The sequence below is a fragment of the Phyllobates terribilis genome, unplaced genomic scaffold, assembly GCF_046119375.1.
Source record: "Phyllobates terribilis strain yellow unplaced genomic scaffold, ASM4611937v1 Scaffold_171__1_contigs__length_4068163, whole genome shotgun sequence".
In the NCBI taxonomy this organism is placed as follows: domain Eukaryota; kingdom Metazoa; phylum Chordata; class Amphibia; order Anura; family Dendrobatidae; genus Phyllobates; species Phyllobates terribilis.
This window is the reverse complement of record NW_027362931.1, coordinates 2,748,913-2,893,091: the sequence shown is the minus strand read 5'-3', so window position 1 is coordinate 2,893,091 and position 144,179 is coordinate 2,748,913. Positions and strand designations below refer to the sequence as shown.

Sequence of the window (144,179 nt, the reverse complement as noted above, 5' to 3'; positions counted from 1 at the left end):
TGGTGATCATTGCATTACCTGTACACTGACACTATATACAGAGCTTCTGTGTATAATGTCACTGGTGATCATTGCATTACCTGTACACTGACACTATATACAGAGCTCCTGTGTATAATATCAATTGTGATCACTGTATTACCTGTACACTGACACTATATACAGAGCTTCTGTGTATAATGTCACTGGTGTTCACTGTATTACCTGTACACTCACACTATATACAGAGCTCCTGTGTATAATATCAATGGTGATCATTGCATTACCTGTACACTGACACTATATACAGTGCTCCTGTGTATAATGTCACTGGTGATCACTGTATTACCTGTATACTATACACTATATACAGAGCTCCTGTGTATAATGTCACTGGTGATCACTGTATTACCTGTACACTGACACGATATACAGAGCTCCTGTGTATAATGTCACTGGTGATCACTGTATCACCTGTACACTATACACTATATACAGAGCTCCTGTGTATAATGTCACTGGTGATCACTGTATACTGACCCAATATACAGAGCTTTTTTTATTATTTTAGTATTATTTGTCATGTGGTGGCATTATGTGCTTTGGTCATGACATGACGATATTTGTCCCTTGTATGTGGTATTATTCGGTCACTATGTGGTGGTAATATGTGGTCTCATGGTGTGTCAATATTTATACCTTGTATCTGGTAGCATTTGATCACTATGTGGTGGTATTATGTGCTTTGGTCATGGTGTGGCGGTATTTGTGCCTTGTATGTGGCATTATTTGGGCACTATGTGGTGGTAATATGTGATCTGGTCACGGTGTGGTGGTATTTCTGCCTTCTATCTGGTAATATTGGTCTTGGCAGAGTGGATTGTGGTTGGTCATTTGTTTTATCTGATATCAATAAGGGGAAACCTCTTTATTTCCAATAGATATTAAATACTAGGATGTTTAACCCCTCCCTGTCCTGTGACTATTACACAGCAGCAGAGATGCAGTTACAGTGGTTCACCAGAGAAAGCAAGTTGGCATTTGGTGAGATTTTCACCTCTGTATTTATAAGACAAAACCAGGAGTGGGTGAGAAATGCATAAAACATGACCTCAGATCGCTCCACTCCTGGATTTGTCTTATAAATACTGAGGTAAAAATCTCACCAAATACTCTTAGTGCCACAATCTCCTGACAGTGCAGATTCCACCAATAAATAAGTGATCCCCTTCCCAACCTGTGCATCGCTGAGAACTTCACCAATAAAAACCCTTTAATGCAAACTCCAGTAATTGTACGTGGCATTTCTGGTGAGCGCACAGTGATGGGCAGGAGCCGCCAATATAATGGGGATAACGGCTAACAGGTATTTGCAAATAGCTGAAGGGTGGGTTGGCCCGGGTGGGTGGGCCCCTGGAGCAGGGCCGGCGTCAGCACCCGGCGCACCCGGGCAAGTGCCGGGGCCCTGAGCAGGCAGGGGGGCCCACTGGCGGTCGCGCACCCCGCTGGGCTATGGGCGGAGGAGAGGGGTGTCAGCGCCCGCCCTTCTTCCCCGCTTGCTCAGGGCCCCGGCAGCCGGATACTTACCTCTCCCCATGCCTCCGCAGATCCGCTGTCTTCCTGCTCTGCGCTCCCTGTGACGTCTCAGGTCAGAGAGCGCGGTGAGCCATCACAGGGAGCGCATAGCGGGAAGACGCCGGCAACGCTGGAGTCTGGACCCGAGCAGCGGGCAGCAGGTGAGGAGGAGGGAGGTGAGTATTTGATTTTTTTTTATTTTTATTTTTTTAATGTATGGAGCCTGGCATGGGGCATAATATGGGGGTGACATCCTGCATGGGGCATTATAAAGAGAGGGGGGGTGACATCCTGCATGGGGCATTATAGAGAGAGGGGGTGACATCCTGCATGGGGTATTATTGAGAGAGGGGGTGACATCCTGCATGGAGCATTATAGAGAGAGGGGGTGACATCCTTCATGGGGCATTATAGAGAGAGGGGGGGTGACAGCCAGCATGGGGCCTTATAAAGAGGGGGGTACATCCTGCATGGGGCATTATAAAGATAGGGAGGTGTGACATCCTGCATGGAGCATTATAAAGAGAGGGGGGATGACATCCTGCATGGGGCATTATAAAGAGAGGGGGGGTGACATTCTGCATGGGGCATTATAAAGAGGGGGGTGACATCCTGCATGGGGCATTATAAAGAGAGGGGGATGACATCCTGCATGGGGCATTATAAACAGAGGGGGTGACATCCTGCATGGGGCCTTATAAAGAGGAGGGGTGACAGCCTGCATGGGGCATTATAAGGGGGGGGGACAGCCTGCATAGTGCACTATGTGGGGGGAACAGCCTGCATGGAGCATTATAAGGTGGGGGACAGCCTGTATGGGGCATTATGTGGGGGGTAACAGCCTGCATGCAGCATTATATGGGGGCCAGTATCCTGTATGGAGCATTATAAGGGGACCAGTATCCTGTATGGAGCGTTATATGGGGGCCAGTATTCCATATGGAGCCTTATATGGGGGCCAGTATTCCGTATGAAGCCTTATATGGAGACCAGTATTCCGTATGGAGCCTTATATGGGGGCCAGTATTCCGTATGGAGCCTTATATGGGGGCCAGTATTCCGTATGGAGCCTTATATGGGGGCCAGTATTCCGTATGGAGCCTTATATGGGGGCCAGTATTCCGTATGCAGCCTTATATGGAAGCCAGTATTCCGTATGGGGCCTTATATGGGGGCCACTATTCCGTATGGGGCCTTATATGGGGGCCAGTATTCTGTATGGAGCCTTATATGGGGGCCAGTATTCCGTATGGAGCCTTATATGGGGGCCAGTATTCCGTATGGAGCCTTATATGGGGGCCAGTATTCCGTATGCAGCCTTATATGGAAGCCAGTATTCCGTATGGGGCCTTATATGGGGGCCACTATTCCGTATGGGGCCTTATATGGGGGCCAGTATTCTGTATGGGGCCTTATATGGGGGCCAGTATTCCGTATGGGGCCTTATATGGGGGCCAGTATTCTGTATGGGGCCTTATATGGGGGCCAGTATTCCGTATGGAGCCTTATATAGGGGCCAGTATTCCGTATGGGGCCTTATATGGGGGCCAGTATTCCGTATGGAGCCTTATATGGGGGCCAGTATTCCGTATGGGGCCTTATATGGGGGCCAGTATTCTGTATGGGGCCTTATATGGGGGCCAGTATTCCGTATGGAGCCTTATATGGGGGCCAGTATTCCGTATGGGGCCTTATATGGGGGCCAGTATTCCGTATGGAGCCTTATATGGGGGCCAGTATTCCGTATGGAGCCTTATATGGGGGCCAGTATTCCGTATGCAGCCTTATATGGAAGCCAGTATTCCGTATGGGGCCTTATATGGGGGCCACTATTCCGTATGGGGCCTTATATGGGGGCCAGTATTCTGTATGGAGCCTTATATGGGGGCCAGTATTCCGTATGGAGCCTTATATGGGGGCCAGTATTCCGTATGGAGCCTTATATGGGGGCCAGTATTCCGTATGCAGCCTTATATGGAAGCCAGTATTCCGTATGGGGCCTTATATGGGGGCCACTATTCCGTATGGGGCCTTATATGGGGGCCAGTATTCTGTATGGGGCCTTATATGGGGGCCAGTATTCCGTATGGGGCCTTATATGGGGGCCAGTATTCTGTATGGGGCCTTATATGGGGGGGCCAGTATTCCGTATGGAGCCTTATATAGGGGCCAGTATTCCGTATGGGGCCTTATATGGGGGCCAGTATTCCGTATGGAGCCTTATATGGGGGCCAGTATTCCGTATGGGGCCTTATATGGGGGCCAGTATTCTGTATGGGGCCTTATATGGGGGCCAGTATTCCGTATGGAGCCTTATATGGGGGCCAGTATTCCGTATGGGGCCTTATATGGGGGCCAGTATTCCGTATGTAGCCTTATATGGGGGCCAGTATTCCGTATGGAGCCTTATATGGGGGCCAGTATTCTGTATGGAACATTTTATGGGGCCAGTATTCTGTATGGAGCATTTTATGGGGGCCAGTATTCTGTGTGGAGCATTATATGGGGGCCAGTATTCTGTATAGAGAGTTATATGGGGGCCAGTATTCTGTATGGAGCATTATATGGGGGCCAGTATCCTGTATGGAGTGTTATATGGGGGTCAGTATTCTGTATGGAGAGTTATATGGGGGCCAGTATTCTGTATGGAGCATTATATGGGGGCCAGTATCCTGTATGGAGTGTTATATGGGGGTCAGTATCCTGTATGGAGCATTATATGGGGGCCAGTATCCTGTATGGAGTGTTATATGGGGGTCAGTATCCTGTATGGAGCATTATATGGGGGCCAGTATCCTGTATGGAGTGTTATATGGGGGTCAGTATTCTGTATGGAGAGTTATATGGGGACCAGTATCCTGTATGGAGAGTTATATGGGGACCAGTATCCTGTATGGAGCATTATATGGGGGCCAGTATTCTGTATGGAGCATTTTATGGGGGCCAGTATTCTGTGTGGAGCGATTCGCTGGTTTCTGAGCTATTGTGGAATTTACAATAGATATCACTCATGTAATGTAAGAAGTGAAATCTTCGGCCTTGTACTATATATATATATATATATTTTTCTCTGCGGTATCTGTGCATCATGAATCGTGGTATGTATTAAAGGGGCCACTGAGACTCTTTCTCCCGGGGCCCAGAAAAACCTGGAGCCGGCCCTGCCCTGGAGTCAATGTCCCTGGTGGGCCCCAGACTCCCCAGTCCGGTGCTGGACGGAAGGCAGCTGGAGTTTCATGGTGGATGAGGTGTGGATTTATTAGAGACCTGGATCCCTGTTTTGTACCTACACTTGAGTGAAGGTGTGAATGAGATTCTACAAATCTCAGAAGTGGAGGACTGTGAGGATCAGACGAGTCTTCATTGCATTATGTTTAAGTGTTTACCAACCTTTAGGCTATGTTCACACATCATGTTTTTTTTCAGCGCTTTTTTTAATGCGTTTTTTTATGCAAATTTTCAGCTGCGTTTTGCAGTACCCGCAAAGTCTATGAGATTCCAGAAATCTCCTGCACACATCATGGTTTTTTTTGCAAAATAGAGCATGTCACTTCTTTCAGCGTTTTTTTCAGTGTTTTTTTACCCATTGAAAGTAATGAGTGGTGAAAAAAACGCTGAAAAAACGCACCAAAAATGCAGGTGTCAGGTTTTTCAGTGTTTTTTTTCAATGTTTTTTGCGCCAAAACCAGAAATTTTTATCTTTTTTTCACTGAACGTTATGTACAAACATATAAGAGACAAAAGGACAGTGAAAAAAACGCAGCAAAAATGCACCAAAAAATAAGCAAAACAGCAAGAAAAATCCTGAACAAACATCTGGCAAGAGATCAGGTTTTGCTGCAGAAAAAAACATGATGTGTGAACATAGCCTTACACACAAGACCCCCTGAGAATGGAACGATCAACGTTCAATCCTTGAGACCATTGATGTCACCTTGTGTGTCAGTCAGCAGTCGGCTTTCTATAATACCCGGCTATTACTGCGCTGAAACAGCGGAGAACAGTTTATCATATATTGTAAGAAATACAAGTGTTCTGCCTGCGGCCCCCCTGGAAATCCCGTACTCCCCCCTGGTTGTATCTGAGTTATAGGCTCAGAACCTGCAGACCACTAATATAATGGCCGTCCTAGTCCAACCATTAGTGGGATTCCAGACATTGCCTAATTTGTATCACATGAACGGCAATAAATCATCTCCAGCTGTAATGTACTGATACATATATGCCGATAAGAATGTAAAGAGTCATAAAGAGAAGAACAATAGAAACTGAAATGATACAACGGCTTCTGCTTCTGACGTCTAATTGTGGAAAAGTATTTCACTAAATATAAGAGGATTTAATTATATATATATATGTGTCTATACTGTGTATATATATATATTATAGAATGTTATCACTTCATGTAATCCACTTATATACATTCTAATCCATATATATATATACATACAGCTAACGCGCCCCTGGGCTGTGGGGTACCCGGAGCAGGGCCTGTAGATGCTGGGGGTTGTAGTCACCGTGGCGGTGACCCGGTCCGTGACCCAGGTGCAGTCAATAGAGACCGCCGGTGCGAAACAGTCCTCTGAAGCTGATGGTTTGGCAGCAGGGTAGTATAACTCCCCACAGGAAGAGTGTTGCTTCAGGGCAGTGTGTGTGGATGATGATGGTAGTAGTGCAAAGTATCAGTAATGACAACACGGAGTTTTTGCAGTGCAGTCCCAGGGTCTTTACTATTGGCAATTATATGGGCCTCAACGGGAGTACCGGCTAGTGATAAAGGCCTGATCAGTCTGGGAGCAATCCTAGAGTCCTCCTGGCCAGGTGGAGTTGTAGGCCTGCCGTTCTGACTGTACTCTTTGGCTATCCCGCTTATAGTCGCGTTGTGGCCCATGTCCCTGAGTGTAACGTGCTCTGCTCACCCGTATGGCTGGCGACTCGGGCCTTGTGTATTCCTCGCTCCTTTGTGGCGGTATTGGTCCTTTCGTGTGGCTGAGCCTCCGGGCTTCTGATGGGGCCAGGAGACCTGCAATCTCCTGCCCTGCGGTATCTGCTGCTGGGTATGCAATCCCCACAGCCTCGGACTCCAGTGTCCGGTCCTCTGTGTAAACCGTCCAGGACGAGCTATCTCCAGCTCCAGTCCCTGGCTTCTTGCCCCTGCGTGTCCCACTCGACTCCTCACACTAGACTAGACTGCCTAGACTAGACTGCTCTAACCCCGCCTCCAGACCCAGTTATAAAGGGCAGGATCCTCCCCTTTCTGGTCTGGGGCAGGAGGTGTTGCTGGTACTGTGTTCCTGACCAGGAAACCCCTGTTTTGCTCCCAGACATGGTATTACTACCACTGTGGCAGCCAGACCCTCTGGGGTGCCACACAGCCTTAACTCTTACAAAACTAAAGGGTTTTTCCCCAAATTCTAAGTTGTCCCATATGAATAATAAAACTTACTAATCGTTTAGGGTCCAACCACTGGCCCCCTTAGCAATCCAGACAATGGGTCCCTAGATCCCAGGAACCAGGCTCTGCATAGCCCTGTAGTGAATGGAGTGGAGGTGTACATGCTAGACCACAACTTTATTCATTGTCTATAAGACTGTCAGATTACAGCCCCGACTATTCCCTACAGTCCCATAGGGAATAAATTACGATTTTTGGAATAACCTTTTTAATCTAAGCAGCTTTAAATGTTTAAAGGAATATCGCACTTCCTGTCTGCCGTGTAAGTGACGCAGCTCTAGTGATTGTGTTATATCGCACTTCCTGTCTGCCGTGTAAGTGAGCACAGCTCTGATGATTGTGTTATATCGCACTTCCTGTCTGCCGTGTAAGTGACGCAGCTCTAATGATTGTGTTATATCACACTTCCTGTCTGCCGTGTAAGTGAGCGCAGCTCTAATGATTGTGTTATATCGCACTTCCTGTCTGCGGTGTAAGTGAGCGCAGCTCTAATGATTGTGTTATATCGCACTTCCTGTCTGCCGTGTAAGTGACGCAGCTCTAATGATTGTGTTATATCGCACTTCCTGTCTGTCGTGTAAGTGAGCGCAGCTCTAATGATTGTGTTATATCGCACTTCCTGTCTGCCGTGTAAGTGACGCAGCTCTAATGATTGTGTTATATCGCACTTCCTGTCTGCTGTGTAAGTGAGCGCAGCTCTAATGATTGTGTTATATCGCACTTCCTGTCTGCCGTGTAAGTGACGCAGCTCTAATGATTGTGTTATATCGCACTTCCTGTCTGCGGTGTAAGTGAGCGCAGCTCTAATGATTGTGTTATATCGCACTTCCTGTCTGCCGTGTAAATGACGCAGCTCTAATGATTGTGTTATATCGCACTTCCTGTCTGCCGTGTAAGTGACGCAGCTCTAATGATTGTGTTATATCACACTTCCTGTCTGCCGTGTAAGTGACGCAGCTCTAATGATTCTGCTTCTTGTGTTATATCGCCGGGTCTAAGTCTAGGAAGAGAGGACTGAATCCACCCGATTCTGAAACTCTCCTCTCCACATCCTGTTCATGCAATTCTCATTATTGTTTGACGACATTAAATTATTTTAATACAACGTTGGACTGTGATGATCCTGATTTAGTAATAGGAGACGGTGAATGTGGTTGAACCAACAGGTCCACGAGCCGATATTAGAAAGCCGACAGATTTGTAGTTGTAGAAAAGAGAAAAGTAGAAAAATCAAAATAAAACCCAAAAGACGAGATAAGCCGGAATTACAGCTAGAATGTAAAGCTGCCATAAGGCTGCTACATGGATTTCTATACACATTTTTGGCATGCTACTTTTATTTTTCTTAGAAAAGCTGCCTTCCTAAAGGTGCTGGTGAGTGACCCGTCTGCTGTCTGCTGAGCGGGGGCCGTGTGCCGGAACCTCTTCATTTACAGGACCCCACAAATTATAAGTTACAATTAGTCAGAAGTGTTCACTGTCCCTTTATAAAGAATTGTTACTAAATATCAGGACGGTTTATTAAAGAGGTCGTCCTCTGCAATCAATAATGCCCCCATCCATTTCAATGTGGAAAAAAGTTTTTTTGTGATTCCCTTTGGTTGTTATAAGGGTCTGTGAGGGGCGCTATCGCTGACGGCTCATTGGGCGTCTCTGACCCCGGCTACAGCCGGCTCTGACCCCGCTGAGGTCATGTCACATTCCAGATTCATGCCGGCGTGACCCAGTGGCGCCACCTCCTGTCACAGCCCAGCATCCACCGCGCGCTCTCCCTCTCCTCTGCTTTCATCTAGCAATTAAAAGACTATATACGGTACATAAATATATATCAGCAGGCCGCTGTGTATAAAGCACATACGTCATTACAGTAAATATTGCAGGAATCCTTCATCATCTCCCCTCCAGATTATAAGCAGTGTAATGATTGCAGTAATCATCCATACCATCCACCCCAGTTTATTACCATAGTAACATCATTGTCAGCTATCATCCATTCTATGCCATTCACCATGCTCGCTGCTCCCTATGGTTTATTGTCACAGACAGTCACCATGACGACCGGCACTAATCATTCATCACATACTCTTATGTTCCCCAATAACTGTGCAGTGTAAACTGCTGCCAATCACCCAATGAACAAGTGTAAAGAGGTGGTCCGCTACATTGTAAAATGCCCCCATCCATTTACACCTTTTAACTAACTATTTTTGGAAATACCTTATGTAGCCAGATGTGCCTGTGGGTGGCGCTATCCCTTCTTGCTCAGTCCACATCACGTGACCTCGGCTGATGTCACCTCAACTTCCGGATTTCTTGGATTCACCTAGGCATGACCCAGTCGCACGCACTAAGCCCCCCCGCCATGATTGACTGGGTTGTGAACGGCGTTTCACCGCACGTCCCATCCCAAAAGGCCTTCACACAGGAAGTGCAGGAGCGCCCTTACTGCCATTCCCCATAAGGACTCCACTGAATATGCATCCCCACTGGGATCTCTCTCATATGGTTTGGACCATCACAGCCTTACTCAGAGCGACTATGTGAGCAAGGCCCAGGAGCGGACCGAAACGTAAAAGTCCCCTCTAAACAAAAGAGCTGTTTTTTGTCGCCACTTGCAGGTTTTTCTAAATATCATTAAACCTTTTGCATTGGATCTCCTGAGTGTGCGGTGGAAGTTTCTATCCTCTAGTGATTGTGGGGTCTGCAGCGCCCTTCCACCGGCCCCTCACTCTATAGCTGGGGGCAGGACAATTATTGTAATCGTGAACATCCCAAAATCCAGAGAGCGCCTGCGGCCGATGAAAGCAGAGGAGAGAGGGAAAGCGCGCGCTTGATTTTGGACCGATACTGAATGGAAGGGGGCATTATAGAATGTAGCGGACCACCTCTTTAAGCTTAAAAAGAATCATTCTCAGAATTATATCGTCCTGTAAGCAAGAGATGTCAAGAAAAATGACCGTCTATGTGCAGACAATGATGTGTTACTGATAGGGATGTGTGGATCCATGGATGTTCAGGTTCAGCAGATTCTACCAAGCTACAGTTAAAAGTTTGGTTTTGGACCGAACTTGACCCTGAACCCAATAGAAGTCAATAGGGACCCTAACTTCAGTGCTTAAAAAGGGCTGTAAAATGTTCATAGTAAGGGCTAAGGGGCTGCAAAAGGAAGCCAAATGGGGGTAAGTGCAGGACAATTGCCCTGAAAACAAATGTTGATAGGAAAATGACTTAAAATAACATAATAAAAAAAAAGAAACAATTATAATCTTGAACCAGGAGGCAGAGGTCCAAGTGAAGCAGGAGGTTGAGGAGGAGGAGGAGGTGGAGGTGGCGGTGTTGGTGGAAAAAGTGGAGGAGGAGTAGGTAGCCAAAACTGTATTTTTTGGTTTTGTTTTTTTAGGGGGTACTCTGAAAACAGGCAGTGTAATAATCTGCGAGCCACTCTCTCTCTGAATACAGGCCGTGTAATAATCTGCGATCCACTCTCTCTCTCTGAATACAGGCCGTGTAATAATCTGCGATCCACTCTCTCTCTGAATACAGGCCGTGTAATATTCTGCAATTTTTTGGGTTGAAAACAAAGCGGAGAGCATCAAATAGATGTGTCTGTTTTGCTGGTGGTGGTGAATGTAGCTGCTGCAGGGAGAGAAAGGCCGTGGTCGATCTGTGTCGGCTATGTGCCCAAATGAAACACCTTCCTTTGCTGCAAGTAGGCGACAGGATGCTCTGTGTAATTTCGTAGGCCCGAGTATCGTTGGGTGAATGGTGAGGCCAGAACAAGTAGAAGTGGTTTTAGGTTGGTTGGCTGAGAGTGCCTTCAGTCCCATTGCTTTGTCTTCCACCTAATCCCCTGCTGAAAGCGCAGATTTGGCACCTGCGGCTCATGGGCATCTGTCTTCCACCTCACCCCCAGGCAAGCAGTCTGAGCCCCAAGTCATGCAGCGGTGTCTTCTGCTTTTTGATGACTGCTGGCTGTGGTTCCGTGGGCCATCCATCTGGCCCTGGCCAACAATTGGAAGAGATTGAGTGCACTGATGCCCAACCACTTGTTTTGTTGGAGGATGAGTACGTGGGATGGGTAGTGTAAACGGTCAGCAGACCGCTGCAGCACATCTCTGATGATGCTGACGATGAAACACTGTGCCAACTGCTGCTGCAGCTTCCTGCAGTGTGCACACCGGCATGGAGGGCAGGGGTGAAGACTGGGGGGAACATCATGTGGGGGATTATTGTTATTATTTATTTTTAGAGCACCATTGATTCTATGGTGCTGTACATGAGGAGGACTTAGATACAAACACAAATAGAAATTGCAATGAACAAACTAATAGTGACGGACAAGTACAAAGGGGAGAGGACCCTACCATTGCGGCCTTACATTCTACAGGATAATGGGGAAGGATAGTAGTATTGGGGGGTGCAACAGCTCTGCTGTTGGTAAGGTGGCAGTGGGGTCATTGCAGGCTGTAAGCTGTTTTGAAGAAATGGGTTTTCAAGTTCCGCTTGAAAGTTCCAAATGAGGGAATAATCAGATGTGTTGGGCCACAGAATTCTACAGGATGGGGAATACTCGGGAGAAGTCTTGCAGGCGATTGGATGACGAACGTACGATTGTGGAGGAGAGAAGGAGGTCTTGGGAGGACCTGAGATTACATGGTGGGAGATATCAGCAGATTAGTTCAGAGACAGGGGCGGACCTACCGCTGGTGCAGCTGCACCGGAGCCTTGCCGTGCAAGGGTGCAGGGGGACCCTTACCGGACGGTTAATATTGAGGGCAATCTGGCCTGCTTCTCGGAGCCCCAGGCTCTGGGGGGGCCCATAGCCAGATTGCCCTCTCATGTGCGGCGAGCAGCAAGCGATCCCTCCAGCTCCGCTGCTGACAGAAGGAAAATGGCAGTGGAGCTGAGGGATCTGTCCTCTGCTTCCTGCCCGGCACTTCCTCCCTGACACAGGCTCGTACAGCTTGATGACGTCATCAAGAAGCTCGGGCCTGTGTAAGGGAGGAAGTTTCCGGCAACAAGGAGGATGCTGCGGGAGTGTGCTGAGAGGTAAGTTGTGGTTTTTTTTGTTGTTTTTTTTGTACTGATACACTGGGGAGAGGAACAGGAGAATGAGGGGAAGTGGGGGGAGAGCAGTGATGGGCAGAGCAGTGATGAGCAGAGCAGTGATGGGCAGAGCAATGATGGGCTGATCAGTGATGGGAAGAGCAGTGATGAGCAGAGCAGTGATGGGCAGAGCAATGATGGGGAGAGCAATGATGGGAGAGCAATGATGGGCAGAGCAGTGATCGGCAAAGCAATGATGGGGAGAGAAATGATGGGCAGAGCTATGATGGGGACAGTGGGGATGAGCAGAGCAATGATGGGGACGGGGAAAGCAATGATGAGGATAGTGGGGATGGGGAGAGCAATGATGGGGATGGTGGGGATGGGGAGAGCAATGATGAGGATGGTGGGGATGGGAGAGCAATGATGAGGATAGTGGAGAAGGGGAGAGCAATGATGGGGATGGTGGGGATGGGTAGAGCAATAATGGGGATGGTGAGAATGGTGGGGATTGGGAGAGCAATGATGGTGCTGGGGAGAGCAAAGATGGGGGTTGCTGGGAGAGAGCAATGATGGGGTGCAGTGCTGGAAGAGAGCAATGATGGGGTACTGGGAGAGAGCAATGATGGGGGTGCTGGGAGAGCAATGATGGGGGTGCTGGGAGAGAACAATGATGGGGTGCTGGGAAAGAGCAATGATGGGGGTGCTGGGAGAGAGCAATGACAGGGGTGCTGAGAGAGAACAATGATGGGGGTGTTGGGAAAAAGCAATGATGGGGTGCTCAGAAAGAGCAATGATGGGGGTGCTTGGAAAGAGTAATGACTGGAGTACTTGGGGAGAGCAGTGATGGGGGTGCTGGGAGAGAGCAATGATGGGGGTGATGGGAGAGAGCAATGATGGAGGTGCTCGGAAAGAGCAATGATGGGAGTACTTGGGGAGAGTAGTGATGGGGGTGCTGGGAGAGAGCAATGATGGGGGTGCTGGGAGAGAGCAATGATGGAGGTGCCCGGAAAGAGCAATGACGGGGGTACTGGGAGAGAGCAGTGATGAGTGTGCTGGGGGAGAGCAATGATGGGGGTGCTGGGAGAGAGCAGTGATGGGGGTCTCACATTGCTTGTACTGTAAAACCTGGTATATTTTCCGTGTGCACATAGCCTTACAGTTAATTGGGGAGAGTCACAGAGACTGAATAATTTATACTATTGGCCGGTGGAGATTATAGTTAATGGGGGACACAGTGCTGCTTATCACTTTATATTTTGATTACTAAGTGGCTACTAGTATATTAATGGGGGGGGGGGTCTACATATCTGTATTCAGGGGCGCAGTGTGGGGGAAACACGTGTATATATACAATATATGTGACCTTGTTATCTTCTAGACTGGAGATCATCATGACAAGACGAGTCGTGGCTGGGAGATGTTGACATGAAGGTCTGACCAGATGGAGAAGAAACAGCAGAAACCGACTCTGATCAGATGAGACGACAGCGGTAAGTGCCTGGATGTAAATATTATTCTGTATCTGCACTGTGTGACTTGGAGTGATAATGTTATCTGTAAAATCCCTTAGGCTGCATTCTCACATTTGTGTGAAATGTCCATGTGTTGAAAGATTTTTTTATTGGATGGTCCACAGACTCGTAGAGTTTTATAGGTCCATTCACAAATCCATGAAAATCATGGATCTGAGAATAAGATCTGTGAGGGTCAGAGAATGTCCAGTTGTGATCTGATTTTGAGGATCAGAATAGGACATGCTCAATGCAGGAATGTAGCCTTATTATATATAGCACAGTCAGGCTTGGACTGGCCCACAGGAGAACAGGAGAATCCTCCGGTAGGCCCTTGTGCAAGAGTGCAGGGTCGGCGTCAGCACCTGGCGCACCCCGGCAAGTGCCGGGGCCCTGAGCAGGCGGGGGGGCCACTCGCTGTCGGGCACCCTGCTGCGCTATGGGACCCGTGAGCGGAGGAGAGCGGTGTCAGTGCACGCTCCCCCTCGCGTGCTCAGGGCCCCGGCAGCCGGCGTCACAATACTTACCTCTTCCCAAGCCTCTGCAGCAGCTCCTGTCTCTTCTGCGTCCTCTGACTGTGATGTCTCAGGTCAGAGGGCGTGGTGACCGCTTTCCACCGCGCTCTCTCCTGAGCCGTCACAGCGCAGAGAAGGAAGACGCCGGCGACGCGGGTGAGGGGTCTGGAGCAGTGGCAGCAGGTGAGAAGTGTGGTGAGTATTTCATTTTTTTAAAATGTATGGCTGCATGGGGCATTATAAGGGAGGGGGGTGACATCCTGCATGGGGCATTAAAGGGGGGGAGTGACATCCTGCATGGGGCATTATAAGGGGGGGAGTGACATCCTGCATGGGGCATTATAAGGGAGGGTGTGTGTGGCATCCTGCATGGGGCATTATATGGGGGGGTAGTGACATCCTGCATGGGGCATTATAAGGGGCGGGGGTGTGACATCATGCATGGGGCATTATAAGGGGGGGTGACATAATGCATGGGGCATTATAAGGGGGCGACATCCTTCATGGGGTATTATAAGGGGGGTGACATCCTGCATGGGGCATTATAAGGGGGACGACATCCTTCATGGGGCATTATAAGGGGGGTGACATCCTGCATGGGGCATTATAAGGGTGGGTGACATCCTGCATGGGGCATTATAAGGGGGGGAACAGCCTGCATGGGGCATTATAAGGGGAGAACAGCCTGTGTGGGGCATTATGTGGGGGGAACAGCCTGCATTAGGCATTATGTGGTGGGAACAGCCTGCATGGAGCGTTATATGGGGGTCAGTATTCTGTATGGAGCGTTATATGGGGCCAGTATCCTGTATGGGGCCTTATATGGGCCAGTATTCTGTGTGGAGCGATTCGCCGGTTTCTGAGCTATTGTTGAATTTACAATAGATATCACTCATGTAATGTAAGAAGTGAAATCTTTGGCATTGTACTATATATATATATATATATATATATATATATATATATATTTCTCTGCGGTATCTGTGCATCATGAATCGTAGTATGTGTTAAAGGGGCCACTGAGACTCTTTCGCCCGGGGCCCAGAAAAACCTGGAGCCGGCCCTGCAAGAGTGTCCACCACCCTCTTATATGAGCAGCACTTGGCACAATATAATTGACTCACTATGTAGAGACAAAGACAGAATCTTATTCATTTACCAATCTACCCCGTTCATTGTTATATATATTTGTAATTGAGAATAACGTCATATTTGCATGAAGCTGAAACGTGGGGCCCTGGAGTTGGATAGTGGGGGGCCACTTGGCACCACAGTCAGACTCTGCTTGTGTCTCTTGTACTCGGCGGCTCTGTGTCCGGTCTTCAGTCTTCGATCAGGTAGTTTGTTGTGTAGGACATATACTATTTTAGTGCCCTGCCCCCATCACAGAGATCGACCCCCATAACACTTGTAATGTAACTTGGGACAGGAGCTGACATTATGATACCACAATGGGTGGAGATAGACGTGGTCTGCCGTCTGTAAATGGCGCCCCCATAATTCCTGGTTCTACTTCAGGAATATTGAGGGTAGTAATGGTCACTTCCATCATTGTAACTGTTTAAATAAAAAAAAGTCAAGACAAAAAAACTCACATGACACTTTTATTTTCTTTCTTTTTATTTTTTTATTGGAATAGCAATAAGCAACATTGTAATAAAAATATTACTGGCCCCTTAAGAAATTAAACTCTGATCACAATGACTCTCAGATCAGACTCCATAGAGACCACAGAACTGGCTGTGGTCATTGAGGACTGGCTGAGAGCCATTGAAGCCAGAGATCCAGAGGAAGGCGAAGAAACCCCCCGGAGAGCTCTGCCTCAGGGGGGAAAAAAATTCCTTCCTGACCCCAGTGGTGGCGATCGGATATTTCCCTGGATCATGTCTGTCCTGCTGCATATTGCTGTATATCTACATGTATTATAAGCTAAGGCAAAGGAAAAGACAAATACACCCTGCTGAAGAGGAGCTTACAATCTAATATACAAGCTGCTCCTGAGGGCATGCAGAATAATGGACACCCTGTCCGAGGAGCTTACAATCTAATATACAGTATACAGACTGCTCCTGAGGGCATGCAGAATAACGCACACCCTGTCCTAGGAGCTTAAAGCCTAATATACAGTATACAGACTGCTCCTGAGGGCATGCAGAATAATGCACACCCTGTCCTAGGAGCTTACAATCTAATATACAATATATAGACTGCTCCTGAGGGCATGCAGAATAATGCACACCCTGTCCGAGGAGCTTACCATCTAATACACAGTATACAGACTGCTCCTGAGGGCATGCAGAATAATGTACACCCTGTCCTAGGAGCTTACAATCTAATACAGTGTGGAATGCACGCACGTGTCCTCTTCAGCAAAGTGTCCTGTTCGACAAGTGTCTGACAGTAATTTCAATGGCAAGCGACTAACGTCCATCCATCTCTTCTATCTTCACAAAGGTATAACATCTCTGCTTGCTGTATCTATGTCATCTGCTGAACTCTCATCTTGAAACAATTTCTATGGTATAACATCTCTGCTTGCTGGATCTATGTCATCTGCTGAACTCTCATCTTGAAACAATTTCTATGGTATAACATTTCTGCTTGCTGGATCTATGTCCTCTGCTGAACTCTCATCTTGAAACCATTTCTATGGTATAACATCTCTGCTTGCTGGATCTATGTCATCTGCTGAACTCTCATCTTGAAACCATTTCTATGGTATAACATCTCTGCTTGCTGGATCTATGTCATCTGCTGAACACTCATCTTGAAACCATTTCTATGGTATAACATCTCTGCTTACTGGATCTATGTCATCTGCTGAACTCTCATCTTGAAACCATTTCTATGGTATAACATCTCTGCTTCCTGGATCTATGTAATCTGCTGAACTCTCATCTTGAAACCATTTCTATGGTATAACATCTCTGCTTGCTGGATCTATGTCATATGCTGAACTCTCATCTTGAAATCATTTCTATGGTATAACCTCTGCTTGCTGGATCTATGTCATCTGCTGAACTCTCATCTTGAAACCATTTCTATGGTATAACATCTCTGCTTGCTGTATCTATGTCATCTGCTGAACTCTCCTCTTGAAACCATTTCTATGGATAACATCTCTGCTTGCTGGATCTATGTCATCTGCTGAACTCTCATCTTGAAACCATTTCTATGGTATAGCATCTCTGCTTGCAGGATCGATGTCATCTGCTGAACTCTCCTCTTGAAACCATTTCTATGGTATAACATCTCTGCTTGCTGGATCTATGTCATCTGCTGAACTCTCCTCTTGAAACCATTTCTATGGTATAACATCTCTGCTTGCTGGATCTGTGTCATCTGCTGAACTCTCATCTTGAAACCATTTCTATGGTTTAACAAATCTGCTTGCTGGATCTATGCCATCTGCTGAACTCTCATCTTGAAACCATTTCTGTGGTATAACATCTCTGCTTACTGGATCTATGTCATCTGCTGAATTCTCCTCTTGAAACCATTTCTATGGTATAACATCTCTGCTTGCAGGATCTATGTCACCTGCTGAACTCTCATCTTGAAACCATTTCTATGGTATAACATCTCTGCTTGCAGGATCTATGTTATCTGCTGAACTCTCATCTTGAAACCATTTCTATGGTATAGCATCTCTGCTTGCAGGATCTATGTCATCTGCTGAACTTTCCTCTTGAAACCATTTCTATGGTATAACATCTCTGCTTGCTGGATCTATGTCATCTGCTGAACTCTCCTCTTGAAACCATTTCTATGGTATAACATCTCTGCTTGCTGGATCTGTGTCATCTGCTGAAATCTCATCTTGAAACCATTTCTATGGTATAACAAATCTGCTTGCTGGATCTATGTCATTTGCTGAACTCTCATCTTGAAACCATTTCTATGGTATAACATCTCTGCTTGCTGGATCTATGTCATCTGCTGAACTCTCATCTTGAAACCATTTCTATGGTATAACATCTCTGCTTGCTGGATCTATGTCATCTGCTGAACTCTAATCTTGATAGCATTTCTATGGTATAACATCGCTGCTTGCTGGATCTATGTCATCTGCTGAACTCTCATCTTGAAACCATTTCTATGGTATAATATCTCTGCTTGCTGTATCTATGTCATCTGATGAACTCTCATCTTGAAACCATTTCTGTGGTATAATATCTCTGCTTCCTGGATCTATATCATCTGCTGAACTCTCATCTTGAAACCATTTATATGGTATAACATCTCTGCTTGCTGTATCTATGTCATCTGCTGAACTCTCATCTTGAAATCATTTCTATGGTATAACATCTCTGCTTGCTGTATCTATGTCATCTGCTGAACTCTCATCTTGAAACCATTTCTATGGTATAACATCTCTGCTTGCTGGATCTATGTCATCTGCTGAACTCTCATCTTGAAACCATTTCTATGGTATAGCATGTCTGCTTGCTGGATCTATGTCATCTGCTGAACACTCCTATTGAAACCATTTCTATGGTAAAACATCTCTGCTTGCTGGATCTATGTCATCAGCTGAACTCTCATCTTGAAACCATTTCTATGGTATAGCATCTCTGCTTGCTGGATCTATGTCATCTGCTGAACACTCCTCTTGAAACCATTTCTATGGTATAACATCTCTGCTTGCTGGATCTATGTCATCAGCTGAACTCTCCTCTTGAAACCAATTCTGTGGTATAGCATCTCTCTTGCTGGATCTATGTCATCAGCTGAACTCGCATCTTCAAACCATTTCTATGGTATATTATCTATGCTTGCTGGATCTATGTCATCAGCTAAACTCTCCTCTAGAAACCGTTTCTCTGGTATAGCATCTCTGCTTGCTGGATCTATGTCATCTGCTGAACTCTCCTCTTGAAACCATTTCTATGGTATAAAATCTCTGCTTGCTGGATCTATGTCATCAGCTGAACTCTCATCTTGAAACCATTTCTATGGTATAACATCTCTGCTTGCTGTATATATGTCATCAGCTGAACTCTCATCTTGAAACCATTTCTATGGTATAATATCTCTGCTTGCTGGATCTATGTCATCAGCTGAACTCTCCTCTTGAAACCATTTCTGTTGTATAGCATCTCTCCTTACTGGAACTATGTCATCTGCTGAACTCTCCTCTTGAAACCATTTCTATGGTATAACATCTCTGCTTGCTGGATCTATGTCATCAGCTGAACTCTTCTCTTGAAACCATTTCTATGGTATAACATCTCTGCTTGCTGGATCTATGTCATATGCTGAACTCTCCTCTTGAAACCATTTCTATGGTATAACATCTCTGCTTGCTGGATCTATGGCATCTGCTGAACTCTTCTCTTGAAACCATTTCTATGGTATAACATCTCTGCTTGCAGGATCTATGTCATCTGCTCAACTCTCATCTTGAAACCATTTTTATGGTTTAACATCTCTGCTTGAAAGACCTATGCCATCTGCTGAACACTCATCTTGAAACCATTTCTATGGTATAACATCTCTGCTTGCCGGATCTATGTCATCTGCTGAACTCTCATCTTGAAACCATTTCTATGGTATAATATCTCTGCTTGCAAGACGTATGTCATCTGCTGAACTCTCATCTTGAAACCATTTCTATGGTATAACATCTCTGCTTGCCGGATCTATGTCATCTACTGAACTCTCATCTTGAAACAATTTCTATGGTATAACATCTCTGGTTGCTGGATCTATGTCATCTGCTGAACTCTCATCTTGAAACCATTTCTATGGTATAATATCTCTGCTTGCTGGATCTATGGCATCTGCTGAACTCTCATCTTGAAACCATTTCTATGGTATAACATCTCTGCTTGCTGGATATATGTCATCAGCTGAACTCTCAACTTGAAACCATTTCTATGGTATAACATCTCTGCTTGCTGGATCTATGTCATCTGCTGAACTCTCATTTTGAAACCATTTCTATGGTATAACATCTCTGCTTGCTGGATCTATGTCATCTGCTGAACTCTCATCTTGAAACCATTTTTATGGTATAACATCTCTGCTTGCTGGATCTATGTCATCTACTGAACTCTCATCTTGAAACCATTTTTATGGTATAACATCTCTGCTTGCTGGATCTATGTCATCTACTGAACTCTCATCTTGAAACCATTTATATGGTATAATATCTCTGCTTGCTGGATCTATGGCATCTGCTGAACTCTCATCTTGAAACCATTTCTATGCTATAACATCTCTGCTTGCTGGATCTATGTCATCTGCTGAACTCTCATTTTGAAACCATTTCTATGGTATAACATCTCTGCTTGCTGGATCTATGTCATCTGCTGAACTCTCATCTTGAAACCATTTTTATGGTATAACATCTCTGCTTGCTGGATCTATGTCATCAGCTGAATGCTCATCTTGAAACCATTTCTATGGTATAACATCTCTGCTTGCAGGATCTATATCATCTGCTGAACTCTCATCTTGAAACCATTTCTATGGTATAACATCTCTGCTTGCAGGATCTATATCATCTGCTGAACTCTCATCTTGAAACCATTTCTATGGTATAACATCTCTGCTTGCTGTATCTATGTCGTCTGATGAACTCTCATCTTGAAACCATTTCTGTGGTATAACATCTTTGCTTCCTGGATCTATATCATCTGCTGAACTCTCATCTTGAAACCATTTCTATGGTATAACATCTCTGCTTGCTGTATCTATGTCATCTGCTGAACTCTCATCTTGAAACCATTTCTATGGTATAACATCTCTGCTTGCTGTATCTATGTCATCTGCTGAACTCTCATCTTGAAACCATTTCTATGGTATAACATCTCTGCTTGCTGTATCTATGTCATCAGCTGAACTCTCATCTTGAAACGATTTCTATGGTATAACATCTCTGCTTGCTGGATCTATGTCATCAGCTGAACTCTCCTCTTGAAACCATTTCTGTGGTATAGCATCTCTCCTTGCTGGATCAATGTCATCTGCTGAACTCTCCTCTTGAAACCATTTCTATGGTATAACATCTCTGCTTGCTGGATCTAGGTCATCAGCTGAACTCTCATCTTGAAACCATTTCTATGGTATATTATCTCTGCTTGCTGGATCTATGTCATCTGCTGAACTCTCCTCTTGAAACCATTTCTATGGTATAACATCTCTGCTTGCTGGATCTATGTCATCAGCTGAACTCTCATCTTGAAACCATTTCTATGGTATAACATCTCTGCTTGCTGGATCTATGTCATCAGCTGAACACTCCTCTTGAAACCATTTCTGTTGTATAGCATCTCTCCTTGCTGGATCTATGTCATCTGCTGAACTCTTATCTTGAAACCATTTCTATGGTATAACATCTCTGCTTGCTGGATCTATGTCATCTGCTGAACTCTCATCTTGAAACCATTTCTATGGTATAACATCTCTGCTTGCTGGATCTATGTCATCAGCTGAACACTCCTCTTGAAACCATTTCTGTGGTATAGCATCTCTCCTTGCTGGATCTATGTCATCTGCTGAACTCTTATCTTGAAACCATTTCTATGGTATAACATCTCTGCTTGCTGGATCTATGTCATCTGCTGAACTCTCCTCTTGAAACCATTTCTATGGTATAACATCTCTGCTTGCTGGATCTATGGCATCTGCTGAACTCTCCTCTTGAAACCATTTCTATGGTATAACATCTCTGCTTGCTGGATCTATGGCATCTGCTGAACTCTCATCTTGAAACCATTTCTATGGTATAACATCTCTGCTTGCTGTATCTATGTCATCTGCTGAACTCTCATCTTGAAACCATTTCTATGGTATAACATCTCTGCTTGCTGTATCTATGTCATCTGCTGAACTCTCATCTTGAAACCATTTCTATGGTATAACATCTCTGCTTGCTGTATCTATGTCATCAGCTGAACTCTCATCTTGAAACCATTTCTATGGTATAACATCTCTGCTTGCTGGATCTATGTCATCAGCTGAACTCTCCTCTTGAAACCATTTCAGTGGTATAGCATCTCTCCTTGCTGGATCAATGTCATCTGCTGAACTCTCCTCTTGAAACCATTTCTATGGTATAACATCTCTGCTTGCTGGATCTAGGTCATCAGCTGAACTCTCATCTTGAAACCATTTCTATGGTATATTATCTCTGCTTGCTGGATCTATGTCATCTGCTGAACTCTCCTCTTGAAACCATTTCTATGGTATAACATCTCTGCTTGCTGGATCTATGTCATCAGCTGAACTCTCATCTTGAAACCATTTCTATGGTATAACATCTCTGCTTGCTGGATCTATGTCATCAGCTGAACACTCCTCTTGAAACCATTTCTGTGGTATAGCATCTCTCCTTGCTGGATCTATGTCATCTGCTGAACTCTTATCTTGAAACCATTTCTATGGTATAACATCTCTGCTTGCTGGATCTATGTCATCTGCTGAACTCTCCTCTTGAAACCATTTCTATGGTATAACATCTCTGCTTGCAGGATCTATGTCATCTGCTCAACTCTCATCTTGAAACCATTTTTATGGTTTAACATCTCTGCTTGCAAGACCTATGTCATCTGCTGAACTCTCATCTTGAAACCATTTCTATGGTATAACATCTCTGCTTGCCGGATCTATGTCATCTGCTGAACTCTCATCTTGAAACAATTTCTATGGTATAACATTTCTGCTTGCTGGATCTATGTCCTCTGCTGAACTCTCATCTTGAAACCATTTCTATGGTATAACATCTCTGCTTGCTGGATCTATGTCATCTGCTGAACTCTCATCTTGAAACCATTTCTATGGTATAACATCTCTGCTTGCTGGATCTATGTCATCTGCTGAACACTCATCTTGAAACCATTTCTATGGTATAACATCTCTGCTTACTGGATCTATGTCATCTGCTGAACTCTCATCTTGAAACCATTTCTATGGTATAACATCTCTGCTTGCTGTATCTATGTCATCTGCTGAACTCTCATCTTGAAACCATTTCTATGGTATAACATCTCTGCTTGCTGTATCTATGTCATCAGCTGAACTCTCATCTTGAAACCATTTCTATGGTATAACATCTCTGCTTGCTGGATCTATGTCATCAGCTGAACTCTCCTCTTGAAACCATTTCTGTGGTATAGCATCTCTCCTTGCTGGATCAATGTCATCTGCTGAACTCTCCTCTTGAAACCATTTCTATGGTATAACATCTCTGCTTGCTGGATCTAGGTCATCAGCTGAACTCTCATCTTGAAACCATTTCTATGGTATATTATCTCTGCTTGCTGGATCTATGTCATCTGCTGAACTCTCCTCTTGAAACCATTTCTATGGTATAACATCTCTGCTTGCTGGATCTATGTCATCAGCTGAACTCTCATCTTGAAACCATTTCTATGGTATAACATCTCTGCTTGCTGGATCTATGTCATCAGCTGAACACTCCTCTTGAAACCATTTCTGTGGTATAGCATCTCTCCTTGCTGGATCTATGTCATCTGCTGAACTCTTATCTTGAAACCATTTCTATGGTATAACATCTCTGCTTGCTGGATCTATGTCATCTGCTGAACTCTCCTCTTGAAACCATTTCTATGGTATAACATCTCTGCTTGCTGGATCTATGTCATCAGCTGAACACTCCTCTTGAAACCATTTCTGTGGTATAGCATCTCTCCTTGCTGGATCTATGTCATCTGCTGAACTCTCCTCTTGAAACCATTTCTATGGTATAACATCTCTGCTTGCTGGATCTATGGCATCTGCTGAACTCTCCTCTTGAAACCATTTCTATGGTATAACATCTCTGCTTGCTGGATCTATGGCATCTGCTGAACTCTCATCTTGAAACCATTTCTATGGTATAACATCTCTGCTTGCTGTATCTATGTCATCTGCTGAACTCTCATCTTGAAACCATTTCTATGGTATAACATCTCTGCTTGCTGTATCTATGTCATCTGCTGAACTCTCATCTTGAAACCATTTCTATGGTATAACATCTCTGCTTGCTGTATCTATGTCATCAGCTGAACTCTCATCTTGAAACCATTTCTATGGTATAACATCTCTGCTTGCTGGATCTATGTCATCAGCTGAACTCTCCTCTTGAAACCATTTCTGTGGTATAGCATCTCTCCTTGCTGGATCAATGTCATCTGCTGAACTCTCCTCTTGAAACCATTTCTATGGTATAACATCTCTGCTTGCTGGATCTAGGTCATCAGCTGAACTCTCATCTTGAAACCATTTCTATGGTATATTATCTCTGCTTGCTGGATCTATGTCATCTGCTGAACTCTCCTCTTGAAACCATTTCTATGGTATAACATCTCTGCTTGCTGGATCTATGTCATCAGCTGAACTCTCATCTTGAAACCATTGCTATGGTATAACATCTCTGCTTGCTGGATCTATGTCATCAGCTGAACACTCCTCTTGAAACCATTTCTGTGGTATAGCATCTCTCCTTGCTGGATCTATGTCATCTGCTGAACTCTTATCTTGAAACCATTTCTATGGTATAACATCTCTGCTTGCTGGATCTATGTCATCTGCTGAACTCTCCTCTTGAAACCATTTCTATGGTATAACATCTCTGCTTGCAGGATCTATGTCATCTGCTCAACACTCATCTTGAAACCATTTTTATGGTTTAACATCTCTGCTTGCAAGACCTATGTCATCTGCTGAACTCTCATCTTGAAACCATTTCTATGGTATAACATCTCTGCTTGCCGGATCTATGTCATCTGCTGAACTCTCATCTTGAAACAATTTCTATGGTATAACATTTCTGCTTGCTGGATCTATGTCCTCTGCTGAACTCTTATCTTGAAACCATTTCTATGGTATAACATCTCTGCTTGCTGGATCTATGTCATCTGCTGAACTCTCATCTTGAAACCATTTCTATGGTATAACATCTCTGCTTGCTGGATCTATGTCATCTGCTGAACACTCATCTTGAAACCATTTCTATGGTATAACATCTCTGCTTACTGGATCTATGTCATCTGCTGAACTCTCATCTTGAAACCATTTCTATGGTATAACATCTCTGCTTCCTGGATCTATGTAATCTGCTGAACTCTCATCTTGAAACCATTTCTATGGTATAACATCTCTGCTTACTGGATCTATGTCATATGCTGAACTCTCATCTTGAAATCATTTCTATGGTATAACCTCTGCTTGCTGGATCTATGTCATCTGCTGAACTCTCATCTTGAAACCATTTCTATGGTATAACATCTCTGCTTGCTGTATCTATGTCATCTGCTGAACTCTCCTCTTGAAACCATTTCTATGGATAACATCTCTGCTTGCTGGATCTATGTCATCTGCTGAACTCTCATCTTGAAACCATTTCTATGGTATAACATCTCTGCTTGTTGGATCTATGTCATCTGCTGAACTCTCATCTTGAATCCATTTCTATGGTATAACATCTCTGCTTGCTGGATCTATGTCATCAGCTGAACTCTCATCTTGAAACCATTTCTATGGTATAACATCTCTGCTTGCAGGATCTATGTTATCTGCTGAACTCTCATCTTGAAACCATTTCTATGGTATAGCATCTCTGCTTGCAGGATCTATGTCATCTGCTGAACTCTCCTCTTGAAACCATTTCTATGGTATAACATCTCTGCTTGCTGGATCTATGTCATCTGCTGAACTCTCCTCTTGAAACCATTTCTATGGTATAACATCTCTGCTTGCTGGATCTGTGTCATCTGCTGAACTCTCATCTTGAAACCATTTCTATGGTTTAACAAATCTGCTTGCTGGATCTATGCCATCTGCTGAACTCTCATCTTGAAACCATTTCTGTGGTATAACATCTCTGCTTACTGGATCTATGTCATCTGCTGAATTCTCCTCTTGAAACCATTTCTATGGTATAACATCTCTGCTTGCTGGATCTATGTCATCTGCTGAACTCTCATCTTGAAACCATTTCTATGGTATAATATCTCTGCTTGCTGTATCTATGTCATCTGATGAACTCTCATCTTGAAACCATTTCTGTGGTATAATATCTCTGCTTCCTGGATCTATATCATCTGCTGAACTCTCATCTTGAAACCATTTATATGGTATAACATCTCTGCTTGCTTTATCTATGTCATCTGCTGAACTCTCATCTTGAAATCATTTCTATGGTATAACATCTCTGCTTGCTGTATCTATGTCATCTGCTGAACTCTCATCTTGAAACCATTTCTATGGTATAACATCTCTGCTTGCTGGATCTATGTCATCTGCTGAACTCTCATCTTGAAACCATTTATATGGTATAGCATCTCTGCTTGCTGGATCTATGTCATCTGCTGAACACTCCTATTGAAACCATTTCTATGGTAAAACATCTCTGCTTGCTGGATCTATGTCATCAGCTGAACTCTCATCTTGAAACCATTTCTATGGTATAACATCTCTGCTTGCTGGATCTATGTCATCTGCTGAACTCTCATCTTGAAACCATTTCTATGGTATAGCATCTCTGCTTGCTGGATCTATGTCATCTGCTGAACACTCCTCTTGAAACCATTTCTATGGTATAACATCTCTGCTTGCTGGATCTATGTCATCAGCTGAACTCTCCTCTTGAAACCAATTCTGTGGTATAGCATCTCTCCTTGCTGGATCTATGTCATCTGCTGAACTCTCCTCTTGAAACCATTTCTATGGTATAACATCTCTGCTTGCTGGATCTAGGTCATCAGCTGAACTCTCATCTTCAAACCATTTCTATGGTATATTATCTATGCTTGCTGGATCTATGTCATCAGCTGAACTCTCCTCTAGAAACCATTTCTGTGGTATAGCATCTCTGCTTGCTGGATCTATGTCATCTGCTGAACTCTCCTCTTGAAACCATTTCTATGGTATAAAATCTCTGCTTGCTGGATCTATGTCATCAGCTGAACTCTCATCTTGAAACCATTTCTATGGTATAACATCTCTGCTTGCTGTATATATGTCATCAGCTGAACTCTCATCTTGAAACCATTTCTATGGTATAATATCTCTGCTTGCTGGATCTATGTCATCAGCTGAACTCTCCTCTTGAAACCATTTCTGTTGTATAGCATCTCTCCTTGCTGGAACTATGTCATCTGCTGAACTCTCCTCTTGAAACCATTTCTATGGTATAACATCTCTGCTTGCTGGATCTATGTCATCAGCTGAACTCTTCTCTTGAAACCATTTCTATGGTATAACATCTCTGCTTGCTGGATCTATGTCATATGCTGAACTCTCCTCTTGAAACCATTTCTATGGTATAACATCTCTGCTTGCTGGATCTATGGCATCTGCTGAACTCTTCTCTTGAAACCATTTCTATGGTATAACATCTCTGCTTGCAGGATCTATGTCATCTGCTCAACTCTCATCTTGAAACCATTTTTATGGTTTAACATCTCTGCTTGAAAGACCTATGTCATCTGCTGAACACTCATCTTGAAACCATTTCTATGGTATAACATCTCTGCTTGCCGGATCTATGTCATCTGCTGAACTCTCATCTTGAAACCATTTCTATGGTATAATATCTCTGCTTGCAAGACGTATGTCATCTGCTGAACTCTCATCTTGAAACCATTTCTATGGTATAATATCTCTGCTTGCCGGACCTATGTCATCTGCTGAACTCTCATCTTGAAACAATTTCTATGTTATAACATCTCTGGTTGCTGGATCTATGTCATCTGCTGAAGTCTCATCTTGAAACCATTTCTATGGTATAATATCTCTGCTTGCTGGATCTATGGCATCTGCTGAACTCTCATCTTGAAACCATTTCTATGGTATAACATCTCTGCTTGCTGGATATATGTCATCAGCTGAACTCTCAACTTGAAACCATTTCTATGGTATAACATCTCTGCTTGCTGGATCTATGTCATCTGCTGAACTCTCATTTTGAAACCATTTCTATGGTATAACATCTCTGCTTGCTGGATCTATGTCATCTGCTGAACTCTCATCTTGAAACCATTTTTATGGTATAACATCTCTGCTTGCTGGATCTATGTCATCTACTGAACTCTCATCTTGAAACCATTTCTATGGTATAACATCTCTGCTTGCTGGATCTATGTCATCTTCTGAACTCTCATCTTGAAACCATTTATATGGTATAATATCTCTGCTTGCTGGATCTATGGCATCTGCTGAACTCTCATCTTGAAACCATTTCTATGCTATAACATCTCTGCTTGCTGGATCTATGTCATCTGCTGAACTCTCATTTTGAAACCATTTCTATGGTATAACATCTCTGCTTGCTGGATCTATGTCATCTGCTGAACTCTCATCTTGAAACCATTTTTATGGTATAACATCTCTGCTTGCTGGATCTATGTCATCAGCTGAATGCTCATCTTGAAACCATTTCTATGGTATAACATCTCTGCTTGCAGGATCTATATCATCTGCTGAACTCTCATCTTGAAACCATTTCTATGGTATAACATCTCTGCTTGCAAGATCTATATCATCTGCTGAACTCTCATCTTGAAACCATTTCTATGGTATAACATCTCTGCTTGCTGTATCTATGTCATCTGATGAACTCTCATCTTGAAACCATTTCTGTGGTATAACACCTTTGCTTCCTGGATCTATATCATCTGCTGAACTCTCATCTTGAAACCATTTCTATGGTATAACATCTCTGCTTGCTGTATCTATGTCATCTGCTGAACTCTCATCTTGAAACCATTTCTATGGTATAACATCTCTGCTTGCTGTATCTATGTCATCTGCTGAACTCTCATCTTGAAACCATTTCTATGGTATAACATCTCTGCTTGCTGTATCTATGTCATCAGCTGAACTCTCATCTTGAAACCATTTCTATGGTATAACATCTCTGCTTGCTGGATCTATGTCATCAGCTGAACTCTCCTCTTGAAACCATTTCTGTGGTATAGCATCTCTCCTTGCTGGATCAATGTCATCTGCTGAACTCTCCTCTTGAAACCATTTCTATGGTATAACATCTCTGCTTGCTGGATCTAGGTCATCAGCTGAACTCTCATCTTGAAACCATTTCTATGGTATATTATCTCTGCTTGCTGGATCTATGTCATCTGCTGAACTCTCCTCTTGAAACCATTTCTATGGTATAACATCTCTGCTTGCTGGATCTATGTCATCAGCTGAACTCTCATCTTGAAACCATTTCTATGGTATAACATCTCTGCTTGCTGGATCTATGTCATCAGCTGAACACTCCTCTTGAAACCATTTCTGTGGTATAGCATCTCTCCTTGCTGGATCTATGTCATCTGCTGAACTCTTATCTTGAAACCATTTCTATGGTATAACATCTCTGCTTGCTGGATCTATGTCATCTGCTGAACTCTCCTCTTGAAACCATTTCTATGGTATAACATCTCTGCTTGCTGGATCTATGGCATCTGCTGAATTCTTCTCTTGAAACCATTTCTATGGTATAACATCTCTGCTTGCTGGATCTATGGCATCTGCTGAACTCTCATCTTGAAACCATTTCTATGCTATAACATCTCTGCTTGCTGGATCTATGTCATCTGCTGAACTCTCATTTTGAAACCATTTCTATGGTATAACATCTCTGCTTGCTGGATCTATGTCATCTGCTGAACTCTCATCTTGAAACCATTTTTATGGTATAACATCTCTGCTTGCTGGATCTATGTCATCAGCTGAATGCTCATCTTGAAACCATTTCTATGGTATAACATCTCTGCTTGCAGGATCTATATCATCTGCTGAACTCTCATCTTGAAACCATTTCTATGGTATAACATCTCTGCTTGCAAGATCTATATCATCTGCTGAACTCTCATCTTGAAACCATTTCTATGGTATAACATCTCTGCTTGCTGTATCTATGTCATCTGATGAACTCTCATCTTGAAACCATTTCTGTGGTATAACACCTTTGCTTCCTGGATCTATATCATCTGCTGAACTCTCATCTTGAAACCATTTCTATGGTATAACATCTCTGCTTGCTGTATCTATGTCATCTGCTGAACTCTCATCTTGAAACCATTTCTATGGTATAACATCTCTGCTTGCTGTATCTATGTCACCTGCTGAACTCTCATCTTGAAACCATTTCTATGGTATAACATCTCTGCTTGCTGTATCTATGTCATCAGCTGAACTCTCATCTTGAAACCATTTCTATGGTATAACATCTCTGCTTGCTGGATCTATGTCATCAGCTGAACTCTCCTCTTGAAACCATTTCTGTGGTATAGCATCTCTCCTTGCTGGATCAATGTCATCTGCTGAACTCTCCTCTTGAAACCATTTCTATGGTATAACATCTCTGCTTGCTGGATCTAGGTCATCAGCTGAACTCTCATCTTGAAACCATTTCTATGGTATATTATCTCTGCTTGCTGGATCTATGTCATCTGCTGAACTCTCCTCTTGAAACCATTTCTATGGTATAACATCTCTGCTTGCTGGATCTATGTCATCAGCTGAACTCTCATCTTGAAACCATTTCTATGGTATAACATCTCTGCTTGCTGGATCTATGTCATCAGCTGAACACTCCTCTTGAAACCATTTCTGTGGTATAGCATCTCTCCTTTCTGGATCTATGTCATCTGCTGAACTCTTATCTTGAAACCATTTCTATGGTATAACATCTCTGCTTGCTGGATCTATGTCATCTGCTGAACTCTCCTCTTGAAACCATTTCTATGGTACAACATCTCTGCTTGCTGGATCTATGGCATCTGCTGAATTCTTCTCTTGAAACCATTTCTATGGTATAACATCTCTGCTTGCAGGATCTATGTCATCTGCTCAACTCTCATCTTGAAACCATTTTTATGGTTTAACATCTCTGCTTGCAAGACCTATGTCATCTGCTGAACTCTCATCTTGAAACCATTTCTATGGTATAACATCTCTGCTTGCCGGATCTATGTCATCTGCTGAACTCTCATCTTGAAACCATTTCTATGGTATAATATCTCTGCTTGCAAGACCTATGTCATCTGCTGAACTCTCATCTTGAAACCATTTCTATGGTATAACATCTCTGCTTGCGGGATCTATGTCATCTGCTGAACTCTCATCTTGAAACCATTTCTATGGCATAATATCTCTGCTTGCTGGATCTATGTCATCTGCTAAACTCTCATCTTGAAACCGTTTCTATGGTATTACACCTCTGCTTGCTGGATCTATGTCATCTACTGAACTCTCATCTTGAAACCATTTATATGGTATAATATCTCTGCTTGCTGGATCTATGGCATCTGCTGAACTCTCATCTTGAAACCATTTCTATGGTATAACATCTCTGCTTGCTGGATCTATGTCATCTGCTGAACTCTCATTTTGAAACCATTTCTATGGTATAACATCTCTGCTTGCTGGATCTATGTCATCTGCTGAACTCTCATTTTGAAACCATTTCTATGGTATAACATCTCTGCTTGCTGGATCTATGTCATCTGCTGAACTCTCATTTTGAAACCATTTCTATGCTATAACATCTCTGCTTGCTGGATCTATGTCATCTGCTGAACTCTCATTTTGAAACCATTTCTATGGTATAACATCTCTGCTTGCTGGATCTATGTCATCTGCTGAACTCTCATCTTGAAACCATTTTTATGGTATAACATCTCTGCTTGCTGGATCTATGTCATCAGCTGAATGCTCATCTTGAAACCATTTCTATGGTATAACATCTCTGCTTGCAGGATCTATATCATCTGCTGAACTCTCATCTTGAAACCATTTCTATGGTATAACATCTCTGCTTGCAAGATCTATATCATCTGCTGAACTCTCATCTTGAAACCATTTCTATGGTATAACATCTCTGCTTGCTGTATCTATGACATCTGATGAACTCTCATCTTGAAACCATTTCTGTGGTATAACACCTTTGCTTCCTGGATCTATATCATCTGCTGAACTCTCATCTTGAAACCATTTCTATGGTATAACATCTCTGCTTGCTGTATCTATGTCATCTGCTGAACTCTCATCTTGAAACCATTTCTATGGTATAACATCTCTGCTTGCTGTATCTATGTCATCTGCTGAACTCTCATCTTGAAACCATTTCTATGGTATAACATCTCTGCTTGCTGTATCTATGTCATCAGCTGAACTCTCATCTTGAAACCATTTCTATGGTATAACATCTCTGCTTGCTGGATCTATGTCATCAGCTGAACTCTCCTCTTGAAACCATTTCTGTGGTATAGCATCTCTCGTTGCTGGATCAATGTCATCTGCTGAACTCTCCTCTTGAAACCATTTCTATGGTATAACATCTCTGCTTGCTGGATCTAGGTCATCAGCTGAACTCTCATCTTGAAACCATTTCTATGGTATATTATCTCTGCTTGCTGGATCTATGTCATCTGCTGAACTCTCCTCTTGAAACCATTTCTATGGTATAACATCTCTGCTTGCTGGATCTATGTCATCAGCTGAACTCTCATCTTGAAACCATTTCTATGGTATAACATCTCTGCTTGCTGGATCTATGTCATCAGCTGAACACTCCTCTTGAAACCATTTCTGTGGTATAGCATCTCTCCTTGCTGGATCTATGTCATCTGCTGAACTCTTATCTTGAAACCATTTCTATGGTATAACATCTCTGCTTGCTGGATCTATGTCATCTGCTGAACTCTCCTCTTGAAACCATTTCTATGGTATAACATCTCTGCTTGCTGGATCTATGGCATCTGCTGAATTCTTCTCTTGAAACCATTTCTATGGTATAACATCTCTGCTTGCAGGATCTATGTCATCTGCTCAACTCTCATCTTGAAACCATTTTTATGGTTTAACATCTCTGCTTGCAAGACCTATGTCATCTGCTGAACTCTCATCTTGAAACCATTTCTATGGTATAACATCTCTGCTTGCCGGATCTATGTCATCTGCTGAACTCTCATCTTGAAACCATTTCTATGGTATAATATCTCTGCTTGCAAGACCTATGTCATCTGCTGAACTCTCATCTTGAAACCATTTCTATGGTATAACATCTCTGCTTGCGGGATCTATGTCATCTGCTGAACTCTCATCTTGAAACCATTTCTATGGCATAATATCTCTGCTTGCTGGATCTATGTCATCTGCTAAACTCGCATCTTGAAACCGTTTCTATGGTATTACACCTCTGCTTGCTGGATCTATGTCATCTACTGAACTCTCATCTTGAAACCATTTATATGGTATAATATCTCTGCTTGCTGGATCTATGGCATCTGCTGAACTCTCATCTTGAAACCATTTCTATGGTATAACATCTCTGCTTGCTGGATCTATGTCATCTGCTGAACTCTCATTTTGAAACCATTTCTATGGTATAACATCTCTGCTTGCTGGATCTAAGTCATCTGCTGATCTCTCATCTTGAAACCATTTTTATGGTATAAAATCTCTGCTTGCTGGATCTATGTCATCAGCTGAATGCTCATCTTGAAACCATTTCTATGGTATAACATCTCTGCTTGCTGGATCTATGTCATCAGCTGAACTCTCATCTTGAAACCATTTCTATGGTATAACATCTCTGCTAGCTGGATCTATGTCATCTGCTTAACTCTCATCTTGAAACCATTTCTATGGTATAATATCTCTGCTTGCTGGATCTATGTCATCTGCTGAACTCTCATCTTGAAACCATTTCTATGGTATAATATCTCTGCTTGCTGGATCTATGTCATCAGCTGAACTCTCATCTTGAAACCATTTCTATGGTATAACATCTCTGCTTGCTGGATCTATGTCATCTGCTGAACTCTCATCTCGAAACCATTTATATGGTATAACATTTCTGCTTGCCGGATCTATGTCATCTGCTGAACTCTCATCTTGAAACCATTTCTATGGTATAACATCTCTGCTTGCTGGATCTGTGTCATCTGCTGAACTCTCATCTTGAAACCATTTCTATGGTATAACATCTCTGCTTGCTGGATCTATGTCATCTGCTGAACTCTCATCTTGAAACCATTTCTATGGTATAACATCTCTGCTTGCAGGATCTATGTCATCTGCTGACCTCTCATCTTGAAATCATTTCTATGGTATAATGTGTCTGCTTGCTGTGTCTGTGCTCTGTTATTTGATGCAATGTATTCAATAGTCACTGTCTGTCCTTCCATCATTGTAGACTTTATCTGATGGTGAAAGATGTTATACTGTGTCAGGCATAGTGTGTTAGGTCTGTGTCTTTGATCAGCTCTCCACTCCCTGGTGAGCTGAGCAGCTGCCAATTTAGTCACAAGCAGCTCCCACAATCCCTCTCACCTGATGCTATAGTCCTTCCTATAAATCTAGATGCATCATAAGGGGTGCACGCACGTGTCCTCTTCAGCAAAGTGTTCTGTTCAACAAGTGTTTGACAGTCATTTCAATGGCAGTCATTCAGGACAGGAGTCAGGTAACCGACACTTTATACTCTCTTCTAACTATGTACTTTACTCCTGCATCCATATTCCTGTGTCCTTTTTTTCATCCACATTGACCGCCCTATCCCCCCTCCATCACCATATCTGCCCCTCTCTCCTTCCCTCTCCTATGTACAGCTCCCATGCTCTTTTGAACTTCCTGAAAAATCTCACTCTATCTTATCCAAAGGTATTGCACAGGAAATCATGTCACAAATCCAAAAACTATCTGCTCTTTCTCTTTTAACTGCTACTACTCATTTCAGGGGATATCTCTTCTAGCCCCGGACCACCCTCCACCAACCTCAACCTCTCCCTTACCTCACATCGAAACCCTGCTAACCTTATTAACATCAGCTGTACTCCTTCATCTACTTCCTTCAATTGCGCACTGAGGAATCCACGGTCTATATGCAACAAGCTTCCTTTCCTGCAGAATTACTTTCTGACCAATGCTTTCAATCTGCTGGCCCTCACTGAAACCTGGATCCAGGATTCTGACACTGTCTTCCCTGTTGCTATTTCTCATGGCGGCGTGCATTTTTCCCATTCCCCGAGACCTGCAAACAGACTTGTTGGTGGGGTCGGCATACTCCTGTCCCCACATTTAACCTTCCAGGTCATCCCCCCCAGTACCATCACTCTCATTCCCTTCTTTTGAGGTCCACACAATCAGGCTCTTCCATCCTCTCTCCCTCAGAGTAGCGATTGTATACCATTCCCCAGGCTCACCCACCCAGTTCCTTGACCATTTTTCTGCCTGGCTGCCGCACTTCATGTGCTCAGATTTACCAACCCTTATCCTGGGAGACTTCAACATCCCCATAAACAGCCCCACCTCCTCATCCGCATCCCAGCTTCTATCTTTAACCACTTCTCTTGGCCTCTCACAGCTTTCAACTTCTGAGACACACAAAGATGGAAACACCCTTGATCTGGTCTTTGTCCGGCTTAGTTCAATCCCCCACCTAAATAACTCCCCTCTCTGATCATAACATTCTCTCCGTCACACTCACAAATCCTCGCCTGCCCCAGCACACTCCTACCTATCACACATTCAGAATTCTACAAGCCATTAACCCTCATACACTTACAGACTCCCTTCACTCATCACTGTCCCCAATCTCCTCTTTTTCCTGTCCTGATGTGGCTGTAAACCACTACAATGACACCCTCAGAAGCACGCTGCACCAAGTAGCGCCCATCACCCTCAGAACCTCTAAACACAGAGCAAAACAGCCCTGGCTCACACCGCAAAGCCGATTTCTCCAGCATTGCTCTAGAAGTGCCGAACGCCTATGGAGGAAAACTCAGAGACTAGAAGACTTTATCCTCTACAAATTTATGTTAAAAACATATAACTCTGCCCTTCAAAGCGCAGGCCCCCATCACGGACATTTGTGCCGAGTACTTGGCCTCCTACTTTACAGAGAAATTAGACACCATCCATCAGGAAATCAACTCCCAGCCACCAAGAGCCGTGACTCCCATCCCTCCCCACATCCCCTCTGCATCACTCTCCACATATGACCCAGTCACAGAAGACGAAGTCCTCTCTTCTTCCCATCCCACTACATGCACCACTGACCCCATCCCCTCACATCTACTCCAGTCTCTTTCTTCAGTCGTCACTACTCGCCTAACTAAAATCTTCAACCTCTCCCTCTCTTCTGGTATCTTCCCCTCCTACTTCAAACACTCCATCATTACTCCATTATTAAAAAAGCCCTCTCTTGACCTTTCCTGCACAAACAACTACAGACCAGTCTCCAATCTTCCCTTCATCTCTAAACTCTTGGAGCGCCTGGTCTACTCCCGCCTTACCAGTTACCTCTCCACTCACTCTCTTCTAGACCCATCACAGTTCGGCTTCCATCCCCTATATTCTACAGAAACTGCACTCATCAAAGTAACCAATGACCTTCTGACAGCAAAATGTAATGGTGACCCTCATTCTTCTTGACCTCTCTGCAGCCTTTGACACCGTTGACCACAACCTCCTACTCTCTACGCTCCACTCAATCGGCATTAAGGACACTGCTCTCTCCTGGTTCTCCTCCTACCTATCTGACCGCTCTTTCAGTGTATCGTTCGCTGGCTCCACTTCTTCCCCTCTTCCTCTCACTATTGGGGTTCCTCAGGGTTCAGTCCTTGGCCCTCTTCTATTCTCTCTCTACACAGCCCCAGTTGGACAGACCATCAGCAAACTTGGTTTTCAGTACCATCTTTATGCTGATGACACACAACTATACACCTCATCCCCTGACCTTACCCCCGCTGTACTACAGAACACCAGTGACTGTCTGGCTGCAGTTTCTAACATCATGTCCGCTCTCTACCTGAAACTCAACCTTTCCAAAACTGAACTTCTTCTACTCCCGCCGTCTACTCACCTCTCTAAATCTGACATCTCTCTCTCCGTGTGTGGCACCACAATAATGCCGAGCCAGCAGGCACGCTGTCTGGGCCTTGTGTTTGACACCAATCTCTCCTTCACCTTCCACATACAATCTCTTGCCCACTCTTGTCGCTTGCACCTGAAGAACATCTCTAGAATCCGCCACTTTCTCACCTTGAAAACAACAAAAACCCTCACTGTTGCCCTGATCCACTCCCGCCTCGACTACTGTAACTCTCTATTAATTGGCCTCCCCCTCACTCGACTTTCCCCCCTCCAGTCCATCTTTAATGCTGCTGCCAGGGTCATCTATTTGGCTAACCGTTACTCAGACTCCTCTGCTCTGTGCCAGTCATTGCACTGGCTGCCCATGAATTATAGGATCCAATTTAAATTGCTTGTTCTCACCCACAAAGCTCTCCACAGTGCGGCACCACCCTACATCTCTTCCCTCATTTCTGTTTATCGGCCTACCCGTTCTCTACGCTCCGCAAGCGACTTTCGACTAACATCCACACTAATTCGTACCTCCCACTCCCTGCTTCAAAACTTCTCCTGAGCTGCACCTATTCTTTGGAATGCTCTACCCCAAGAAATTAGGATGAACCACTATTTACACAGTTTTAGGCGCTTCCTAAAACACACCTGTTTAGGGCAGCCTATCACCTTCCCTAATCGAAGTCCTTTTATCTTCTTATAACCCATCCCTTATTTCTCCACACAGCTCTCCACCGAACCAAAAAGCACCAGAAATACTGGCTGGTGATGAGCTCATGCAGCCTTTATCTATCCCTCATCCCCTCAAGATGGCTGGACCATCCTTGTAAATAAGCTATTGTACTTTGTGTCACCCCCACCTCATTGTAGATTGTAAGCTCTTACGAGCAGGGTTGCCATTATTTTTGCTGTAATTATTGTATTATCTTTAGCTATGTTACTTATGACTGTTGTTTATGAACCTGTGTTTTGTTAAGAGCTGCGGAATATGTTGGCGCTATATAAATAAAGATTATTATTATTATATTATACAGACTGCTCCTGAGGGCATGCAGAATAATGCACACCCTGTCCTAGGAGCTTACAATCTAATATACAATATACAGACTGCTCCTGAGGGCATGCAGAATAATGTACACCCTGTCCTAGGAGCTTACAATCTAATATACAATATACAGACTGCTCCTGAGGGCATGCAGAATAATGTACACCCTGTCCTAGGAGCTTACAATCTAATATACAATATATAGGCTGCTCCTGAGGGCATGCAGAATAATGCACACCCTGTCCTAGGAGCTTACAATCTAATATACAATATACAGGCTGCTCCTGAGGGAATGCAGAATAATGCACACCCTGTCGTAGGAGCTTACAATCTAATATACAATATACAGACTGCTCCTGAGGGCATGCAGAATAATGTACACCCTGTCCTAGGAGCTTACCATCTAATATACAGTATACAGACTGCTCCTGAGAGCATGCAGAATAATGTACACCCTGTCCTAGGAGCTTACAATCTAATATACAATATACAGGCTGCTCTTGAGGGCGTGCAGAATAATGTACACCCTGCACTAGGAGCTTACAATCTAATATACAATATACAGGCTGCTCCTGAGGGCATGCAGAATAATGTACACCCTGCACTAGGAGCTTACAATCTAATATACAGTATACAGGCTGCTCCTGAGGGCATGCAGAATAATGTACACCCTGCACTAGGAGCTTACAATCTAATATACAGTATACAGACTGCTCCTGAGGGCATGCAGAATAATGTACACCCTGCACTAGGAGCTTACAATCTAATATACAGTATACAGGCTGCTCCTGAGGGCATGCAGAATAATGTACACCCTGTCCTAGGAGCTTACAATCTAATATACAATATACAGACTGCTCCTGAGGACATGCAGAATAATGCACACCCTGTCCTAGGAGCTTACAATCTAATATACAGTATACAGACTGCTCCTGAGGGCATGCAGAATAATGTACACCCTGGCCTAGGAGCTTACCATCTAATATACAAAATACAGGCTGCTCTTGAGGGCGTGCAGAATAATGCACACCCTGTCCTAGGAGCTTACAATCTAATATACAATATACAGACTGCTCCTGAGGGCATGCAGAATAATGTACACCCTGTCCTAGGAGCTTACAATCTAATATACAGTATACAGACTGCTCCTGAGGGCATGCAGAATAATGTACACCCTGTCCTGGGAGCTTACAATCTAATATACAGTATACAGACTGCTCCTGAGGGCATGCAGAATAATGTACACCCTGTCCTAGGAACTTACAATCTAATATACAATATACAGACTGCTCCTGAGGACATGCAGAATAATGCACACCCTGTCCTAGGAGCTTACAATCTAATATACAGTATACAGACTGCTCCTGAGGGCATGCAGAATAATGTACACCCTGTCCTAGGAGCTTACAATCTAATATACAGTATACAGGCTGCTCCTGAGGGCATGCAGAATAATGTACACCCTGTCCTAGGAGCTTACAATCTAATATACAGTATACAGGCTGCTCCTGAGGGCATGCAGAATAATGTACACCCTGTCCTAGGAGCTTACAATCTAATATACAGTATACAGACTGCTCCTGAGGGCATGCAGAATAATGTACACCCTGTCCTAGGAGCTTACAATCTAATATACAGTATACAGACTGCTCCTGAGGGCATGCAGAATAATGTACACCCTGTCCTAGAAGCTTACAATCTAATATACAATATACAGGCTGCTCCTGAGGGCATGCAGAATAATGTACACCCTGTCCTAGGAGCTTACAATCTAATATACAATATACAGGCTCCTCCTGAGGGCATGCAGAATAATGTACACCCTGTCCTAGGAGCTTACAATCTAATATACAGTATACAGGCTGCTCCTGAGGGCATGCAGAATAATGCACACCCTGTCCTAGGAGCTTACAATCTAATATACAATATACAGACTGCTCCTGAGGGCATGCAGAATAATGCACACCCTGTCCTAGGAGCTTACAATCTAATATACAATATACAGGCTCCTCCTGAGGGCATGCAGAATAATGTACACCCTGTCCTAGCAGCTTACAATCTAATATACAATATACAGACTGCTCCTGAGGGCATGCAGAATAATGCACACCCTGTCCTAGGAGCTTACAATCTAATATACAGTATACAGGCTGCTCCTGAGGGCATGCAGAATAATGTACACCCTGTCCTAGGAGCTTACAATCTAATATACAATATACAGGCTGCTACTGAGGGCATGCAGAATAATGTACACCCTATCCTAGGAGCTTACAATCTAATATACAATATACAGACTGCTCCTGAGGGCATGCAGAATAATGTACACCCTGTCCTAGGAGCTTACAATCGAATATACAGTATACAGACTGCTCCTGAGGGCATGCAGAATAATGTACACCCTGTCCTAGGAGCTTACAATCTAATATACAATATACAGACTGCTCCTGAGGGCATGCAGAATAATGTGCACCCTGTCCTAGGAGCTTACAATCTAATATACAGTATACAGACTGCTCCTGAGGGCATGCAGAATAATGCACACCCTGTCCTAGGAGCTTACAATCTAATATACAATATACAGGCTGCTCCTGAGGGCATGCAGAATAATACACACCCTGTCCTAGGAGCTTACAATCTAATATACAATATACAGACTGCTCCTGAGGGCATGCAGAATAATGCACATCCTGTCCTAGGAGCTTACAATCTAATATACAATATACAGACTGCTCCTGAGGGCATGCAGAATAATGCACATCCTGTCCTAGGAGCTTACAATCTAATATACAATATGCAGACTGCCCCTGAGGGCATGCAGAATAATGCACACCCTGTCCTAGGAGCTTACAATCTAATATATAATATACAGACTGCTCCTGAGGGCATGCAGAATAATGCACACCCTGTCCTAGGAGCTTACAATCTAATATACAATATACAGACTGCTCCTGAGGGCATGCAGAATAATGTACACCCTGTCCTAGGAGCTTACAATCTAATATACAATATACAGACTGCTCCTGAGGGCATGCAGAATAATGTACACCCTGTCCTAGGAGCTTACAATCTAATATACAGTATACAGACTGCTCCTGAGGGCATGCAGAATAATGTGCACCCTGTCCTAGGAGCTTACAATCTAATATACAATATACAGACTGCTCCTGAGGGCATGCAGAATAATGCACACCCTGTCCTAGGAGCTTACAATCTAATATACAATATACAGACTGCTCCTGAGGGCATGCAGAATAATGCACATCCTGTCCTAGGAGCTTACAATCTAATATACAATATACAGACTGCTCCTGAGGGCATGCAGAATAATGCACACCCTGTCCTAGGAGCTTACAATCTAATATACAATATACAGACTGCTCCTGAGGGCATGCAGAATAATGTACACCCTGTCCTAGGAGCTTACAATCTAATATACAGTATACAGACTGCTCCTGAGGGCATGCAGAATAATGTGCACCCTGTCCTAGGAGCTTACAATCTAATATACAATATACAGGCTGCTCCTGAGGGCATGCAGAATAATGCACACCCTGTCCTAGGAGCTTACAATCTAATATACAATATACAGGCTGCTCCTGAGGACATGCAGAATAATGCACATCCTGTCCTAGGAGCTTACAATCTAATATACAATATACAGACTGCTCCTGAGGGCATGCAGAATAATGCACATCCTGTCCTAGGAGCTTACAATCTAATATACAATATACAGACTGCTCCTGAGGGCATGCAGAATAATGCACACCCTGTCCTAGGAGCTTACAATCTAATATACAATATACAGGCTGATCCTGAGGACATGCAGAATAATGTACACCCTGTTTTAGGAGCTTACAATCTAATATACAATATACAGACTGCTCCTGAGGGCATGCAGAATAATGCACACCCTGTCCTAGGAGCTTACAATCTAATATACAATATACAGGCTGATCCTGAGGACATGCAGAATAATGCACACCCTGTCCTAGGAGCTTACAATCTAATATACAATATACAGACTGCTCCTGAGGGCATGCAGAATAATGCACACCCTGTCCTAGGAGCTTACAATCTAATATACAATATACAGACTGCTCCTGAGGGCATGCAGAATAATGCACACCCTGTCCTAGGAGCTTACAATCAAATATACAATATACAGACTGCTCCTGAGGGCATGTAGAATAATGTACACCCTGTCCTAGGAGCTTACAATCTAATATACAATATACAGACTGCTCCTGAGGGCATGCAGAATAATGCACACCCTGTCCTAGGAGCTTACAATCTAATATACAGTATACAGACTGCTCCTGAGGGCATGCAGAATAATGTGCACCCTGTCCTAGGAGCTTACAATCTAATATACAATATACAGACTGCTCCTGAGAGCATGCAGAATAATGTACACCCTGTCCTAGGAGCTTACAATCTAATATACAATATACAGACTGCTCCTGAGGGCATGCAGAATAATGCACATCCTGTCCTAGGAGCTTACAATCTAATATACAATATACAGACTGCTCCTGAGGGCATGCAGAATAATGCACATCCTATCCTAGGAGCTTACAATCTAATATACAATATACAGACTGCTCCTGAGGGCATGCAGAATAATGTACACCCTGTCCTAGGAGCTTACAATCTAATATACAGTATACAGACTGCTCCTGAGGGCATGCAGAATAATGTACACCCTGTCCTAGGAGCTTACAATCTAATATACAGTATACAGACTGCTCCTGAGGGCATGCAGAATAATGCACACCCTGTCCTAGCAGCTTACAATCTAATATACAATATACAGACTGCTCCTGAGGGCATGCAGAATAATGCACACCCTGTCCTAGGAGCTTACAATCTAATATACAATATCTGAGTGTAGCTTACCGAGGGGTGGTTGCGGTGGAGCGCGGTCACAGGAGGCCGGTGTCGGCGGTCCCTGGACTCTCATAAGATGTCGGCGCCGGTGAGCAGAGTAGCTTTTCCCATTTATTGCCTTGCAGTGGGCTTTGGGAAAATGAACGCTTGAGGCGGCGCATGCATCTCCCGAGATCTCAATCTGCGCATGCGTCACCTCCAGCAGCCATTTTCCCAAAGCCTACTGCAGGGCAATCTATAGGAAAGGGGACTCTGCTCACCGGCGCCGACATCTTATTAGAGCCCAGGGCCTGCAGCATCGCCCCACTCCTGTCGCCGCCGACTGCCTAAAGCAGTGGCCCTGCCTCCTGTTACCCCGCTCCACCACCGCCGCCCCCTGGTAACCTACTGTTAAACGGACTATAAGAGGCACCACCATTTCATTTAAAAAAATGATTTTCCACCCCAAAATTTGGGGTGCGTCTTATAGTCTGCAAAATATGGCAATGGCAATGCAAGTCTATGCGCTTGTGGAAAAATTGGACGGCGCTTTGACATCGGAGTGTGGTCCGATTTTCACCGACTTGCAGAAGGGAGAAGGTGAGAAACCTTTTCTTTCTCCTCTCCATGTCCGAGAAAACCTGATACCACTCTGATGAAAGTCTGATCAGAGTCTGTCCCTCTATTATACCAGGTGCCGCTGCTTCAGTTCTGCTCTTGATTTCCTGTGGTTCCAGTTCTGGTCTTCCTGCTGCCATCAAGCCACGGCGTTCTCCGTTGTTTCTGCTCGGCCGTCCTGCTGCGCCGCCGTCATCTGTCCGTGCTTCATTACTGCTGCTCATCTGAACTAGATGAGACATAACACCTATCATTACAAAAAAGAGGATTACATGACAGGTCCTATTTAAGGAATCATCCTGATGCACAAGAAAGAACACGTCGCTCAGAGATGTTTGCTGAGATTTTTTTAGGGGTAAATGATGAAGTTCTAAACTTCACCACAAACTCCGCACAGCTACACAATGTGTGAACAGGGCCTTAGTGCTAAGTGAAGAGCTACCTACATAGACTTGTCTTCCTCAAAATGCCGCCTCTGGGACACAAGATGGTTCAGGATTAGAACTTTACACATTCTGTACCAACTGTGATGTCATGTGATATCTATGATGTCATGTGCCCTGTGATGTCATAATAACTGCCACTGCTGTGTTATATATCGAGTTTCCAACATCAAGGAAGAGTTGAATTAATAAAAAGAAATCACCGGCTGCAAATAACCACCAGCCTCATTATTAATTGAGTCATGACGCAGATAATAACCTAAACATTTCCACTCTTTTATTCTAATCCGCGTCACCTACTGCTCTATGACCTAAAGGGAAACACCGGCGCCATCCTGCAACTCCTGATCACCATAAACCGTCAGCTCCCGGTCACCCCTGATCCAGCAGGACCATGAGAGCGGATAATGGAGAACTGGACCCGTCTGCTATTAAATGGATGTTCTGAAAACGCTAGGTTCTGACAACATTAATGGCAAAGCTGCCCAAAAATGGAGCCAAATGGGGGGGTGTCAGCCGGCGCTCCCCTTTCTATATGCTTTTATTACAGCACATGGGTGTCATAGAGGGCAAAGCCAGCCGATTGCTGAGGGTCTTCAAGACCAGTGACACATGATCAGTTGATGGCCAGCAAGTCCTCATTCAGGGAAGGGTTTGTCCAGATTGGTAGCCCCCGTTAGGCCGGGCTCACACTGCTTTACTAAAGCCCCCAAATGATTTTCCATGGAATCTGCTCAATAACATTTTTTTGTAAATCATAGACTCATTCTAACAATCACAGCACGGGACACAGGATCCAGCGCCATCTGCTGAGATTTTCAGGTTAATGATGCAGTTCTGAATCCGACTACTAGCCCCCCATCTATACAATGTATGAGTGAGGTCATAGGTGAAGAGTTCCCGACCTGGACTTGTCACCTTCCAGCAGTCAGCCTGGAATGACACAAGATGGCTCAGGAGTTACACTCTGGACATTCTATACCAATTGTGATGTCATAGGATGCCTATGATGTCTATGTGCTTTGTGATGTCATCAGAACTGCCTGTTTAACCCCTTCCAACCCAATGACATACTTTGATTTTGTGAACAGGTTATTTGGATGCAACGACGCAGACAATGAAGGGACAATAGTAATCATCCAAAACTATAACTATAGGGACACATACACACACAGCTGAAACCAGAAGTTTCCATACACTATATAAAAAGACGCAGGTTTTTCTCAATATCTGACATGAAATCAGAATAAATCTTTCCCGTTTTAGGTCAATTAGGATTTTACCATCATTTTTAATATTTGCCAAATGCCAGAATAATGAGAGAGAGAGAAGGTTTTCAGGCATTTTTATGACTTACTGATTCCAGTGATTCAGTTCCAGGTGCGATATCACAGTGTTCAGGATCCAGCAGGATGGATCAGTGTTCTGGTCAGTATGAGGAGTGAGCCGCTGTCTGCAGCTGGAGAGATTCAGTGACCCGTGCACTGCTCTCCCGGGATGTCTAATGCTGGGAGGAGCAGTCAGCAGCACTCAGCGCACTAGCACATGACATGCTGCAAGCACGGCAGCTCACACGTGTCACTGATTACTATTCACCGCTCCTCCCAGCATTAGACATCCCGGCAGAGTACGGGAGTCACTGGATCTGTTCTGCTGCAGTGCAGACAGCAGCTCACTTCAGGGACTGACTGATCGCTGATCAATAATGCTGAATCTCTGCCTCTGCGATACCGCACCTGGAGCAACCAGGGAGAGCGGTGCTGCTGCTGGTAAGTCTAATAGTGATTGGCAGCATCGCAGCCAATCAGTGTTAGTTTTGTTTGTGGCCTCTTCCCCGTGCTAACAGCAGAGCTGAGGTAATGAGCCATGATGTGCTGAGTAACAGCGCTCCTCCCTAACTGTGTCCCAGGCTGACAGTGAGAAGCACAGGGAGATGGATGGCCGCCTGCTACATCACTCACCAAAGGTCAGATATATGTAGCTGAGCAGGATTATCACATAACTAAGTGACCCCCATCAACACCAACAGTGAGGGGCTTTACTCATTGGTGATAGAGGGTGAGAGGGCTCAGTCACTAACGGAGGATTTCCCTCAATGTTTTGTTTCACCCCTGACTGACTGAGCCTTCCCTGTATTACCCCTGAGTGCCCCTGTATCAACCCTGACTGATGCCCACCCTGTACCACCCCTGACTGATATAATGTCCCCCATCGTGGGCTCCATGCTATAACCATGTCCCCCTTCTGGTGTAATGTCACTCATCCTGGTATATTGTGCCCATCTTAATATAATGTTCCCAGCCTGGTATCTTATCTCCCATCCTGATATAATGTCCGCCATCCTGGTATAAGGTCCGCCATCCTGGTATAAGGTCCGCCATCCTGGTATAAGGTCCGCCATCCTGGTATAAGGTCCGCCATCCTGGTATAATGTTCCCCCAGCCGGTAGCTGACTTCTGCGGGCCGCCAACACCTGCTGCTTGCCTCTGATTGGCTGGCAGCATGTCTTGAAGTGCAGGGAGCCGACGGGTCTCTGCGTCACAATACATTTCAGCAGAATGTGTGTCAGAGAATGCACATCCAGGTGAAATCGGTGTCGTCGGGCCACGCACAAGCATGGGTTTGGTCCCGGTTGTACCCTCTATGACCGCGATCATTACGCCCCTGCTTGTTTTGTATGTTTTAATATAACAGTAACAGTATTGCAGTATATAGTGGAAATAATGATCCCATATGAATCCAGCCTAATGCTGGATATCACAGGAGTATCAAGATGGGTGTGCACAGCTGAATGGTCACCATACAGGCACATGCCCGCTGTATGTTGTGTGCGCACAGCTGAATGGTCACCATACAGGCACATGCCCGCTGTATGTTGCGTGTGCACAGCTGAATGGTCACCATACAGGCACATGCCCGCTGTATGTTGCGTGTGCACAGCTGAATGGTCACCATACCGGCACATGCCCGCTGTATGTTGCGTGCGCACAGCTGAATGGTCACCATACAGGCACATGCCCGCTGTATGTTGCGTGTGCACAGCTGAATGGTCACCATACTGGCACATGCCCGCTGTATGTTGCGTGCGCACAGTTGAATGGTCACCATACAGGCACATGCCCACTGTATGTTGCGTGTGCACAGCTGAATGGTCACCATACTGGCACATGCCCGCTGTATGTTGCGTGCGCACAGTTGAATGGTCACCATACTGGCACATGCCCGCTGTATGTTGCGTGTGCACAGCTGAATGGTCACCATACAGGCACATGCCCGCTGTATGTTGCGTGTGCACAGATGAATGGTCACCATACAGGCACATGCCCGCTGTATGTTGTGTGTGCACAGCTGAATGGTCACCATACAGGCACATGCCCGCTGTATGTTGCGTGTGCACAGCTGAATGGTCACCATACAGGCACATGCCCGCTGTATGTTGCGTGTGCTCAGCTGAATGGTCACCATACAGGCACATGCCCGCTGTATGTTGTGTGTGCACAGCTGAATGGTCACCATACAGGCACATGCCCGCTGTATGTTGCGTGTGAAGTGGTCTCCACTCCTGAGCCAACTCCGCACACGTGGACCCTGCTGTGGACGTACTGGTACTGTATGTTCATCTGTGCCAAGGGATTAATATATTTCTAATTGATTTTATGTATGTGCCTGGGGACAGGAGCACCCTGGCACCGGCTGTCTTAAAAAAGGCACGGAACAAATGCATTCATATTAAAACCATTTTTACATGCAAAAAAAGTTGCAATTTGTACAAAATTATATTACTATGCAACATTTGACCCACTGGATGTCAGCTCTTTTTTAGCATTGAGACGTGTGCTACCATGCTTAAAATGTTCTGCTTAAATAATTTGCACCAAATGTATCATTAGTGACGAAATGTGATAAATATGGAATAATGGAGTTGAAGCGAGTACAAAAGATTTTGCTCAAATTCTGCCATTTTTGATAAATGTGAACCATTGTGTTTTTATGTTACACCACAATACTAGCATATTTTATCTCACAATTGGTGGGCTTGTATTATTTCTATGTAGTTACATATTGGGCCCCAGGAATAATTTCCTCTGGTGGGTCCGAGGCTCAGCAGTACGAGGCTGCACCTGAGTATGGAGCTGGCATTGGAGCGCCCCCCTCTGCTCTGCGATCTCGCCCCTCTGTCTGATACACTGTGACTGGCAGCCGCCTACAGGCCTGTGTCTAGTGTCTCTGAGGGGGCAGCAGCCGCCTACAGACCTGTGTCTAGTGTCTCTGAGGGGGCAGCAGCTGCCTACAGGCCTGTGTCTAGTGTCTCTGAGGGGGCAGCAGCCGCCTACAGGCCTGTGTCTAGTGTCTCTGAGGGGGCAGCAGCTGCCTACAGGCCTGTGTCTAGTGTCTCTGATGGGACAGCAGCCGCCTACAGGCCTGTGTCTAGTGTCTCTGAGGGGACAGCAGCTGCCTACAGGCCTGTGTCTAGTGTCTCTGAGGGGGCAGCAGCTGCCTACAGGCCTGTGTCTAGTGTCTCTGAGGGGGCAGCAGCTGCCTACAGGCCTGTGTCTAGTGTCTCTGAGGGGGCAGCAGCAGCCGCCTACAGGCCTGTGTCTAGTGTCTCTGAGGGGGCAGCAGCCGCCTACAGGCCTGTGTCTAGTGTCTCTGAGGGGGCAGCAGCCGCCTACAGGCCTGTGTCTAGTGTCTCTGAGGGGGCAGCAGCCGTCTACAGGCCTGTGTCTAGTGTCTCTGAGGGGGCAGCAGCCGCCTACAGGCCTGTGTCTAGTGTCTCTGAGGGGGCAGCAGCTGCCTACAGGCCTGTGTCTAGTGTCTCTGAGGGGGCAGCAGCCGCCTACAGGCCTGTGTCTAGTGTCTCTGAGGGGGCAGCAGCCGCCTACAGGCCTGTGTCTAGTGTCTCTGAGGGGGCAGCAGCCGCCTACAGGCCTGTGTCTAGTGTCTCTGAGGGGGCAGCAGCCGCCTACAGGCCTGTGTCTAGTGTCTCTGAGGGGGCAGCAGCCGCCTACAGGCCTGTGTCTAGTGTCTCTGAGGGGGCAACAGCTGCCTACAGGCCTGTGTCTAGCGTCTCTGAGTGGGCAACAGCTGCCTACAGGCCTGTGTCTAGTGTCTCTGAGGGGGCAGCAGCTGCCTACAGGCCTGTGTCTAGTGTCTCTGAGGGGGCAGCAGCAGCCTACAGGCCTGTGTCTAGTGTCTCTGAGGGGGCAGCAGCCGCCTACAGGCCTGTGTCTAGTGTCTCTGAGGTGGCAGCAGCCGCCTACAGGCCTGTGTCTAGTGTCTCTGAGGGGGCAGCAGCCGCCTACAGTCCTGTGTCTAGTGTCTCTAAGGGGGCAGCAGCTGCCTACAGGCCTGTGTCTAGTGTCTCTGAGGGAGCAGCAGCTGCCTACAGGCCTGTGTCTAGTGTCTCTGAGGGGGCAGCAGCCGCCTACAGGCCTGTGTCTAGTGTCTCTGAGGGGGCAGCAGCAGCCTACAGGCCTGTGTCTAGTGTCTCTGAGGGGGCAGCAGCCGCCTACAGGCCTGTGTCTAGTGTCTCTGAGGGGGCAGCAGCCGCCTACAGGCCTGTGTCTAGTGTCTCTGAGGGGGCAGCAGCTGCCTACAGGCCTGTGTCTAGTGTCTCTGAGGGGGCAGCAGCTGCCTACAGGCCTGTGTCTAGTGTCTCTGAGGGGGCAGCAGCCGCCTACAGGCCTGTGTCTAGTGTCTCTGAGGGGGCAGCAGCCGCCTACAGGCCTGTGTCTAGTGTCTCTGAGGGGGCAGCAGCCGCCTACAGGCCTGTGTCTAGTGTCTCTGAGGGGGCAGCAGCCGCCTACAGGCCTGTGTCTAGTTTCTCTGAGGGGGCAGCAGCCGCCTACAGGCCTGTGTCTAGTGTCTCTGAGGGGGCAGCAGCCGCCTACAGGCCTGTGTCTAGTGTCTATGGGGGGCAGCAGCCGCCTACAGGCCTGTGTCTAGTGTCTCTGAGGGGGAAGCAGCTGCCTACAGGCCTGTGTCTAGTGTCTCTGAGGGGGCAGCAGCCGCCTACAGGCCTGTGTCTAGTGTCTCTGAGAGGGCAGCAGCCGCCTACAGGCCTGTGTCTATTGTCTCTGAGGGGGCAGCAGCCACCTACAGGCCTGTGTCTAGTGTCTCTGAGGGGGCAGCAGCCGCCTACAGGCCTGTGTCTAGTGTCTATGCGGGGCAGCAGCCGCCTACAGGCCTGTGTCTAGTGTCTCTGAAGGGGCAGCAGCTGCCTACAGGCCTGTGTCTAGTGTCTCTGAGGGGGCAGCAGCCGCCTACAGGCCTGTGTCTAGTGTCTCTGAGGGGGCAGCAGCCGCCTACAGGCCTGTGTCTAGTGTCTCTGAGGGGGCAGCAGCCGCCTACAGGCCTGTGTCTAGTGTCTCTGAGGGGGCAGCAGCCGCCTACAGGCCTGTGTCTAGTGTCTCTGAGGGGGCAGCAGCCGCCTACAGGCCTGTGTCTAGTGTCCCTGAGGGGGCAGCAGCCGCCTACAGGCCTGTGTCTAGTGTCTCTGAGGGGGCAGCAGCAGCCTACAGGCCTGTGTCTAGTGTCTCTGAGGGGGCAGCAGCCGCCTACAGGCCTGTGTCTAGTGTCTCTGATGGGACAGCAGCCGCCTACAGGCCTGTGTCTAGTGTCTCTGAGGGGACAGCAGCTGCCTACAGGCCTGTGTCTAGTGTCTCTGAGGGGGCAGCAGCTGCCTACAGGCCTGTGTCTAGTGTCTCTGAGGCGGCAGCAGCCGCCTACAGGTCTGTGTCTAGTGTCTCTGAGGGGGCAGCAGCCGCCTACAGGCCTGTGTCTAGTGTCTCTGAGGGGGCAGCAGCCGCCTACAGGCCTGTGTCTAGTGTCTCTGAGGGGGCAGCAGCTGCCTACAGTCCTGTGTCTAGTGTCTCTGAGGGGGCAGCAGCCGCCTACAGGCCTGTGTCTAGTGTCTCTGAGGGGGCAGCAGCCGCCTACAGGCCTGTGTCTAGTGTCTCTGAGGGGGCAGCAGCCGCCTACAGGCCTGTGTCTAGTGTCTCTGAGGGGGCAGCAGCCGCCTACAGGCCTGTGTCTAGTGTCTCTGAGGGGGCAGCAGCCGCCTACAGGCCTGTGTCTAGTGTCTCTGAGGGGGCAGCAGCCGCCTACAGGCCTGTGTCTAGTGTCTCTGAGTGGGCAACAGCTGCCTACAGGCCTGTGTCTAGTGTCTCTGAGTGGGCAACAGCTGCCTACAGGCCTGTGTCTAGTGTCTCTGAGGGGGCAGCAGCTGCCTACAGGCCTGTGTCTAGTGTCTCTGAGGGGGCAGCAGCCGCCTACAGGCCTGTGTCTAGTGTCTCTGAGGGGGCAGCAGCCGCCTACAGGCCTGTGTCTAGTGTCTCTGAGGGGGCAGCAGCCGCCTACAGGCCTGTGTCTAGTGTCTCTGAGGGGGCAGCAGCCGCCTACAGGCCTGTGTCTAGTGTCTCTGAGGGGGCAGCAGCCGCCTACAGGCCTGTGTCTAGTGTCTCTGAGGGGGCAGCAGCCGCCTACAGGCCTGTGTCTAGTGTCTCTGAGGGGGCAGCAGCCGCCTACAGGCCTGTGTCTAGTGTCTCTAAGGGGGCAGCAGCCGCCTACAGGCCTGTGTCTAGTGTCTCTGAGTGGGCAACAGCTGCCTACAGGCCTGTGTCTAGTGTCTCTGAGTGGGCAACAGCTGCCTACAGGCCTGTGTCTAGTGTCTCTGAGGGGGCAGCAGCTGCCTACAGGCCTGTGTCTAGTGTCTCTGAGGGAGCAGCAACCGCATTCTGCCACCCCTTTCAGACAGCTCCAACAAGCGCCTGGGGCAAGATGCTCATCTCACCTCATGACAGAAGCAGCCCTGGTTGACATATAGAGAATGAGTAGAAGGAATGATGGCGCAGAGAACCAGTACAGTACAGACCAAAAGTTTGGACACACCTTCTCATTTAAAGATTTTCCTGTATTTTCATGACTTTGAAAATTGTACATTCACACTGAAGGCATCAAAACTATGAATTAACACATGTGGAATTATATACTTAACAAAAAAGTGTGAAACAACTGAAAATATGTCTTATATTCTAGGTTCTTCAACGTAGCCACCTTTTGCTTTGATGACTGCTTTGCACACTCTTGGCATTCTCTTGATCAGCTTCAAGAGGTCGTCACCGGAAATGCAATTCAGCAGCGGTACCCGACAATTTAGAATAGAAGGAATAGAGAATCATACATAGATTAGATAGATAGAAACATGTCAGTCACATATATAAGAAGTACAGTGACAGTGTTGATTACTCTACTTGTCATTTAGTGTTAAAATAAAGGATTTATTTTAAAAAAAATTGGCGAGGGGTTCGCCGTAATTTTAGGCTCTAGCGGAGGTTAAGCAGACTGCTGGGGCAGATGTTTGAAGCCTGGGAAGGGGGTAATACCCACAGAGCTTCCCAGGCTACTAATATCAGCCCCCAGCTGAATACCTAGCCTTTACTAGCTATTAAAATGGGGGACCCCCCCAAAAAAATGACGTGGGGTCCCCCCTAATTTAATAGCTAGCAAAGGCTAGGCAGACAGCTGGGTGCTGATATTAATAGCCCAGGAAGGGAGCCATGAATATTGGCCCCCTCCCAGGCTAGAAACACCAGCCGTCAGCCACCTCAGAAATGCATGAGGTGAGCCGAGTTCATTGGACATGAACTCGGCTCATCTGGATGCCGTCACTGCGCTTCTCAGTGTCTGCGGGATGACAGGCTGGATGGCAGCGTTCTGCTGCGGTCCAGCCTGTCATCTCGATGTAGCAGAGCTGAAGCTGTCGTGGGAACCATGGAAAGGTAAGGATGAGGTTGCTTTATTATTTTTCTTTTATTGCAGGAGATCGTTGGCTTCAGCTGGAATGGGCGTGATGGTAAGTATGGTTTAATTTAGAACAATAAAGAATTGTGTCTTTATTTCAATTAAAGGACTTTTTTCTCGGTGTTGTGTTTTTTTTAAATACTTTACTAGAAAATCATGGTGGTCATGTCTAATATTGGCGTGACCCCATGAATTTCAGGCTTAGGGCCAGCTGATAATATCAAGCTTGCCCTAACCCCTTTATTACCCAGTGAGCCACCGCACCAGGGCCCTGGATGAGTTGGGTACAGCGCCAGAAGATGGCGCTTCTATGAACGCGCCATTTTCTGGGGTGGCTGCGGACTGCAATTTGCAGAGGGGGTGGCCCAGAAATCTTGGGCCTCCCAGCGCTGCGGATTCCAGCCCCCAGCTGCCTAGTTGTACCTGGCTGGACACAAAAATAGGGCGAAGCCCCACGTCAATTTTTTTTTAATTATTTCATGAAATAATTTAGAAAAAAAGGGCTTCCCTATATTGTTGTGTCCTGCCAGGTACAAATAGGCAGCTGGCAGTTGGGGGCAGCCCGTTCCTGCCTGCTGTACCTGGCTGGCATACAAAAATATGGCAAAGCCCACGTCAAAATTTTTGGGAGAAAATAATTAAAAAATAAATAATAATTTAGGGACTGCATCTTTATTAATCCCTCAAGTGTCATTTACTGTTAAAATAAAGGATTTATTAAAAATAAAATTGGCGTGGGATCCCCCATAATTTTAGTCTCTAGCGGAGGTTAAGCAGACGGCTGGGGCAGATGTTTGAAGCCTGGGAAGGGGGTAATACCCACGGAGCTTCCCAGGCTACTAATATCAGCCCCCAGCTGAATACCTAGCCTTTACTAGCTATTAAAATGGGAGACCCCCCAAAAAAATGATGTGGGGTCCCCCCTATTTTAATAGCTAGCAAAGGCTAGGCAGACAGCTGGGGGCTGATATTAATAGCCCAGGAAGGGTGCCATGAATATTGGCCCCCTCCCAGGCTAGAAACACCAGCCGTCAGCCGCCCCAGAAATGGCGCATCCATAGGATGCGCCAATTCTGGCACTTAGCCTCGCTCTTCCACGCTGCCCTGGTGCGGTGGCAGGGGGTAATAGTGGTGGGGTTCATGTCAGCGCCAGCTGCCATGAAGCCCAGGTTAGTAATGATGGGCATCTATAAGACACCCCCATTACTAACCTACAAAGTGTTAAAAATAAAAAACTCACACTACACCCAGAAAAAAATAATTTATTTGAAATAAAACACACAATTTTATTTAATTCTTAGTTTACTAAAAAAAAAATAGTTACCTGTCCACGTTCCTGCGCTGATCTCCCATGCACAGCTGTCACATCTGGAGATGGTGACAGCTGTGCATGGCTGCTGTAAGCTCACACTGCCGGGAACACGTCCGCTCCCGGCAGCGGGAGCCACTGACTGAGGTCACCGGAGTGCATTCAGGCAGCGTAGCTCCGGAGACCTCCTTTACGGCACTGCTGTACCGTGGGAATTTCTCACGATACAGCAGGGCCGTAAAGGAGCTAACCGGAGCAGCGCTGCCTGAACTCCGGCGAACCCGCTTATGCAATGAAGGGGCTGCTCTACGGCCCCATCATTGTAGCGGCGGCAGCGGTTCAGAGCGGTTATATTCTATGTGGCTGCTCTAAACTGGAGATCATCGTGGGACACTCGTGGACTACTACGGAGGGGTAAGGATAAGGTTGTGGTTTATTATTTTATATTTTATTACAGGAGATCGATGGCTTCGGGGAATTAGGTGTCTAGGTGAGCATAGGTGTAGTTTTTTATTTTTTACTTTATTTTAGGTGGCGATCGGCAGGGACAGGTAATGTATGAACTAATTTATTGTAGGCAACCACTGGCCACCAATGACATGTATTTAAAATTTATTGGGGACACAGTAGGGTAATTTAAATAGCAGGATCAGGCTGATGGGAACTACTGCTCCCATCGAGCTGATCCTGCTGGCAGGAGTGGACGGGGGACAGACATAGGCCGATGGGAGTAGTAGTGTCACATCGGCCTATGTCTGCCTGCACGCGCACACCCGCAGACATCGCACAGACACCGCGCACACCCGCACACACTCGCAGACATCGCACAGACACCGCGCACACCCTCACAGACATCGCACAGACACCGCGCACACCCGCACACACTCGCAGACACCGCGTTCACCCGCAGACATCGCACAGACACCGCGCACACCCGCACACACTCGCACAGACACCGCGCACACCCGCACACACTCGCAGACATCGCACAGACAGCGTGCACACCCGCACACATCGCACAGACACCCACACACACCAATCATGACGGGCTGATGGTCTGGGAGGTGAGGCTGCCCTGTGCGGCCGTGGGAAAGTTCATGTGAGTTCATGCAATGCAGTCAAGCATGAACTCACATGAACCCTCTGAGGGCACCGCGGCTACTTCAATGAACAGCTGATCGGCATCACCTGATACCTCAGCTGTTCAGTTGAAATAACCGGCGGGAAAGCGCAGCACAGAACGGGAAAGCCGGCGGTGAAGTCTTTTCACTGCCGGCTTCCCCGCCCGGGTCCTTCGCTCCCCGCTCCTTGGTGCTGCACTCCCCGCCCGGTCCTAACTTACGATCGGGATGGGAGGTGGCGAGGGGAGTGGAGGATCGGGGTGGGAGGCTGCGGGGAAGCAGTATGGGGCTGTGTGATTGTTTAAAAGCCGGCGGATTTTTACCGCCCGCCAGCATTTTACCGCCCGCCAGCTTTTTACCGCCCACCAGCTTTTTACCGCCCACCAGCTTTTAACCCCTTAAGCCCCGCGGGTGGTTTGCACGTTAATGACCAGGCCAATTTTTACAATTCTGACCACTGTCACTTTATGAGGTAATTACTCTGGAACGCTTCAACGGATCCCCCTGATTCTGAGACTGTTTTTTCGTGACATATTGTACTTCATGATTGTGGAAAAATTTCTTCAATATCACTTGCGTTTATTTGTGAAAAAAACGGAAATTTGGCGAAAATTTTGAAAATTTTGCAATTTTCAAAATTTGAATTTTTAAGCCCTGAAATCAGAGCGATATGTCACACAAAAGAGTTAATAAATAACATTTCCCACATGTCTACTTTACATCAGCACAATTTTGGAACCAAATTTTTTTTTTGTTAGGGAGCTATAAGGGTTAAAAGTTGACCAGCGATTTCTCATTTTTCCAACAAAATTTACAAAACCATTTTTTAGGGACCGCATCACATTTGAAGTCACTTTGAGAGGTCTTTATGACAGAAAATACCCAAAAGTGACACCATTCTAAAAACTGCACCCCTCAAGGAGCTCAAAACCACATTCAAGAACTTTATTAACCCTTCAGGTGCTTCACAGGAATTTTTTGAATGTGGAAGAAAAAAATGAACATTTAACTTTTTTCACAAAAATGTTACTTTAGACCCAATTTTTTTTATTTTCACAGGGGTAACAAGAAAAAATGGACCCCAAAATTTGTTGTGCAATTTCCCCTGGGCACGCAGATACCCAATATTTGGGGAAAAAACACTGTTTGGGCGCACGGCAGGGCTCGGAAGGGAAGGAGCGCCATTTGACTTTTTGATTGTAAAATTTGCTTGAATAATTAGCGGACGCCATGTTGTGTTTGGAGAGTCCCTGTGTGCCCAAACTTTGGAGCTCCCCCACAAGTGACCCCATTTTGGAAACTAGACCCCCCAAGGCACCTTTCTAGATGCATAGTGAGCACTTGGAACCCCCAGGTGCTTCACAAATTGAGTCGTAAAAATGAAAAATTGAAAAAAAAAACACTTTTTCATTTTTATGAATCAATTTGTGAAGCACCTGGGGTTCCAAGTGCTCACTATGCATCTAGATAGGTGCCTTGGGGGGTCTAGTTTCCAAAATGGGGTCACTTGTGGGGGAGCTCCAATGTTTGGGCACACAGGGACTCTCCAAATGCAACATGATATCCGCTAACAAATTGAATGGAAAATCGGCTCAAATTGTTAGCGGACACCACATTGCGTTTGGAGAGCCCCTCTGTGCCCAAACTTTGGAGCTCCCCCACAAGTGACCCCATTTTGGAAACTAGACCCCCCAAGGCACCTTTCTAGATGCATAGTGAGCACTTGGAACCCCAAGGTGCTTCACAAATTGATTTGTAAAAATGAAAAAGTGAAAAAAAAAACACTTTTTCATTTTTATGAATCAATTTGTGAAGCACCTGGGGTTCCAAGTGCTCACTATGAATCTAGATAGGTGCCTTGGGGGGGTCTAGTTTCCAAAATGGGGTCACTTGTGGGGGAGCTCCAATGTTTGGGCACACAGGGACTCTCCAAATGCAACATGATATCCGCTAACAAATTGAATGGAAAATCAGCTCAAATTGTTAGCGGACACCACGTTGCGTTTGGAGAGCCCCTCTGTGCCCAAACTTTGGAGCTCCCCCACAAGTGACCCCATTTTGGAAACTAGACCCCCCAAGGCACCTTTCTAGATGCATAGTGAGCACTTGGAACCCCCAGGTGCTTCACAAATTGATTAGTAAAAATGAAAAAGTGAAAAAAAAAACACTTTTTCATTTTTATGAATCAATTTGTGAAGCACCTGGGGTTCCAAGTGCTCACTATGCAACTAGATAGGTGCCTTCGGGGGTCTAGTTTCCAAAATGGGGTCACTTGTGGGGGAGCTCCAAAGTTTGAGCACACAGGGGCTTGCCAAACGCAACATGGTGTCGCCGATCACCTCCCCTTGCCCCGCAATGCCGCGGTTAATGTGCTGGGAGCGGTGCAGGACCGCTCCCTGCACATAGTATCGGGTGTCAGCTGTGACAATCAGCTGACACCCGGCGGCGATCGCGCCCGCACAGTCTGTGTGCGCGCGCGATCGCCATGACGTACTAATACGGGTCTGGCTTTTAAGTCCCAGGGCACAGACGCGTATTAGTACGTCAGATGTTGTTAAGGGGTTAAACAATCAGGAGAATTCTCTCACGCTGGGATGGCATTCTGATGACAGGCTGGATCTCAGCTGAGCGCTGCCATCCAGCTTGTCATCCTTCAGAGACACTGCAGAGCGCAGGCATTATGGGAACTTCCGATTCCGGTATTCGATATTGTAAAAGTATCGGAATTAAGTATCGGAATTCCGATACCGCGAATATCGGCCGATACCCGATATTTCATTATCGGAATGCTCAACACTACTAATTATATATCTCACGGATATCTATCATCTATCTCAATATTTGCACATCTAACACCTAAATATCTGTCATTTCTATTCTGCGCTCTCTTCCGGCACGTGTCACACAGACGTGTGTGCGGATGTCACACTTTATGTCATCTGTGTGCAGGACGTACTGACGTCCGAGCTGCCGGCAAAAAACGGACATGTCCGGTCCGTGTGACCATGTGCGCAGCCTATAGATTATAATGGGTGTACGTGTGTGTCTCCGGTACGTGTGAAGGGGGCCTAAAGGGTATGAGCACTTCTAGTAAGAGTTACCAGTAGGGGGCGTGACCACTTAAAGTGCCTAGGGCAGCATGAATGCCAGATACGGCCCTGAGCACAGCCCTAATAAAGTCATTAGAGCTGCAGATAAAGGGGGCTCGATCACAGCTCTGGATAGTGGGTTGTATGAGCCGGAGGTTATGTACATGGATGACGATACTAATATATGCCGCACTCTAGATGGAGATCCTACTAATTCATACAATACCCCCTTACATTGTCTTTTGGAGGAGGGTTTGGTATCGGCTGTACTTAATGCCAAACAAATAGAACGATTAAAGGAAAATCACCCACAATGTCCAATATTTCATACATTACCGAAAACTCACAAAGAAGGAAACATCCATCAGTCTAGAGATACATTCAATACTGGCTGCAGAGAAGATTCCTATAATATAGTGAATATTACCAGAAAACATTTACCTATGTTATACACTGACAAGGATCCAGCAACAAGAAAGACAACTGACACGTGGAGGACAAACACCAAAGATTTCATTGAATGTGGGAGAAATAAATGTGGTTTGTGCAAGTCTGTGCACAAAGCAAAAATGTCTGCATCTACTAACCATAATAAACCCTATAATATCCGACATCTCATTAGTTGTAGCTCCACACGTCATTGACACCATACAATGTGAAGCTTGTCTGCTGCAATATGTGGGGGGCACGGTCAGACCCTTACGTCACCGCATTGGGGGACACGTTAGGGACGTTCTTGGCCCCACAACACGTAATACATCACAACATCTCATACAACACAATAGGGATTAATCCCTTTACAGTTGTGGGTATTGAATATGTCACCAGACCAGCTAAGGGGGAGATTGGTATAAAAAGTACACCCCCGAGAAGCCTTGTGGATTCTGGAATTGGACTCCAGATTCCCCAGTGATATGAAGCTTCCTTCAGACCTTGTATCCATTTACTGAATTGTGTTTTTCCTCTTTTATAGTAATTATACATAATATACACATTATAGATGCAGACACTTCATTCTTCTATTGCACGGATGCTTTTTGTTGTGGACATATGATCATCCATAGGGGTAATGTAGACATACTTGCACATGTCCATTTGGGGCTGGGGGTCTCCGCTGTGCATTAGACCCTATGATGTGTATAAGAAGCCGGTTACTGTTGATTTATTATGTCATGAAGAAGAACTGAACACAAATACCAGGTAGAAACGCAGAGATGTTTTGCTCCTATCTGTTTTTTAATGTTTCTATGATTTTAATTTGGATTTTTCAATAAAAGTTTTTGGTTTTATTCACACTGGAAAACAAGTGCTGGATTATCAGTAACTTTCTTTGTCCCGTCCATTCCTTCCCAACTGTGATTTTTCATCCAAGCATTGAGAGATGAGCTGAAAGCAGACAATGTTTTCTATAGAGGAATGGCAGACATGGGTGTTGTCCACATAGAAAGCCTCTCCTAAATCCCATACACAAAAAAGCCGCCCTACAATCTGCCAGGACACATGTGGAAACATATGAAGACTCCTGGGACTTTATACTCTGGAGTGATGAGACCAAGATAAAGGTTTTTTTTGGAACTGATGGCTTCAAAACTGTATAACATTGAAGAGGTGAGGAATACAATGAGAATGCATGGTGTCTACAGTGAGACCTGGTGGTGGCCGTGTCCTTATGTGCGGCTGCATGAGGGGCTACATTTCATTGATGGTATCTTGAATTCACAGATGTTCTGCTCTATAGTGACAGAAAAGATGCTGCCCTCACTCTGTTCCCTTGGTAGGCCACTGTTACATTTCTGAAGAACAGGGTGACAGTGATTCAGTGGCCAAGTGTCTCCTGATCTGAACCCAACCAAACACCTATGGGGAATTCTGAAGAGACAAGTTGTCATCGCTCCATCCAGCATCCAGGCTCTAAGAGCTCGTTATCGAAAAAGAGATAAAAGATAGATATAGTATTGTCACTAACTTGTTCATTCCAGGCCTAGAAAACTTGGTGCCGTCCTTTAAAATTATGGAGGCCATACAAAATAATAGATGTAGTAGCTTTTAATGTGGGGTGTACTCATTTTTGCATCAACTATATTGAGTAAAACTGAAGGTTTTCTAATGAGAGTTATATTATTACCCTTACTTTCATGTTTTGATTACAAAAAAATGTTCTATGAAACTTAGTGTTGGCAAAATTGTAGGAATTGATCTTGTGTTCAGTGAGCTATTAAATAAAATCTTACTCATCAAAGGGGGTGTACTCATTTATGCTGAACAATATTTATTAAACTTTATAAAACACAGTGAACATAATTACACTTTCTTTCCCATATGACTTCTCTCATGTTTTACAAGGTGTGATTTTTGTATAAAAGATTTCCCACATTCTGAACATGAATACGGCTTCTCTCCTGTGTGACTTCTCTCATGCTGCACAAGATAAGTTTTTTTTGTAAAGCATTTCTCACAGAATGAACATGAATACGGCTTCTCTCCTGTATGAATTCTCTTATGAGCAGAAAGATTTGATTTATGTATAAAAGATTTCCCACATTCTGAACATGAATACGGCTTCTCTCCTGTGTGAATTCTGTGATGTATAACAAGCTCTGATTGATATATAAAAGATTTCCCACATTCTGAACATGAAAATGTGTTTTCTCCTGTATGAATTCTCTTATGTGCAGCAAGTTGATATTTATGTATAAAAGATTTCCTACATTCTGAACATGAATACGGCTGCTCTCCTGTGTGAGTTTTCTGATGTCTAACAAGATATGATTTCTCTGTAAAACATTTTCCACATTGTAAACATGAAAACGGTTTCTCCCCGGTGTGAATTCTTTGATGTAAAACCAGATCTGATTTACTTTTAAAACATTTCCCACATTCTGAACAAGAAAATGGCTTTACTCCTGTGTGAATTCTGTGATGTTTAACAAGATGTGATTTATAACTAAAACACTTCCCACATTCTGAGCATGAATATGGCGACTTTCCAGTATGAATGCTCTGATGTCTATTAAAATGCCCTTTAGCTGTGAAGGTCTTCCCACATAGTGAACACAAAAATGTTTTTTCTCCTGTGTGATTTCTCTGATGTGTAATAAGATTCCCTTTATTTGTAAAGCATTTCCCACATTCTGAACACGAATATGGCTTCTCTCCTGTGTGAATTCGCTGATGTGGAATAAGACTCCTTTTATCTGTAAAGGACTTCCCACATTCTGAACATGAATACGGCTTCTCTCCTGTGTGAATTCTCTGATGTATAATAAGACTCCCTTTAAATGTAAAGCATTTCCCACATTCCGAACATGAATATGGCTTTTCTCCTGTGTGAATTCTCTGATGTATAACAAGCTGTGATTTATCTGGAAAGCACCTTCTACATTGTAAACATGAAAAAGGTTTTTCTCCTGTGTGAATTCTTTGATGTTTAACAAGGACTGATTTACTTCTACAACATTTCCCACATTCCGAACATGAAAATGGCTTCTCTCCTGTATGAATTCTCTGATGTGTAATAAGATCTCCTTTATGTTTAAAGGCCTTCCCACATTCCGAACATGAAAATGGCTTCTCTCCTGTGTGAATTCTCTCATGTATAATAAATTGTGATTTATATGTAAAGCATTTCTCACATTCTGAACAGGAGTATGGCTTCTCTCCTTTATGTTTTCTGTGTGTTAAAAAATCTGAGCTTTTTGTAAATTGCTTGTCACACTGAAATCTTGAATCCACTTTGCCCCCTGGACTTTTGGTAACAATGTGAGATTGCTCAGGAGATGATTCCTCATGATCAGGTGGATTATAGGAAAGTGAAGTGCTGTGAAGTCCAGGAGGTGCAGGAAGGGTGATGAGGTTTTCTCCATTAGAGTGCTTCCTGATATCTTCTTTTTTATAATTTAGTGATGAACCGTTATTCTCACAAGGATTTCCTATTAGGATGAAAGATAAATTAGATGTGAGTTTTTTCTTCAACACAAAAGAGATTTCTGAATGTATTTTCTGGATCTCACAGTGAAGACCCTCGTCAGTGAAAGTACCGGGAATAAGGAGGACAACTACATGCCATAACATTAACACAATGACGGGTAAAGTGAATGACACTTATAAACTGGTGACATTGGCACAAGTCAGGGGTGGCAGAGATTAGACAGCAAATAGTTCTTTAAGTGGTAATTACTGATGACCGGTTCCCTTAATGTACCTCCAGTGCCATTTCACTCTCTCAAGCTTCGTATCTTGCCCTCAGTATAGAAAAGTGTCCACGTAATTAAAGAAGTTGTCCACTACTATTAAAAATGCCCCCAATGTAATTAACCCGTTGAGAGAAGATTTCTTTTAATTACCTAGCTTTGTCTTTATTGGCTGTGAGCGGCGCTATCGCTGGACACTCACAGGCATCACGCGACCCCCGGCTGCAGCCGGCTCTTGCTTCACCTGATGTCTGATGTCACGTCAAGTGAGGCGTGACTCGGTGGGCTGTGGGTGGGGTTTCCCCACGCGTCACACCCAGCATCCACCGCTCAGTTTCCCAATGAATACAAGGTAATTGTGATTCACAAAATGTTATACAATTGAACGGTGAAGGAAAAAAAAAAATTACATTTTTACCACTATAATGTTATTTTAGCCCCAGATTTTACATTTTCACAAGGGAAACTGGGTAAAGATGACCACATAATTTTATACAATTTCTGCTGAACGGGGCAATACCCCATATGTGTCTGTACTGTACTGCTTAGCCACATGGCGAGACTCGGGAGGGACGGAGCGCTATTTGACTCTTGGAGAACAAACTTTAGTAGAACAGTTTGCAGACTCCATATACAGAGCCCCTAAGTGGCAGAAGAGCAGAATCCCCCCTCAAGTGACACCAGTTTGGAAATTACACCCCTATGGAAATGTATCTACAGGAATAGTGATGAATTTGACTCCATGGGTGCTTTCCAGAAACGAGCAGTAATGGATGTTGCGAAGTGAAAATGCAAATATTTCCTTATAGTGGTCAGTACATTGTAGCGTCCGGTACATTGCAGTGCCCTTACGTTGTAGCGCCCAGTACATGATTCCCAGCTAGTGCTTTCTGGAGAAATAAATTGGCTCTCCTCGCTACAGTAATGCCAAACATGTGGATGCTAACTGCACACGGTGGGGCTCAGGAGGAGGGGGCATTTGGATTTGGGAGCGCAGATGTCACTGGATTTCTTTAAGTGGGAGCCAAGTCACTTTTCCAGAGCCTTTGTGCTACCAGTGATATGGACACCCCCTATATTACTGTTTACAGATGATGAACCTGAGTGGGGACTTGTTTTTTGTGGGTTGAGTAGAAGCTCTTAATGGTGGCATTTTGGGGTACAGAACATTTTGGAGCATATTTATCCTGTGCTGTACACTGAACACTTACAGTGGGTACGGGAAGTATTCAGACCCCTTTACATTTTTCACTCTTTGTTTCATTGCAGCCATTTGGTAAATTCGAAACAGTTCATTTATTTTTCTCACTAAAGTACACTCTGCACCCCATCTTGACTGAAAAAAAGCAGAAATGCAGACAATTTTGCAGATTTATTAAAAAAGAAAAACTGAAATATCACATGGTCATAAGTATTCAGACCCTTTGCTCAGACACTCATATTTAAGTCACATGCTGTCCATTTCCTTGTGATCCTCCTTGAGATGGTTCTACTCATTTATTTGAGTCCAGCTGTGTCTAAAGAAACTCATAGGACTTGATTTGGAAAGACACACACCTGTCTATATAAGACCTCACCGCTCACAGTGCATGTCAGACCAAATGAGAATCATGAGCTCAAAGGAACTGCCCAAGGAGCTCAGAGACAGAATTGTGGCAAGGCACAGATCTGGCCAAGGTTACAAAAGAATTTCTGCATTATTGAATTGAAGGTTCCTAAGAGCACAGTGGCCTCCATAATCCTTAAATGGAAAAAGTTTGGGACCACCAGAAGTCTTCCTAGACCTGGCCGTCCAGCCAAACTGAACAATCGTGGGAGAAGAGCCTTGGTGAGAGAGGTAAAAAAGAACCCCAAGATCACTGTGGCTGAGCTCCAGAGATGCAGTAGGGAGATGGGAGAAAGTTCCACAAAGTCAACTATCACTGCAGCCCTCCACCAGTCGGGCCTTTATGGCAGAGTGGCCAGATGGAAGCCTCTCCTCAGTGCAAGACATATGAAAGCCCGCATAGAGTTTGCTCACAACACATGAAGAACTCCCAGACTATGAGAAATAAGATTATATGGTCTGATGACACGAAGATAGAACTTTTTGGTGATCATTCTAAGCGGTATGTGTGGAGAAAACCAGGCACTGCTTATCACCTGCCCAATACAATCCCTACAGTGAAACATGGTGGTGGCAGCATCATGCTATGGGGGTATTTTTCAGCTGCAGGCACAGGATGACTGGTTGTAAATGAAGGAAACATGAATGCAGCCAAGCACAGAGATATCCTGGATGAAAACCTCTTACAAAGTGCTCTGGACCTCAGACTTGGCAAAAGGTTCACCTTCCAACAAGACAATGACCCTAAGCACACAGCTAAAATGACAAAGGAGTGGCTTCAGAACAACTCTGTGACTATTCTTGACTGGCCCAGCCAGAGCCCTGACCTAAACCCAATTGAGCATCTCTGGAGAGACCTGAAAATGTCTGTACACCAACGTTCACCATCCAACCTGACGGAACTGGAGAGGATCTGCAAGGAAGAATGGAAGAGGATCCCCAAATCCAGGGGTGAAAAACTTGTTGCATCATTCCCAAGAAGACTCATGGCTGTACTAGCTCAAAAGGTGCTTCTATTCAATACTGAGCAAAGGGTCTGAATACTTATGACCATGTGATATTTCAGTTTTTCTTTTTTAATAAATTTGCAAAAATTTCTACATTTCTTGTTTTTTTCAGTCAAGATGGGGTGCAGAGTGTACTATAATGAGAAAAAAATGACTTTTTACAATTTACAAAATGGCTGCAATGAAACAAAGAGTGAAAAATCTAAAGGGGTCTGAATACTTTCCGTACCCACTGTACATCGGGGTTTCCATCTAAATCTACAAAATACATGATTCAGATGACACCCCCGAGGGATCCATTCAGAATAATGAGGCAGCAGAGTTACACCGGACTTCGTCTAGCCTCTGGTCGACTGCGCTTTTATGCACGCTGAAAAAGATGGACATCACTGGATCATAGGCCAGACGGCGTCCACAGCGCCTCATTATACGGAATCTTCCCCCGGGGTTCTGTCCGAATCGCAAGCTCAGTCATTTATATGGCAGCAAGAGACTTGTGTAAGAATAATATGAAAGTAAAAGATGGAAGTAATATTAAAAAACACAATTAGGAAAATTAAAAATGTGCTTATTAAATCATTAAGAAGAGGTGTGAATGCGGCCCAGTTATTCATCGGTGCGCAACCGGACTCTGTACAAGAGCAGCCGCGCCATCACCGGACGCTTCTGCTGTGATGTGGACGGCGGATAAAGCTTCACTGCACCGGAGACTTCATACAATATCACACACCGGTCATCATCACACGCCGCTAATCATAGTCACATGCCAATCATCGTCATCATCATCACACGCCGCTAATCATAGTCACATGCCAATCATCATCGTCATACGCCAGTCATCATCATCACACGCCACTAATCATAGTCACATGCCAATCATCATCGTCATACGCCAGTCATCATCATCACACACCGCTAATCATAGTCACATGCCAATCATCATCATCATACGCCAGTCATCATCATCACACACCGCTAATCATAGTCACATGCCAATCATCATCGTCATACGCCAGTCATCATCATCACACGCCACTAATCATAGTCACATGCCAATCATCATCGTCATACGCCAGTCATCATCATCACACACCGCTAATCATAGTCACATGCCAATCATCATCATCATACGCCAGTCATCATCATCACACACCGCTAATCATAGTCACATGCCAATCATCATCGTCATACGCCAGTCATCATCATCACACACCGCTAATAATAGTCACATGCCAATCATCATCATCATACGCCAGTCATCATCATCACACGCCGCTAATCATAATCACATGCCAATCATCATCATCATATGCCAGTCATCATCATCACACGCCGCTAATCATAGTCACATGCCAATCATCATCGTCATACGCCAGTCATCATCATCACACGCCGCTAATCATAGTCACATGCCAATCATCATCATCATACGCCAATCATCATCATCATCACACGCCGCTAATCATAGTCACATGCCAATCATCATCATCATACTCCAGTCATCATCATCACACGCCGCTAATCATAGTCACATGCCAGTCATCATCGTCATACGCCAGTCATCATCATCACACGCCACTAATCATAGTCACATGCCAATCGCCATCGTCATACGCCAGTCATCATCATCACACGCCACTAATCATAGTCACATGCCAATCATCATCGTCATACGCCAGTCATCATCATCACACGCCTCTAATCATAGTCAGATGCCTATCATCATCATCATACGCCAGTCATCATCATCACACGCCGCTAATCATAGTCACATGCCAATCATCATCATCATACGCCAGTCATCATCATCACACGCCGCTAATCATAGTCACATGCCAATCATCATCATCATACGCCAGTCATCATCATCACACGACGCTAATCATAGTCACATGCCAATCATCATCGTCATACGCCAGTCATCATCATCACAAGCCGGTCATCATCATCACACGCCGCTAATCATAGTCACATGCCAATCATCATCATCATACGCCAGTCATCATCATCACACGCCGCTAATCATAGTCACATGCCAATCATCATCGTCATACGCCAGTCATCATCATCACACGCCGCTAATCATAGTCACATGCCAATCATCATCATCACACGCCGCTAATCATAGTCACATGCCTATCATCATCATCATACGCCAGTCATCATCATCACACGCCGCTAATCATAGTCACATGCCAATCATCATCGTCATACGCCAGTCATCATCATCACAAGCCGGTCATCATCATCACACGCCGCTAATCATAGTCACATGCCAATCGTCATCGTCATACGCCAGTCATAATCGTCAGGCGCCGCTAATCATAGTCACATGCCAATCATCATCGTCATACGCCAGTCATCATCATCACACACCGGTCATCATCATCACACGCAGCTAATCATAGTCACATGCCAATCGCCATCGTCATACGCCAGTCATCATCATCACACACCGGTCATCATCATCACACGCCGCTAATCATAGTCACATGCCAATCATCATCGTCATACGCCAGTCATCATCATCACACGCCGCTAATCATAGTCACATGCCAATCATCATCGTCATACGCTAGTCATCATCATCACACGCCGCTAATCATAGTCACATGCCTATCATCATCATCATACGCCAGTCATCATCATCACACGCCGCTAATCATAGTCACATGCCAATCATCATCGTCATACGCCAGTCATCATCATCACACGCCGCTAATCATAGTCACATGCCAATCATCATCATCATACGCCAGTCATCATCATCACACGCCGCTAATCATAGTCACAAGCCAATCATCATCGTCATACGCCAGTCATCATCATCACACGCCGCTAATCATAGTCACATGCCAATCATCATCGTCATACGCCAGTCATCATCATCACAAGCCGGTCATCATCATCACACGCCGCTAATCATAGTCACATGCCAATCGTCATCGTCATACGCCAGTCATAATCGTCAGGCGCCGCTAATCATAGTCACATGCCAATCATCATCGTCATACGCCAGTCATCATCATCACACACCGCTAATCATAGTCACATGCCAATCATCATCATCATACGCCAGTCATCATCATCACACGCAGCTAATCATAGTCACATGCCAATCGCCATCGTCATACGCCAGTCATCATCATCACACGCCGCTAATCATAGTCACATGCCAATCATCATCGTCATACGCCAGTCATCATCATCATCACACGCCGGTCATTATTACACACCTGTGGAAACATCTACAGGAATCTCCTCCTTCCCGTCGCTCACACACGGCTGATCCCTCCTCGTCATCACTTCTTCTTCTGTCTCGTCCTTCACTTTATTCTTAGTCGGATCTTCCTCCTGATATATCAGATGTAACAATCAGCACAATACAAGAAACCACCAAAATCTGTGACATCTATGACCTCGATCAGAAATGTCCCCCCATATACAGATCCGGTACAGGGCTCAGCACCGTCTACCTGATGACTCTCCGGGATGTTGTGATTCTCTTCTGGACAGTCCTGGGGATACAGAGGACGGGGACATCTCTCTGGTGGATTTCTTTCCATGAGTCCATCTGTAGGAAACACATAGTGACAGAATACAGTGACATGTAAAAGTTTGGGCACCAATGGTCAAAATTACTGTTATTGTGAACAGTTGAGTTGAAGATGAAATAATCTCTAAACGGCCTAAAGTTAAAGATTACATTTCCTTTGTATTTCAGGCAAAATAATAAATAATAAACTATATATACAGTGGTGGCCAAAAGTATTGGCACCCCTGCAATTCTGTCAGATAATACTCAGTTTCTTCCTGAAAATGATTGCAATCACAAATTCTTTGGTATTATTCTCTTCATTTAATTAGTCTTCAATGAAAAAACACAAAAAGAATTGTCCTAAAGCCAAATTGGATATAATTTCACACCAAACCTAAAAAAGGGGGTGGACAAAAGTATTGGCACCCTTTTAAAAATCCTGTGATGCTTCTGTAATTGGTGTAATTAACAGCACCTGTAACTTACCTGTGGCACCTAACAGGTGTTGGCAATAACTAAATCACACTTGCAGCCAGTTAACATGGATTAAAGTTGACTCAACCTCTGTCCTGTGTCCTTGTGTGTACCACATTGAGCATGGAGAAAAGAAAAAAGACCAAAGAACTGTTTGAGGACTTGAGAAACCAAATTGTGAGGAAGCATGAGCAATCTCAAGGCTACAAGTCCATCTCCAAAGACCTGAATGTTCCTGTGTCTTCTGTGCGCAGTTTCATCAAGAAGTGTAAAGCCCATGGCACTGTGGCTAACCTCCCTAGATGTGGACGGAAAAGAAAAATTGACGAGAGATTTCAACGCAAGATTGTGTGGATGGTGGATAAAGAACCTCGACTAACATCCAAACAAGTTCAAGCTGCCCTGCAGTCCGAGGGTACAACAGTGTCAACCCGTACTATCCGTTGGCGTCTGAATGAAAAGGAACTGTATGGTAGGATACCCAGGAAGACCCCACTTCTTACCCCGAGACATAAAAAAGCCAGGCTGGAGTTTGCCAAAACTTACCTGAGAAAGCCTAAAACGTTTTGGAAGAATGTTCTCTGGTCAGATGAGACAAAAGTAGAGCTTTTTGGGAAAAATCATCAACATAGAGTGTACAGGAAAAAAAAGAGGCATTCAAAGAAAAGAAAACGGTCCCTACAGTCAAACATGGCGGAGGTTCCCTGATGTTTTGGGGTTGCTTTGCTGCCTCTGGCACTGGACTGCTTGACCGTGTGCATGGCATTATGAAGTCTGAAGACTACCAACAAATTTTGCAGCATAATGTAGGGTCCAGTGTGAGAAAGCTGGGTCTCCCTCAGAGGTCATGGGTCTTCCAGCAGGACAATGACCCAAAACACACTTCCAAAAGCACTATACAATAGTTTGAGAGAAAGCACTGGAGACTTCTAAGGTGGCCAGCAATGAGTCCAGACCTGAATCCCATAGAACACCTGTGCAGAGATCTCAAAATGGCAGTTTGGAGAAGGCACCCTTCAAATATCAGGGATCTGGAGCAGTTTGCCAATGAAGAATGGTCTACAATTCCAGCAGAGCATTGTAAGAAACTCATTGATGGTTACCGGAAGCAGTTGTTTGCAGTTATTTTGGCTAAAGGTTGTGCAACCAAGTATTAGGCTGAGGGTGCCAATACTTTTGTCGGGCCCATTTTTGGAGTTTTGTGTGAAATGATCAATGATTTCATTTTTGCTTCATTCTCTTTTGTGTTTTTTTCACTGAAGACAAATTAAATGAAGATAATAAGACCAAAGAATTTGTGATTGCAATCATTTTCAGGAAGAAACTGAGTATTATCTGACAGAATTGCAGGGGTGCCAATACTTTTGGCCACCACTGTATTTTCATCTTTTACATTTAAAAAAAATTTCAATGAGGAAAAATGGATAAATGCAAAAGTTTTGGCACCTGGCAAGGTTAGTACCCAGTATCGCCCCCTTTTGAAAGTATCACAGCTTGTAAATGCTTTTTGTAGCCAGACAATAGTCTTTCAATTCTTGTTTGAGGGATTTTCATCCTTTCTTCCTTGGAGGAATTCTTCCAGTTCTGTGAGATTCTTGGGTCGTCTTGCATCCTCAGCTATTTTGAGGTCTAGCCACAGATTTTCAATGATGTTCAGATCAGGGGACTATGAGGGCCATTGTAAAACCTTCAGCTTGTGCCTTTTGACGTGTGTTTAGTACCATTATCATTTGCCATCCTCTTTTTACCTTCAGCTTTTTTGCAGATGGTGTTATGTTTGTATCAAGAATTTGCTGAAATTTCATGGAATCCATTCTTCCCTCTACCCGTTCCCTGTGCCATTGGCTGCAACACAACCCAAAAGCATGACTGATCCACCACCATGCTTAATGGCTGGCGAGATGTTCTTTTACTAAAATTCTGTGCCCTTTTTTCTCCACACAACTTTGATCATTGCTCTATTTTAACCTCATCGGTCTACAAGACTTGTTTACAAAATGCATCAGACCTTCTTAGATGTACTTTTGCATACTTCTGACGCTGAATTTTATGGTGAGGTCGCAGGAGAGGTTTTCTTCTGATGACTGTTCCATGAAGGCCATATTTGTGCAGGTGTCTCTGAAGAGTACAACAATGTTCCACAACTACAGAGTCTGCTAAATCTTTCTGAAGGTCTTTTGCAGTCAGGCGGGGGTTCTGATTTGCCTCTCTAGCAATCCTACTGAAAATTTGCTTGGTCTTCCAGACCTTATCTTGACCTCCATTCTTTCTGTTAACTGCCATTTCTTTATTACATTTTGAACCAAGGAAAAGGCAACTTGAAAACGCTTTGCTCATAGCCTTCTCCTGCTTTGTGGGCCTCCACCATTGTTAGAGTGCTAGACAGCTGCTTAGAAAAAGCCATGGCTGCGGTTATTTTGGCACAATGTTAGAGTAAGCTGTGTTTTTATAAAGCTGGAAATTTGCATCACCTGGCCTTTCCTAACGATGATAGTGAACGAGCCATAACCCTAACAGGCTAAGTAAGGTCTGAATCATTGGTCAAAGTTATCTGAGCACACAAATGTCCAAGGGTAACACAAAGGAAATGTGTCATCTTTAACTTTAGGTCTTTTAGAGATCATTTCATCTTCAACTTGCTTAACTGGTCACAATAACAGTAATTTTGACCAGGGGTGCCCAAACTTTTACATGCCACTGTAGATTGTATCATGTGATCATGAGATGATGGGAGTAGTAGTAGATGGCCACAGAACCGACATGACAGTCTGCCCTCCTCACCCTGCTGATCGGCCCATATTGCGGTCGCCTCTTGTGCTCCATGTATAACCTCAATCTTAATATCAATCAGATCTTCACCCTAAAAATAAAAATGGAAGATGAGCTCAGGTCCCATCACTTCATGGTCAGATGTTGTGGGGACTTCAGTGTCATCTACCTGATGATCCTCCGGGATGTGGTGATTCTCCTCTGGATAGTCCTGCGGATTCAGAGGACGGGGACATCTCTCTGGTGGATTTCTCCTCCTGGATCCATCTGTGGAGACACACAGACTGAATACATGACCTGCCGTGTATCTGTCTATATATGAGATCCGTCTCTCAGAACCGGTAATTCTATGTGTATGTATCTGGGAATAAATTACATTGTTGTGGTCCTCACCACCGATACAGAGGTCCCAGCACATTGTGGGCCTCAAGTATGAAGTGATAATCAGCGAGGCCTAAGCCTAATGCTCTGCACTCGGAGGATGAGGACCCTGAGGAGAGGGACAGAGAAGACCCTCATCAGTCAGATGAAGGAACCGTACTAAGAAACACAACTTCTCCAAGATTCAGCTCCACCAGGGATGGAACCACAGAGGAGCTGGGGAAAGCTCCACATTTCTATCCATTGGTTTCCTCTCCTGATTTACTGTATGGAGATTGGGGGAAGGACGGTGACCATTTACCAGTGATTGTTTTTTTGAGAGCTCATGACGTCACCATGTGGACACGGCCTCCCTCCTGGACAGGATCCTCTGGGATCACTAAGAGGAGAGAACCTGATCTATTAAAAGACGAGTTACCGTGTTTTTCTTCTCCTTTAAATAGAGATAAATCTCCACATCCGCCTCGGTATAAACACTAAAATAGGCAGCAAGTTCTGCGTTTGTCTCTAAAGGATGAAAAAAAAGGCACATGTACGACTAACGTACGAAGTCACAGAACCCGGAAGGACGGTGTTGTGGGGAGCACCCGGTACGCAGCGGTTAGTACCCATCAATGTGTAGAAAGGACAACTAGAGAGCCGGCACCGGGGTCATGGGCGCTTACTGATGCACACGGGGAGCCAAGGAGAGATTGTCTGGTCAGACTCCACAGAAAAGCTCCATAATACATATTCTTCTAAACAAACAACCCTGTAAGGGAGACTTACACTTATTACCACCACACCCGGATCTCAGATTGAAGTCCCCATTATTTTTGCTTTGTCTCCCAAAATGAGAACGAATGTTTTTTTTTTAATAAAAATAAATCTAACTATCTACACACATATATATATATTATATTATTTGGCATTTTCATGTCAGGATTTATCTTGCACGGTAAATGCCAAAAGAAAAAAACACATCAGAAACACCTCCCCAAAACTGCAATGAAAAAACAACAATCAAAAAAAGTCACCAATAAAAAGGTCAACGGCCATTCAAGAAGAGAAGCCCTCACACAGCTCCGATAACGGAAGATAAAGCGATGGGTGTCAGGAACAATTCTGAAAATGGCAGCAACGTCGTTCTTACCACCCAATAAATGCTGAGAAACAAAACCCAAAAAGCCAGAAGCCCGACCACGACTGATGACGACATTGAGCTGGCACCGATTCTGAGGGACGGACAAGCGACAGCGGATTAGGGGGAAAATCAGCAGTAAATTAACCCCGACTCTGCTGAGTAACGATCCACGACAGACTCAGGAACCGAAAGATCTCACAGGAGAGAACGGACAGAAGCGCTGGGACATCTGCAGACAAAATGTGACCGATGCTCTAACGAAGGTGAAAGATTCTGAAAGAAGCCGCCGAGGACGAAGACTCAAGACTGATGAAGACGACAGCGGAGAAACCGCGACTCACAGATCAGAAGAGAAGAATCAGGGAATGAAAGCTGTGAGAAAATGTAGAGAAAACCAGAGCAAGTCTGGAGAAAAATCATCTATTATAGGACGAGGCCGAGAGACGTCATCACATCCACCGGAGCCAACAAGAGTCTCCTCTCACCTGGTGATGTCAGAGGCCGGAGCTCCTCCATCATCACCTCCTGGTACCGATCCTGGTGTCCTTCTAGATACTCCCACTCCTCCATGGAGAGATAGACAGCGACGTCCTGACACCTTATAGGAACCTGACAACGACACCGTCATCACCCAGAATCCTCCACTGCTGTCCTGTATAATGTCCCAGCAGTCACCTCTCCGCTCATCACCCCGAATCCTACAGTGCTGTCCTGTATAATATCCCAGCAGTCACCTCGCCGCTCATCACCCAGAATCCTCCAGTGCTGTCCTGTATAATGTCCCAGCAGTCACCTCTCCAGTCATCACCCAGAATCCTCCAGTGCTGTCCTGTATAATGTCCCAGCAGTCACCTCTCCGGTCATCACCCAAAATCCTCCAGTGCCGTCCTGTATAATGTCCCAGCAGTCACCTCTCCGCTCATCACCCAGAATGCTCCAGTGCTGTCCTGTATAATGTCCCAGCAGTCACCTCTCCGGTCATCACCCAGAATCCTCCAGTGCTGTCCTGTATAATGTCCCAGCAGTCACCTCTCCACTCATCACCCAAAATCCTCCAGTGCCGTCCTGTATAATGTCCCAGCAGTCACCTCTCCGGTCATCACCCAGAATCCTCCAGTGCCATCCTGTATAATGTCCCAGCAGTCACCTCTCCAGTCATCACCCAGAATCCTCCAGTGCTGTCCTGTATAATGTCCCAGCAGTCACCTGTCCGGTCATCACCCAGAATCCTCCAGTGCTGTCCTGTATAATGTCCCAGCAGTCACCTCTCCGGTCATCACCCAGAATCCTCCAGTGCTGTCCTGTATAATATCCCAGCAGTCACCTCTCCACTCATCACCCAGAATCCTCCAGTGCTGTCCTGTATAATGTCCCAGCAGTCACCTTTCCACTCATCACCCAGAATCATCCAGTGCGGTCCTGTATAATGTCCCAGCAGTCACCTTTCCACTCATCACCCAGAATCATCCAGTGCTGTCCTGTATAATGTCCCCCGCAGTCACCTCTCCGGTCATCACCCAGAATCCTCCAGTGCGATCCTGTATAATGTCCCAGCAGTCACCTCTCCGGTCATCACTCAGAATCCTCCAGTGCCGTCCTGTATAATGTCCGAACCGTCACCTCTCCGCTGATCACCCAGAATCCTCCAGTGCCGTCCTGTATAATGTCCCAGCAGTCACCTCTCCGGTCATGACCCAGAATCCTCCAGTGCTGTCCAGTATAATGTCCCCGCAGTCACCTCTCCGGTCATCACCCAGAATCCTCCAGTGCCGTCCTGTATAATGTCCCAGCAGTCACCTCTCCGGTGATCACCCAGAATCCTCCAGTGCTGTCCTGTATAATGTCCCAGCAGTCACCTCTCCGCTGATCACCCAGAATCCTCCAGTGCCGTCCTGCATAATGTCCCAGCAGTCATCTCTCCGGTCATCACCCAGAATCCTCCAGTGCCGTCCTGTATAATGTCCCAGCAGTCACCTCTCCGCTGATCACCCAGAATTCCCCACTGCCGTCCTGTATAATGTCCCAGCAGTCACCTCTCCGCTGATCACCCAGAATCCTCCAGTGCCATCCTGCATAATGTCCCAGCAGTCATCTCTCCGGTCATTAGCCAGAATCCTCCAATGCTGTCCTGTATAATGTCCCAGCAGTCACCTCTCCGGTCATCACCCAGAATCCCCCAGTTCTGTTCTGTATAATGTCCCAACAGTCACCTCTCCGATCATGACCCAGAATCCTCCAGTGCTGTCCTGTATAATGTCCCAGCAGTCACCTCTCCGGTTATCACCAGAATCCTCCAGTGCTGTCCTGTATAATGTCCCAGCAGTCACCTCTCCGGTCATCACCAGAATCCTCCTGTGCTCTCCTGTATAATGTCCCAGCAGTCACCTCTCCGGTCATCACCCAGAATCCTCCAGTGCTGTCCTGTATAATGTCCCAGCAGTCACCTCTCCGGTCATCACCAGAATCCTCCAGTGCTGTCCTGTATAATGTCCCAGCAGTCACCTCTCCGGACATCACCCAGAATCCTCCAGTGCTGTTCTGTATAATGTCCCAGCAGTCACCTCTCCGGTCATCACCCAGAATCCTCCAGTGCTGTCTTGTATAATGTCCCAGCAGTCACCTCTCCGGTCATCACCCGGAATCCTCCAGTGCTGTCCTGTATAATGTCCCAGCAGTCACCTCTCCGGTCATCACCCAGAATCCTCCAGTGCTGTCCTGTATAATGTTCCAGCAGTCACCTCTCCGTTCATCACCCAGAATCCTCCAGTGCTGTCCTGTATAATGTCCCAGCAGTCACCCAGAATCCTCCAGTGCTGTTCTGTATAATGTCCCAGCAGTCACCTCTCCGGTCATCACCCAGAATCCTCCAGTGCTGTCCTGTATAATATCCCAGCAGTCACCTCTCCGGTCATCACCCAGAATCCTCCAGTGCTGTTCTGTATAATGTCCCAGCAATCACCTATCCGGTCATCACCCAGAATCCTCCAGTGCTGTCCTGTATAATGTCCCAGCAGTCACCTCTCCGGTCATCACCCAGAATCCTCCAGTGCCATCCTGTATAATGTCCCAGCAGTCACCTCTCCGCTCATCACCCAGAATCCTCCAGTGCTGTCCTGTATAATGTCCCAGCAGTCACCTCTCCGCTCATCACCCAGAATCCTCCAGTGCTGTCCTGTATAATGTCCCAGCAGTCACCTCTCCGCTCATCACCCAGAATCCTCCAGTGCTGTCCTGTATAATGTCCCAGCAGTCACCTCTCCGGTCATCACCCAGAATCCTCCAGTGCTGTCCTGTATAATGTCCCAGCAGTCACCTCTCCGGTCATCACCCAGAATCCTCCAGTGCTGTCCTGTATAATGTCCCAGCAGTCACCTCTCCGCTCATCACCCAGAATCCTCCAGTGCCGTCCTGTATAATGTCCCAGCAGTCACCTCTCCGCTCAGCAGCTCATTCATCTTGTTGCTGAGCTCTAGGATCTTCTTCTTCCTCCTCTCATGTATCGGGGGGTGCGGGGGAGGCTCTGTGATGGGGCCCGGGCTCCGCCCTCCTGACTCCTGGAGATGGATGATGGGAGTCACTCCCCCGGTGTCTTCCTCACTATTGTGTAATCCTGTGTATGGAGAGAGACACTTAGGGGGAAGAATTCCTTCCCGACTCCAGATCTGACAATCAGTAGAAATCCCGGGATCAATAACCGTCTCCAGTAATCTGGGGCCATAACCTGGATATTATTACACTCAGGACAGACATCCAGGCCCCTCTACAGCTCTTATAGGGAATCCCCATGACAACTCCTCCTGGCAGAGAGCTGCACACAATCACTGCTCTTACAGTAAAGAATCCTTCTCTTCCTCTTCTGGATTTCCTCTTCCTGATGTCGGACTTGTTACATAACACAATAAAGCTGATAGAAATGTAGAGGAGTTACCTCTCCGCTCAGCAGGGAGATGATCTCCAGGGTGAAGTGTAATAATCTTCTGGTGGTCTCGTCCTCGTCCATCCTCGGGGTCATTCAGGAGAAGGAGGGATGAGCACTGGATCAGCTGGAGGGATCTCGTCCTGCCGGCGTCTTCATGATAAAGGAGAAGATGGAGATCACAGGGGACGATATAACGACAATCACTGAATTCTGCCCCAAATATCCGACATTTATCAGGAAGAATCTGGAGGAAAAGCCACAAACTCCACCGATCTGACCGCTCATTATCAGCCTCGTAGGAGGACGGTCACCGTGGTAACTACACCTCCAGTGGGGGCGGTCACCGTGGTAACTAAACCTCCAGCGGGGGACGGTCACCGTGGTAACTCCACCTCCAGCGGGGGGCGGTCACCGTGGTAACTCCACCTCCAGCGGGGGGCGGTCACCGTGGTAACTCCACCTCCAGCGGGGGGCGGTCACTGTGGTAACTCCACCTCCAGCGGGGGGCGGTCACCGTGGTAACTCCACCTCCAGCGGGGGACGGTCACCGTGGTAACTCCACCTCCAGCGGGGGGGCGGTCACCGTGGTAACTCCATCTCCAGCGGGGGCGGTCACCGTGGTAACTCCACCTCCAGCGGGGGCGGTCACCGTGGTAACTCCACCTCCAGCGGGGGCGGTCACCGTGGTAACTCCACCTCCAGCGGGGGGCGGTCACCGTGGTAACTCCACCTCCAGCGGGGGCGGTCACCGTGGTAACTCCACCTCCAGCGGGGGCGGTGAGGTGAGGAGGAGCCGCTGCACATCCCCCATACAACACTGAGGAGCCGCAGTCACATGGAGCAGGAGCCTCCACAGGAACAGCTCTGATCTCACCCCACACTCTCCTCTCACAGATTCACCACAAACCCTCCCTGTAATCTCACCGGAATGGCGGGAAGCGGAAACCTGCTGCTGGCTGATACCAGAGAGCAAGAGCTGCGCACAACCAGGACGGAGCTGCTGCACTTAGAGCGGGAGGACCTGTGGTGACGTCACCGCCATGTGATCAGGGGCGGAGCTCAGTAGAGAAGTGGTGAAGGTCTTGTGGTGACGTCACCGCCATGTGATCAGGGGGCGGAGCTCAGTAGAGAAGTGGTGAAGGTCTTGTGGTGACGTCACCGCCATGTGATCAGGGGGCGGAGCTCAGGAGAGAAGTGGTGAAGGACCTGTGGTGACGTCAACGCCATGTGATCAGGGGGCGGAGCTCAGGAGAGAAGTGTTGAAGGACCTGTGGTGACGTCAACGCCATGTGATCAGGGGGCGGAGCTCAGGAGAGACGTGAAGGACCTGTGGTGACGTCTGCTGCAATATGTGGGGGGCACGTTCAGACCCTTACGTCACCGCTAGTGATGGGTAAAGTGTGATTTTTGGGGCGCCGGCTCCTCATTTCCTGTTCCCTTTGGCTTTACGTTTGAAGCCATATTCTGGGATGTTTTAGCCTTTTAGTAGAATCTCCACATCTGACAATTTCTGACATAAAACAGAATAGTTTCCAGAATAACCGGATTTTATATTATTTGCTGTAAAAACTTTAACAAACACAAAATGAAGATGCAAAATAGCAACAAGCTAGTAATGATCAGCGCCACATTGTAAAGCTGCGTTCACACTGGGCAGGTTGGCTGTGGGCCGTCTGCAGTGTGAACTGTGGCATCTGCATCCAGGCGGATTCACCCGTCCATTGACTGCAATGAATTCCGCAGCTCGGATACTCGGCACATATTCACACGCTGCTGCTGAAGACCATTTCACACCTCATGGCAGATGCTGAGTTTTTCCAGGAAGTGAGAATGTGTTTTGGGTAGAGACCATGGCCGCTGTCGGCTTCTGTAAATGCCGTGGAACGTCCAGGCTGATGATCTGCATGGAAACTGCGCTGCAAATCCACACAGTGTGAACGCCGCCTAGAATTGTCTGCAGGGCCCATTGGATAAACTCAGTGCCATCGCTGGGATGGACTGATGCCGTTTATTTCCTCTGTTATTATCTGTTTTTTTGGGGTCCCATCAAGGAGCAATGTCTTTTGCCATCACTAATATAATGTCATTAAAGGGGTTGGATCACATGGGCATTAGTGCCATTAATTGAAGAGAACTTTTTACAATAGGTTTATTCTCCATAGACTTATTTTAAAAATTCTGCTTCAATCCTGCTGGTATTCCATAAAACCCTATGGAACTGTTTACACGGGTTTCCATGGAAGTCGTCCTGTGCCGGAGCCCTATTCAGGATGCGACCATGTTGTCGGGCAGCGCTCGCTGACTGAGCGCATGGAGCATGCAGCCCCCGAGCCTGCGCTCCAGTGATGCTCAATCCAGCGATGGTGTCTGCAGAGGAGATCCTGATCTGCCCATATGCATCGCTGGATCATTTGTTCTCTTCCATTCAAGTGAATGAGAGAGAACAAGGGACGCACATTTACATCCGCTGTTTCTCCCTCGCTCAGCTGGCGGTAAATAACTATAATCAGGCTAAATCCAGATGTCAGTGTTCCTTTAATAAAGTGCCTGACTGCCTGACTGCTGCTTGTCACAGATTGGAGGGGGGCGGGGCTGTGAGTCAGTGCTATGTGCAGCAGCAGGAGGAGCAGGCATCCTCAGGATCAGAGTGACTACTGCCGGGAGGGCGGGGCCGGGAGGGGAGGGGAGGGGCCAGAGGGGAGGAGGGGCGGGGCTGTGAGTCAGTGCTATGTGCAGCAGCAGGAGGAGCAGGCATCCTCAGGATCAGAGTGACTACTGCCGGGAGGGGCCAGAGGGGACTGACTGTGGAACGTGAACTGGCAAAGAGCCGTTTACATTTCAATTTGCTCCCTGCCAGGAGACGACTCATATCATTCACTATAAAGAGCCGGCTCGTTCAGGAGCTACACATCACTAGTCACCGCATTGGGGGACACGTTAGGGACGTTCTTGGCCCCACAACACGTAATACATCTGCTGCATCACAACATCTCATACAACACAATAGGGATTAATCACTTTACAGTTGTGGGTATTGAATATGTCACCAGACCAGCTAAGGGGGGAGATTGGTATAAAAAGTACACCCCCGAGAAGCCTTGTGGATTCTGGAATTGGACCCCAGATTCCCCAGTGATATGAAGCTTCGTTCAGACCTTGTATCCATTTACTGAATTGTGTTTTTCCTCTTTTATAGTAATTATACATAATATACACATTATAGATGCAGACACTTCATTCTTCTATTGCACGGATGCTTTTTGTTGTGGACATATGATCGTCCATAGGGGTAATGTAGACATACTTGCACATGTCCATTTGGGGCTGGGGGTCTCCACTGTGCATTAGACACTATGATGTGTATAAGAAGCCGGTTACTGGTAATTTATTGTTCCATGACTATGAATCAAACACATATAACAGTTCTAAACACGTAGCTTTTGCGACTTTCCCCAGGAGATCCTGTTCTTGGCTATGTGCACACGTTCAGGATTTGAATGCAGAAAATTCCTTCAGGTTTCTGCATCTCTTGGCAGGAAAAACACTGCAGAAAAAAACACGCGTTTTACAGCTATTTTGATGCGTTTTGTACAGCAATAAATCCTTTTTGGAGCCAAATAAAGATATTTGAAAAAAGAAATGTGGGACATCGCTTTAACCCTTGGATTACTGTCAGACCTGTATATTGGTTAATTTAAATGATTAAAGAATGTGTCAGTTGTAGTTCAAATAAAGTGTTTTACTCTGTGTGTGGGTTTATTTAGCTCTTTACTTAAGTTTAGTAATGAGATGGCCTGATTGACACTTTTTCATCACTAAACAAAAGGGCTAGGTGTCAGCTAATCCCATACGGGTTAATCCCATTAGTATTCCCATTCATGTCATTTCTGGGGCAGCTGAGAGCTGCTCTTTTTAGCCTAGGAAGGTGCCATTAGGCAACCATGTTCCCTGGCTATTAATAACAGCTCACAGTTGTTTGTTTAGCCGCTACGTCCCCCAAAACCCTGTGTTCTAAAGCCGCACTTTTGTTCTCAATACATGCGGATCCACCGCATATAATGACATTTCAATCAGTCAAAATCTGCAGCGGAGACCCAGAAATTGATTTTCTGCAGGTGAATTTGGGTATGCCCATGATCAGGAGCCGCTGTGGGTTTGGAGCTGTGTATTTATGCAGTGTCAAACCCGCAGTGTTCAGATGTTACAGCATAGTGGATGGGATTTCTAGAAATCCTATTTCCACTATGTGTGCATCTGAGGCTGCGGAAACTGACATGCGGTGTGTTTTTCAGGACCGCAGTATGTCAAATTCTCCTGTGGAGTCGCTTGTCTCCGCAACATAAATTTGACCACTAGAATGTATTGTATTGTATTCAGTGAACACATGCGGACTTACCTGCGTTCAATAGAAGCAGTGTTTTGGACGCAGCAAACATATGTTGCGTCCAAAGTGTTGCCACGTCCGGACCATGGGCACATAGCCTTATATTAAAAAAAAAAATGGCGTGGGATCCATTATTTTCATAATCAGCCAAAGGAAAGCCAACCGCTGTGAGGTGATATTAGTAGCCGGGGAAGGGGCCATTAGCCAAAAATGTTTCCTGGCTATTAACAGCACACAGCTATTTGCTTATCCTTTACTGGCTAGATTACAGGGGGACCCCAGAAAAAAATTGACGTAGGGTCCCCTATAAAATCTAACCAGCAAAGGCTATACAGACATCTGCGGGTTGATACTAAAAGCCAGGGAAGGGGCCATGGATCCTGGCCCCCTCCGCGGCTAATAATATCAGCTCTCAGCTGCCCCAGAACTGGCGCGGGGTTCATGTCAGCCTTGTATTGACAGCTGACATGAAGCCCAGGTTATAGACGCCCCCATTACTAACACCGTAGTAATGTTTTTGTCATTTTACAATAAAGACACAGCTAGAATAATGTGTTTTATTGAAATAAAATTACACGGTTTTAATCTTTTATTTGAAAATAAAAAAACAGTGGATACTCACCTAACGCCCAGTCCCTGAAGCCCTTGTCTCCTGTAAGAAACCAAAAATAAAAAACAACCATATCCCTTACCTGCCTTCATGATCTAATCCCAGTGTCCCACGGCAATCCGGTTAACTTCTACAGCATCCACATCAATCACTGATGTGACTGTTGTAGAAGACAGCTCTGTATACACTGACAGGAGTGTAATCACTCCTGTCAGTGTACATCGCTGCGCTGCTGGGACTGAGTTCACCTGAGTTCATCAGCTGAAGATCAGCTGATAAGCCCTGGTGCCCTCATACACTGCATCAGTGTTGCGTGGCAAAACTCCCAAGCAGCACTGATGCCGCATGTGAGGTCACCGGAGCTCGTCAGATGATCTCAGCTGATGAACTCTGGTGAACTCATTCCCAGAAGCACAGCGATGTACACTGCCGAGAGCGATTGTCGGGTGGTCGGGTTGCCGTGAGACATCGGGAGGATGGCGGACAGGTGAGAATACAGTGTTTTTATTTAATATTGATTTTTTACTTTTTTTTTTTTTACCCTGCGCACAGACGCCAGCTGAGAAGACTACTTCTCCCCTCAGCTGCGCCTGCTCCCGCTGTTATCAGCGGGATCGGCCATCGGATGATGGGAGGAGTAGTCTTCCGTGGTCCATTCTTTGTGCGGTTTTGCGGCGTTTTTGACTCATTGACTTGAATTGAGTCAGTCAAATATGCAGCAAACATCCGCAGTAAATCCACAAATATATTTATACACTGTGTTCCAAATTATTATGCAAATAATATTTTCTCAAATTACCTATATGAATTGCAGTCATTGTAATTTTCCAGTCAAATAACTATTAGAGTACAATTGAAAGGTTTTTGTACAAACTGCCTATGATAACAGGATATTTTTAAAAAAATAAAAAGCTCAAACTGCACTCAAAATGCATGTTCCAAATAATTATGCACAGCAGAGTTTTCAACCTTTTCATTTTAATAAAGAACAAAAAAATGGTCATTTTTGAAATTATAAGCATTAGCAGGTTATTACAAACTGAAATCAAACAGTTTTGAACTCAAAACTTTATTCTAGGTGATGTTACATTTGCACATAGGACCCTTTGTTCGAAAGGAGCTTCTGAACTCTCTTGTCCATTGAATTTGTCAGGTTTTGGATGGTTTCTGCTTTAATTGTTTTGCATGAGGACAGAATACCCTCCCAGAGCTGTTGCTTAGATGTGAACTGCCTCCCGCCATCATAGACACTCCTTTTGATGATGCTCCAGAGGTTCTCCATGGGGTTGAGGTCAGGGGAGCATGGGTACCACACCATAAGTTTGTCCCCTTTTATGCCCATAGCAGCCAGAGATGCAGATGTGTTATGTGCAGCATGAGACGGGGCATTATCATGCATGAAAATGATCTCGATGGTCCAGATGGATGGAGTGGAGGATGGCTGGTTGATGGACACCCCATGCAAACACGGCTATGGCGCTAACAAGGAGGAGGTGGAGTAATGTTTTGAGCTGGAATCATGGGGAGAGAGATTGTCGGCCCTTTTAGGATTCCTGAAGGGGTAAAGATGAACTCCATAATGTATGTTGAGTTTCTCAAACAGCACTTCCTTCCATGGTTCAAGAAGAAGAACCGTGCATTCCGCAGCAAGATCATTTTCATGCATGATAATGCCCCGTCTCATGCTGCACATAACACATCTGCATCTCTGGCTGCTATGGGCATAAAAGGGGACAAACTTATGGTGTGGCCCCCATGCTCCCCTGACCTCACCCCATTGAGAACCTCTGGAGCATCATCAAAAGGAGTGTCTATGATGGCGGGAGGCAGTTCACATCTAAGCAACAGCTCTGGGAGGGTATTCTGTCCTCATGCAAAACAATTAAAGCAGAAACCATCCAAAACCTGACAAATTCAATGGACGAGAGAGTTCAGAAGCTCCTTTCGAACAAGGGGTCCTATGTGCAAATGTAACATCACCTAGAATAAAGTTTTGAGGTGAAAACTGTTTGATTTCAGTGTGTAATAACCTGCTAATGCTTATAATTTAAAAAATGACCATTTTTTTGTTCTTTATTAAAATGAAAAGGTTGAAAACTCTGCTGTGCATAATAATGTGGAACATGCATTTTGAGTGCAGTTTGAGTTTTTTATTTTTTTAAAAATATCCTGTTATCATAGGCAGTTTGTACAAAAACCTTTCAATTGTACTCTAATAGTTATATGACTGGAAAATTACAATGACTGCAATTCATATAGGTAATTTGGGAAAATCTGAGAAAATATTATTTGCATAATAATTTGGAACACAGTGTAGATGAAGTTTTTGTTGCAGATTTGACTGACTCAATTCAAGTCTATGGATGAAAAACGCTGCAGAAACGCACAAAGAATTGACATGCTGCAGATTTAAACGCAATGACAATCCGGTCAAGATAATTCCTGATCATGTGCACAGCACTTCAGGATTGTCATTGCATTAGCTGGCACACGGATTACCTAGCGTTTTTGGTGCATTTCCGAGCGGAAAAAACGCAGCGAAAACACATCAAAGACGCACAGTGTGCACATTGCTTTTTAATGTTTCTATGATTTTAATTTGTATGTTTCCATATAAGTTTTTGTTTTTATTCACACTGGAAAACAAGTGCTGGATTATCAGTAACTTTCTTTGTCCCGTCCATTCCTTCCCAACTGTGATTTTTCATCCAAGCATTGAGAGATGAGCTGAAAGCAGACAATGTTTTCTATAGAGGAATGGCAGACATGGGTGTTGTCCACATAGAAAGCCTCTCCTAAATCCCATACACAAAAAAGCCGCCCTACAATCTGCCAGGACACATGCGGAAACATATGAAGACTCCTGGGACTTTATACTCTGGAGTGATGAGACCAAGATAAAGGTTTTTTTTGGAACTGATGGCTTCAAAACTGTATGACATTGAAGAGGTGAGGAATACAATGAGAATGCATGGTGTCTACAGTGAGACCTGGTGGTGGCCGTGTCCTTATGTGGGGCTGCATGAGCGCTGCTGGTGTCGGGGAGCTACAGGTCATTGATGACATCATGAATTCATAGATGTTCTGCTTTGTTACGCCCACTGGTGGTGCAAGTGGACTTCTGGACCCACCGGGCCGACCCTGGAGGGGCGTAACTAAGCAGCTACTTTGGTGTTCACTGGAGCCTCTAGTGGTGAGGTCAGGCTTGTGCGGCAGGTAGCTGCCAAGTACAACTCCAGGGTGGTGTCCGGCAGTAGCTGCTGACCCCAGGGGTCAGGTTAGCTGACACTGATTACAGCTCCATTCAGACTCAGTAAATACAGTCCAGGATCACTGACACGGAGACTTAGGGGAATGTTCAGACACTGGATGCACTGTGACCAGGGGACTTCAGGAACAGGAATGGCCACACTAGGACCAGGGAACAATGTTCAGGGCTCTGGCCGAACCAGGACCATTTGACAAGGGTTCAGGCACTGACTACTCCGGGACCAAGGGACAAGAGTACAGGCACTGGCCGCTCTGGAACCAGGGGATGAGGGTTCAGGCACTGGCCGCTACAGGACCACGGGACGAGGGTACAGACACTGGCCTCTCCAGGTCCAGGGGATGAGGGTACCAGCACTGGTCTCTCCAGAACCAGGGGACAAGGGTACAGGCATTGATCTCTCAAGGACCAAGGGACGATGGTACAGGTACCGGCCACTCTAGAACCAGGGGATGAGGGTTCAGGCACTGGCCGCTCCAGGACCAGGGGGCAAGGGTTCAGGGACTGGCTGCTCCAGGACCAGGGGACGAGGTTTTCAGCACGGGCTACTCTAGGACCAGTGATTCAGGTACAGGACTCTGGCCACAGGGGGACCAAGGGTTTACGGACTCAGGACCCTGGCCACGCCAAGACCAGGAGACCTCACAAGTCACAAGCAGTACACCTTAGTAAGGGGAGAGTGAGTCTTTTATACAAGCTGCCTCCCAGCTATTGGTTGGGAGCCATCTTGCAGGTGTACTAGTTAAGCTAATGCCTCTCAGCAACCAGCTGAGGCATTTAGCATAAGGCGCACGCTGCCCCTTTAAGAACAGGGAAACAAGCGTGTACTAGACGCCGCCGGGATGCAGTCACAGGAACAGAGGACAAGGAGAGCGCCAGGAACCAAGTCCACGGCCGGAGCGGTGAGAAAGCGTCTTTGCATGGAGGGAGAAGAAGACACCATGTGAGGGCGCCGGCATCAGCGTTACTCTATAGTGGAAGAGAAGATGCTGCCATCACTCCGTGCCATTGGTAGACCTGCACTTCTCCAACACGACAATGATCCAAAACACACATCTAAGGCCACTGTTGCATTTCTGAAGATCAGGGTGACAGTGATTCAGTGGCCAAGTGTCTCCTGATCTGAACCCAACCAAACACCTATGGGGAATTTTGAAGAGACAAGTTGTCATCACTCCATCCAGCATCCAGGCTGGTGCCGTCCTTAAAAAATCATGAAGGCCATACAAAATACTAGATGTAGTAGCTTTTGATGTGGGGTGTACTCATTTTTACACCAACTAATTTGAGTAAAACTGAAGATTTTGTAATGAGTTATATTATTAACCTTACTTTCATGTTTTGATTACAAAAAAAATGTTCAATGAAATTCAGTGGTGGCAAAATTTTAGAAATTTATTCAGTGAGATATTAAATACAATCTTACTTATCAAAGGGGGTGTACTTATTTATGCTGAGCAATGTTTATTAAATTTATGAAACACAGTGAACATAATTACAGTTTTTTTCCTGTATGACTTCTCTCATGTTTTACAAGATATGATTTATGTATAAAAGATTTCCCACATTCTGAACATGAATACGGCTTCTCTCCTGTGTGACTTCTCTCGTGCATCACAAGACTTGATTTATATGTAAAGCATTTCCCACATTCTGAACATGAATATGGCTTCTCTCCTGTGTGAATTCTCTGATGTCTAATAAGACTTCCTTTATCTGTGAAGGACTTCTCACATAGTGAACATGAATATGACTTCTGTCCTGTGTGGATTTTCTGATGTCTAACAAGATGTGATTTATCGGCAAAGCACCTTCCACATTCTAAACATGAAAATGGTTTTTCCCCTGTGTGAATTCTTTGATGTTTAACAAGCTCTGATTTACTTCCAAAACATTTCCCACATTCTGAACATGCAAATGGCTTCTTTCCTGTATGAATTTTCTCATGTGTTGCAAGATTTGATTTATATATAAAACATTTCCCACATTCTGAACAGGAAAATGATTTTTCTCCTGTATGAATTTCCTCATGTGCAACAAGGACTGATTTATATATAAAAGATTTCCCACATTCTGAACATGAATATGGTTTCTCCCCGGTGTGAATTCTCTGATGTTTAACAAGATCTGATTTATATCTAAAGCATTTCTCACATTCTGAACATGAATATGGCTTTTCTCCAGTATGAATGCTCTGATGTCTATTAAGATGCCCCTTACCTGTGAAGGATTTCCCACATAGTGAACATGAATATGGTTTCTCATTTGTGTGAGTTTTTTGATGTCTAATAAGATCTGATTTATCTCTAAAGCATTTCCCACATTCTGAACATGAATACGACTTCTCACCTGTATGAATTCTCTGATGTGTAGTAAGATTCCCTTTATCTGGGTAGGATTTATCACATTCTGAACATGAAAATGGCTTTTCTCCTGTGTGAATTCTCTGATGTCTAATAAGATCTGATTTATCTCTAAAGCATTTCCCACATTCTGAACAGGAGTATGGCTTCTCTCCAGTATGAATGCTCTGATGTCTATTAAGATGCCCCTTACCTGTGAAGGATTTCCTACATAGTGAACATGAATATGGTTTCTCATCTGTGTGAGTTTTTTGATGTCTAATAAGATCTGATTTATCTCTAAAGCATTTCCCACATTCTGAACATGAATACGACTTCTCACCTGTATGAATTCTGTGATGTGTAGTAAGATTCCCTTTATCTGGGTAGGATTTATCACATTCTGAACAGGAGTATGGCTTTTCTCCTTTGTGTTTTCTTTGTGTTAAAGAATCTGAGCTTTTAGTAAGTTGCTTGTCACACTGAAATCTTGTATCTGTGTCACCTGGAGTTGTGGTAACAATGTGAGATTGTTCAGGAGAGGATTCCTCATGATCAGGAGGATTATAAGAAGGTGAAGTGCTGTGAAGTCCAGGAGGTGCAGGAAGGGTGATGAGGTTTCCTCCATTAGAGTGCTTCCTAATATCTTCTTTTTTACAATTTAGTGATGAACCGTTATTCTCACAAGGATTTCCTATTAGGATGAAAGACAGATTAGATGTGATTTTTTTCTTCAACACAAAGGAGATTTCTGAATGTATTTTATGGAGCTCACAATGAAGACCCTCGTCAGTGAAAGTACCGGTAATAAGGGGGACAACTACATGCCATAACATTAACACAATGACAGGTAAAGTGAATAACACTTATAAACTGGTGACATTGGCACAAGTCAGGGGTGGCAGAGATTAGACAGCAAATAGACAGTTCTTAAAGGGAACCTGTCATCAGCATTTACCCCTTAATGTAGCACCAGTGACATTTCACTGTCTCAAGCTTCCTATCTCGCCCTCAGTGTAGAAAAGTGTCCACGCAATTAAAAATTACTTTTTAATATTTCAGTATCATATATAAATGAGATTGACTAATCACAAAGGCGGCCGCACATCCAGGAGCAGTGGAGCTCCGGCCTCAGTAATGATGTCACAGAAGATGTGGTATCCAGCTCCAAGGAAAAAGATGCTTTTAATTACTCCATGTTAAAAATTACACCCATGAGGAAAGGGTATGGGGGTTAGGTGGACAGTGCTACGCGTTTTTAACGATCTGGCGTTCTTTGTCACAGCTTCTGGAACAGTGTGTGATTTAATCAGATGGTTCGCCATGTCCACAGACCTCATCACTGAAAAGAAATCAGCATGGATTCCGGAACAGTGTGTCAGCGCATCCTGAAGGATCTAACAACAACTGCAGACCGGTGAAATAATTAGTTCACATTTTTTATTTATTTTGCTCACTTATATAGCACCACTAATTCCACAGCGCTTTCCAGACATTATGGGCACTGTCCCCATTGGGGCTCACAATCTAAATTCCCTATAAGTGTGTCTTTGGAGTGTGGGAGGAAACCGGAGAACCCGGAGGAAACTCACACAAACACGGGGAGAACATACAAATGCCTTGCAGATGTTGTCCTTGGTGGGATTTGAACCCAGGACCCCAGTGCTGTAGGGCTGCAGTGCTAACCACTAAGCCACTGTACAGTGCTAACCACTGAGCCACCGTGCAATGCTAACCACTGAGCCACCGTGCAGTGCTAACCACTGAGCCACCGTGCAGTGCCAACCACTGAGCCACCGTGCAGTGCTAACCACTGAGCCACCATACAGTGCTAACCACTGAGCCACCGTGCAGTGCTATCCACTGAGAATAAGTGCAAATACAAAAAGTGAAAAACAAATATACAATGAAAAATGGGAATGAGTATAAAAAAACATCCAAAAACCCCATCTAAGGAGAAACATACAGAGGAGAGATGCATACCTCTCTGGATTATTGAGTAGTGAAGCATTACCTCTCTGGATTATTGAGTAGTGAAGCATTACCTCTCTGGATTATTGAGCAGTGAAGCATTACCTCTCTGGATTATTGAGCAGTGAAGCATTACCTCTCTGGATTATTGAGCAGTGAAGCATTACCTCTCTGGATTATTGAGTAGTGAAGCATTACCTCTCTGGATTATTGAGTAGTGAAGCATTACCTCTCTGGATTATTGAGCAGTGAAGCATTACCTCTCTGGATTATTGAGCAGTGAAGCATTACCTCTCTGGATTATTGAGCAGTGAAGCATTACCTCTCTGGATTATTGAGTAGTGAAGCATTACCTCTCTGGATTATTGAGCAGTGAAGCATTACCTCTCTGGATTATTGAGTAGTGAAGCATTACCTCTCTGGATTATTGAGCAGTGAAGCATTACCTCTCTGGATTATTGAGCAGTGAAGCATTACCTCTCTGGATTATTGAGCAGTGAAGCATTACCTCTCTGGATTATTGAGTAGTGAAGCATTACCTCTCTGGATTATTGAGTAGTGAAGCATTACCTCTCTGGATTATTGAGCAGTGAAGCATTACCTCTCTGGATTATTTAGTGGTGAAGCATTACCTCTCTGGATTATTGAGTAGTGAAGCATTACCTCTCTGGATTATTGAGTAGTGAAGCATTACCTCTCTGGATTATTGAGCAGTGAAGCATTACCTCTCTGGGTTATTGAGCAGTGAAGCATTACCTCTCTGGATTATTGAGTAGTGAAGCATTACCTCTCTGGATTATTGAGTAGTGAAGCATTACCTCTCTGGATTATTGAGTAGTGAAGCATTACCTCTCTGGATTATTGAGTAGTGAAGCATTACCTCTCTGGATTATTGAGCAGTGAAGCATTACCTCTCTGGATAATTGAGTAGTGAAGCATTACCTCTCTGGATTATTGAGCAGTGAAGCATTACCTCTCTGGGTTATTGAGCAGTGAAGCATTACCTCTCTGGATTATTGAGTAGTGAAGCATTACCTCTCTGGATTATTGAGTAGTGAAGCATTACCTCTCTGCGCAGGTTCAGACCGGGGAACACACGAGCCCAAACTGTAACTCCAGAAGGCTTCTGTGGTGCACAGTCGTCTCATACGATCGCCGCCCCGGGTAGATGTAATAACTCCTTCTATACCCATAACACGTAAAGATGAGATCTGTCTATTATGTGGAGACATTAAATGTTTAGATGCCAGTCTGCAGCTCGTTGAGAGCATTCAGGCTGCGCTGACACACTGTTCCGGAATCCATGCGGGTTTCTTCTCAGTGATGACGTCTGTGGACGCGCCTAACCGTCTGATACATCAGCACCGGTTTGTCATTATCAATGGAATGTAAGATGCACCGACATCGGCTCCGCAAAACCAGCAGAATTAGATGAAGAGACATCTGAAGATAGTAACAATACTCCGTCCAATTACATATAACCGGTGGAAGTGATAATAACATTTATATTAATTTTCAAAGAAGTTTCATTTGAGGCATCGAATAAACGTAACTCAAAGCAAGCGAAAGCCCCTCAGGTCTCTAGATGTCAGACCAGAGCCGTCACTCCATAGACCCCAGATCTTGTCACATTTACAGACAGCATCTCCTTTTAGGTATATGCCTTTAGTATAAGTTTACTAGCCCGTTACCTTTATCATTCTGATATCATGGGCTCCTCATCTGCTATCTATTTTCTTGCCATATATAACATACATGTCACGGCAATTTTGCCGTACTCCTCAATAGTCAGATCTTCAACATATCCCAGTATACATAGTAATGGGGAAAGCTCTACGTCAACTGAATAAACCCTGTTAACCATTGCTACAACACTCTTCCAGAAGGACACCAGGTTAGGACCGTTCCACATCATATGAAGCAGCTCTGCTATGGTAGTTTTGCATCTAGGACAGTGGGGACTTGAACGAAATCCGATGTTTAATAAGAATTGAGGTGTCCTGTATACCCGGTGTATCACATATATATGGGACAGTCTATGGGATTCTCTTACAGACAATTGTGGAACTCTTTCCAGTAGATCTGACCAGTGATTTTCCTCTATGGTCCCATTACACTCTCCCATTTCTCTTTTCATCGCGTCGGCTGGTTTGTCAATATAATGTTATAAAGTAATGAGATCAGTCCACGAGAACTGTGTAGATTAGCTATTCTCTGTATTATTGAGTTTCGGGGTATCCCTCCTTCCAGAACAATGCCTTCCCCCCGATACGCGTGCCTAAATTGTAAGTATCTATAGAATTCAGAGGAGGTAACTCATATTCATTGTGCAGCTGTGAGAATTCCTTAATCACATCACCTATCAGCACTTGATTGATTAAGTCTGTTTAAACCCTTGGAGCTCCAGGAGTTAAATCCCACCACTTGCTGTAGATTTGGAAGGCATGGAGTGTTCCATAATGAAGAAAATTGCGAAACACCTTCTATTCCTTGTAATTCTTTCACCGTCCCCCAAAGTTTGTGACATAACAGCATAGTCGGTATTTTGCCTCCAAGTGTCCCAAACTTATGCGCCTCCAATACCTCATAGAGTTTATCTGATTGGAAATAATGCTGTAGCAACATACGCTGAGCCCCCCTCCCCCAGGGTCGTCCCATCTCCACATACGCTGAGCCCCCCCTCCCCCAGGGTCGTCCCATCCCCACATATGCTGAGCCCCCCCTCCCCCAGGGTCGTCCCATCCCCACATCCGCTGAGCTCCTCTCCCCCAGGGTCGTCCCATCCCCACATACGCTGAGCCCCCCCTCCCCCAGGGTCGTCCCATCCCCAGATACGCTGAGCCCCCCCCCCTCCCCCAGGGTCGTCCCATCCCCACATACGCTAAGCCCCCCCCTCCCCCAGGGTCGTCCCATCCCCACATACACTGAGCCCCCCCTCCCCCAGGGTCATCCCATCCCCACATACGCTGAGCTCCCCTCCCCCAGGGTCGTCCCATCCCCACATACGCTGAGCTCCCCTCCCCCAGGGTCATCCCATCCCCACATACGCTGAGCTCCCCCTCCCCCAGGGTCGTCCCATCCCCACATACGCTGAGACCCCCCCTCCCCCCGGGTCGTCCCATCTCCACATACGCTGAGCCCCCCCTCCCCCAGGGTCATCCCATCTCCACATACGCTGAGCTCCCCCTCCCCCAGGGTCGTCCCATCCCCACATAAGCTGAGCCCCCCCCTCCCCCAGGGTCGTCCCATCCCCACATACGCTGAGCCCCCCCCTCCCCCAGGGTCGTCCCATCTCCACATACGCTGAGCCCCCCCTCCCCCAGGGTCGTCCCATCTCCACATACGCTGAGCTCCCCCTCCCCCAGGGTCGTCCCATCCCCACATACGCTGAGCCCCCCCTCCCCCAGGGTCGTCCCATCCCCACATATGCTGAGCCCCCCCTCCCCCAGGGTCGTCCCATCTCCACATACGCTGAGCTCCCCTCCCCCAGGGTCGTCCCATCTCCACATACGCTGAGCCCCCCCCTCCCCCAGGGTCGTCCCATCTCCACATACGCTGAGCCCCCCCTCCCCCAGGGTCGTCCCATCCCCGGATAGGTTGAAGCTGAGATGCCGGATAATACACCCATGGGTTAGGAACTGCAAGCCCTCCCATTGTTTAGTTTCTTTGCAATGTTTTCAGTTTAATTCTCGGAGTCTGTTTGCCCCATATTAATTTTCTAAACTCCTGACCGACTTTAAAGAAAAGCCTCTGATTTATCCATATTGGGGGGTTGTGTAGAACATACAGCAGTTGTGGCATCCGGATCAGTGTGACCAGGTTAGCACGGCCCACCACCGACAACGGTAACTTAGACCAGGCACCTCGTTTACCTCTAAATTCAATCAAGACGGGGTCAAGGTTCAACTTCTCATAATCATTTATTTTTGCCGATATATTGATGCCTAAATATTTAAACTCCGACACCAATTGTGAACCCGAGTTAATGTAGTGGGAAGCATTCTCATCTGTATTATCCAATGGAAGTATGACTGATTTGCTCCAGTTTATCTTCAGACCGGAGTATTTTCCAAATATTTCTATCGTTTCCATTGCTATAGGAAGGGACTCAGAAGTTTTAGCCAGAAATAATAAAGTGTCATCAGCGTATAATAAAGCGACCTTCTCTTCACTGATCCCTCTACGAAACCCAACTATTCCTGGATGTTCCCTGATAACCGATGCCAGGGGTTCAATGGCCAGTGCAAAGAGCAGGGGGGACAATGGGCACCCCGGCCTCGTACCTCTACTCAGTCCAAAAGCCGGGGAGAGGTGTCCAATTACCCGTATTCTAGCCACCGGCTTACCATACAGCAATTTAACCCATGAAATAAAACTATGTGCTATACCAAACTTCTCCAACATCGCCCATAAATATTCCCACTCAACAGAATCGAACGCCTTAGCGGCGTCCAGAGAACATACAGCTCTGTCCCCATCACCATCCACCGGCAACTGAAGATTAAGAAACAATCTCCGGATATTAACAGCTGTGGATCTAGCCGGCATGAAGCCTGACTGGTCGGTATGAATTACTGTAGAAATTATTGTATTCAATCTAGACGCCAGAACCTTCGCAATGATTTTAACGTCAGTTGACAATAAAGATATGGGTCTGTATGAGTCAGGGATTAAAGGGTCTTTACCTGGCTTAGGTATGACTACTATCACCGCCTCTAGCATTGAATGGGGTAGGGTTTTACCCCCTCACCGTCTCCGCAGGTAGCCAGTAAGTGGGGAAGTAGAATATCTCCAAATTTCTTATATATTTCTGTGGGAAGCCCGTCTAGTCCTGGCAATTTGTTATTAGCCATAGAGGCTACTGCCATTTGTACCTCCTCCAGCTGTAGTGGTCTGTTTAATAATTCTTGATCTTTACCGCTGAATGTCGGTCGTTTGATTTCCCTCAAGTAAGATAAGATTTGTTCTCTATTAAATTGCTGTTTGGGTGTATATAGATCTTTATAAAATTCTAGCAGAGTGTTTGAGATCTGGTCAGTCTGGTTTACTACCGCTCCTTCCCAGTCCTTCAGCACCAATAAAAGCCCTCCCCGTCTGGGCTCTTGCCATCATGGCCAATAAGTCTCCTGCCTTCTCCCCCTCCTCGATGAAGTGTGTCTGGGTGAAACATGCGTTTGTTTTTAGCTTTTTTCCTAATATGTGTGGTGTATGCTTCTTGTGCCTCTCCCCACTCCATCAGGTCCTCTTTTACATGGTTAGTACAAATTTCTCTTCTGTAGATCTAACTCTATCCTGTAAAAACTCCCCAAACTGTTTTGTCTTAGTTTTGGATCTGTTATTGGCCTGTATTAAGACTACTCGTAAGCCGCTTTCATGGCATCCCATAATGTGTTTGCGACACTCGTTTGTCGTTTTCCTTATAATAATGTTCTAAGGTCGATGTGATCCGTGTAATATCTATAATTTGAAGCCAGAAGGGATTCATGGCCGATATAGTCAGAGAATCCAGCGGCCTGGGTAACAAACAGAGAGTAGTCAGCGAGGGTGAATGATCTGATAGCGTCTGGGCAGATAGTCCACTGTTCTCACCAAGGGGGAAATATGTTCTGTGCTCAATACCAGATCAATACGCCATAATGTTTTATGTGTCTTAGAATAGCAAGAAAACTGTCTAGTGTTAGGATATGTGAGACGCCATTTGTCCACTAATGATAGTTCTGATATTATTTCTCCTAACTTAGTTATGGGGCAGTTTTTGTAGCAGTGTCTGATTTATCTCTATCCCAATATGGATGAACACCATTATTGAAATCTCCCATACAAAGGACTGGAACTCCCGGTCTCTTATTCATTAGTGAAGCCATATTTTTCACACTAATGTTGTTATATGGAGGAGGAACATAGACGGCCACAAGTAGAATTTCTTTTGTAAATATTTTTACAGTGGATCCCCACAAATCTCCATCCATCTATCTTGGAATCAATGAATTCAAAAGGGATAGTCCTATGTACTAGGATGCTGACCCCCTAGAGTATGTGGACAAGGTAGAGTGGAAGCTGTGGCCGATCCATGAGTATTTCATGCCCACAACACTGTTTTTCCCAAAGTGCGTTTGCTGCAAACACCACTGCAGGCAGGTGATCCCGGATATGCTCCATGACCACCGCTCTCTTTAAGGAGTCCCCCAGACCTCTGACCCGGGCAGCCTTAAGGATGGCACCACTGCAGGCAGATGATCCCAGATATGCTCCATGACCACAGCTCTCTTTAAGGAGTCCCCCAGATCTCTGACACGAGCAGCCTTAAGGATGGCACCACTGCAGGCAGGTGATCCCGGATATGCTCCATGACCACCGCTCTCTTTAAGGAGTCCCCCAGATCTCTGACCCGAGCAGCCTTAAGGATGGCACCACTGCAGGCAGGTGATCCCAGATATGCTCCATGACTGCCGCTCTCTTTAAGGAGTCCCCCAGACCTCTGACCCGTGCAGCCTTAAGGATGGCACCACTGCAGGCAGGTGATCCCGGATATGCTCCATGACCGCCGCTCTCTTTAAAGGAGTCCCCCAGACCTCCAACCCAAGCAGCCTTAAGGATGACACCACTGCAGGCAGATGATCCCGGATATGCTCCATGACCGCCGCTGTCTTTAAGGAGTCCCCCAGACCTCTGACCCGGGCAGCCTTAAGGATGACACCACTGCAGGCAGATGATCCCGGATATGCGCCATGACCACCGCTCTCTTTAAGGAGTCCCCCAGACCTCTGACCCGGGCAGCCATAAGGATGGCACCACTGCAGGCGGGTGATCCCGGATATGCTCCATGACCGCCGCTCTCTTTAAGGAGTCCCCCAGACCTCTGACCCGGGCAGCCTTAAGGATGGCATCACTGCAGACAGGTGATCCCGGATATGCTCCATGACCGCCGCTCTCTTTAAGGAGTCCCCCAGACCTCTGACCCATGCAGCCTTAAGGATGGCACCACTGCAGACAGGTGATCCCGGATATGCTCCATGACCGCCGCTCTCTTTAAGGAGTCCCCCAGACCTCTGACCCAGGCAGCCTTAAGGATGGCACCACTGCAGGCAGGTGATCCCGGATATGCTCCATGACCGCCGCTCTCTTTAAGGATTCCCCCAGACCTCTGACCCGGGCAGCCTTAAGGATGGCACCACTGCAGGCAGGTGATCCCGGATATGCTCCATGACCGCCGCTCTCTTTAAGGATTCCCCCAGACCTCTGACCCAGGCAGCCTTAAGGATGGCACCACTGCAGGCAGGTGATCCCGGATATGCTCCATGACCGCCGCTCTCTTTAAGGATTCCCCCAGACCTCTGACCCGGGCAGCCTTAAGGATGGCACCGCAGGCAGGTGATCCCGGATATACTCCATGACCGCTGCTCTCTTTAAGGATTCCCCCAGACCTCTGACCCGAGCAGCCTTAAGGATGGCACCACTGCAGGCAGGTGATCCCGGATATACTCCATGACCGCCGCTCTCTTTAAGGAGTCCCCCAGACCTCTGACATTCCATGTAAGGAATTTTACTTTATCAGCCATTATATATAGCTATAAGGGATTGAAAAATACAGGTGACTTGTAAGGTATCTCGCCTTTCTCTTCCCTTTTATAACCCTCTTTACAGTATTTCCACTTAGTCGGCTTGACCACTAGTATTTGCAGAAGCAAACAACAAGTTATAGAAACAAAAACCCCACAAACACATTTAAACAAGTAAATATTAATCCATCCGTTCAATCTGGATGAAGAAAGCCACCAGTCCGTCCTGTAGCCGTATACAAGGCAAGCGAATGAAGAAAGGCACCAGTCCATCCTGTAGCCGTATACAAGGCAAGCGAATGAAGAAAGCCACCAGTCTATCCTGTAGCCGTATACAAGGCAAGAGAATGAAGAAAGGCACCAGTCCATCCTGTAGCCGTATACAAGGCAAGCGAATGAAGAAAGGCACCAGTCCATCCTGTAGCCGTATACAAGGCAAGCGAATGAAGAAAGCCACCAGTCTATCCTGTAGCCGTATACAAGGCAAGCGAATGAAGAAAGCCACCAGTCCGTCCTGTAGCCGTATACAAGGCAAGCGAATGAAGAAAGGCACCAGTCCATTCTGTAGCCGTATACAAGGCAAGCGAATGAAGAAAGCCACCAGTCCATCCTGTAGCCGTATACAAGACAAGCGAATGAAGAAAGGCACCAGTCCATCCTGTAGCCGTATACAAGGCAAGCGAATGAAGAAAGGCACCAGTCCATCCTGTAGCCGTATACAAGGCAAGCGAATGAAGAAAGCCACCAGTCCATCCTGTAGCCGTATACAAGGCAAGCGAATGAAGAAAGGCACCAGTCCATCCTGCAGCCATATACAAGGCAAGCGAATGAAGAAAGGCACCAGTCCATCCTGTAGCCTTATACAAGGCAAGCGAATGAAGAAAGCCACCAGTCCATCCTGTAGCCGTATACAAGGCAAGAGAATGAAGAAAGTCACCAGTCCATCCTGTAGCCGTATACAAGGCAAGCGAATGAAGAAAGTCACCAGTCCATCCTGTAGCCGTATACAAGGCAAGCGAATGAAGAAAGGCACCAGTCCATCCTGTAGCCGTATACAAGGCAAGCGAATGAAGAAAGGCACCAGTCCATCCTGTAGCCGTATACAAGGCAAGCGAATGAAGAAAGGCACCAGTCCATCCTGTAGCCGTATACAAGGCAAGCGAATGAAGAAAGGCACCAGTCCATCCTGTAGCCGTATACAAGGCAAGCGAATGAAGAAAGGCACCAGTCCATCCTGTAGACGTATACAAGGCAAGCGAATGAAGAAAGCCACCAGTCCATCCTGTAGCCGTATACAAGGCAAGCGAATGAAGAAAGGCACCAGTCCATCCTGTAGACGTATACAAGGCAAGCGAATGAAGAAAGGCACCAGTCCATCCTGTAGCCGTATACAAGGCAAGCGAATGAAGAAAGCCACCAGTCCATCCTGTAGCCGTATACAAGGCAAGCGAATGAAGAAAGTCACCAGTCCATCCTGTAGCCGTATACAAGGCAAGCGAATGAAGAAAGGCACCAGTCCATCCTGTAGCCGTATACAAGGCAAGCGAATGAAGAAAGGCACCAGTCCATCCTGTAGCCGTATACAAGGCAAGCGAATGAAGAAAGGCACCAGTCCATCCTGTAGCCGTATACAAGGCAAGCGAATGAAGAAAGCCACCAGTCCATCCTGTAGCCGTATACAAGGCAAGCGAATGAAGAAAGCCACCAGTCCATCCTGTAGCCGTATACAAGGCAAGCGAATGAAGAAAGCCACCAGTCCATCCTGTAGCCGTATACAAGGCAAGCGAATGAAGAAAGTCATCAGTCCATCCTGTAGCCGTATACAAGGCAAGCGAATGAAGAAAGGCACCAGTCCATCCTGTAGCCGTATAAAAGGCAAGCGAATGAAGAAAGCCACCAGTCCATCCTGTAGCCGTATACAAGGCAAGCGAATGAAGAAAGGCACCAGTCCATCCTGTAGCCGTATACAAGGCAAGCGAATGAAGAAAGGCACCAGTCTATCCTGTAGTCGTATACAAGGCAAGCAAATGAAGAAAGGCACCAGTCCATCCTGTAGCCGTATACAAGGCAAGCGAATGAAGAAAGCCACCAGTCCATCCTGTAGCCGTATACAAGGCAAGCGAATGAAGAAAGCCACCAGTCCATCCTGTAGCCGTATACAAGGCAAGAGAATGAAGAAAGGCACCAGTCCATCCTGTAGCCGTATACAAGGCAAGCGAATGAAGAAAGCCACCAGTCCATCCTGTAGCCGTATACAAGGCAAGCGAATGAAGAAAGTCACCAGTCCATCCTGTAGCCGTATACAAGGCAAGCGAATTAAGAAAGTCACCAGTCCATCCTGTAGCCGTATTCAAGGCAAGCGAATGAAGGAAGTCACCAGTCCATCCTGTAGCCGTATACAAGGCAAGCGAATGAAGAAAGTCACCAGTCCATCCTGTAGCCGTATACAAGGCAAGCGAATGAAGAAAGGCACCGGTCCATCCTGTAGCCGTATACAAGGCAAGCGAATGAAGAAAGCCACCAGTCCATCCTGTAGCCGTATACAAGGCAAGCGAATGAAGAAAGGCACCGGTCCATCCTGTAGCCGTATACAAGGCAAGCGAATGAAGAAAGTCACCAGTCCATCCTGTAGCCGTATACAAGGCAAGCGAATGAAGAAAGGCACCGGTCCATCCTGTAGCCGTATACAAGGCAAGCGAATGAAGAAAGCCACCAGTCCATCCTGTAGCCGTATACAAGACAAGCGAATGAAGAAAGTCACCAGTCCATCCTGTAGCCGTATACAAGGCAAGCGAATGAAGAAAGGCACCGGTCCATCCTGTAGCCGTATACAAGGCAAGCGAATGAAGAAAGCCACCAGTCCATCCTGTAGCCGTATACAAGACAAGCGAATGAAGAAAGTCACCAGTCCATCCTGTAGCCGTATACAAGGCAAGCGAATGAAGAAAGCCACCAGTCCATCCTGTAGCCGTATAAAAGGCAAGCGAATGAAGAAAGTCACCAGTCCATCCTGTAGCCGTATACAAGGCAAGCAAATGAAGAAAGTCACCAGTCCATCCTGTAGCCGTATACAAGGCAAGCGAATGAAGAAAGGCACCAGTCCATCCTGTAGCCGTATACAAGGCAAGCGAATGAAGAAAGCCACCAGTCCATCCTGTAGCCGTATACAAGGCAAGCGAATGAAGAGAGGCACCAGTCCATCCTGCAGCCGTATACAAGGCAAGCGAATGAAGAAAGCCACCAGTCCATCCTGTAGCCGTATACAAGGCAAGCGAATGAAGAAAGGCACCAGTCCATCCTGTAGCCGTATACAAGGCAAGCGAATGAAGAAAGGCACCAGTCCATCCTGTAGCCGTATACAAGGCAAGCGAATGAAGAAAGGCACCAGTCCATCCTGTAGCCGTATTCAAGGCAAGCGAACAATCAACCTAAAACGAAAAGGGTTAAACACTTCCTGGGGGCCTGCAATATTCAGATATAGCTCAGGATAGTTGTGTCCACTGGGTGATGGGCTAGGCAGTAAAGGATATGACCCCAACAGTCAATCGGGAAACTCTGATCGTATATATCTTTAATTATCCAGGTTCAAAGTTACTGATTTTGATGGTTCCTCGGCTCATTCAGATCAATCCAGCGGAGTGCGTCTTTCAGATGTTCAAAAAAGAAAGTCTCTCCCAGAGCCGCCGCTCTAAGTTTCGCAGGGTAAATCATGGAGTATGAGGTTTGCAGACTACGCAGAGTTCAGTTTACATCAAGAAACTGCGCCCTACGTTTTGAAACTTCAATGGAGTAATCCGGAAAAAAGAAATTCTTTGGCCGTTAATAGAGATGTCCCCTTTATCACGGGCGGCCTTAAGGGTGGCATCTCTGTCTTTGTAGTGCAGCAGCTTTATTAATACTGGACGTGGAGGGGACCCTGGTGACAGTGGCCGGGTTGGCACCCTGTGCGCCCTTTCCACAGCAAAGAAGGCAGACAGGCAATCAGCCCCAAACAACGTAACCATGTCTCAAAGTACTCATTCAGATTATTGCTCACAATTTTTTCAGGGACACCCATCACTCTTATATTATTTTGCAGGAGTCTGTTCTCCAAATCATCTGTTTTAGGTAATAGGGTCATGATCGGCTGTCCATGTCTGTGGCTGTCCTGTGATATCTGAGACTGTTTATCCTCCAGATCACTGGTTCTGCCCTCTGCTGCTGTAGTGCGGTCGTTAACCTTTTGTAGCCCTTGCCTCATAAAACAAAGTTCCTCTTTAATCTCTCCCATCTGACTGTTAAGTGAGGCTAAAGCAGCTTCATACTGTGTTACAGCCACAAACACATCCTTTATCGTGGGCTCATTAATGTTCTGATCTGTATTATGGTGGGAAGCAGTGATTTCTGGCTGAGGCTGCGGGCACGGGAACTTGCAGAGACCTTATCAGCAGTGTTATTGAATTCCTCTGAGAGCACAGAGAAAGGATTAGACACCTCAATGATTTGTGTCTGTGCCTCATTGTCAGTGCAGGTTCCTGTGTCTGAAGCTCTAACACATCCAGCCAGCCTCAGTGCTGTGCCTGCAGCCACTGACGTCCCTGTTCTGTTACCTGCTGCAGAGGAGCCTGCGCCATCTTGGGTGCCTCCATTCCCTCCTGCTCCCCGTCGTCTCGCTGCTGCTCCTCTGGCCATGATCGCTCCTCCTATGCACACCGGTAAGTGCTATGACATGTATAAAAGGGGTAATACCGCTTTTTATTACGTTAGGGGACCAATGGATCCTCCGGCAGGCTAGTTATCCCAGGGGCTCTCCTAGCACACTTCCACTCACATGTCCGGCCACGCCCCATGGATGTAATTTTTACACATGGACTAATTAAACGCATGTTTTTACTTGGAGCTGGATACCGCATCTTCTTTGGCTATTCATCACGCTTTGATCAGAACCTTCTCCCGAGCTCCAATCATGAACCACACAGGTGAGCTGGATTTACTTTATCTCTTATCAGTAATCATGTCCACAGTATGTCTACCAGCATGATAGGAAACCTTAGAAGACGGCAATAGCACTGAAGACACATTAACCACTTAAGGACCGAGCCACTTTGTATGTTAATGACCCGGCCTCATTTTACAATTCTGACCGGCGTCACTTTATGTGGTAATAACTCTGGAGCTTCCGCACATCCCAATGATTCTGAGAATGTTTTTCGTGACACATTGCACTTCATGTTAGTGGTAAATTTTGGTCGTTATTATTTGCATTTATTTATGAAAATATCAAAAATTTGCCCAAAAAAAAAATTGAGAATTTTGCAATTTTCCAACATTTAATTTTTATGCCCTTAAACCAGATATTTATTATCTATTTTTGGTGGTAAAACTAACATTTACTACATGTCTACTTTACATCAGAGTCATTTTTAAAACAAATATAGTTTTTGTTACGAAATTAGAGGGTTAGAAATTTATCAGCAGTTTCTCATTTTAACAAGAAAATTTACAAAACCTATTTTTTAGGGACCACATCATGTTTGACTTTGAGGGACCTATGTGACAGAAAATACCCAAAAGTGACACGATTTGAGAAACTGCACCAATCAAAATTGCTCAAAACCACATTCAATAACTTTATTAACCCTTTAGGTGCTTTACAGGGATGAAAGCAATGTGGAAGAGAAAAATGAAAATTAATTTTTTTCCCACAAAAATTGTTTCTTTAGCCCCAAATTTTGCATTTTTACAAGAATGAAAGGAGAAAATGCATCATACAATTTGATGTGCACTTTCTCCTGAGTACGCCGATACCCCATATGTGGGGGAAAACCTACGGTTTGGGTGCATGGCAGGGCTCAGAAGGGAAGGCGCGCCATTTGACTTTTGGAGTGCAAAATCGTCTAAATAGATAGCGGACGCCATGTCACATTTGCAGAGCCCCTGATGTGCCTAAACAGTGGAAACCCCCCACAACTGACCCCATTTTGGAAACTACAACGCTCAAGGAATTTATCTAAAGGTATGGTGAACATTTTAAAACCACAGGTGTTTCACAAAATTTTAAGAAATTGGACTGTGAAAATTAAAAATTATGTTTTTTCTCCAAAAATGTTGTTTTAGCCACAAATTTTTCATTTTCACAAAGAAATCATCCAGGGGTGCAGTGATCATATTGACTCTATATGTGTTTCACAAAATGTTATACCATTGAACGGTGAAGAACAAAAATGACATATTTACCACTAAAATGTTTTAGCCCCAGATTTTACATTTTCACAAGGGAAAATGGGCAAACATGACCACATAATTTGTTACACAATTTCTGCTGAACGGGGCAATACCCCATATGTGGCTGTACTGTACTGCTTAGCCACATGGCGAGACTCGGGAGGGAAGGAGCAATATTTGACTCTTTGAGAACAAATTTTCATAGAATAATTTGCAGACTCCATATACAGAGCCCCTAAGTGGCAGAAGAGCAGTATCCCCCCTCAAGTGACCCTATTTTGGAAATTATACCCCTTTAAGAATTTATCTACAATTGTAGTGATGAATTTGACTCCATGACTGTTTTCCAGAAACGAGCAGCAATGGATGTTGCTGAGTGAAAATGCAAATATGCCATTGTAGTGACTGGTACATTGTAGTGACTGGTACATTGTAGTGCCCAGTACTTTGTAGCGCCCAGTACTTTGTAGTTCCCATTACATTATGCCCGGCTCGTGTTTCTGGAGTCACGCACCCTGTAAATTATGTTGGCTCTTCTATCTACATTCATGACAAACATGTGGACGCTAACTGCGGTCTAGACACACTGTGGGGCCCAGGAGTAGGGGAGTATTTGGATTTGGGAGCGAAGATTTTGCTGGATTTCTTTTAGTGGGAGCCACATCACTTTTCCAGAGCCTTTGTTCTACCAGTAATGTGGACGCCCCCTACATTACTGTTTACAGATGATGAACCTGAGTAGGGACTTGTTTTTTGTGGGTTGAGTAGAAGCTTTTATTGGTGGCATTTTGGATCACATTTATCCTGTGCTCTACGCTGAGCACTTACATCAGGGTTTCAATCTATATCTACAAAATACGTGTTTCAGATGACACCCCCGAGGGATACATTCATATAATGAGGCAGCAGAGTTGCTCTGGACTCTGTGTTGGCTCTGATCAGCGTTGTCCTATTTTTCAAAAGTGCACAAAGCTGTGGCGGATCGTGCTTTTATGCACGCTTAAAAAGACGGACACCGACGGATCACAGGTCAGACGGCGTTCACAATGTCTCCATCTGCCTCATTATAGGGAATCTGTCTCGGAAGTTCTGTCTGAATAACAAGCTGAATCATTTACATGGCAGCATGAGACTTGTGTAAGAACAATATGGAAGTAAAGGATGGAAGTAATATTAAAGCCAGTAATTATTATACACTGGACATTATTACACACCTGTGGAAACATCTACAGGAATCTCCTCCTTCCCGTCACTCACACACGGCTGATCCCTCCTCGTCATCGCTTCTTCTTCTGTCTCGTCCTTCACTTTATTCTTAGTCGGATCTTCCTCCTGATATATCAGATGTAACAATCAGCGCAATACAAGAAACCACCAAAATCTGTGACATCTATGACCTCGATCAGAAATGTCCCCCCCATATACAGATCCGGTACAGGGCTCAGCACCGTCTACCTGATGACTCTCCGGGATGTTGTGATTCTCCTCTGGACAGTCCTGGGGATACAGAGGACGGGGACATCTCTCTGGTGGATTTCTTTCCATGAGTCCATCTGTAGGAAACACAAAGTGACGTAATACAGTGACATGTAAAAGTTTGTGCACCCCTGGTCAAAATTCCTGTTATTGTGCACAGTGAAGCAAGCTGAAGATGAAATGATCTCTAAAAGGCCTAAAGTTAAAGATGAGATTTCCTTTGTATTTTAGGCAAATAAATAATGCAAAAGTTTAGACACCCTGCATGGTTAGTACCTAGTAGCACCCCCTTTTGCAAGTATCACAGCTTGTAAACCCTTTTTTGGCCAAATTCTTATTTGAGGGATTTTCATCCTTTCTTCCTTTGAGAATTTTTCCAGTTCTGTGAGATTCCTGGGTCGTCTTGCATCTCCTCTGCTATTTTGCAGTCTATCCACAGATTTTCAAGATGTTCAGATCAGGGGACTGTGAGGGCCATTGTAAAACCTTCAGCTTGCGCCTTTTCAGGTCTTCTATTGTGGATTTTGACGTGTATTTAGCATCATTATCCATTTGCCATCCTCTTTTCACCTTCAGCTTTTTTACAGATGGTGTTATGTTTGCATCAAGAATTTGTTGAAATTTCATTGAATCCATTCTTCCCTCTACCTGTGAAATGTTCCCAGTGCCACTGACTGCAACAGAACCCCAAAGCAGGATTGATCCACCCCCATGCTTAATAATTGGCGAGATGTTCTTTTCCTAAAATTCTGTGCCCTTTTTTCTCCACACATACCTTTGAACATTTTCTATTTTACCCTCATCAGTCCACAGAACTTGCTTCCATAATGCATCAGGCTTGTTTAGATGTTCTTTTGTACTTCTGACACTGAATTTTATGATGAGAATGCAGGAGAGGTTTTCTTCTGATGACTCTTCCATGAAGGCCATATTTGTGCAGGTGTCTCTGCACAGTAGAACAATGTACCTCAACTCCGGAGTCTGCTAAATCTTTCTGAAGGTCTTTTGCAGTCAGCTGGGTGTTCTGATTTGCCTCTCTAGCAATCGTACGAGCAGCTCTCACTGAAATTTTGCTTGGTCTTCCAGACCTTATATTGACCTCCACTGTGCCTGGTAACTGCCATTTCTAAATTACATTTCTGAGGAAAGGGCAACTTGAAAACGCTTTGCTATCTTCTTATAGCCTTCTCCTGCTTTGTGGCCTCCACCATTTTCTGAGTACTTGGCAGCTGCTTAGAAGAACCCATGGCTGCTGTTTTTGGCACAATGTTAGAGGAGGCTGAGTTTTTATAAAGCTAAGAAATTTGCATCACCTGGTCTTTACTATCGACGATAGTGAACGAGCCATAACCCTAACAGGCTAATTAAGGTCTGAGACCTTGGTTGAAGTCATCTGAGCACACAAATCTCCAAGGGCACCCAAACTTTTACATCAGCCCATTTTCCTTTTAGTAGTTTTTAAACTGTAAAAAATGACAATATTTCTTATTTTTTCCTAAAATACAAAGGAAATGTGTCATCTTTAACTTTAGGCCATTTAGATCATTTCATCTTCAACTTGCTTAACTGTTCACAATAAGTCATTTTGACCAGGGGTGACCGAACTTTTACATGACACTGCAGATTGTGTCATGTGATGATGAGATGATGGGAGTAGTAGTAGATGACCACAGAACAGACATGATAGTCTCCCTCCTCACCCTGCTGATCGGCCCATATTGCGGTCACCTTTTGTGCTCCATGTATAACCTCAACCTTAATATCAATCAGATCTTCACCCTAAAAAGAAAAATGTAAGATGAGCTCAGGTCCCATCACTTCATGGTCAGATGTTGTGGGGACTTCAGTGTCATCTACCTGATGATCCTCCGGGATGCTGTGATTCTCCTCTGGACAGTCCTGGGGATACAGAGGACGGGGACATCTCTCTGGTGGATTTCTCCTCCTGGATCCATCTGTGGAGACACAGAGACTGAATACATGACCTGCCGTGTATCAGTCTATATATGAGACTCGTCTCTCAGAACCGGTAATTCTATGTTTATGTATCAGGGAATAAATTACATTGTTGTGGTCCTCACCACCGGTACCAAGGACCCAGCACATTGTGGGCCTCAAGTATAAAGTGAGGCCAAAGCCTAATGCTCTGCACTCGGAGAATGAGGACCCTGAGGAGAGGGACAGAGAAGATCAGGGCTGTGGAGTTGGAGCCCATTTTGCTGGAGTCGATATAAAATGGACAGAGTGACTCCTAAAATATATAATAAATTGGATTTAGTAATTCAATGCAGTTTGTGGGAAATATTTTTTCATAAGAATTTGGGAAAGTTATGAAATGTCCTACAAATGTCTGTCCTATTCCTGATCTAAGGGTCTAGACTTTTAGCTGAGATTAATCTGTGCTACAGTAAATTTATCACTTAAACATGAGCCATGTATGAGGGAGTCGGAGTCGGTGTCATGGAAAGTGAGGAGTCGGAGGTTTGGCTTACCGACTCCACAGCCCTGGAGAAGACCCTCGTCAGTCAGATGAAGGAGCCGTACTAAGAAACACAACTTCTCCAAGATTCATCTCCACCAGGGATGGAACCACAGAGGAGCTGGAGAAAGCTCCACATTTCCATCCATCGGGTCCTTTCCTAATTCGCCATTATGGAGATTGGGGGACGGATGGTGACCATTTACCAGTGATTGTATTTTGAGAGATCATGATGTCACTATGTGGATGTGGTCTCCCTCCTGGACAAGATCCTCTGGGATCACTCAGAGGAGAGAACCTGACATCCTCCTATTAAAAGATGAGTTACTGCGTTTTTATTCTTTTTTAAATAGAGATAAATCTCAACATCCGCCTCGGTATAAACACTAAAATAGGCAGCAAGTGCAGCGTTTGTCTCTAAAGGAGGAAAAAAAGGCACATGTACGACTAACGTACGAAGTCACAGAACCCGGAAGGACGGTGTTGTGGGGAGCACCCAGTACGCAGCGGTTAGTGCCTATCAATGTGTAGAAAGGACAACTAGAGAGCAGGCACCGGGGTCATGGGCGCTTACTGATGCACACGGGGAGCCAAGGAGAGATTGTCTGGTCCGATTCCACAGAAAAGCTCCATAATACATATTCTTCTGAACAAACATCCCTTTAAGGGAGACTTACACTTATTATTACCACCCTTGTGCTGCCTGATGTTCCTGCAGGGCCAACACCTGCGTCATCATCCCACTTATATCGTTCTGATCAGACCCCATGAAGAGGAAGAGCAGACCACCTGACATTTTGCTATCGTTGAGTCCTTGAGGCGAGAACACCCCATCCCGCGCATTCTGATGTCATGTGATAACGCTCTTTAACCCCTTGCTGATATCTGGTGTTCATGCATGGAGCATGCCAGGTGCACGTATGTGGAGCGAGCTCCAATTGCTGCCATTTAACCACTTCACTGCTGCTGACAGCCTGACAGTGCCATTTAAAGGGAACCTGTTATGTAAAACAATGCTATTAACCTGCAGACATCAGGCTAATCTACAGGTTAACAAAGGTTTGCCATGACTACCAGCAGCCTACAGAAGACCCCCGTCTCTGCCTCCTTGGTTTTCCTATGAAGCCCGGTATGAATAGGATCTTAGGTTGAAATCGACATTATTTTTGCTTTGTCTCCCAAAATGAGAAGAAAAATATTGTTTTTTATAAACAAACATATTTGGCATTTTCACTTCAGGATTTATCCCACACGGTAAACGCCATAAGGAAAAAAACATCAAAACCTCAAAAACACCTCCCCAAAACTGCAATGAAAGAACAACGATCAAAAAGTCACAGATACCCCTAAAATGGTACCAATAAAAAGGTCAGCGGCCATTCAAGAAGAGAAGCCCTCACACAACTCCGATAACGGAAGATAAAGTGATGGGTGTCAGGAACAGTTCTGAATATTTAACCCATAAAATATATTCTAAAAAAAAAAATGGAAGTTTGGAATCTCCGTAACTGTAATGACCTGGAAATTCACAGCGAGGTCACAAAACCCAAAACATAAATGTGAAATAGCGTTTTGTTGTTTTTAATTAACCTCATCTGGAATTGTTCCTGTTTTTCGGCACATTATATGGTAAAATGCACAATTTGTCATGTAAAAAACAGAAGAGCTCAAACATCTGTGGATGGAAAAATATAAATATTATGGCCTATAGAAGAAGGGGAGGGGAAAAATGGAAATTTGCCCCATCGGGACGGGGTTGAAACGTTGATATTGACTCCTAGGATTGCTGCCTCCTGTAGGTGGCGCTAGAGACCCTGTTCTCTGCATATCTTATTTCCCATGGGGCATTGCATGGCCTATAACTCTCTGTACTCAGAATCGCCGCTCTCCTCCAGGAGACACATTACCCCCTATAGAGAGGAGTGCGCGGTGGTCCGACCTTCTCCTCCAGTGCGGAAAGTTCTGTGCTTTTCCGCCTGCAGAGCGAGTGGTGAATAGACGCGGGGGCCGGAGAACTGCTGGAGCCTCCATGTCCGGCTCTGGGGGGTGATCGGCTCCACCACGCTCCATCTTTATCTCAGGACTCGTGTTTCGGGGTCTGAGGGACGGTCCGGTGCTGATATTTATCCAGGACTTTGTGCTCAGTACGGAGAAAGTGATTTGTCACAAAGAAGAAGAATGAACGGAGGAGACCAAGGAAGGTCACACAAGTGTCAGCCAAGAGGGAGGAGCCGGACGCCCGACCACGACTGATGACGACATTGAGCCTGCACCGATTCTGAGGGACGGACGAGCGACAGCGGATTAGGGGGAAAATCATCAGTAAATTAACCCCGACTCTGCTGAGTAACAATCCACGACAGACTCAGGAACCGAAAGATCTCACAGGAGAGAAAGGACAGAAGCGCTGGGACATCTGCAGACAAAATGTGACCGATGCTCTAAGGAAGGTGAAAGATTCTGAAAGAAGCCGCCGAGGACGAAGACTCAAGACTGATGAAGACGACAGCAGAGAAACCGCGACTCACAGATCAGAAGAGAAGAATCAGGGAATGAAAGCTGTGAGAAAATGTAGAGAAAACCAGAGCAAGTCTGGAGAAAAATCATCTATTATAGGACGAGGCCGAGAGACGTCATCACATCCACCGGAGCCAACAAGAGTCTCCTCTCACCTGGTGATGTCAGAGGCCGGAGCTCCTCCATCATCACCTCCTGGTACCGATCCTGGTGTCCTTCTAGATACTCCCACTCCTCCATGGAGAGATAGACAGCGACGTCCTGACACCTTATAGGAACCTGACAACAACGACACCGCCATCACCCAGAATCCTCCAGTGCTGCCCTGTATAATGTCCCAGCAGTCAGCTCTCCGGTCACCACCCAGAATCCTCCAGTGCTGTCCTGTATAATGTCCCAGCAGCCACCTCTCCGCTCATCACCCAGAATCCTCCAGTGCTGTCCTGTATAATGTCCCAGCAGTCACCTCTCCGCTCATCACCCAGAATCCTCCAGTGCTGTCCTGTATAATGTCCCAGCAGTCACCTCTCTGGTCATCACCCAGAATCCTCCAGTGCCGTCCTGTATAATGTCCCAGCAGTCACCTCTCCGGTCATCACCCAGAATCCTCCAGTGCTGTCCTGTATAATGTCCCAGCATTCACCTCTCCGCTCATCACCCAGAATCCTCCAGTGCTGTCCTGTATAATGTCCCAGCAGTCACCTCTCCGCTCATCACCCAGAATCCTCCAGTGCTGTCCTTTATAATGTCCCAGCAGTCACCTCTCCGCTCATCACCCAGAATCCTCCAGTGCCGTCCTGTATAATGTCCCAGCAGTCACCTCTCCGCTCATCACCCAGAATCCTCCAGTGCTGTCCTGTATAATGTCAAAGCAGTCACCTCTCCGGTCATCACCCAGAATCCTCCAGTGCTGTCCTGTATAATGTCAAAGCAGTCACCTCTCCGGTCATCACCCAGAATCCTCCAGTGCTGTCCTGTATAATGTCAAAGCAGTCACCTCTCCGCTCATCACCCAGAATCCTCCAGTGCTGTCCTGTATAATGTCAAAGCAGTCACCTCTCCGGTCATCACCCAGAATCCTCCAGTGCTGTCCTGTATAATGTCAAAGCAGTCACCTCTCCGCTCATCACCCAGAATCCTCCAGTGCTGTCCTGTATAATGTCAAAGCAGTCACCTCTCCGGTCATCACCCAGAATCCTCCAGTGCTGTCCTGTATAATGTCAAAGCAGTCACCTCTCCGCTCATCACCCAGAATCCTCCAGTGCCGTCCTGTATAATGTCCCAGCATTCACCTCTCCGCTCATCACCCAGAAACCTCCAGTGCTGTCCTGTATAATGTCTCAGCAGACACCTCTCCGGTCATCACCCAGAATCCTCCAGTGCTGTCCTGTATAATGTCCCAGCAGTCACCTCTCCGCTCATCACCCAGAATCCTCCAGTGCCGTCCTGTATAATGTCCCAGCAGTCACCTCTCCGCTCATCACCCAGAATCCTCCAGTGCTGTCCTGTATAATGTCCCAGCAGTCACCTCTCCGCTCATCACCCAGAATCCTCCAGTGCTGCCCTGTATAATGTCCCAGCATTCACCTCTCCGCTCATCACCCAGAAACCTCCAGTGCTGTCCTGTATAATGTCTCAGCAGACACCTCTCCAGTCATTACCCAGAATCCTCCAGTGCTGTCCTGTATAATGTCCCAGCAGTGACCTCTCCGGTCATCACCCAGAATCCTCCAGTGCTGTCCTGTATAATGTCCCAGCAGCCACCTCTCCGCTCATCACCCAGAATCCTCCAGTGCTGTCCTGTATAATGTCCCAGCAGTCACCTCCCCGCTCATCACCCAGAATTCTCCAGTGCTGTCCTGTATAATGTCCCAGCAGTCACCTCTCCGCTCATCACCCAGAATCCTCCAGTGCTGTCCTGTATAATGTCCCAGCAGTCACCTCTCCGCTCATCACCCAGAATCCTCCAGTGCGGTCCTGTATAATGTCCCAGCAGTCACCTCTCCGGTCATCACCCAGAATCCTCCAGTGCTGTCCTGTATAATGTCCCAGCAGTCACCTCTAAAGTCATCACCCAGAATCCTCCAGTGCCATCCTGTATAATGTCCCAGCAGTCACCTCTCCACTCATCACCCAGAATCCCCCAGTGCCGTCCTGTATAATGTCCCAGCAGTCACCTCTCTGCTCATCACCCAGAATCCTCCAGTGCTGTCCTGTATAATGTCCCAGCAGTCACCTCTCTGCTCATCACCCAGAATCCTCCAGTGCTGTCCTGTATAATGTCCCAACAGTCACCTCTCCGATCATCACCCAGAATCCTCCAGTGCTGTCCTGTATAATCTCCCAGCAGTCACCTCTCCGGTCATCACCCAGAATCCTCCAGTGCTGTCCTGTATAATGTCCCAGCAGTCACCTGTCCGCTCATCACCCAGAATCCTCCAGTGCTGTCCTGTATAATGTCCCAACAGTCACCTCTCCAGTCATCACCCAGAATCCTCCAGTGCTGCCCTGTATAATGTCCCAGCAGTCACCTCTCCGCTCATCACCCAGAATCCTCCAGTGCTGTACTGTATAATGTCCCAGCAGTCACCTCTCCGCTCATCACCCAGAATCCTCCAGTGCTGTCCTGTATAATGTCCCAGCAGTCACCTCTCCGCTCATCACCCAGAATCCTCCAGTGCTGTCCTGTATAATGTCAAAGCAGTCACCTCTCCGGTCATCACCCAGAATCCTCCAGTGCTGTCCTGTATAATGTCAAAGCAGTCACCTCTCCGGTCATCACCCAGAATCCTCCAGTGCTGTCCTGTATAATGTCCCAGCAGTCACCTCTCCGCTCATCACCCAGAATCCTCCAGTGCTGTCCTGTATAATGTCCCAGCAGTCACCTCTCCGCTCATCACCCAGAATCCTCCAGTGCGGTCCTGTATAATGTCCCAGCAGTCACCTCTCCGGTCATCACCCAGAATCCTCCAGTGCTGTCCTGTATAATGTCCCAGCAGTCACCTCTCCAGTCATCACCCAGAATCCTCCAGTGCCATCCTGTATAATGTCCCAGCAGTCACCTCTCCACTCATCACCCAGAATCCCCCAGTGCCGTCCTGTATAATGTCCCAGCAGTCACCTCTCTGCTCATCACCCAGAATCCTCCAGTGCTGTCCTGTATAATGTCCCAGCAGTCACCTCTCTGCTCATCACCCAGCATCCTCCAGTGCTGTCCAGTATAATGTCCCAGCAGTCACCTCTCTGCTCATCACCCAGAATCCTCCAGTGCTGTCCTGTATAATGTCCCAGCAGTCACCTCTCCGATCATCACCCAGAATCCTCCAGTGCTGCCCTGTATAATGTCCCAGCATTCACCTCTCCGCTCATCACCCAGAAACCTCCAGTGCTGTCCTGTATAATGTCTCAGCAGACACCTCTCCGGTCATCACCCAGAATCCTCCAGTGCTGTCCTGTATAATGTCCCAGCAGTCACCTCTCCGCTCATCACCCAGAATCCTCCAGTGCCGTCCTGTATAATGTCCCAGCAGTCACCTCTCCGCTCATCACCCAGAATCCTCCAGTGCTGCCCTGTATAATGTCCCAGCATTCACCTCTCCGCTCATCACCCAGAAACCTCCAGTGCTGTCCTGTATAATGTCCCAGCAGTCACCTCTCCAGTCATTACCCAGAATCCTCCAGTGCTGTCCTGTATAATGTCCCAGCAGTGACCTCTCCGGTCATCACCCAGAATCCTCCAGTGCTGTCCTGTATAATGTCCCAGCAGCCACCTCTCCGCTCATCACCCAGAATCCTCCAGTGCTGTCCTGTATAATGTCCCAGCAGTCACCTCTCGGCTCATCACCCAGAATCCTCCAGTGCTGTCCTGTATAATGTCCCAGCAGTCACCTCTCCGCTCATCACCCAGAATCCTCCAGTGCTGTCCTGTATAATGTCCCAGCAGTCACCTCTCCGCTCATCACCCAGAATCCTCCAGTGCGATCCTGTATAATGTCCCAGCAGTCACCTCTCCGGTCATCACCCAGAATCCTCCAGTGCTGTCCTGTATAATGTCCCAGCAGTCACCTCTCCAGTCATCACCCAGAATCCTCCAGTGCCATCCTGTATAATGTCCCAGCAGTCACCTCTCCACTCATCACCCAGAATCCCCCAGTGCCGTCCTGTATAATGTCCCAGCAGTCACCTCTCTGCTCATCACCCAGAATCCTCCAGTGCTGTCCTGTATAATGTCCCAGCAGTCACCTCTCTGCTCATCACCCAGCATCCTCCAGTGCTGTCCAGTATAATGTCCCAGCAGTCACCTCTCTGCTCATCACCCAGAATCCTCCAGTGCTGTCCTGTATAATGTCCCAGCAGTCACCTCTCCGATCATCACCCAGAATCCTCCAGTGCTGTCCTGTATAATCTCCCAGCAGTCACCTCTCCGCTCATAACCCAGAATCCTCCAGTGCTGTCCTGTATAATGTCCCAGCAGTCACCTCTCCAGTCATCACCCAGAATCCTCCAGTGCTGTCCTGTATAATGTCCCAGCAGTCACCTCTCCAGTCATCACCCAGAATCCTCCAGTGCTGCCCTGTATAATGTCTCAGCAGTCACCTCTCCAGTCATCACCCAGAATCCTCCAGTGCTGTCCTGTATAATGTCCCAGCAGTCACCTCTCCGCTCATCACCCAGAATCCTCCAGTGCCGTCCTGTATAATCTCCCAGCAGTCACCTCTCCGGTCATCACCCAGAATCCTCCAGTGCTGTCCTGAATAATGTCTCAGCAGTCACCTCTCCGGTCATCAATCAGAATCCTCCAGTGCTGTCCTGTATAATGTCCCAGCAGTCACCTCTCCGCTCATCATCCAGAATCCTCCAGTGCTGCCCTGTATAATGTCCCAGCAGTCACCTCTCCGCTCAGCAGCTCAATCATCTTGTTGCTGAGCTCTAGGATCTTCTTCTTCCTCTCATGTATCGGGGGGTGCGGGGGAGGCTCTGTGATGGGGCCCGGGCTCCGCCCTCCTGACTCCTGGAGATGGATGATGGGAGTCACACCCTCCCCCGGTGTCTTCCTCACTATTGTGTAATCCTGTGTATGGAGAGAGACACTTAGGGAGAAGAATTCCTTCCCGACTCCAGATCTGACAATCAGTAGAAATCCCGGGATCAATAACCGTCTCCAGTAATCTGGGGCCATAACCTGGAATATTATTACACTCAGGACAGACATCCAGGCCCCTCTACAGCTCTTATAGGGAATCCCCATGACAACTCCTCCTGGCAGAGAGCTGCACACAATCACTGCTCTTACAGTAAAGAATCCTTCTCTTCCTCCTCTGGATTTCCTCTTCCTGATGTCGGACTTGTTCCATAACACAATAAAGCTGATAGAAATGTAGAGGAGTTACCTCTCCGCTCAGCAGGGAGATGATCTCCAGGGTGAAGTGTAATAATCTTCTGGTGGTCTCGTCCTCGTCCATCCTCGGGGTCATTCAGGAGAAGGAGGGATGAACACTGGATCAGCTGGAGGAAACTCGTCCTGCCGGCGTCTTCATGATGAAGGAGAAGATGGAGATCACAGGGGACGATATAACGACAATCACTGAATTCTGCCCCAAGTATCCGACATTTATCAGGAAGAATCGGGAGGAAAAGCCACAAACTCCACCGCGACCTCCTCCGCCGATCTGACCACTCATTATCAGCCTCGTAGGAGGACGGTCACTGTGGTAACTACAGCGCCAGCAGGGGACGGTCACCGTGGTAACTACACCTCCAGCGGAGGCCGGTCACCGTGGGAACTACACCTCCAGCGGAGGCCGGTCACCGTGGGAACTACACCTCCAGCGGAGGACGGTCACCGTGGGAACTACACCTCCAGCGGAGGACGGTCACCGTGGTAACTCCACCTCCAGCGGGGACGGTCACCGTGGTAACTCCACCTCCAGCGGGGGCGGTCACCGTGGTAACTCCACCTCCAGCGGGGACGGTCATTGTGGTAACTCCACCTTCAGCGGGGGCGGTCACCGTGGTAACTCCACCGCCAGCGGGGGACGGTCACCGTGGTAACTCCACCTCCAGCGGGGACGGTCACCGTGGTAACTCCACCTCCAGCGGGGGCGGTCACCGTGGTAACTCCACCTCCAGCGGGGACGGTCATCGTGCTAACTCCACCTCCAGCGGGGACGGTCACCGTGGTAACTCCACCGCCAGCGGGGGACGGTCACCGTGGTAACTCCACCTCCAGCGGGGGACGGTCACCGTGGTAACTCCACCTCCAGCGGGGGACGGTCACCGTGGTAACTCCACCTCCAGCGGGGGACGGTCACCGTGGTAACTCCACCTCCAGCGGGGGATGGTCACCGTGGTAACTCCACCTCCAGCGGGGGCGGTGAGGTGAGGAGGAGCCGCTGCACATCCCCCATACAACACTGAGGAGCCGCAGTCACATGGAGCAGGAGCCTCCACAGGAACAGCTCTGATCTCACCCCACACTCTCCTCTCACAGATTCACCACAAACCCTCCCTGTAATCTCACCGGAATGGCGGGAAGCGGAAACCTGCTGCTGGCTGATACCAGAGAGCAAGAGCTGCGCACAACCAGGACGGAGCTGCTGCACTGAGAGCGGGAGGACCTGTGGTGACGTCACCGCCGTGTGATCAGGGGGCGGGGCTCAGGAGAGCAGTGGTGAAGGACCTGTGGTGACATCACCGCCATGTGATCAGGGGGCGGAGCTCAGGAGAGAGGTGGTGAAGGACCTGTGGTGACGTCACCGCCATGTGATCAGGGGCGGGGCTCCGGAGAGATGTGAAGGCCATGTGATGTGATGACGTCACCGCAGCGCCTCCCGCTCGGTATAGGTCTGTGTTGCGCTCTGTTGCTCTCTGGTGTCAGCCCCAGTGGTGATGGATGGAGTCACAGCGGAGGCTGCTGTCTGTGTACAGGGCGGGGACTCCAGCACTGAGCCCTCAGCATGTGGGGCCCCGGGACACGAATAAGACGCCGCAGCTCAGAGAGGAGCCGCGCCCTGTGTGTACAGAGGCCAAGAAACTGCAGCAGAACCAAGACCCTGAGCCGGAGGAGACGCTGCGGAGTGTAGGAGCGCGTTCACACTGCGCCGCTTCACAGCCAGAAACCGAGAGAAAGACAGCAAGGAAGTAACAAGCAGTGCTCGGCCACGCCCCCTCCTCAGAGCTCCGCCCACGCCCCTCCTCAGAGCTCCGCCCACGCCCCCTCCTCAGAGCTCCGCCCACGCCCCCTCCTCGGAGCTCCTCCCACGCCCCTCCTCAGAGCTCCGCCCACGCCCCCTCCTCAGAGCTCCGCCCACGCCCCCTCCTCAGAGCTCCGCCCACGCCCCCTCCTCAGGGCTCCGCCCACGCCCCCTCCTCAGAGCTCCGCCCACGCCCCCTCCTCAGAGCTCCGCCCACGCCCCCTCCTCAGAGCTCCGCCCACGCCCCTCCTCAGAGCTCCGCCCTCGCCCCTCCTTAGAGCTCCGCCCACGCCCCCTCCTCAGAGCTCTGCCCACGCCCCCTCCTCAGAGCTCCGCCCACGCCCCCTCCTCAGAGCTCCGCCCACGACCCCTCTTCAGAGCTCCGCCCACGCCCTCTCTTCAGAGCTCCGCCCACGCCCCCTCCTCAGAGCTCCGCCCCTCCTTAGAGCTCCGCCCACGCCCCCTCCTCAGAGCTCCGCCCACGCCCTCTCTTCAGAGCTCCGCCCACGCCCCCTCAGAGCTCCGCCCCCTCCTCAGAGCTCCGCCCCCTCCTCGGTGTCCCTGCAGAGGTGAGGAGATGGAGTTCCTGCTCTGAGGCTCCTGTGCACACAGCGCGGTCTATAAGGACGAGTCCTACAGCCGCTCCATACTGGTTATACTGAGGGGGCGTCACACAGGGGGGCCGGCACTAATCAGGGGGCTTCTAAGGCGATTGCTCACTCTATCTATCTCTCTGGAGGACATACTGTGCGGCTGTATAAGGGGCTGTGCACACGGGCAGTAATGGCGGCATGTGAGAGGTACATGGGGTGCTGGCTGTATTTGGGGGGTACACGGGGTGTTGGCTGTATTTGGGGGGTACATGGGGTGCTGGCTGTATTTGGGAGGTACATGGGGTGCTGGCTGTATTTGGAGGTACATGGGGTGCTGGCTGTATTTGGGAGGTACATGGGGTGCTGGCTGTATATGGGAGGTACATGGGGTGCTGGCTGTATGCGGGGGGTACATGGGGTGCTGGCTGTATTTGGGAGGTACATGGGGTGCTGGCTGTATATGGGAGGTACATGGGGTGTTGGCTGTATTTGGGAGGTACATGGGGTGCTGGCTGTATATGGGAGGTACATGGGGTGTTGGCTGTATTTGGGAGGTACATGGGGTGCTGGCTGTATTTGGATGGTACATGGGGTGCTGGCTGTATTTGGGAGGTACATGGGGTGCTGGCTGTATTTGGGAGGTACATGGGGTGCTGGCTGTATTTGGGAGGTACATGGGGTGCTGGCTGTATATGGGAGGTACATGGGGTGCTGGCTGTATTTGGGAGGTACATGGGGTGCTGGCTGTATATGGGAGGTACATGGGGTGCTGGCTGTATATGGGAGGTACATGGGGTGCTGGCTGTATTTGGGAGGTACATGGGGTGCTGGCTGTATTTGGGAGGTACATGGGGTGCTGGCTGTATATGGGAGGTACATGGGGTGCTGGCTGTATTTGGGAGGTACATGGGGTGCTGGCTGTATTTGGGAGGTACATGGGGTGCTGGCTGTATATGGGAGGTACACGGGGTGTTGGCTGTATTTGGGAGGTACATGGGGTGCTGGCTGTATTTGGGAGGTACATGGGATGCTGGCTGTATATGGGAGGTACATGGGGTGCTGGCTGTATGCGGGGGGTACATGGGGTGCTGGCTGTATTTGGATGGTACATGGGGTGCTGGCTGTATTTGGGAGGTACATGGGGTGCTGGCTGTATTTGGGAGGTACATGGGGTGCTGGCTGTATATGGGAGGTACATGGGGTGCTGGCTGTATTTGGGAGGTACATGGGGTGCTGGCTGTATATGGGAGGTACATGGGGTGCTGGCTGTATATGGGAGGTACATGGGGTGTTGGCTGTATTTGGGGGGTACATGGGGTGCTGGCTGTATATGGGAGGTACATGGGGTGTTGGCTGTATTTGGGAGGTACATGGGGTGCTGGCTGTATTTGGGAGGTACATGGGGTGCTGGCTGTATTTGGGAGGTACATGGGGTGCTGGCTGTATATGGGAGGTACATGGGGTGCTGGCTGTATTTGGGAGGTACATGGGGTGCTGGCTGTATTTGGGAGGTACATGGGGTGCTGGCTGTATATGGGAGGTACATGGGGTGCTGGCTGTATTTGGGAGGTACATGGGGTGCTGGCTGTATTTGGGAGGTACATGGGGTGCTGGCTGTATATGGGAGGTACATGGGGTGCTGGCTGTATTTGGGAGGTACATGGGGTGCTGGCTGTATTTGGGAGGTACATGGGGTGCTGGCTGTATTTGGGAGGTACATGGGGTGCTGGCTGTATATGGGAGGTACACGGGGTGTTGGCTGTATTTGGGAGGTACATGGGGTGCTGGCTGTATTTGGGAGGTACATGGGATGCTGGCTGTATATGGGAGGTACATGGGGTGCTGGCTGTATGCGGGGGGTACATGGGGTGCTGGCTGTATTTGGATGGTACATGGGGTGCTGGCTGTATTTGGGAGGTACATGGGGTGCTGGCTGTATTTGGGAGGTACATGGGGTGCTGGCTGTATATGGGAGGTACATGGGGTGCTGGCTGTATTTGGGAGGTACATGGGGTGCTGGCTGTATATGGGAGGTACATGGGGTGCTGGCTGTATATGGGAGGTACATGGGGTGCTGGCTGTATTTGGGAGGTACATGGGATGCTGGCTGTATTTGGGAGGTACATGGGGTGCTGGCTGTATTTGGGAGGTACATGGGGTGCTGGCTGTATATGGGAGGTACATGGGGTGCTGGCTGTATTTGGGAGGTACATGGGGTGCTGGCTGTATTTGGGAGGTACATGGGGTGCTGGCTGTATTTGGGAGGTACATGGGGTGCTGGCTGTATATGGGAGGTACACGGGGTGTTGGCTGTATTTGGGAGGTACATGGGGTGCTGGCTGTATTTGGGAGGTACATGGGGTGCTGGCTGTATTTGGGAGGTACACGGGGTGCTGGCTGTATTTGGGGGGTACATGGGGTGCTGGCTGTATTTGGGAGGTACATGGGGTGTTGGCTGTATTTGGGAGGTACATGGGGTGTTGGCTGTATTTGGGGGGTACATGGGGTGTTGGCTGTATTTGGGGGGTACATGGGGTGCTGGCTGTATTTGGGAGGTACATGGGGTGTTGGCTGTATTTGGGAGGTACATGGGGTGCTGGCTGTATTTGGGAGGTACATGGGGTGTTGGCTGTATTTGGAGGTACATGGGGTGTTGGCTGTATTTGGGAGGTACATGGGGTGCTGGCTGTATTTGGGAGGTACATGGGGTGTTGGCTGTATTTGGGAGGTACATGGGGTGTTGGCTGTATTTGGGGGGTACATGGGGTGCTGGCTGTATTTGGGGGGTACATGGGGTGCTGGCTGTATTTGGGAGGTACATGGGGTGCTGGCTGTATTTGGGAGGTACATGGGGTGCTGGCTGTATTTGGGAGGTACATGGGGTGCTGGCTGTATTTGGGAGGTACATGGGGTGCTGGCTGTATTTGGGAGGTACATGGGGTGCTGGCTGTATTTGGGAGTACACGGGGTGCTGGCTGTATTTGGGAGGTACATGGGGTGCTGGCTGTATTTGGGGGTACACGGGGTGCTGGCTGTATTTGGGAGGTACACGGGGTGCTGGCTGTATTTCGGAGGTACACGGGGTGCAGGCTGTATTTGGGAGGTACACGGGGTGCTGGCTGTATTTGGGGGTACACGGGGTGCTGGCTGTATTTGGGAGGTACACGGGGTGCTGGCTGTATTTGGGAGGTACATGGGGTGCTGGCTGTATATGGGGGGTACATGGGGTGCTGGCTGTATTTGGGAGGTACATGGGGTGCTGGCTGTATTTGGGAGGTGCATGGGGTGCTGGCTGTATTTGGGGGTACACGGGGTGCTGGCTGTATTTGGGAGGTACACGGGGTGCTGGCTGTATTTGGGAGGTACACGGGGTGCTGGCTGTATTTGGGAGGTACACGGGGTGCTGGCTGTATATGGGAGGTACATGGGGTGCTGGCTGTATTTGGGAGGTACATGGGGTGCTGGCTGTATTTGGGAGGTACATGGGGTGCTGGCTGTATTTGGGAGGTACATGGGGTGCTGGCTGTATATGGGAGGTACACGGGGTGCTGGCTGTATTTGGGAGGTACACGGGGTGCTGGCTGTATTTGGGAGGTACACGGGGTGCTGGCTGTATTTGGGAGGTACACGGGGTGCTGGCTGTATATGGGAGGTACATGGGGTGCTGGCTGTATTTGGGAGGTACATGGGGTGTTGGCTGTATTTGGGAGGTACATGGGGTGCTGGCTGTATTTGGGGGTACACGGGGTGCTGGCTGTATTTGGGAGGTACATGGGGTGCTGGCTGTATTTGGGAGGTACATGGGGTGCTGGCTGTATTTGGGAGGTACATGGGGTGTTGGCTGTATTTGGGAGGTACATGGGGTGTTGGCTGTATTTGGGAGGTACATGGGGTGTTGGCTGTATTTGGGAGGTACACGGGGTGCTGGCTGTATTTGGGAGGTACATGGGGTGCTGGCTGTGTTTGGGAGGTACATGGGGTGCTGGCTGCATAGGGGGTACACGGGGTGCTGGCTGTATATGGGAGGCACATGGGGTGCTGGCTGTATTTGGGAGGTACATGGGGTGCTGGCTGTATTTGGGAGGTACATGGGGTACTGGCTGTATTTGGGAGGTACATGGGGTGCTGGCTGCATAGGGGGTACACGGGGTGCTGGCTGTATTTGAGAGGTACATGGGATGCTGGCTGCATAGGGAGTACACGGGGTGCTGGCTGTATTTGGGAGGTACATGGGGCGCTGGCTGTATTTGGGAGGTACACGGGGTGCTGGCTGTATTTGGGAGGTACACGGGGTGCTGGCTGTATTTGGGAGGTACATGGGGTGCTGGAAGTATTTGGGAGGTACATGGGGTGCTGGCTGTATAGGAGGTACATTGGGGTGCTGGCTGTATTTGGGAGGTACATGGGGTGCTGGCTGTATTTGGGGGTACATGGGGTGCTGGCTGTATTTAGGAGGTACATGGGGTGCTGGCTGTATTTGGGAGGTACATGGGGTGCTGGCTGCATAGGGGGTACATGGCGTGCTGGCTGTATTTGGGAGGTACATGGCGTGCTGGATGTATTTGGGAGGTACATGGGGTGCTGGCTGTATTTGGATGGTACATGGGGTGCTGGCTGTATTTGGGGGTACATGGGGTGCTGGCTGCATAGGGGGTACGTGGGGTGCTGGCTGTATTTAGGAGGTACATGGGGTGCTGGCTGTATTTGGGAGGTACATGGGGTGCTGGCTGCATAGGGGGTACATGGCGTGCTGGCTGTATTTGGGAGGTACATGGCGTGCTGGATGTATTTGGGAGGTACATGGGGTGCTGGCTGTATTTGGATGGTACATGGGGTGCTGGCTGTATTTGGGAGGTACATGGGGTGCTGGCTGTGTGATAGAGCGCCACAGAGTAGGGGAAAGTAAGTGCTCCTTAGTGGAGCTGAAGGTTCAGTAAGGGCACAGTATGGGAGGCAGTGTATACGGAGGGACATTGTGTAGGCACAGTATGGAGGGAGTACAGTATGGAGAGGGGGCACAGTATGGGAGGCAGTGTATACTGAGGGACATTGTGTAGGCACAGTATGGAGGGAGTACAGTGTGGAGATGGGGCACAGTATGGGAGGCACTGTATACGGAGGGACATTGTGTAGGCACAGTATGGAGGGAGTACAGTGTGGAGATGGGGCACAGTATGGGAGGCAGTGTATACGGAGGGACATTGTGTAGGCACAGTATGGAGGGAGTACAGTGTGGAGAGGGCACAGTATGGAGAGGGGGCATTGTGGGGAGGGACACTGCAGATGGGGACAGTGTGGAGGCTATAGGACATAACGTAGGTGTAGTGTGTAGGATGGACAGTGTATAGGTCATAGTTGTTAAGGGACGATGGTTTGACAGTTATTATTCATGAGCAATGACAGTGTGGCGGCCACAGTTTATGGGGGAGGGACGGTGTGGTGGATATAGTATATAAGGGAGGACGGTGTGGAGGCAATATTTTATAGAAGAGAAGGTCATGTATCATAAGAGGGACAGTGTGGATGTTATTTTTTTGTGTATGGAGCACAGGGAGGCGCTATTGTTTATTCAGGGGCACAGCACAGGATTATTTAGGGCACAGCAGGGGCAGCTATTTTTATTCAGGCGGCATTATAATGACCCTTATTTTTATGGGCAGTGTCGGCATGTGCTGCAGAAGACCGAAGAAAAGGGACGTGTGTGGAGACGAGCTGCGGATTTGAAAACTTACCCTGGAATCAGGGGCAGCTGAAGAAGAAACACCAAGGTTACTTACCGGTAGTCAGTTTTTCCAGAACCCATGACAGCACACCTGAGAGAGAGGATCCGCCCACCAAGGACAGGAAACCATCTGAAATAAAAGGGGCCTTCTCCTCTCCCCTGAATCAGTTGGTTACAGAGCATTGAGAGGACCTTCATAGAAAGAGTTATACACAAAATCCAACACCACATTATATAACACCCAACAAACGTGCACACCCATATGGTGAGAAAGAAAGAAGGAGGGGAATATATGGATGCCGTCATGGGTTCTGGAAAAACCGGCTACCGTAAGTAACCTTGGTGTTTTCCCTTCACCCATGATGGCACACCTTAGAGACTTTTGGTGAAAGAAACGTCATTCCCGTTTGTGGCTCCACCATTACTCCCCTGCAACAAGCCCGCTGTCTTGGGGTCATACTCAATTCAGATCTTTCCTTCACTCCTCACATAAAATCACTTGCTCGTTCATGTCATCTACACCTCAAACACATCTCTAGAATCAGAACTTTTCTTACCTTTGACTCAGCAAAAACTCTTACTATAGCTCTTATTCATTCTTGTCTGGACTATTGCAACTCTTTTCTAATCGATCCACCCTGAATGCAGCAGCCAGGATCATATTCCTCGCCAATCGCTACACCGATGCCTCTTCCCTGTGCCAGTCATTGCACTGGTTGCTCATCCAATACAGAGTTCAATATAAACTTATCACTCTTACCCACAAAGCTCTCCACGATTCAGCACCACTCTACATCTCCTCCCTCATCTCAGTCTACCACCCTACACGTGCCCTCCGTTCTGCTAATGACTTCAAACTAAAATCCTCCTTAATCCGAACCTCCCACTCCCATCTCCAAGATTTCTCACGTGATGCACCAATTCTTTGGAATGCAGTACCCAGGACAATTCGATTAATTCACAATACCCACAGTTTTAAGCGGACCCTAAAAACCCATTTCTTTAGACTGGCGTATCGCCTTAACACACTTGTCTAACTGTCCCAGTTTGGCCCATATCAAAATTTTCTTCAAAATCATGTTCATACCATCCATGCACTGATTAGCCTCTGTCTGTACTGTACACATACTGGCTGGCGACCAGTTCATGTAGTGCTTTGTACTTACCCTATTTAGCATATTATGGCTGTATTATACAATATTTGTACATGTTACCTTTTGTGTCCCCCTCCTATTTCCTCATAGACTGTAAGCTTGCCAGCAGGGCCCTCACTCCTTTTAATATCTGAGTTACGCTTATTTGGTAATGTCTTTTTGTCTGTTCAAGCCCCCCTAAAATTGTAAAGTGCTGCGGAATATGCTGGCGCTATAAAAATTATTATTATGAAGGGAGGGACCACCGCTTGCAGCACCCTTCTACCAAAGGTTAAGTCAGTAAGGTAGGATAGATCCAACCGATAGTGTTTGAAGAAGGTAGATGGTGACGATCAGGTAGCGGCCTTACAGATTTCATCCATCGATACCTCTGCTTTCTCCGCCCAAGAGGTAGCGATGGCTCTGGTGGAGTGAGCCTTGATGCCGACAGGGATCGGGGTGTCACTGGCCGAATAGGCTAAGGAAGTGGCCTCCCTAATCCATCTGGCTATAGTCCCTTTGGTCACCCCATAACCCTTCCTACTCCCCTTGAAAGCTACAAACAGGGATTGGCCTCACCTCCACTGGCTAGTTACATGTATATATTGTAATAGGGACCTTCTAACATCAAGGTTATGAAACTTTTGTTCCCCTAGGGTCTTTGGGTTATCACAAAAGGAGGGCAGAACAGTTTCCTGAGATCTATGAAATTTGAGCACTACCATAGGGAGGTAAGCTGGGTGAGGCATCAATACTACTCTATCGTCAAATATTTGTGTATATGGAAGATTTATGGATAGGGCTTGTAAATCGCTTACTCTATGGGCAGATGTCAAAGCCACCAAAAGAATTGTTTTGAGAGTAATGTATTTTGCCCACAACTCCTGGATTGGTTCAAAAGGTTCCTCAGTTAGAGCCTCAAGCACCAAATTCAGGTCCCATGGGGGAACTTTGGGTATTGAGACCAGCCTAGATCTATCACAAGATTTAATGAACCTTGCAACCCATTTATTGGCTGCGAGGTTGCAGTTATACAACGCTCCAAGGGCTGAAACCTGGACTTTGAGCGTACTGGTAGCTAGACCCAACTCAAACCCCTTTTGTAAGAACTCCAAGATGGAATTAATTGGAGGTTTTTGGCTTAACGGCTTCCCTAGGAAATCTAAAAATTTCCTCCATGTTCTACCATAGATTTTGGTGGTTATGGGCTTCCTACTCCTCAACAGAGTAGAAACTAATCCTGACAAACCTCTACCCCTCAATATTGCCCTCTCAAATTCCACGCTGCAAGGTGGAAACACTTTTCTTGAGAGTGGAATATTGGTCCCTGTGCCAGAAGGTCCAGGATTTCCGTAAGGGTCCATGGGTCTGATAGGGACATCATTCTCAGTAGGGAGAACCATGGTCTCTTTGGCCAAAAGAGGGCAATGAGAATCACTCTTGCTCGATCCTTCCTGATCTTCCTCACTACAAGAGGTATCAGAGCTCTTGGAGGGAAGGTGTAGGCCAACTTGAAACCCCAGGGAATCTGGAGGGCGTCTATCACCAATGGGTTTCCCCTTGGATCTAGTGAGCAGAATTTCTCCACCTTTCTGTTGTTTTTGTCGGCGAACAAATCTATTTCTGACATAGCTGTACTATCTGCCGGAATACTCTGGGGTTCAGGGCCCATTCCCCATGTGTTAACTTGTTGCGGCTTAGGAAGTCTGCTCTTGTATTTTTTATTCCACGTATGTGTAGTGCTGAAAGTGATAGGAGATTTTGCTCCGCTACTTGAAAAGGTCTGCTTGCTGCTTCCAGAAGGGAATGAGATCTTGTTCACCCCTGGTGGTTTATGTAAGCCACAGTGCTTCTGTTGTCCAACATAACCCGAACATGACTGCCCCGGAGTAAAGGGAGGAAGCTGACGCGCCCCTGGGCCTACTTGGTGTAGCGTTGCGCACGCGGGGACTACCCGGAGCCGGGCCTGTTGGGGGTAGTAGTCTCGTGGCGGTGACCCGGTCCGTGCCCAGGGAGTCAAACTGTGTGGCTGAGTATTAGCAGTAGATGTTGGACGACTACGCCACCCGTTGAATGCAGCTATGGAGCTGCCGCTGCAGGGCAGACCGCTGAGGCCGGTGGAAGGATTGTGCAGCGTGGATGGTATAACCCCCAACGGGAGGGGTATGGCCTCAGGGCAGCCGACGTGAATGATGGGGGTAGCAGGAACCACTCAGAGATGATGCGGTGTAGTTCAGGGTCTTTACTGGTGATAAAGATAGACCCTCCCGGAGTACTGGCTAGCGATCGGGGCCTGGTCAGTCTTTGAGCAGATGGGATTTCCCCTGGCCAGGCGGAGTTGTAGGCCTCCCCAACTAATTGTACTCTTCTGGCTACCTTGCTAGAGGCGGGTAAAAGTAGCCCACGTCCCTGAGTGTACCGTGTGGTGCTCACCCGTATGGCCGGTGACTCGGGGCCTTCTAGTGGCTTCCGCTCCACGACGGCGGTGCTGGTCCCACGCGTGTGACCGTGCCTTCGGGTTTCTTGGCCAGAGGACCTGAAATCCCCTGCCGGTCGGTTTCTGCTGCTGGGTAAGGATTAGTCCCCACAGCCTCGGACTCCGGGTCCGGTGGTAACTCTTCAATCAGGGCGAGCTCTACAGCTGCCAGCCCCTGATTCCTTTTAGCACGACTTCCCCAGAGCTCCTGATCTCTCTTTCCAATAGCTGCTTCTCCTCTTCTTAACTCTCCTTCTTAACTCCCTAACCCTGCCTCAGCCCCAGTTTTATATAGGGGAAGCTCTTCCCCTCCCAGGACTGGGCAGGAGGTGTGGCATGCATAGGATTCCTGACCAAGAGACCTCCCACCTGCTCTCAGACATAATATTGCTATTACTGTGGAAACCAGACCCCTGGGGTGCCACATTCCCCCCTAGTGAAATTTAGTACTCCGGGACTAAACACACTTTTGTAAACATAACAAGTAAAAACAAAAACAGTACAATAAAGAAAAACACATTAGGATGGTTACGGCATGTCCGCAACCGGGTGCAGTCTTTGAAGAAAACAAAGGTGTCCATTTCACCAAAACAGGGAGACGTAACCAGGTAGGGGTCTGTCCTGCCCCGAGTCCTTATCAGTCTTTTAGTCCATTCCTGGGTTACGCTCCAACATATGTACAAAGGATTCCCGGTAAATCCACCAAAGACTCCTACAAATAACTAGAAACACATAATTATACACAAGCAACAACAAACAGGTAAACATTAATAAAATAGCTTGAACATTTAGATCCTCCACCGTATGGGCAACTGGCCTCTAGTGACCCTAGTGGACCTACGGAGCTGGCTGACTGGTCCTGAGCTACAGGGTATAGGAGCTGTCAAGGGTAAACTGGGCAGCCGTCTACGGACTCTTTGGCTCACTAGGGGTATGGCAGGCTCACTATAAGCAGAGGGTTGATTCTCCTGGTCTGCTTGTGTGGGGTCTTCTGCCTCCTGGACCGGCTGTTCTTCCAGCTCTACCTGTGTCTCCGTAGGCACTTGGGATGCTGGTTGGAGGAACGTGAGGACGGGTACCACAACAGCACCATTGACTTGAGTCCAAGACCGAGGGAAGTCTCCGAGCACAGTACTAATCATATCTTCCCTTTCCTCTACGGGTCGAGGGTCTTCTTGTTCCTCTTCAGGGTTCCGTAGCTGTTCGGGACACTTCTTCAGGTGATCCCGGGATACAATGGCTGTGGTTTCCCCTCCGTCTTTACTGATTGTACAGATCTTTGGGTTGTCGTGGCTTGAGGGCAGTACGGTGTACGGGTCCTTCTCCCACTGGTCGTCCAACTTGTGGAGCCGTCTTTTCCTCTTCAAGACCTGCTCTCCGGGCACCAGGGGAACAGCGGGAGCATACTGGTTGTAAGTTTTCTCTTGTCTTTCCCTAGCTTGACAGAGACTTCGCTCCACGCTCTCCTGTACTTTCCGGTACTGCTGCTGCCTCTCTGTGTCCCAGTCTGCTTCTGGTGAAGTGTCCTCGGGTGTCAGGACTCCCATCTCCAGATCAACAGGAAGCTTACCAGGTCTTGCCCTCATTAGGTAAGCCGGGGTACAGTTGGTGGAACCTACAGGGATGTGGTTGTATAGATCCACCAGGTCGGGCAGCTTTTCAGGCAGACTACGTTCTTCCAGGGGCAACGTTTTCAGAAGATCTATCACCACCTGGTTCATTTTCTCACAAAGTCCATTAGTTTGCGGGTGATAGGGTGTTGTTCTTATCTTCCGGCAGCCATACAGGGTGCAGAACTCCTGGAAGACTTCCGCTTCAAAGGCAGGCCCCTGGTCTGTCAGCACCTGCTCCGGGTATCCGTGCGGACGACAGAAGTGCTGCTGGAAGGCTCTAGCTGCTGTTTGAGCCGTTAAGTCCTTGACGGGGACGACAACCAAGAACCGGGAGTAGTGATCCACGATGGTTAACGCGTAGACGTAGCCACTTCTGCTTGGGGTCAGTTTTACATGGTCCAAGGCTACCAGTTCCAACGGCTGTCTGGTGATGATGGACTGCAGGGGAGTCTTCTGGCTGGCACGGTCCCTCCTTCTTAGGTTGCATGGGCCACAGTCTCTGCACCACCTCTCGATGGTTCCTCTCATGCCTACCCAATGGAACCGCCCGCGCAGCAGGAACTCCAGCTTCTTCCATCCAAAGTGCCCAGCTCCGTCGTGGTATGCCTCCATCACCATAGCTGCGTCTCTTCTTGGCACCACTACTTGCCAGATTAGTTCATGCGTCCGGGAGTTAACCATTCTGCGGCACAACTTCCCCTTGTAAAGGAACAGTCGACTCTTCTCAGCCCACAGTTGCTTGGCTTCCTCCGGAGCGTCTGGGTCAAGGCGTGCATCTGGCCGAGTCAGCATCTCCTTTACCAGTCGGACGGCAGGGTCACTGTCTTGCGTCTCCGCCCAGTTGTAATGAGGTAATGGGTTGAACGTAGCGGATTGCTTACTCCTTACACGGTGGGAATACTGGATAGTCCCATGACGGTGGAACGCGGGGAGTTCAACTTCTTCCAGTTCCTCTGAATCTTCCCCTACGTCCGGTAGGTTCGGCATCCTGGACAGGGCGTCCGCGTTGGTATTGGAGCGTCCTGCCCGGTATTTGATTGTAAACTCATAGTTGGACAAGCGGGCCATCCATCTCTGCTCTAGGGCACCGAGTCTTGCAGTGTCCAGGTGTGTCAACGGGTTGTTATCCGTGTACACGGTGAACCGGGAAGCAGCGAGGTAGTGCTTAAAGCGTTCGGTGACTGCCCACACCACTGCCAGGAACTCTAGCTTAAATGAGCTGTAATTCTCAGGGTTTCTTTCGGTGGGTCGCAGTTTTCGGCTGGCGTAAGCAATTACCCGTTCCTTCCCCTGCTGTATCTGGGACAGTACGGCTCCTAACCCGATGTTACTGGCGTCGGTGTAGAGGATAAAGGGCTGGCTATAATCAGGGTACGCCAGGATTTCATCCCCCGTGAGGGCCATCTTCAGCTGGCGGAAGGACTCTTCTTCCAGCTTCTCCCATCTGAAGGGTGGCTTCTGGTTCTTGACCTTCCTGGACTGGCCTATCAGGAGGTCCTGCATAGGAGCTGCCTTTTTGGTGAAACCGGGAATGAACCTTCGGTAGTAGCCTACCAACCCGAGGAACTGCCTCACTTCCTTTACGCTGGAGGGGCTTGGCCATTCCTTAATTGCGGTGATCTTATCAGGGTCGGGAGCCACTCCGTCAGCACTCACCACGTGTCCCAGGTACTGCACCTTTGGCTTCAGGAGGTGACACTTGGAGGGTTTCACCTTTAGGCCGTAACTTGCCAGAGCTTCGAACACTTCCGCCAGGTGTTTCAGGTGGTCCTCGTAGGTCTTAGAATAGACGATGACATCGTCCAGGTATAACAGGACCGTCTCAAAGTTTCGGTGTCCCAGACAGCATTCCATCAATCGCTGGAAGGTTCCTGGTGCGTTGCAGAGTCCGAACGGCATGCAGGTAAACTCGCTAAGTCCCATCGGGGTGGTGAATGCGGTCTTCTCCCGGTCCGCCTCTGCTACAGGAACCTGCCAGTACCCGCTAGTGAGATCCAAGGTGGAGAAGTTAGCAGATTTTAAAGCAGCCAAAGACTCCTCTATTCTTGGTAAGGGGTACGCATCTTTGTGTGTGATACGGTTAATTTTCCGGTAATCTACACACATTCTCATGGTGTTGTCTTTCTTTTTGACCAAGACTAGTGGAGCTGCCCAGGGGCTACAGCTATCCCTGATTACCCCAGCCTCCTTCATGTCTCTAAGCATCCCCTTGGCGTGTTGGTAGTGTGCAGGGGGTACGGGTCGATACCTCTCTTTTATGGGAGGATGGTCTCCCGTGGGGATGTGGTGTTCTACCCCCTTGACTCGCCGGAAGTCTAACGGGTGTTTACTAAACACTCTCTCGTACTCTCGAACCACCCGGTAGACTCCCTGTTTCTGGTGGGAGGGAGTGGAGTCAGTACCCAAATGTAGTTGCTGACACCAATCCTCCATTATTTTCGTAGAGCCGTTACCTTCCTCCGGGTGAGATGGAGGCAAGGGTTCCACAGACTGTATAGAATTTTGGTTGATAGTATATAATTTGGCTAGCGTAGCATACCGAGGCAGGTATACTTCCCTTTTCCCGATATTTATTATACGAACGGGCACCCTCCCATGGCGTACATCAACTACCCCCCGTGCTGTCAAAATGGTGGGCCTACTGTCTGAGTAGACTGGTTCTACCATGGCCTGGTAATCTCTACCTCTCAGACCAATAGCTGCCCGGCACCAAATCATCATTTCACTTTTCGGGGGCATGGCAATAGGGAAAGGGTCACACATTCTTACGCTACCAATCTCACCACCGGAGAGTTCCACCTGTTGCCGTCGCATCAGTGCCCGGATCTCTTTCTGGAGCACTCGCTGCTGGCCGGAGCTGGCGTTCTTGGCAACCTGCTGTAAAATGAAAATCACCTCTGCAAGACAATTTTCAATCACATTAGTTCCTAGAGTTATCTTTGGGTGACTCTCGCGCTTGTCAATGTCTACAATGATCAGTCCCTGTGCTGCCAGTTCGACTCTACCGATTTTAATGGTCATTTCTTTAAATCCGATCTGTGGCACGGGCTGACCATTACTGGCGATGATACTCAAGTCGTCGTCTGGATAGCGGGTTATATCCGAGTCATTCCAGTACTGCTTAAAGAGCACGTACGGGATGGTGGTGACCTGTGACCCGGTGTCCAGTAGGGCACTCATAGGGATGCCATCCAGTACCACAGGCAAGACTGGACGTCCTCCCACATATTTGTCGCGCCAGTTCGATGGGCCTGGTGATCTTTTTCCTGGGGGTTGGCCCTCTACCCCAGGTTGTGCCAGTTTAAAGGACAGTACCTTGCCATATGTCCGGGTTGATTGCAGCGGCGGCAGATGGGTTGTCCGTCCTCGTTGTACCGGTCGCTGGGTCTTCCTCTGGCCGGTGGGGTCCTCCTTGGTCGACGCCACGGGATGTCCTCCGGTCCGGATGCCAGCTGGATCTTCCCTGGAGTGGAAACCTGTAAAGACTGCACAGTTCGGGTTAGCGCAGCAACGCTTTTAGCTAGCTCTTGGACCTGATGGTGCAGGTCCGGAGCCGGGTCATTGTTCAAAGCCTGCGCATCAGCCCCCACAGGCCCTGCCGACAAGGGCGCCGCCTCCTGGTGGTAAGTGGTAGTAGGGCGCCTGTGGGTCACAACGCCACCCGGTGCCGGTTCTCGGAGCACCCGGATGGCTCTGTCCTTGAACTGTGCAAAGTCCAGATGAGGATCCTGTAAGGCTATGGCCCGCAACTGGGTTCGGTGGACATTGCAATATAGTCCCTCTATAAATTGCTCGGTCAACAGCCTGTCCTCGTTTCCCACGCTGTCAGGGTCGGTCTGCTTAATGGCTCTCAGGGCCTCTTGTAGGTTTAGTGCATAGTCCCTTATATTCTCATGTGCTCGCTGCTTGCACCCATAGAATCGAAGCTTAATCTCGGCTGAGGTGCGGGTATCAAAGGTGTCCCTCAGCCGGGTTAGTATCCCTGCGACAGTCCTCCTCCCAGGTGGCCAGGACTTTACCTCCCTTTGGGCTGCCCCGGTTAGTTGGGCCACCAGGATGCTCACTTTCTGCTCTTCTGTGAGGGGGTACACCTGGAAGAGGCTATCCAGCTTTTCTTTAAAGTCATTCAGGGTATGTGACTCCCCTGAGTACTGGGGTAGCCAGGCTGCTCCCGGGATATAGGGCATGGTGAAAGGCATGACTGCAGCAGCGGTGGCGCTGGCGGGGGTTGAGGCAGTGAAGCTCTCCTCCGTATCCGACATTTTTCTCCCCCCCCTAGTGGACCGTGGCCTACCTTGCGATGATCCTCTTCCGTAGGCCGCGGCTCCGCAGTGGATCGTCAGGGTTGAGGACCTTCCGTCGCGCTCCTGTGACGTCGGCGTCTGCTGGGCTCCTTCCAGGACCTTACGCAACGTCCGGACGTGAGGCGGGGCTTCAGTTCTCGCGCGCTTTCAGAGTCCACGCCCCTCTTCTTCCCGCGCGGCGTCTTCAAGATGGCGTCCAACGGCGGGAAAACTCCACGGATGGCGGGAAGAAGGCAGAAGATGGCGCCGGATGGCGGGAAAACTTCGCGGATGGCGGGAAGAAGGCAGAAGATGGCGCCGGATGGCGGGAATCTTCACCACTGGTAAGTTTGAACAGTCTTTTTCAGGCACGCAGTACCCGGTGGTTGCGGGCACGAAATCCTGCCGACTACGCCAAAAGTTGACGCGCCCCTGGGCCTACTTGGTGTAGCGTTGCGCACGCGGGGACTACCCGGAGCCGGGCCTGTTGGGGGTAGTAGTCTCGTGGCGGTGACCCGGTCCGTGCCCAGGGAGTCAAACTGTGTGGCTGAGTATTAGCAGTAGATGTTGGACGACTACGCCACCCGTTGAATGCAGCTATGGAGCTGCCGCTGCAGGGCAGACCGCTGAGGCCGGTGGAAGGATTGTGCAGCGTGGATGGTATAACCCCCAACGGGAGGGGTATGGCCTCAGGGCAGCCGACGTGAATGATGGGGGTAGCAGGAACCACTCAGAGACGATGCGGTGTAGTTCAGGGTCTTTACTGGTGATAAAGATAGACCCTCCCGGAGTACTGGCTAGTGATCGGGGCCTGGTCAGTCTTTGAGCAGATGGGATTTCCCCTGGCCAGGCGGAGTTGTAGGCCTCCCCAACTAATTGTACTCTTCTGGCTACCTTGCTAGAGGCGGGTAAAAGTAGCCCACGTCCCTGAGTGTACCGTGTGGTGCTCACCCGTATGGCCGGTGACTCGGGGCCTTCTAGTGGCTTCCGCTCCACGACGGCGGTGCTGGTCCCACGCGTGTGACCGTGCCTTCGGGTTTCTTGGCCAGAGGACCTGAAATCCCCTGCCGGTCGGTTTCTGCTGCTGGGTAAGGATTAGTCCCCACAGCCTCGGACTCCGGGTCCGGTGGTAACTCTTCAATCAGGGCGAGCTCTACAGCTGCCAGCCCCTGATTCCTTTTAGCACTACTTCCCCAGAGCTCCTGATCTCTCTTTCCTATAGCTGCTTCTCCTCTTCTTAACTCTCCTTCTTAACTCCCTAACCCTGCCTCAGCCCCAGTTTTATATAGGGGAAGCTCTTCCCCTCCCAGGACTGGGCAGGAGGTGTGGCATGCATAGGATTCCTGACCAAGAGACCTCCCACCTGCTCTCAGACATAATATTGCTATTACTGTGGAAACCAGACCCCTGGGGTGCCACAAAGCCCTCAAAGCGTTCCTCACTGCCCATATCTCTTTTAAATTTGACGACCTTTTTTCCTCTAGGACTGACCAAGAGCCCTGAATTATGTGGTTTCCCAGGTGTGCCCCCCACCCTGAGTTGCTCGCATCGGTCGTGATGATGTTTTGCACTGTTGTATCCCACAACCAGACCTTTCTAGGGTTTTCTCTAGACTCCAAGTGTCAGACGTGTCTTCTACCCGACAGCAAGATAGACAAAGTCACAAAGTTGGTCTCGGCAGCTATACGGACCCCAGATATGTCCTTGATGAAAGCACTGTCCCTGCTAGGTACTCTAACGTTGTGCATTCCGGCAGTCAAGTGGGCTCAATTTCACACAAGAGTCCTTCAGTGGGAAATCTTGTCAGCAAAATTTTTTTAAAAGGGTATTTAGAAGGAAAGGTACATCTCTCCTTACATTACCAGAAACTCCCTCTTGTGGTGGATGGACAGGTCAAATTTAACTTTAGGGGTCCAGTGGGTTCTAGTCTTGATTTTTGGGTGTTCACTATCCAGCCCAGGTTCTGCAAGGTCATCATGACTTCTTTCAGCTGAGAAACACAATGGCTTTCTGAATTCCCTACTATAAGGAAGTCGCCCAGATATGGTATTATGACCATGTTTTGAATGCGAAGTAAGGCCGTTACTTCGGCTATTAGTTTGGTGAACACCCTTGGGGCAATCGACAACCCGAAGGGGAGAGATCGGAACTGGAAGTGCCTGCACCTTCCTTGGATGTAAAGCGCAACCTTAGATACTGTTGGTCATCTGGTTGAAATGGGACATGATAATACGCGTCTTTCAGATCTGTCACTGCCATAAAGCAATTTTGAAACAGAAGCTTTATTGCTGAATTTACCGATTCCATCTTGAATGTATGGTTGTTTATGAAACGGTTGAGGCCTTTTAAATTTATAATAGTCCTGAAAGAACCGTCCGTTTTTTTTATTAGAAAGAGAGGGGAATAAAATCACCTTCCTTTCTGACTGACCAGAGGTTCGCATAGCATTCGCTTCTCCAAAAGGGTAAGGATCTCTGATTCCAGAGCCAGCTGTTCGTCCGGGAACTTCCTTACCGGGGTCACCGCAAATATTTGCCGTGGTTGCTGAAGGAATTGAATCTTCAGTCCATCCCTTTAATATGTTGAGGACCCAGGAACTGGAGATGTTTTCCCAGGCCTGGACAAAATGAGAGAGCCTCCCTCCTACTTGTGGCCTGGCGTTATTGTGGAGGCTTTTTGGAGGTGGAGGAGGGACCACCGAACATATATCCTCTTTTCTGTTCTTGAAATCCCATTTCCTTTTCTCCCCCGAGGGGCAACCTCTATTAAATTTCCCCCTCCGAAAATAGGTTCTCCTGGTGTCTGCTGAAAACTCAGGGAATCTTCATTTTTTGTCGCTCGCCTTCTCAAGGACGTCATCCAACTTCTTCTCAAAGAGAAATTGACCGCCACAAGGTATGGCAGACAGCCTAGACTTTGATTGTAAATCTCCAGGACATTCCTTGAGCGACAGAGCTCGTCTTGCCACGTTTGACAGACTGGCTGACCTAGCTGCGAGCGTAACAGAATCGGCAGAAGTATCTGCCAGGAAGGCTGTCCCACCATGTAACGGGCAGGTTGGGTAGAATTTTGTCTTTTGAGTTTTTTTTGTCTTTTAGTTGATTTTCCAACTGCTGCAACCAGACCTTCAGGGAACAGGCAGTACATGATCCTGCAATAGCTGGTTTTAGGCCACTTGCTGCTGATTCCCAAGTATGTTTTAGGAAAGTATCTGCCTTCTTATCCAAGGGGTCTCTAAGCACCCCTGTGTCCTCAAAGGGAAGTGCTGATCTCTTAGATAACCTAGATACAGCACCGTCAATTTTTGGCACCTTGTCCCAATTTTCAGAGTCCTTAAGCTCAAAGGGATATTTCCTTTTTGAGGATGAAGGCAAGGCCCCTACTTTCTCCGGCTTCCTCCATTCTCTATTAATAAGTGCCTGGACCTTGGCATTTACCGGAAAGGTGCGTTTTTTCTTCTCTTCTAACCCTCAAAACATAATGTCTTCTAGGGATTTTACGGATTTATCCTCCTTTAACCCCATAGTGGTTCTGATAACTTTTATCAATTTATCGGTGTCTTCTATGGGGAAGCATGGTCCCCCCCCCCATCACTATCCGAGGAGGATGAGGATGAAGCTTCGCTACAACACTGTCCCCCTGACAACACTGAAGAATCAGAACCAGAAGAAGAATCGGATATGACCTTCCTTCTTTTCCTTAAAATTGTTTTAAAGGAACCCTCTATCTCTGATCTGATGACAGACCTGAGACTAGCAGCAAAATCCGGTGTACCCTCACAAATGGTTCTCTGAATGATGTCCGAGCAGAGCTCCTTCTGCCAGTCATTTGCATATTGCACATTCCTTGTTCCGCTTCTCATCGGTAACTTTCCTGGGTTCCTCCTGGTGATTAAACACACAACAGGAGGCCCATTAGCAAATATATACAGTACAGACCTAAAGTTTGGACACACCTTCCAATTTAAAGATTTTTCTGTATTTTCATGACTATGAAAATTGTACATTCACACTGAAGGCATCAAAACTATGAATTAACACATGTGGAATTATATACTTAACAAAAAAGTGTGAAGCAACTGAAAATATGTCTTATATTCTAGGTTCTTCAAAGTAGCCACCTTTTGCTTTGATGACACTCTTGGCATTCTCTTGATGAGCTTCAAGAGGTAGTCACCGGAAATGGTTTTCACTTCACAGGTGTGCCCTGTCAGGTTTAATAAGTGGGATTTCTTGCCTTATAAATGGGGTTGGGACCATTAGTTGTGTTGTGCAGAAGTCTAGGGGATACACAGCTGATAGTCCTACTGAATAGACTGTTAGAATTTGTATTATGGCAAGAAAAAAGCAGCTAAGTAAAGAAAAACGAGTGGCCATCATTACTTTAAGAAATGAAGGTCAGTCAGTTCGAAAAATTGGGCAAACTTTGAAAGTGTCCCCAAGTGCAGTTACAAAAACCAGCAAGCGCTACGAAGAAACTGGCTCACATGAGGACCGCCCCAGGAAAGGAAGACCAAGAGTAACCTCTGCTTCTGAGGATAAGTTTATCCGAGTCACCAGCCTCAGAAATCGCAGGTTAACAGCAGCTCAGATTAGAGACCAGGTCAATGCCACACAGGGTTCTAGCAGCAGACACATCTCTACAACAACTGTTAAGAGGAGACTTTGTGCAGCAGGCCTTCATGGTAAAATAACTGCTAGGAAACCACTGCTAAGGACAAGCAACAAGCAGAAGAGACTTGTTTGGGCTAAAGAACACAAGGAATGGACATTAGACCAGTGGAAATCTGTGCTTTGGTCTGATGAGTCCAAATTTGAGATCTTTGGTTCCAACCACCGTGTCTTTGTGCGACGCAGAAAAGGTGAACGGATGGACTCTACATGCCTGGTTCCCACCGTGAAGCATGGAAGAGGAGGTGTGATGGTGTGGGGGTGCTTTGCTGGTGACACTGTTGGGGATTTATTCAAAATTGAAGGCATACTGAACCAGCATGGCTACCACAGCATCTTGCAGCGGCATGCTATCCCATCCGGTTTGCGTTTAGTTGGACCATCATTTATTTTTCAACAGGACAATGACCCCAAACACACCTCCAGGCTGTGTAAGGGCTATTTGACCAAGAATGAGAGTGATGGGGTGCTACGCCAGATGACCTGGCCTCCACAGACACGAGACCTGAACCCAATCGAGATGGTTTGGGGTGAGCTGGACCGCAGAGTGAAGGCAAAAGGGCCAACAAGTGCTAAGCATCTCTGGGAACTCCTTCATGATTGTTGGAAGACCATTTCCGGTGACTACCTCTTGAAGCTCATCAAGAGATTGCCTAGAGTGTGCAAAGCAGTCATCAAAGCAAAAGGTGACTACTTTGAAGAACCTAGAATATAAAACATATTTTCAGTTGTTTCACACTTTTTTGTTAAGTATATAATTCCAAATGTGTTAATTCATAATTTTGATGCCTTCAGTGTGAATGTACAATTTTCATAGTCATGAAAATACAGAAAAATCTTTTAAATGAGAAGGTGTGTCCAAACTTTTGGTCTGTACTGTATATAGTGACATTCACGAAGATCACTCAGCCCCGCCATTGCGGATACCGGAATTGAAGACTGTTTCAGGATACGCGACGCATCCTTCCTGGAGACCGTGGAGTCCTGAGAAGCTTTACTCCTCTGACTGTGACAGCTGCTGCTTTTACCGCTGGACCCTCTGGACCGGCGAGCAGATGGAGGTGGTGATGAGGTTGGTAGCGACTGTGGCTGTGGTGACAGCTGCTGCTGCTCCATGTCTGACATTATGGCGGACTCCGTGAGCAGTGTTCTGACCATAGGTGCACCTTTATATAGGGAGTAGGGCGGGGTCAGCCACCAAATCCCTGCGGTCTCCTCCGGTTAATCCACACCCCCCCCCCCCACAGCCCCATGCTGCTGCCAACGTCAGCCACTGGGCTTTACGGCTGGCAATTCACAGGGCACCGCCATCTTACTTACGGCGCCACCGCCAACGACACCGGGGCACGCCCTACCCAGCATGCCCCGCGACGTCGGAGGCACGTGACCGCTCACTCCTGGTCACGTGCGCGGCAGGGGGAGGGTGGCGCCGCGGTGCACAGAAGCCCAGGACCTCTGCCCCCACATGCAGCAGGTCCCCAGGGAACCTGTGGACTGTGCTACCGGGACCTGAAGGCCGGCGCCACGGAACACCAGCCCGCTCTTCCACCGCCGGGACAGGCCTAGGTAAGTGGATCTTTATCCTGGTGAGCCACCTGATACTTCATGAGGTCTCCCATCAAGGACAGGCAACCAACTGAAACGGGTGTGCCGTCATGCGTGAAGGGGAAAAAGGATGTGAGCAACCGGAGAAGACGTCTCCTATAAGGTACCAGGTCCTAAGGCTGCATTTACACTGGACTAACACAGCCAAAATGCCCACCTACTGGTTATATGAAGCCGATCGGCAGTCGTTTAATCACCTGTGAACCGTAATATGATCGTTCTGTGCGCAGAGAATAGCACTGTTCTCGGCAGCACGTTTACACAGGATGACCTGCTGCCCAGAACAGTGATATTTAAGCTTAATGATTTCCCCTGACAAGCTAATGTTTCTCCTTCCCCCATGACGGCACCACGGAGAGAGGGGATCCGCCCTTCAAGGACAGGAAACCTACAGATAAAAGGGCGGTACCTCGCTCCCGCATCAGTTGGTTTCCTGTCCTTGACGGGACCCTACAGTCCAGAGGAGGCATACCTGTGGGGTGCCAGAAGATGGACGTCGTGGGATGCCAGGCCCGGCCAGTCCGATCCAGGCAGCGGGAGTCCCCTGCCTCGGCTGGTGCGGTGTCCTGATGCGCCACCGCTGGGGTCAGTGGGCCCTTAGGGTGTGCGGAGGGGGTTCCGGACGAACAGGCAGGGCATGTCGGGGCCGTCGACTGTGCTGGACCCCCCTGGTTGCGGAGGTGAGAGCGCGGCCCGGCGGCGTGCATTTCAACTTCAGGGTCTGACGCGCGGGGCGCCCTTGGATGATGCAGCGCCGCAATGCATGACTGGAGAGCCAGTCTGCGCAGGCGCGGGCCTCTCTCCTCCCCCGCACGCACGCCGGGTGCCCCTGAATGACGCAACGCCGCAATGCATGACTGGGTAGCCAGTCTGCGCAGGCGCGGGCGTCCTCCTGCAGGTGCAGGGGAGGAGGGGGCGTCGGGTCACCACAGGCACTATGGGAGGGACTCCCAGTGCCTTAAAAAGACCGCGAAGGACGCCAGTAGTTCCTCATCAGAGCTCTGGCACGCTGTGTAGAGAGAAAAAAAAAGAAGGTATATATTGATACATATATAATAATGAGTGACCAGGCGCTACCTGAGGATCAAGAGCTACCTCCTCAGTCGCCACCACCACCGCCAACCCAACGAAAGAAGAGACTGGAAGAGATTGGACACCAGGATCGGAACAATGGAAGTGGGCGCTCCGGCAGATCGTCGCAGCGCAGCAAGGACTCCACTTCGGCATCTTCCAGGAGGACTCCGTCTACAAAGATGGCTCCACCTCCTGAACCGATACCCGCTCTTCCGTCTGGTTGGTAAGTGAGCTTCGTGAAAGTCCACTTTGTAACTAGGGGCCCTTGCTCTCTCTCTCTTTTGTCTCCTATAGGGAAAAAGTACAGGGAAAACAAAAAATAGGACTTGTGCACTATGCACTGAAACCTTGCCCACTACTTGGGATAAGAGACTCTGCAGCTCCTGCATTGAGCAGACTATATGCGAGGGAACCCCGAGATTTGCCTCTGAACTTAGAGACCTGATTAAATCGCAGGTCGAAAACACCATTAAATCTTTTCAGGGGGGGGAAAAGGTTAAGGAAAACTAAAAACATATCCCCCGAGTCCAGGTCTAGCAGTTCTGAGGATGGCGGAGATTCGGACACTTCCATCTCTTCCTCTTCCTCATCTTCAGATAGAGGAGGACGGAGCTGTTTCCCTATCGAGGAAACAGCCTCCTCAAGGCTGTCAGATCTACCATGGGATTAACAGATCCCCGGCCCAAAAAATCCATACAAGACGTGATGTTCGGCGGTCTAGAATAAAAAAAGAGGAGATCTTTTCCACTCAACGAACATGTTCACTCGCTGATTAAGAAATAGTAGAAAAGACCGGAGAGTAAGGGCTTCCTTTCCCCCAAACGAAAGTACCCGTTTGAGGACCCAGTATGTTCCTTTTGGGAGAAAGCACCAAAACTAGATGTCGCCATAGCCAAGGCCTCAAAGAAATACTCCCTTCCATTTGAGGACATGGGTGTCTTAAAAGACCCCATGGATAAAAAGGCAGACACCTTCCTAAAGGGTTCCTGGGAAGCCGCTGGAGGGGGGTTAAAACCTGCGGTAGCTGCCACGTGTACGGCCAGGTCACTAATGGTCTGGCTGGATCAGCTTGAATCACAACTGAGGCAAAAATCATCGAGAGACGCAATCCTTGAATTTATCCCAATAATGAAAGGGGCAGCGGCCTTCCTGGCTGACCCCTCGGCGGACTCCGTCAGGTTAGGTGCTAGAGCAACAGGTCTGCTAACGCGGCTAGACGAGCCCTCTGGCTCAAATGTTGGCCCGGGGATCTGCGGACTAAATCTAGGTTGTGCTCCATCCCCTGTGAGGGCGAGTTTCTATTTGGGCCCGCCCTTGATGATATCTTGGATATAAGGCAGGGGACAATAAGAAGCGGTTTCCTATCCTGTCTAACACTACTTACAGGAAACCTTTTCGGAGTAGAAAGTTTATACGTAGGAAGCCCCCTAAAGAACAGGATAGATGGGAAGACAGGAGAAGGAAGACCAAGGAATTCCTATTTAACAAGCCCTCCAGTGATAACAGAAAGGCCCCCCAATGAAGATTTGGGGGGAAGGCTATCAAGTTTTCTCCAGGCCTAGGAGCTAATATCCAACAGCTCATGGATTCTGAGCATAATACAATCGGGCCTAAAAACTGCAGTTCCTCAAATTCCCTCAGCAAAACTTTGTTATAACTCCCGAAAGGTCTTCAAACGAGGAGCAACTGGCCTTGGAGCAGGAAATCCAGGGACTGGTAGGGAAGGCAGTCCTTCAGGAGGTCCCGGGGGGGGGGGGAGGGCATGGGCTTCTATTCTCCATTATTTCTGAGAAAAAAAACAGATGGGACATACAGGACGATTGTCAATCTAAAAAACCTGAACAAACTGTTGAAGGTGGAAGCCTTCAAAATGGAAACAATAAAATCTTCAGTAAGAATGCTGTTTCCCGGGTGTTTCATGGCCGTCCTGGACTTAAAGGACGCTTATTATCACGTCCCGATACATAAAGACTACCGGAAGTTCCTCAGGGTAGCAGTTCCTATGGGTGGAGTGGTCAAACACTACCAATATACACCCCTCCCATTCGGCATCGCCATAGCCCAAGGGTCTTCACCAAAGTTGTTGCAGAGGTGATGGCTCATCTAAGGGAACAGAACACCCTGCTCGTCCCATACCTAGACGACTTCCTGATAATAGGCAGCTCCTTCCTAGACTGCAAATCCCATCTGAAAAAGGTCATGGATTCCTTGACTCGCTTAGGATGGGTTTTGAATCTGGAAAAGTCCAAAACAGAACCATGCCAAATACAGGAATATCTAGGCATCGTGCTGGATTCAAAAGGTCAGGAGTGTCGTCTCCCCGAAGGGAAAATTAAAAAAATCCTAAGACAGATATCTCGGGCAAAGTCCCACCCGTCTATGTCCCTTCGGAAAGCCATGTCCCTGCTAGGTTCCCTGACAGCATGCTTTCCCGCCATCCAATGGGCTCAAATACATACCAGAACCCTTCAGTGGGAAATCCTAGAGGCAGAAAAAGCCCTAAAAGGGCGTTTAGAAGGGCTTTTAACGCTATCTGCAAAAACCATACTTTCCCTAGAGTGGTGGGGGAACATAGACAATCTAGCCCGGGGGATTCCTTGGACAATCCCAACACCGCAAATCTTGACCACAGATGCAAGTCCCGGGGGCTGGGGGGCTCACCTCAACAATCTGGTAGCTCAGGGGGTCTGGACAGAACGCCTAAAACTAATGTCCTCAAACATGGAGGAGCTCCTAGCAGTAGAGCAGGCACTCCGGGAATTCATGCATACGCTACAGGGTCATCACGTGAGGGTATTTTCAGACAACCAAGTAGTAGTGGCATACCTGAACCACCAGGGGGGTACACGGTCCCATTCCATAATGCAGATGACAGAGGTCATCTTTCACTTAGCCGAGGGGAACTTACAATCCCTATCTGCTCTACACATAAAAGGGATAGAAAATTGCACCGCAGACTTTCAGAGTCGGACACAGCTGAAGCAGGGCGAGTGGGAATTAAGTCAAGCAGTTTTTCAGCATATTGTAGAAAGGTGGGGCCGGGCCTCCATAGATCTGTTCGCCAACAATCAGAACAAAAAACACGCTGTTTTTGCTCCCTAGATCCCAAAGGGAACCCCGTAGCCGTGGATGCCTTCATGATCCCATGGAATTACCCTCTAGCTTACTCTTTTCCTCCGACCGCTTTGATTCCAGCTGTTCTGAGGAAAATCAAAGAAGAGGAAGCGAGGGTAATCTTGATAGCCCCCTTTTGGCCAAAGAGGGCATGGTTTTCATGGCTGAGGAGGTTATCAATCTCCGACCCATGGGTTCTTCCAGAGCTCCCGGACCTTCTTTCTCAGGGTCCGGTCCTCCATCCTCGGGCATCAAGCTTACACTTGACAGCCTGGAATTTGAGAGGGCTCTTCTGAAAGACATAGGTTTCTTCCCAAATCTTATCACCACACTACTTCAAAGTAGAAAACCAGTCACCACCAAGCTGTACGGGGAAAACCTGGAAGAAATTCCTTTCAGTCTCAGGTTCCAGGTTGGGTGGGGAGGTTCCATTCACAGCCATCCTGGAATTTTTACAGAGGGGGTTGGAGCAGGGTCTGGCCACAAGTACCTTTTAAAAGTTCAAGTTGCGGCCCTGTGAGCGCTCTATAATTTTGACCTGGCTAGGGATAGATGGGTATCTAGGTTTATTAAGGCATCAGCTAGATCCCGTCCCATCACATCCCGAAATACTACACCCTGGGATTTAAACTTGGTCCTTTCAGCTTTAATGGAGGCCCCCTTTGAACCCCTGTTGGAAGCA

At 47.3% G+C, this 144,179-nt stretch overlaps 2 protein-coding genes across 2 annotated transcripts; both read right to left on the bottom strand.

Moving 5' to 3' along the window:
- Positions 1 to 60,440: 60,440 nt before the first annotated feature.
- Positions 60,441 to 110,265, bottom strand: LOC141212384 (uncharacterized). The gene is made up of 7 exons (XM_073664931.1): positions 110,177 to 110,265; positions 106,883 to 106,980; positions 106,726 to 106,804; positions 105,005 to 105,102; positions 104,764 to 104,881; positions 87,001 to 88,509; positions 60,441 to 61,797 (listed from the first exon to the last, which is right to left on the bottom strand). Exons 1-7 carry the CDS (start codon positions 110,259 to 110,261, stop codon positions 60,506 to 60,508), a joined length of 3,279 nt encoding a protein of 1,092 aa, XP_073521032.1. The 5' UTR covers positions 110,262 to 110,265; the 3' UTR covers positions 60,441 to 60,505.
- Positions 110,266 to 114,864: 4,599 nt separating this feature from the next.
- On the bottom strand, positions 114,865 to 115,808 carry LOC141212360 (oocyte zinc finger protein XlCOF29-like). Its single transcript, XM_073664917.1, has 2 exons — positions 115,412 to 115,808; positions 114,865 to 115,092 (listed from the first exon to the last, which is right to left on the bottom strand). The coding sequence occupies exons 1-2, from the start codon at positions 115,493 to 115,495 to the stop codon at positions 114,865 to 114,867; spliced, it is 312 nt and encodes a 103-aa protein (XP_073521018.1). The 5' UTR covers positions 115,496 to 115,808.
- Between the last annotated feature and the right edge of the window lie 28,371 nt (positions 115,809 to 144,179).

What these genes read in the sequence shown, in the direction of transcription:
- LOC141212360 (XM_073664917.1), bottom strand. Translation starts at nt 115,495, where the DNA reads ATGACCCCGAGGATGGACGAGGACGAGACCACCAGAAGATTATTACAC. An exon ending in TCTCCCTGCTGAGCGGAGAG is followed by an intron (nt 115,093 to 115,411) that starts GTAACTCCTCTA and finishes CTCCATACACAG; the next exon opens with GATTACACAATAGTGAGGAA.
- LOC141212384 (XM_073664931.1), bottom strand. Translation starts at nt 110,261, where the DNA reads ATGGAGGAGTGGGAGTATCTAGAAGGACACCAGGATCGGTACCAGGAG. An exon ending in GCATCCCGGAGGATCATCAG is followed by an intron (nt 106,805 to 106,882) that starts GTAGATGACACT and finishes TTTTCTTTTTAG; the next exon opens with GGTGAAGATCTGATTGATAT. An exon ending in ACATCCCGGAGAGTCATCAG is followed by an intron (nt 104,882 to 105,004) that starts GTAGACGGTGCT and finishes CTGATATATCAG; the next exon opens with GAGGAAGATCCGACTAAGAA.